At 40.1% G+C, this 144,179-nt stretch overlaps 1 protein-coding gene and 1 long non-coding RNA gene across 5 annotated transcripts; one reads left to right on the top strand and one right to left on the bottom strand.

Annotated features, from left to right (window-relative positions):
- Window positions 1–39,813: 39,813 nt before the first annotated feature.
- On the bottom strand, window positions 39,814–115,697 carry LOC133491047 (ephrin-A5b-like). The gene is made up of 6 exons (XM_061801909.1): window positions 115,247–115,697; window positions 114,094–114,587; window positions 50,167–50,459; window positions 44,694–44,759; window positions 44,510–44,590; window positions 39,814–43,203 (listed from the first exon to the last, which is right to left on the bottom strand). The coding sequence occupies exons 2-6, from the start codon at window positions 114,216–114,218 to the stop codon at window positions 43,079–43,081; spliced, it is 690 nt and encodes a 229-aa protein (XP_061657893.1). The 5' UTR covers window positions 114,219–114,587; window positions 115,247–115,697; the 3' UTR covers window positions 39,814–43,078.
- LOC133491048 (uncharacterized) lies at window positions 96,154–100,470 on the top strand. Of its 4 annotated transcripts, none has more exons than XR_009792336.1 (4): window positions 96,154–96,574; window positions 97,925–98,004; window positions 99,270–99,865; window positions 99,978–100,470. It is a non-coding gene; the product is annotated as an uncharacterized LOC133491048 (long non-coding RNA). The 4 variants fall into 4 exon arrangements; XR_009792337.1 differs by having other exon boundaries at window positions 97,925–98,022; window positions 99,315–99,865; XR_009792335.1 differs by having other exon boundaries at window positions 97,925–98,022.
- Window positions 115,698–144,179: the final 28,482 nt, after the last annotated feature.

Genomic DNA, 144,179 nt, shown 5'->3' with positions numbered 1-144,179 from the left:
TGTAGGTTTTGTTTTGGATGTGGTCTCACATCCAAAGATTTTAGAGTTGACACAAATTGTTCTGTCATGTTTGCATGATTTAGTGCTTATCTTCATTTTCCAATTGTGTGAAAACTGAGGATGTTAGACTATTTCGTATTCGTTAGTGACAATGTAGTGGTTCACTTGCTGGACTTTTATGTAGGCAGTACGGGTTCAGTTCCCACTCAGTGATGGTGTGACTGCCTGTGGAAGTGGTTTTCTGTCTGTACGCGTCGTCTGAATTACTGGCAAGCTGTCACAACTATAGTTTGCCTTCAGCCCAAAGTCCGCCAGGATGGGTTCCAACAGCAGAAGAACCGGTATAGAACAATGATGCATGATGGGTAGGAGCTGTTCTTACATTACCAACAAGTTAGCCAAAGGTCAGTGAAACTGTCAGGAGGATGGACAGCAGATTAAACAGTAACATGTTTTCATGATTTTAACGATATCTTCTTGTTTTTCACAGGCAACCTATTAAGTTTTTTGATTTAACTCAAAAAGGCCTTGCGATGATTGGACGAAGACTTGATTGGACTCCAATGATTGTTTATGTCTGGAGCTAAGTGAAAACATGTTTTCTCATCATTTAACATACAGTACTTTATTTTCCTCTCAGGAATTCTTTCTTCCTGGTAACCTGGTGAGTTCTTTCCATGCTCAAGGGATGACTGATACCTGATCTGCTTCAAAATCCGAGGAGACTTCGCTCAAAGCCAAAATGAATGTTCTGTGTGATAATTAATAAATAATAAATATGGGTGAGTATATATGGCTTGAGTTAGATCTGAGGCTGAGAATGCGACACATGCACTGCAAGGAAAATAAATGAGGAATAATATTTATTAATACGTTTTTTCTAGACTTTGCTCATGTCAGGACAGGAGAGCACAGCATTTTTTTTGGGGGGGGGATGAAAATTTATTTGAGAGGAGCTGTAACCATGCAGGCTGTCATTGTGTGAGATTGTTATGATGGCAGAAGGCCTTGACAATTGCTCTAATAGTCCAATCCATCCCATCATCCATTTTTGATGCAGCTGGTGCTCATTATGCTCGAGGGTGAGCTGGAGCCCAGCTGACTTTGGGCGAGAGGGAGAGAGAATGAATCCCGGACTGGTCCGACCCAGTCCCTGTTAGACTTTGGGCTTCTGAACATGTGGTTACTGTACATGCAGTGACGTTGAATTTAACGGGAGGGGCACAACTGGGGGGCTTCTTTTATGAGCTTAAGAACATTCTTGGGCACATATTGTTGAATCCATCCTTTTTCTTTTCGTCAATAGTGAGTGCTCTGCTTAGTCCTCAAAATAAATTTTCTACTACCTAAGATTCTGCCATCTTTTTAGTATTGTTTGTATGTAAAAGGCACTAAATTTGATAAGAATGAAGAGATAAACATAGACGGCATTCACAGTATAACAAATATGATATAAACATGTGTGCATGGAATGGTTTTGGCAAGACTGAATTTACACTGCTGGTCTATGTGCGCAGTTCCAAAGACGCTTGTCCATATCAGGGTCATTGGTTAGGTGGAGACCCCCTCAGCCGAGTTAGGGATGGTACACCTGAAGTGGTCAACAGTGAAAAGCAGGTCTCATAGACAAACAACCTTTCGCAATCACAATTGTACAAATGGACAATTTGGAGTATTATATTCCACGGAAATGTATGTTTTTGGAATGCCCGAGGAAACGGAACCACAGGAAAATTCTACTAATATCTATTTTGTGTATTATGACAATGGAAAGGAAAAGGCAAACCCCAATTTCAAACTTCTGCTGCCCTGTGGCCACACCCAGCCATGGAAAAGACCTCAGGATGGCACGTATAGATAAACAATGGCATGGGTACGGACAGAGAGACTGACAGGAATGAACAATGACATCAATGGACTGAGAAGACCTGAAAGAAACCAGGGAACTAAATACACATAGAGTGACAAGACAATGGGGAACACCTGGACAAGTTCATGAGTGGCTGGAGGGAGCTGACTGGTTAAGATAACGACTTGAGTGTTTTAACTGTAGGCTTCATTTGAAAAATATTAGTATAGTCTGGTGTGTCACATAAGAGTATTTGTTTTCAGGAGCCTTGCAGACACTTTGCTGCGCAAATGAAATCCATACACAGTTTGCACTCTACTGTAAGAGGCCAAGTGATGGATCCTCCAGCTAGGTGGGGGAGGAAAAATAATCTAGAACAGGTTTTGAAAAGCCATGAAGTGTTTATTTGGTGTGGCACAATGGAACAGCTATAAAACCTTGGCCTCACAGTTCTGAGGCCCCGGGTTGAATTCCCGCCCCACCTGTGTGGAGTTTGCATGTTCTTCCCGTGCCTGCGTGAGTTTTCTCCAGGCACTCCGTTTTCCTCCCACATCCCAAAAGCACGCAACATTAATTCGACACTCTAAATTGCCCCGAGGTGTGATTGTGAGTGCCACTTTTGTTTGTCTCTATGTCCCCTGTGATTTGCTGGCAACTGGTTCTGGGTGTACCCTCCCTCCTGTCCAATGATAGCTGGGATAGGTTCGAGCACTCTCATGAGTCTTGTGAGGATACACAGCTAAGAAAATGGATGGATGTTTATTCGGTTACTTTTTTACAAGTTCACACTTTTTTATAAATGCTAACGTACAAGCAGTAGGTATTTCCCGTTCAAATTTTGATGAAATCCATACTTGAATGCTGCAAAATGAATCACTCCATCCCTAAACGTCTGATGTTAGAATCACCCCTTCTGTCAATTAAGTTTTCATCAAGACCTCATCCAGTTTTTGCTTTAGCTTTACATTTACATTTAACATGGACAGTCCCAATATTGATTGTATATGATGAAGAGATATAGCTCTTCAGGGATTTATTGTATTTTTTACATATTATATCTAGATCCAAGAAAATAAATGGTTAATGCAAGCTTTAGCAGATATCTTATCTTGTTAATGGTACATTATTTACTTATTTAAAAAAATGAACACTCTAGCCTACAAAAATACAGTCTGTATTAAAAGAAATAAAATGTCAAACGACAGAATTTAAGCCGTCAAAATCTATCTCAAATCTTACAAAGTCACAAAGGTTGTGTGTACTTTATTTACACAGTGTTTTGTTTACAATATAGCAATGACATTGAACAATTCCACCGTGCTGAACGACAAATTTTATTTTGTTAGATTTTTTTTTAAACGTCGACATAATGTTTAGCCATAAACGTCTGGAGGCAGTCAGATGAAACATGGTGTTTTGTTGAGCAGGGCTCCTATTTGACCTGAGGCCCCTGGGGGCTTCTCACTTGGTGGGCACTGCTCCTCATCTCATAACCCTAAGGTGACCCTCCCCACTTCTCACGTCCCACTGCACATTTTCCCACAGACACAAATGACACAATGTTGACGACCCTTCTTATATAACTGCTTTATCTTGAATTTATTTGTACTTATTAGACCTTGACTATGAGCCAGAAGTGAAAGTATTGTCAAAAGGTTCTACTTGCCCTTTTCATAATAAATCTTTTTGTATTTTCATCTAACGCTGCGTAAAATGAATGGAAATTGTGGAGGTTTTGGGTCTCTGTTGTTGGAAAAAAGTATTTTTTTTTAAAAATACGATATGATATTTTTGCATGTCAGTGCAGATGTTGGTTTGGGAGTGAAAACTGTATCAAATAAATTTGCACCAGCTCCTAGTCTCTACTTTCCCCACCAAAGTTAATGTGTTTTGTTTGCTACTTGCATGTGCTTCTCTGGAGAGTTGGTCATGCACAGTTAAATGAATTTTAATGACCATTCACGACACGCATCTCTAGGAAACGAGGACCCTTGTTTTTAATGAAGCAGTGTATAATTTAAACGCTTGAGAAACCTCATCCAAAGCCACAAATAAAGGAAAGCTCAAGAGATGCTTGCAATATTTCCCTAGTTATGAATTTAATGCCATCGCAGGCTTATGAGTAATGTGGTGCCTCAAAAAGGTACTGTATATCACATGGACTCTAAGGACAATATTTACTGCCCTTTAAATAATTCATAGAAGTAATGTCATATTCAATGCACCGATAAAAAACTTATTTGGGAAATGTATGTATCATGATTCACAGCAAAGAAACTTGATGTGTGTTCAATCTTGTGCAATGACATCATCTTCATATGCTCACATGACTTAGTGGGCCTTTTTATGTGATTGTAATTTTTTGGGCTCTCCGTGCTGGTTTGGGTTTTCTGCGGGTAACCCGTCTTCCTCCCAAATTCCAACAACATACATAACCCCACCTTTCACTGAATGGTGGCCGGGATGAGCTCCAGTTTATTCGAGACCCTAGTGAGGACAAGTTGTATAGAAAATGGATAAATGTAAATTTCTACCACCACTTTTCAGGAGACTTAAGACATGCAATGGATAGTAATTGAAAACTCTTTCTTGTAAAGCTGCAACAACATAACAAACACGCAGAGTATGCCGATGCACATTTGCAATTCAACGTTAGTGGCCCTGCATATTTTAGTTTTTTTCTTTCCCATAATGTACCATATTTTCACAACTATAAGGTGCACTTGAAACTCTTAAATTTCCTCCTAAATAGACGGAGCACCTTCGAATGTGCGCTCAGCATGCTTTCCTTTGTCTATTAATTCTCCTGGGGCAAATTGCTTTTCAACACTCACTGTTAAATTGTATTTATTTTGGTCCACTCCTGGTTGAAGAAGGTTTCTGGGTTGCAACTGAGTATACACAGAACACCAAAAATCTAGTCAAAGTATCCCGGTATCTACTGCGCTACCTGGTGGACCCACTCGGCATTTCAGACAAGGGAAAATGAATGGAGTCATGATGTTGGTAAGATTTGGGCAATTCTCTACCAAATTTTGGCATGCTGGGATTGAGATGGTCAATGGGCTGGATTTGGCCCATGGGCCGTAGTTTGCCTGGACAGTCTGTGCCCTGGCTAAGGATAAAAAAAGACTTGGTCTATTTTTTCAAATCATTAAAATCTGGCATTTGAACATGGAAGTGGAGACTTTTATTTTTATAACCACTGTGTATTAAAAATCCAACTGCATATATTTTCTTGCAGGTTGCAGGTGATCTTTTTGTTTGTAAAAAGTTATCGGTCCATACATTTGTTAAAAAAATCAATTAATTAACAGTTGAGTGATATGATTTGTTCTGCATCTTTTTCCCAAAGGAGGCAAATCATAGTTTAAAAGTTTGTGTTGTGTTCAGTAGAAGATATACAAGTACCGCTTTGTTTGGTTTGAAGCAATATTGTAATTTTGGTTACAATAAGTACTTTGCTAAGGTTAGGAAAGCACTGAGCTCTGACTTAAATGGAGATTGCCACATAAATAAGCAGCCAGTTAATGTAAGTAGGCATATGTTAAAAAAAACAAATAAGCAGTGACCTCCCATCCATCAAGCCCAACCTCTTCACTTGAATGTGACTTCTCACTGTTACTTCACAATAACATCATTAGATGTCTCCCATTGCTCCTCTTTCATTTCTTATAGCAGTGTGAGTGCGAGTTCTGTCACGATGCAGGAAAGAAGTGATAATGTTATTTTTCTTGGGGCAGAGTTCCAAGTATTGAGTGCCAAAACTGGTGGTTGTGATAACAGTTAATGACCTGGGGTATTGTCAAAGGAAATCAAGAAATTTACTGACTCATTTTATGGCACAGAAATAAAAAAAATGGCAGTATCCCATACAGTCCTGAGATATATTGTATCTTCCTTTGATTCATGACGCTTGTTGTAAGAAGTATGACTTCTCTTCTATTTTAGAGGTAAAGTAGAATAGTGATCATAATGTTTTACTCAATAATAATTACTAGGAGTTTGCATGTACTGTAAGAGGCCAAGTGAAGGATCCTCGAGCTCCGTGGGGTTAAAAAACCCCCCATCTAGAACAGTTTTCGAAAAGCCATGAAGTGTTTATTTGATGCGGCACAATGGAGCAGCTGTAAAGCCTTGGCCTCACAGTCCTGAGGACCAGGGTTCAATCCTGGACCCGCCTGTGTGAAGTTTGCATGTTCTCCCCGTGGCTGCGTGGGTTTTCTCCGGGCACTCTGATTACCTCCCTCATCCCAAAAACATGCAACATTATTTGGACATTAAATTGCCCCTGGGTGTGATTATGAGTGCAGCTGTTTGTCTCTATGTGCCCTGCGATTGGCTGGTAACCAGTTCAGGGTGTATCCCGCCTCCTGCCCGTTCACAGCTGAGACAGACTCCAGCACTCCCGCGACCCTTGTGAGGATACGAGGCTAAGAAAATGGATGGATGGACGTTGAAGTGGGCAATACATGCAGATGCAGAACAAGCTGTTGGTGCTGCCAGGAGAGGGCAGCACAAGTTATAATTTCTCTGCTATTGCATCGGGTTGTGTACCTCACAGCTTTCAACATACGTTTTATGACGTGTGTGTGCTTGCGTGCGTGTACGTGTGTGTGTTCGCTTGCAGCACAAGATAGCCTGGTCAGAGGGCAGTTTGGCCTTCCGATGCTCTGGAGTAAATATAGAAATAAAGCATCTCAGGAAAGCCCCTAATTAGTCTGTCAGTACTTCTCACAAGCTCACCACGCAGACCACCACAGCAGCAAGTCTTCACCCAACACTCTCCCCACTCCGGCCTCCTCACCCCTTCAGTATTTTCTCTTGCTGTCAGAGCTGGTCATCAGTGTGAGACTGAATCTGTCGCTGGGGTCAAACGAGCCCGGGTGTGTTTATCATGGATGGAACAGATAGAGGGAATGGCCGGGCCCCGGAGAAGAAAACAACCTGACAAATCCAATAATTCAATAAAAAGCCTCAGAAGAGCGTTACGGTCGCTCTCTGCTTCACTTAGTCTCACAGAATAAATATGATTTTGTCTAAATGTGACATGCAGGACATTAGTGAGTGTGTGGTGAAAATTGTTTGGCTTTCCATGGACCACTCGTCTGCTAGCTTGTTCTTTGGCGTGAATCCCATTACAAGTGGCACTATTGCTCAGTTTGGCTGATGGAAGAAATAAAATGCAGGATTCATAAATTGTTAAGAGGGAACTGTAGAGATTATATTTATACTGCACCAGTCAAGTATATCTATCTTGTGAAACCGAATTGTTAAACACTGGAAGCAAACGATTCTATTTAATGGCCTCCATGAGACAGTGATGACAATTTTTTTAAACTTGTTTTTATTTTTCTTTCACAGCAGAAAATGAATGAAACATCAGATTTTAGTCTGTTGGCAAGTGGTGAAGAATGTGCAAAGCATATTGCAATATAATGTTACTTTGCGTGGAATGTTGTAAAATGGGAAATGTTGGTAAATTCACAAGAGACGCTGGATTAGGGTAAAAGAATTCCACAGCAGAATGCGCTTTTGTTTTCTCATACGCACTTTAGATTTATTACAGATTGGTCTTTCATTTGGAAACGCATTACATTTTCCACTCGCTAATTGAAAACATCCATGGAAGGCAGTATCCAAATATTAACTTGCATGTTCGTGGCTAGTATATTGAAATGTGGAAAAGGTTACCCATCACAATCATTATCATCTTTTCCGTTCTGCAGGGGAACAAGTTTGAATGGACGCCAACGGCGTTGGCCGTCCAGAGTTAAAGAGGAAATATCATGGAAAATCTAATTTCTTAACTGCTGGTATACAAATGTTTGAGCCTCTGAAGTGCCCGCACATCCATCAAGTGTGAAAAAATCTTCTCAAAAAACCATTACATGAGAGAGGATTAACATCACATTATCAAGGTACAGTACATACGACATTATCTTTTGGATACATTGTTAATCCAAACCACGGGAATTTCCCTTTAACACATCCACCACAGGATAATGGCACAGGATAATCTTTTTGAGATGTCGGACAGAACCTTTCTCCAAAAGATGTACAAGCAACTCACCATTTTTTTCCCCCATCTGCAATATGGGGATATATTTATTTTGCATTAACATATAAATATTAGGCAGAATGGTGGATCAGCTGGAAAGCGTTGGCCTCACTAGAATATACCTGTACAGTTTGAAACAATACGTTAAAGCGAAAACTTAAAACTTTTTTGGTGCTCTGGTGCCACTTTAGAATTGACTAACAGCCGTAAGCAGCACATACAGTACTTGATTGCTTGGTCCAATTCATGATACGTTGGGAGAGGAATGGGTTTGGCGATGCGTCCGGTTCAGCACAAAGACTGATGCACTGATTAACGATGTGGCAATTAAGTGCTGTCCCCACAAGGGAAAATAGAAACCATGCTATCTTTGGTGCAGCCAACCCGTCTTTGTGCCTCGCTATGGTTATGTAATTTGTACGTGCCATCTGCCAGGCTGAAATCTGGGGCAGGGTAAGAGCTGGCTCACCTGGTTAAGACTGGGGAACACCCTCAAAACAGAACAAGTTCACTAAGACAAGAAATAGAGTGCTTCACATTTCCTGCAATTCTTCATCCTTGGAGTGTTTTGAAGCAATCATGTCACAGACACCTGGAACTTGTTCTAAATTGTCATGAAATACACAATACTATTAAAAATATATGATTAAATATTATCTAAAATATTTGTTGAATGTAATGTGAGGCTTTTTGACATCGTTCACTATTTTCATTTCAATAATAGTAAGCAAACCGTTGATCCTTTTTGCTTAGGCAAATACACACAATGATAGTATGATTCTGTTTTTTGGTCCCTGGGGTTACACTTAAGAAGTCAGGGTTAAAGATGTGGAGAACCGACCTGCCCTCTGTTTTAGGGCCCGGGAGAAAGAATCTCTATAATCAATGATAACTGGCTTTCGAAGACAAAAACGTAGCTGTAACGTAACAAAGAGGCTTCTCAATGTTTATAATCATCTTGAATTGATTAGTTGTTTTCTACTGGAACCTGGAAACCACTAACATCACTCTCCAAACTGGTTGAATGATGAAATATTTTCTAAAAATAAGTAGAAGAAATTTCTATCTCAACAAAAGACAATCACTGCTCTGGAGATCATGTGCGTACATGTATAGGATGCCACAGAACACCCAAACTGCCTGAAAAGATAAAGAACAAGAAGACAAAATAGAAGAAGCTCGACTAAGTGTTACCTTATTTGGTAATGACATTGTGCTTGCTAACTCTTGTCCTTGTCATTTCTACTGTGATGGATAACTTGTGTGATGACTCAACCGAACTCAGTGTTGACCACCCAAAAGGGAAAATCACTCTTAAAGGGAAATTCCAGTGGTTCTGATTAACAATGTATGCAATAGGTCATGTCATATGTACTGTACCTTGACAATGTGACGTTAATCCTCTCTCATTTAATGTTTTTTTGAGAAGATTTTTATCGGCAATTATGAATTTTCATGAGCACTCCCTTTTTGGCGAATCACATGACCTGCGTGCGCAAATGTGACGTAATCGGTGCGGCAACAAAGGTTCGCTTATGTTTAGAAATAATTGTGGCCAGCGCTGATTTCTCGGATTTATCCTCACCTGATGAAGAAATAGCAATATCGGTTGATCGGGAAGATGGAGGAATACGTCCATACAGGTTTGAACCTGTGGCTGTAAATAATGAATATTCGGATGGTTCTTCGGACGGAATGATGTGGAGTCTGACCCCTTGCTGGAGCTCGCAAGTGGTGCCGCCAATCGCTGGAGCTCGCTCGTCAGATTCTGTGTCATTCCCGTCCGAAGAGCCATCAGCACCATTAAGCACCATTATTTACATCCACAGGTTCAAATCTGTATGGACGTATTCCTCCGTCTTCCCGATCAACCGATACTGCTATTTCTTCATCAGATGAGGATAAATCGAAGAAATCAGCGCTGCCCGCAATTGTTTCCCAATGTAAGGGAGCCTTTGATGCCGTGTTTATTATGTCACATCCGCGCACTTAGGTCATGTGACTCACCAAAATGGGGGTGCCCACGTAGTTTCTGATAAAAATCTTCTCAAAGAAACATTAAATGAGAGAGGACTAACATCACGTTATCAAGGAACAGTACATATGACATGACCTATTGGATACATTGTTCATCCAAACCACCTTAATTTCCCTTTAACACATCCACCACAGGATAATGGCTCAGGATAATCTTTTTGATATGTCGGACAGAACTTTTCTCCAAAAGATGTACCAGCAACTCACCATTTGTTTCCCCATTGGCAATTTGGGGATACATTTATTTTGCATTGACATATTAATTAATATTAGGCGGCACGGTGTATCACATGGAAAGCGTTGGCCTCACAGTTCTGAGGTCCCTGGTTCAATCCCGGACCCATCTATGTGGAGTTTGTGTGTTCTCCCGGTGGCTGCGTGGGTTTTCTCCGTGCACTCCGGTTTCATCCCTCGTCCCAAAAACATTACTTGGACACTCTAAATTGCTCCTAGGTGTGATTGTGAGTGTGGCTGTTTGTCTCGATGTGCACTGTTATTGGCTGGCAACCAGTTCAGGGTGTACCCCGCCTCCTGCCAATTGACAGCTGGGATAGGTTCCAGCCCTCCTCACGACCCTTTTGAGGAGAAGCAGCTAAGAAAATGGATGGATATTGATATTAACAGTAGTTAACTTATACTTACACTTGCATGACTGTTAAATCACCTGAAACATTGCTTGTACAGCAATGGATTTATGAAAGAGCCTGATTGTCTGCAGAATTAACTACTATTATTTCCTTTTTGAGCATATCAACGGTTGACTTTCATCCAGTATTAGTCATTAAGTATTGTTATAGTCGTTATCATTAAGAATTGTCTTATTTTGTCAACTCTTTAAATTTGCCATACTACACCTGCACGTCCTTGAAGTTTTGCTTATCAATATTTGTTTAAAAAGACCCATTAGAAATGTTCATTTGGGAGAATGAAGTCATAATCTTAATGGTCTGGAATTCCTTCCAATTACTGACCACATTTTCATAGTTAACACCTGGAATAGCATTGAACTCAGCAGTGAGAATTAATTACCTTTAGCACTGCTTCAAAATGCTCTCCAGCTTTGTCTTGTACTGGCTACGTGAACCCAGAATAAACACCAATCATTCCTTTCTGTTGAAAGGCCACATATCACAGAAAACTTTTCTACGTGACCGTCAAGTGTGAAATTAAATGGCAATATTGTTTTTGTGAGCTGACTTTGTCCACAATTGTGTAAGACACACATTCTGGCTAATTTAAGTAATACCTCGATCACATTTCTTCAGCCATCCCTTCTTTATTTTATTAGAATTATTTTTAATCACAGACTTATTTTTAATCACAATTTCAATTTAAATACCGAAGCAGAGCTGCTGTGTTGTTGGATGCACACACACACACACACACACACACACACACACACACACCACACACACACACACACACAATTACAGGGCAAAGTTGACCACAGCTGCGACATTACACACCAAATTGTGTTGTAATTCTTGATCATTGGGGTTTTCGACCCAAAAGTGTGGAACATTGCTAAATATTGTCTTTAAAAGCTTATCGACAGTAATATAGCATCATTGGTGTTTAAAGTTTGGCTTGACTTGTGCATTGAAAGAACTCAACTGTAGCATACGTTGCACATCCATGTACAGTATGAGTCTGTTAATTTACTTTTCTTCCCAGGTTCTTACAGCACAGCGTGAAAGCTCTGGTAAAGCTTACATGCGCTCAATGATTTTATCTAGGCAAACATGGCAACATTAACCAGGAATGTGCGCAACCAGCAGGGAACATGTGCACAGCCACTTGGATTTTGTCTTTACTTCAACCACATCCATAAAAACACATGTGAGTTGTGATTAATCACTGTCTGGGGACTATTAGAATTATTACATCAGCGTTGTAGTATGTTTTAGATAAAAAAATATAAATCTTGTTGCTATCCAATTCTCTGGTTTGCTAGCATCATCAATAATTTGTTGGTGATCCAGTATCGATGGTGGCCTTGCGCTTCAAAGGAAAATGTCAGGCATGAAAAGCAGAAACATGGGAATCTCAATAGAAAGAACAAAACAATGGAGACGCAAGCAAAAATAAAACAGCATAATTAATAGTTAATGCAGTTAGTTGAGAAAAACAAGGAAGAAAAAAAAAGGTGGAATTTTTGCAATCATTTAAATTTTTTTTACATAGTATCACGATTTAGTTGTGCAGCTACTGTGAGCTAAGAGCTAAGAGCACTTCTTTTAAAAAAGACACCACAATATACACATGACAATTGGATATGCCTGTAATGTTTTTGTATTTCCGTCAATCCATTTTGAGTCACTTCTGAGCCTCACAAGGGTCGTGGGAGTGCTGGAGCCAATCCCATCTGTCATCGACAGGAGGTGGGACACACCCTGAACTGGTTGACAGCCAATCGCAGACCACATGGAGAAAGACAACAGTTCCACTCACAACCACATGTAGGGGGCAATTTGGGGAGCCCAATTAATGCATGTTTTCGGGATGTGGGAGGAAAGCGGAGTGCCCGGAGGAAATCCACGCAGGGACGGGGAGAACCTACAAACTCTACATGGGTGGGGGGGTGGGAGAGGGTGCTGCTGCTGAGATTTAAACCTCAGTCCTCAGAACTGTGAGAGCAACACTCAAACCAATTGTGCCGCTGTGCTCCCATTTTTGCATTTTATTTTTTTCACAACAATATGCCAGTAACCCTTAGATGCACATGTGGGCTCAAAAATGACCCACAACTTATTAGTCTTCAAAATCGCTAAAATTAAAGTTGAAATAATTTGAGATTCCAGGTACTCCTCATAAAATTGGTAAATTTGTGACATGATTCCATTTGCATTTTTATTTATTTTTTCAGTCATGAAATTTGTTTTATTTTTTCCCTATTGCTAGCCCACTCTTGCACAAGTGTGGTCAAAAATGACACCAACTTGTTCCTATGGAAACTTCTAATTCTTAGCAACTCTGACTGTCACACTTACATATCTGATGTCATCTCTCACATCTGATGCAATTTTGACTGTCCATACTGTCCCACTTCCACACCTGATGGCAGCAGTGTCACCACCAAGGAGGTCATCTTTACACAGCAACATACAGGCAAGTATTATCTCCTTTTAGGAACCTACTGTTTCATTGAAAGGTTATAATATGTGATCAAATTGTCGATCAAATTTGTGAAATGTTTAATCAGATTAGCCTATTTTGGTGTTTGTTAACAGTAATGTATTTAGGTAGGAAACACTAGGTCCAGTCTTGAAGGCTTTCAAGTCCAGATAGGTCCGCAACACTGAATTTGGGTTCAATGGCAGCATGATTGGCTATGTGAGTAAAAAAGGAAATTGGATGCCACAAACATGTTTTATAAGGAATACCTGGAATATCCATCCGTCCATTTTCTGAGCTGCTTATCCTCGCAAGGGTCGCAGGAAGTGCTAGAGCCTATCCCAGAAAAATTAGGCAAGAGAAACCCTGAACTGGTTGCCAGTCAATCGCAGAGTACAAAGAGAAAAACAATAGTCACACTCACGATCACACTTAAAGGGCCACTGTCATGAAATGCATGATTTTTATGATTTAATGAAAAAACGGCAGCTGACATGGACTCGTGTTTTTTCACCACAACACATGATTTTGACGTATACAGCTTTTTGTAACTCTCGCCATGAAAATCCTCTAGAGGGATTTGTTTTCGAGAAGAAGCAGGAAGTGACATACATGGCAGGACCACCCTCAGGTGACTCCTTTGTTTCTATTAGTTTTACCTCCGGGAAGGTAGCTCGTTCCTTCGTGTTAGCCAAGCTCGTTGCATTGCTGGATATTCCTTGAACACTCGGGAGGATGGATTTATCCTTCATAAGTTTGCAAGAGACCCGGTTCGTCATGAAAAATGGATTGCAGGGGTGCAGAGGACAAGAGCTTTGTGAGTTCCATATGACAGGTAGTTGTGTATACAGCTACTAAAAAAAATAATAGTTTGGGGCAGACCACGTAATCGATCTCTCATAACGTAACAAAAAGTCTGTGTACGTATGACAGGCGTGCTAAACGTGTCGTTGTATGCTGCCGACAATGCCGCACTCAGTCGCATGCAATGACAACGCCGTAAAACGCCCTGGCTCAATGGTGTTGTTCATCGCGGATGGCAGCGGCTGTGAACAACGCATCCGCCAGTCACACCTTTGGCGAAGGCTGTGCGTCGGCCTCGCAGACGGCGGCGGCCCTGGAGAACCCTGCCGACAATGCCACATTCAGCTGTGTGCGACGGCGGTGTTGTTCATCGCAGACGGCGGTTGGTATGAAGAACTCCCTAAAGCAGCCCAGCTTGGCTCCATGATAAGCTACCTCGGTACCGAAAATGGGCGAAACCGGCTGAGGCACCGCATCTGCCGGTCACGGCTTTGGCGAAGTATGAGCGTCGGGCTTGCGGACGGTGGCGGCTCTGAAGAACACTGCCGACAATGCAGCTCTCAGCCACGTGCAACGACAATGCCGTAAAGCGCCCCGGCTCGACAGTGTTGTTCATCGCGTACTGCGGCGGCTATGAACAACACCCTTAAGCAGCACGGCTCGGCTCCGTGAAAAGCCACCTCGGCGCAGAAAATGAGCCACACCGGCCGGCTGCAATGAGCCACGATGGCTCATCTCCGCCGCGGAAGTGGATCGGATGTGGAGGCAGTTTGGCTGTGATCACATATCATCTGAATATGTATAATATTGCCCCGGTAACTTCACTCGGTTGTGTGATGTTCTCTTCTTCGAAAAGAGCTTCCGTGTCAGAAGGGACGTGTTCGTCTCCCATAGTAGGATCCACTGCGCGTTTTCATTGGTGAATGTCCAGGGTGACGTCACGGACAGGGGATGCAGCCAATATGGCGACCACTTGGATGTCGTCTAATGACACTTCTTCAACTTTGCGCATGGATGACGCGCTCTCTGCTCATATTTATTTTTTCGTATAGACATTGAAGTGAATAATGTGATATGTATTTTTCATTAGAATATCTTTTTTTAGAATGTTTATAGGGATGACACCTGACCTTTAAGAGCAATTTAGAGTCTCCAATTAATGCTTGTTTTTGGGATGAGGGAAGAAACTGGAGTGCCCAGAGAAAACCTACACAGGAACATGCAAACTGCACACAGGTGAGGCCCGGATTTGAACCCCAGTCCTCAGAACTGAGAGGCCAATGTTCAAACCAGTTTCTCCACTGTGCTGCCTAATACCTGGAACATGAAAAGTTTGTTACTTGGGAACATAATTTATGCTTTACAGTGAAGAAAGTAAGTATTTGAACGCCCTGCTATATTGCAAGTTCTCCCACTTAGAAATCATGGAGGGGTCTGAAATTTTCATCATTGGTGCATATCCACTCTGAGAGAGATAATCTAAAAAGAAAAATCCAGAAATCACAATGTAGGATTTTTTTTACGATTTATTTGTGTACAGCTGCAAATAAGTATTTGAACACCCGGGAAAACAAATGTTAATATTTGGTACAGTAGCCTTTCTTTGCAACTACAGAGGTCAAACGTTTCCTGTAGTTGTTCACCAGGTTTGCACACTGCAGGAGGGATTTTGGCCCACTCCTACACTCAGATCTTCTCGCGATCAGACAAGTTTCTGGGCTGTCGCTGAGAAACACGGAGTTTCAGCTCCCACCAAAAATTTCTATTGGGTTTAGGTCTGGATACTGGCTAGGCCATGCCAGAACCTTGATATGCTTCTTACGGAGCCACTCACTGGTTTTGCTGGCTGTGTGCTTTGGGTATTTGTCATGTTGGAAGACCCAGCCATGACCCATCTTCAATGCTCTGACTGAGGGTCAGAGGTCGTTCCCCCAAATCTCACAATATATGGCCGCGGTCATCCTCTCCTTAATACAGTGCAGTCGTCATGTCCCATGTGCAGTAAAACAACCTCAAAGCATGATGCTACCACCCCCATGCTTCACAGTAGGGATGGTGTTCTCGGCATGGAACTCATCATTCGTCTTCCTCCAAACATGCTTAGTGGAACTATGACCAAAAAGTTTGATTTTTGTCTCATCTGACCACAAAACCTTCTCCCATGAGTCCTCTGTATCATCCAAATGGTCATTGGCAAACTTAAGACGGGCCTTGACATGTGCTGGTTTAAGCAGGGAAACCTTCCGTGCTGTGCATGATTTCAAACCATGATGTCTTAGTGTATTACCAACAATCACCTTGGAAACAGTGGTCCCAGCTCTTTTTAGGTCATTGACTAGATCCTCCCGTGTAGTCCTGGGCTGATTCTTCACCTTTCTAAGGATCATTGAGACCCCACGAGGTGACATCTTGCATGGTGCTCCACTCTGATTGAGATTGACCGTCATGTTTAGCGTCTTCCATTTTCTAATAATTGCTCCAACATCGGACCTTTTTTTCCACAAAGCTGCTTGGCAATTTCTCTGTAGCCCCTTCTAGCCGTGTGGAGTTGTACAATTTTGTCTCTAGTGTCTTTGGACAGCTCTTTTGTCTTGGCCGTGTTACAAGTTTGAGTATTACTGATTGTATGGGGTGGACAGGGGTCTTTATGCAGCGAACGACTTTACACGGATGTATCTGATTCAGGATAATACATGTAGTGGAGGTAGACTTTTAAACGTGGACTAACAGGTCTTTGAGGGTCAGAATTCTAGCTGACAGACAGGTGTTCAAATATTTATTTGCAGTGTATCGCACAAATAAATCGTTAAAAAAAATCATCCATTGATGTATTTTTCTTTTTAGATTATCTCTTGCACAGTGGACATGTGCCTGCGATGAAAATTTCAGACCCCTCCATGATTTCTAAGTGGAAGAAACTGCAATTTAGCAGGGTTTTCAAATACTTATTTTCTTCACTGTATGTGTTCATTCCTTTAGCACTATTATATCTCATTGTTGCAGCTGCACCTAACGTTTTGACAGGTGAGTGTATTCAGTACGCTGGCAACCTGTTGGTCATTTACAGTAATATTTGGGCTCTTTTAATCAATGGTACCCTCACTGCCTTAAATAAACAGCGTGCTGTGGGAGAAAGCAACGAAACCTGGAGGAAAAACATGCAGAGCAATGAGAACCTGCATAGCCTTCACCAAAAGGCTGCTGAAGCTCTTACTGTGAGAAAAGAAAAACTTCCACACCGCTGATCTGCTCAGCTTTGCAATAAATTTTCTTGGGTAAATAGTGCATATTGCAACTCTTTGGGGAACTTGGTGCTTGGGAACATTTGCTTCTACAAATCATCTGAATGTGAGAATAAGGTACAATACAACCCAATGGTGTAGGCGTGACACAAATTCAGAGTAGATCATAAAAAAAAAGAAGAGAGGAATACATTTTTAAAACGTATTAAAATTGTAGTTGTATATGCAGTGAAGTTTAATAGGAAGTGGGCCGTTGGGATGCTTTCTTTTATGATCAGGAATGGAATCGGAGCTCATTAGGATGAGCTTGCTTGCTAAAAATGATCAAAGTTGGCTCATACAGATCTCCCCAAGAAGTTCCTGTTATGGTTTTGTCACGTCCCCCGGGGGCTGCAGCATGCCATAGGGAATACATGTGCACGTGGTTATTTCCTCAGGTACAGACAACCCGCCTCTTTGCTGTGTTCTGTGGCATAATTAGTAGGTTCCCTTGACAAGAATGATGCTACTGTTTATCTTTGTCGAAGCCTGTCCGTTAAATCATTATTAGCTGGCTAAATGCTGGTGGAGGAGTGAACTGCCTTAGAATGAGTTATGACCAAATATCTGTTGTGTCTGACTGCTCTGTAATAGATGGCTCTGGCTTGAGTTTGGGTTTAGTATGAAGAGCACTGTGGTTCATACAGGCCTGGAAACTCAGGAAATATGAGATAAGGGAGACGGTGAGTCATGGGAGGCCATAGAAATCCCCATATGAAAGCCAGAAAAGACACAACATATGTCAGTGTAATGTAATTTTGCACATGTCCACCCAGATCATACTATTACTTCTCCAGAGATTAATGAGACAAGCACAAAAAGTGGCACTCATGGGGCCTTTATAATGGTATAATTTCAGCCGTTTTTTTTTTTTTTTGACATGCAATGATTAGTCTTAATGCACGAAAAAGACAGTCAATGGCCACTTGCTGTGTTTTTTTGTGGATATTCCTCAGGTTAAGACATTGCTTACATGACTGATTTACTTTCATTTATAAACCATTTGGGGCCAGCAAGATCTACTCTGCAGGCCCGAACATGATCAGAACCTGTAAAACAGCTTTTTGTTCAAAGAAACCATATTATCAATTTACCAATGGTCTATTACCTTAATTTTGCAGGAATCCTTTTGGGTGGACGGCTTCCAGTAAAATAGTATGTTTGACTTTTTTCAACCTCTATGTGCTGTGTCAATCCAATCTGCCCTGGGTGTCATCATCTGTGCCCTGGAATTCCTCTTTGGAGCTTGGGTGGCACCTTCTGCCTTGCTTTTCCCTCTGCCTCCCGCAATCATCACCTCCTCGCCCCCATTTCTGTTCTCAATCAGTGCTCATTGTTGCCTGCATTTAAACCTGCCAAATCCAGAGATCCACTGCTGGAGTATTCACGCTCATTCATAGTACACAGGCTGACCCCCGTATTTCTATTCTTGTGTTTGAAAAGATCACTTGGTTACCCACGAATGTACTTCTGGTGTAGTCCTCTCCTCTGCCTAGAGCAGGGGTTGGGAACCATTTAGGCTGGAGAGCCATAAACGGCAAATGTTTTAAAATGTAATTCCAAAAGAGCCATACAATATTTGTAAAACTAAATACAAGTGTATTTGTGCATTTTATGTAAGACCAACACTTTAAGAGTATAATAAGTCTCTAAATTCATTTAAATAACATTATGATGTTGCTAACCAATGATGACAAAAGTGCTTCTTACCATAAATACGACTTCTTTGCTGATGGCTTTGTCGTCTGTTTCATACGTCATTATATTAAACTTCATCCAGCCTTTGAGACTTCCATCCGTTATCTGTGAACGTAGGTTGATCTTAATGTTTTTTAAATGTGAGAAAGACTTTTCATGTGCATAGGTAGAACATAACATTGTCAGTACAGAAATACTCGAGTGAAACAGTGTGTGGTATGTGACGGAAAGTGCGTTCCAAGTTTTCACAATCAGCTGGTTTGCACGTTTAATTTTTTTCATTTCTCCCCACTTATGTGCACTCGCCAACAATGGTTGCCGACAGAGGTATGTCTTTATGTAAAAAACCTACAAAGGATGAAAAATGGAAAGGCAGTTCGTCCTGATGACATACTGGTGGAGGTATGGAAGCAATTTGAAGAGATGGCTGTGGAGTTTTTGACCAACTTATTCAACAGAATACTAGCGGGTGAAAAGATGCCTGAAGAATGGAGGAAACATGTTCTAGTTCCCATTTTTAAGAACAAAGGCGATGTTCAGAGCTGTGGGAATTATAGAGGAATAAAGTCGATGAACCACACAATGAAGTTATGGGAAAGAGTAGTGGAGGCTAGACTCAGGACAAAACTAAGTATCTGCGAGCAACAGTATGGTTTCATGCCTACAAAGAGTACCACAGATGCATTATTTGCCTTGAGGATGGTCGTGGAAAAGTACAGAGAAGTTCAGAAGGAGCTACATTGTGTCTTTGTGGCTCTAGAGAAAGCCTATGACAGAGTACCAAGAGAGGAACTGTGGTACTGCATGCGTATGTCTGGTGTGGCAGAGAAGTATGTTAAAATAGTACAGGACATGTATGATGGCAGCAGAACAATGGTGAGGTGTGCCTTAGGTGTGACAGAAGAATTTAAGGTGGAGGTGGGACTACATCAGGGATCAGCTCTGAGCCCCTTCCTGTTTGCAGTGGTAATGGATAGGCTGACAGATGAGGTTAGACTGGAATCCCCTTGGACCATGATGTTCGCAGATGATATTGTGATATGCAGTGAAAGCAGGGAGCATGCAGAGGAACAATTAGAAAGATGGAGACATGCATTGGAAAGGAGAGAAATGAAAATTAGCCGAAGTAAAACAGAATATATGTGCGTGAATGAGAAAGTTGGAGGGGGAAGAGTGAGGCTACAGGGGGAAGGGATAGCAACGGTGGAGGACTTCAAATATTTAGGGTCAACAATCCAGAGCAATGGTGAGTGTGGAAAGGAAGTGAAGAAACGGGTCCAGGCAGGTTGGAACAGCTGGCGGAAGGTGTCTGGTGTGTTATGTGACAGAAGAGTCTCTGCTAGGATGAAGGGCAACGGTTTACAAAACAGCGGTGGGGCCGATGTACAGATTAGAGACGGTGGCACTGAAGAAACAACACGAAGCAGAACTGGAGGTAGCAGAAATGAAGATGTTGAGGTTTTCGCTCGGAGTGAACAGGTTGGATAGGATTAGAAATGAGCTCATTCGAGGGACGGCCAAAGTTGGATGTTTTGGAGACAAGGTTCGAGAGAGCAGACTTCGATGGTTTGGACATGTTCAGAGGCGAGAGAGTGAGTATATTGGTGGAAGGGTGCTGAGGATGGAGGTGCCAGGCAAAAGAGCGAGAGGAAGACTAAAGAGAAGGTTTATGGATGTGGTGAGGGAAGACCTGAGGGCAGTTGGGGTTAGAGAGGAAGATGCAGGAGATAGGCTAAGATGGAAAAAGATGACACGCTGTGGTGACCCCTAACAGGACAAGCCGAAATGAAAAGAGGAAGAAGATAGGCTCCGTAAGGACTGTAACATTTGAAATTATGAGTGTACCCCTTTAAGAGCGGATGGGGGGTGCAAGATAAAGTAAGAATAAGACTCGTGCAGCAGGTCGTTGTAAGAGAAAGTTATGCATGCTGCCAAAATGTTAAAAAAAAAAAAAGACATCAGGCTGATGGTGGGGTGGGGGTGGGGGGGCACGCCGTCACGCGATCTACCAAAACTGCCTTGGATTCGACTGGTCAACTGGTCAATCACGATGGACACATTGAGCACCCCTGCTGTATGAAGTATGTCGTTATGAGGGCTCTGCGAGCCATACGCAACCATCAAAAGAGCCAGGTATGGCTCGCAAGCCATAGGTTCCCGATCCCTGGGCTAGAGCATACTCTCGTGTCTCTTGCTCCGCTGTGCACAACAGCCACGCCTTCAAGCTCTTTCGCCTGCTAATTCTCCCACTTCCTTCTTGGTCCTTTTTCCTATGGACCAATCCATCGCAACTTGGAAATACAGACTCTGAACTGCTCTTAAATAGCCTATTCTCAACTACATACTCCACCTCCGTCTGCATTTAGATCCACCGCAGTACCATAAGACACCGGGCCTTCAAAATCAGTAGTACTGGCTGATATAAATTCAACTCTATTAGCGATGAGAATGTTTCTTCAACAAATAAGGTTCATCTCACAGTGCTAGTTAGGTGGCCCACTAAAACGTCAGCATTTTTCAATCCTCCAATTGGTTTGTTACAGCAGGCCAAGTTTCACGAGGAAAAAAATGTCTGGAGTGATCTCCACACAACAATGTGTTTGATTATCAGGACCTCTTGTGAGTATGGTATGTTTTCTTTATGTTTTTGTCATGTTAGTAGATAAAAATTGATTCTGAACTGCTCCAGATGATGTATGTGGTACAGTTGTTTGTAGTTATATTGAGTTTTTATATGGTATTTTTTTTCGTAGTTATAGTTGTGATATTAATAAATACCATATTTTTCAGACTACAGAGCGCATCGGACTATAGACCGCGCCCAACATGTGGAGGTTTTCTTTCTTTTTTTTTTTTTTTTACATAGGTTAGCCGCATTGGACTATATGCCACGGTAATATATGTACATTGTGGAATTAGATATTCCCGCAGATTCTTGTTTACAAACAGGGACTGTAACATGACACTAAAATGTATCAAACATAACAGAAAAGTCATTGTTTTGATTTGACCTCCTCCTGGTTCACTGAAACCAGTAAAGTCGTCGTCTTTGGAATCAGAATTGAACAGCCTCAGAATGTTTCCATCACACACCATTTCAGTCTCTTGGTTGCTGTGTCATTTTTATCTTGAGTTATCACTGAATTTGTGCTGTTCTTCTCACATAACAGTCCAGCTTTTCAAAATTCTTTGGTGATGGTGGATCCTTTCACACTTCTCCATCCTTTTAAGATCCACTGGCAGACCTCAGAAAAAGACAACCTTTGCATGTGGCCAGTTTTTGTGGAAGATTTCTCACCGCTGCTCATCCAAATCTCTCATTCCCCATCAGCACAATTCACACTGATGCCATTCACCCAGTCCTCCAGAACATTTTCAAGTTTGGGCCATCTGCTCTTATGATCTCTGAAAGCCTTTGTTGTCATTTGGCATTGCATCAGTTCTTCCTCCTGCTGTCTCCAATGCCGCACCATGGATTAGTTTACACCCAGGTTCAGCAGACCGATTTTCCTCCTTTATGCACTGATCGATGGCTATTAGCTTAAAAGCTGCATCATACGCTTTTCTTCTTGTACTTTCAATGGTGAGGGTGGGAAAAATAAAAAAAATATTTTGCGTTTATGCACATGGTGCCTTTCTTCATGCGCATCAAAATCATGAGTGCCGCCTTGTTCTACACGTTTTACACGCTTTGTCAAAGCTTCATCTTCTTCTATGACTACTGGAGATAGCTGCCTCTTCTACATTCTTGAGGTACGGTCTTCTTCTTCTACACGGTGAAGGCCTCTGCGCATGCCCAAACCCTAGTGCATTGTAGGGAATTCATTTTTTTGTTGTGCATTTAAACTGATGGCCAAAAAATCAATATTTTCTCCACATTGTTCCATACGCCACAGGGTTCAGAGCATGGGAAAAAATAAGTGTCTTATAGTCTGGAATATACAATAGATGAAGTCAGATAAGTCCCCACTAAAGCCTAGATACCAAATGCACAGCCCGGCACGGCAGGGAGCAAGTGCGAGTCTGCTCGGTGAGAGCTCCAGCTATCGGAGGTCATACGCACAGGTTCTGCAATCAGAAAACGAGAAAACAAGCAAGAACAAAAAAACCAACCCGGACATTCTCCATGTACCACAACATATACGCCACCATTTTATATATGATTTGGTGCACTGTATTAGGACAATTTAAAGGAGTAATGGGGAAAAAAAAACACTTTTGTTCATATACAAATAGTTGGATCTCAGTTGGGCCTGCCCACCATCACCTGTAAAAGTGTGAAACCAAACAAGTAAAATATTTGTTTGATACTTGGTTCTGAAAATCTGTCTTTGAGAAAGTCATTCTGCAGTTCTATCCTACTGTTAAAACACAATTAACATAATACTAACAAAATAGGATTTTTCACCAACGACAGCTAGGCTAGCTGAAGTTCCAGATCGAAATAAGCAACCACTTTGACACTGACGTCAAAACAATAACATACCAAAACCAAAAGGTAAGCAGTGTGTAGTGTTAGCATAGATTAGCATTAGTGTACAGTGTTACCAACATTATCTTCTGATAATAAAAATAAAATGGTAGCTACCTAAGTTCCCGGTGTGGGGGTGGGGGTTTGCGATGATGTGCGATGCCACAACAACACAAGGATACAGTTTTGAACATGTAGCTTCAATTAGAAATCAAAAAAGTTTTTTTTTTTTTTTTAACTGGCTTCACCCCCCTGCTCTGCGCAGTCTATGGTCAGATAAGCAGGAGTAGCACCTCAAGCTGGAAATTGCATAAGGAGATGTCGCGGATGACGCAGTATATGATTAATGTGGGCAAACACCTCCTGTGCTTATTACACAGGGAGCAATTGCTTGCTGACTATCAAAGGGCAGCGGTGGCCTGAAGTGGAGGGAATAGAGTTCAACACCAACTCAGAATGATTAATGCAGCTGGCCAGAGTACCAACATCATTAATTCTAGCATTATATACATATCTATGCACAGACTTTGTCAAAATATTCACTAGTCAAAAGAAAGTAATAAAGTTAACTTTTTGGTGGCGCTTCAGCAAAGGATCCCCAAAGTCTTGGAATCATCCATACATTTTCTGAGGCGCTTATCCTCACGAGGGTCGTGGGAGTGCTGGAGCCAATCCCAGCTGCTGAGCATGGATGCTGTCAAGTTTGAAGTGACTTGAACAGTGATGACTCGTGAGTTCACCAACACTTCGTAGGTTTCTATTTCTATATGCGATTCTTACTAATTTACTATAGGAAAATCTGATAATTAACAAAAACAATGGTGAAGGTGGAAATGTATCACTCAATTCTTGCTACTATTTTTAATTCTCCTTATCTTTTAACAGTTAAATCTCCAACAGGCGTAGTGTCGTGGAGGAATTGGCCAAGATGTCATTATAGATAAATTAACGATTTCTTTTTTTAAAAAAAATCATTGCTCAACAACAAATGTGATAGCTAAATAAGATATACTGCACGAAGAACCATAGGTCATATGCACAAAAATGTACATAACAATAAGGCTGTTCAGTACAGTAAAAAATATTGCATTTCCGGAATTGTACGGCTTAACGTCATGTGTTCTTGCTTTCGTTAGATTTAAAAGTTAGCTTTCTCAACAATCACGTAAAGACTTACACAATGACCCCACCACCAAGGGCTTCTTGTACATTCCAGTCTGCTTTAGTTAGTGTAGTCCTGTGTTGATTTTTTTTTTAATTATTATTTACCAATTGAGCAGCAGACATATACCCTCTATTTGACATGAAGCTTCATTCTTCTTCATGCTCTTTTCTTTGCTTCTTTTTAAGATAATAATTGTACAAACTGCCCTCAAGGGTTCTGACTGAGATACCACAATTGGAGAAAATTTTACCTTTATACCAAGAGGAGACTTCCGTTCCTCTTTCTTAATTAATGCTTTATGTTTTTGATACTCACAAGAAATTACAAATTTAATGTGAAATCTATTTATATTTGTTTAAAATTAACCTCACTTAAAATGTTTGTAGACAAGAAAATTGAGGGTTTTTTTTTGTTAAATGCACGATTTCATTAAAAAAAAGTTCATTATCTAAGAGATAAAAGCAACTTATTGTTCATTAGTAAGTGAAAGGTGATATTTCCTTTTATGTATTCATAAATACTCTTTAATCCATATTCCATATCGTTTATCCTCACAAGGGTCATGCGAGTGCTGGAGCCAACCCCAGCTGTCATCGGGGAGGAGGAAGGGTGCACCCTGAACTGGTTGCCAGCCAATCACAGCTCACATATATACAAACAACCATTAGCCCACTCATTCACACCTTCGGGCAATTTAGCATGTCCAATTAATGCATGGTTTTGGGATGTGGAAGGAAACCGGAGTACCTGGCAAAAACCCACGCAGGCATGGGGAGAACATGCAAACTCCACACAGGCGGGGCTGGGATTTGGAACCTGGTCCTCAGAACTGTGAGCCAGATCTGGTAAGCAGTCGCCCACTGTGCTTCCAACAATGTTGACATGAATAATCTGGAGAGTAGAAACATTATAATTTACAAGGTTACTCAAAATTTTCAGTGTGCAGCAGTGAATTTGTGTGAACAAAAAAAATAAAGCAAGTTGATTCCTGATAATAACAAGGTGATAGGTGCAGTACGTAACGAGCCTCAGCTATGCTGCGCCAAACTGTGATTTCCGGCTATTAAAAACACAAACCCTGAGCTCACCCTGGATGTCGTTATGGCGACTCGTTTCCGTGAGGGTCAACGCTGACATGACGCTTGGCTCTGATAGCGCGTCTCCATCTAATTGTAAGAGCGCTCATTATGGCTGATAAGGAAGAACATAAATCACTCAGAGAGGTCTGACCTGCAGCTGCCCCTGGATGTTTTTGCCTGGGAGGGGGGCTCTCATGGGCTGACTCAAAAGATCTCATTATATCTTTGTCTTGACAAAAGTAGCCACATCTATCATTGACTTGGAAAAACCTGCTGTCAAACATATTGCCTTTTTTTTCCCCTCTGTGGTTGGATAAAACCTACCTGACAAAAAGTGGCTGTCCATCTCTCTAAGATTATAAATGATAAGATTCCTAAAGAGCCAATAAAAGCAGAATGGACTTTGATACAGTATGCATACTTTTATCCTATCCTGCTGTTATCAATATAATGATACCGTAAGTATTTTATTTCGAATCGATTTCCTTTTACCTGGTTCCTTTACTGTTGGTAGAATCGGTAGAAAGCTATCAGTGAAACTCTTGTGGGAACAGAAAAAAACACATGATGCTGTTTCTTTTACGGCGCTAAAGCAGATGCCGCAATTGATTGTTTTAATTTGAATAATACTCGTAGTATGTTGCCCGGTAGTCAAGAATCCAATCTTTATGACCCTTGTGTTTACACATGGTAGCCATCTGTCTGGCTATCTACAGTATTTATTTCTCTATCTGTCCGTTTGTCCATCTAATTACCTGTTTTGGGGTGCCATTTTACGCCAGTTTCATACCAACCTTGGGTTTAATGTTATGGTTTTGTTAAGATTTAGTGTAAGAAAAATAATTAAAACTAAAACAAAAAAGCCTTATCTTGTAAATCGGAACAGATTAAATAGCATTTCACTGAAAATTGCAACAGTAAGTTATCCAACAAATTCAATAAAAAACGTAAATCAGCAAAAATTGTATACCACAAAATTATATATTATTTAACAGCTTCGCTTTTGTTTTCTTTGGGAAAAATAAAGGATTCAGGCAACAGTTTTTTGAACAGTCTGAATTATTATGCTATGAAAACACAAATGGCATTTGTTATTGTTTTGGCTCAATCTAAAGAGCCTGGGAGGGGTTGTTAAAACATTTTGTATGCTTCCAAAAGCCTGTCGCTGGCCACGACGTCTGCTACCCACAGGCAGGGCTCTACCGCATTTTTATGGAATCGACGTGTGGCTAGAGCGAGGGGTGGTTATACTGCCTATCCCTTACCTAAATACTCCAATGTGGGAATCAAGTGTGCCTCTGAACCGTACTTAGTGCAATGTGCCAAAAAAATAAAATCTGAATATCAATGTATGCACCATAATACCCATCATATCCACATTCATGAATTAATGCCACACATCAAACAGATGTCTCGAATTCCAAGTCAAAAACATTCAAGCCAGCTCTTTTTACCTTTTGTTTCAGACCATCTAGATCCCAAAAGCAGCCATCAGTTGAAAGTGGCTCAGGAGCTTCCCTAAACTAACTGTCAAGCTCAGGGTAGAAAATAACGTGTGGGAAATATTACGCAAATTAGCCAGACTGTTACACAGCAGTGGGGCCGAGGTGCAGCAAGGTGCACTCACAGACACGTTCTCAGAAATAGGCACAAAATTTACTTGCTTGTTTAATTTCACACTTGACGCATTGGAAGCCAATCTAAACACAACTGTTTGTATACAAGCAATTAAAAGTTAAATTTACTGGGCGGAGAGTGCACAGATTAGATAGAAAGTTGAAATTTATTGGTTTAGCCCATGAGGGAAAAACACAACGTGGTCCAGAAAGAGTGCTCCCATTCAATTAAGTCATAGTAATAATTATAATACTAATATTTTAATAAAACCACTATAATGAACCATCGGTATAGGTGTGGTGCAACATTTAGTTAGAGCATTGGTCTCATGGTTCTGAGGACCGGGGTTTAAATTCCGGCCCCGCCTGTGTGGAGTTTGCACGTTCCCCCCGTGCCTGCATGGGTTTCATCCCACAACCCAAAAACATGCAATAGTAATTGGACACTCTAAATTGCCCCTAGGTGTGATTGTGAGTGCGACTGTTGTCTGTCTAAATGTGTCCAGCGATTGGCTGGCTACCAGTTCAGGGTGTACCCTGCCTCTTGCCCAATGTCAGCTGAGATAGGTTCCAGCACTCACATGACCCTTGTGAGGCTAATCGGCTCAAAAAATGGATGAATGGATGGATAATATAATGAAAACCATTTGTACAAATGATGTGTTTAACCCTGTAGTTGAGCAAATAAAGGTCATTTGATGTGGAAGGAAGGCATTCTTGCTTGAGGATTGGGCATGTGCACAAGCATTTGCTCGTGTTTTTTAATGACGGATTTTATTCCCTCCGTTTGTTTGTCCTGTTTTGATCCCAAGTAAACTTGAGAGTTGGAACGGGAGGTATGGCATCGTTCAGCAATGAAGGTATTTCTTTGTGAAAGTGATTGGCCTTTGACACTGCCTACACACTAATTGGCTGCTTGAGCGTTGACATTGCACAACGCGGTTCAAATGCACCTCGCCTGTCTCCTCCAGAGGGGCAGACCTGTGCATGGCTGCAGGAGTTTGATAAACACATTCACATTTCAGCACATGGCTAATTTTCTTCTTGACACACGGAAAGCCAGGACAAATATTCTCTCTTGCTCTGCTGTGTGCATTCGGATTTGTGATATGTGATTTTGACTGAACACTGTGGAAAGAGACTGGATCATTTAACTTCCCCGGAGCACTGTTATGACTCCAAAGAAAAGCATAGGATTGGACAAAAAGTTTATTTTTACTAGGCAAAGGAGGCATAGATGTATCCAAGAATCAATGCAAACACTAACTATTAACATTCATGCACTTGGGCTCTAACATTGCTTTCTATCCAAATTTTAACCACCACTGACCACACTTATTGCTACTTTATTTCAAGGATGTCCTACAATCTCTTGACAATGAACTATGATTCTCGTGCTGTGGAACAGTTTTATGGTTTCTCTCTTTTATTATGAAGAGTTACTTTTCCTCTATACTTAAGCTCTATGCTCAATAAACTATTTCACCACTTTCCCAGAAGACACAAAGTGACTAAAGGCACTTTAACTTTTTAGGCATGGAAAATTACACTTTGCTGGGCTGTGTAAATGGACAAAAATTCATGACACTTAACAGTTCTGCAAAATGGAACACACTAACAACTCATGAGGCAGCTCATTCTAAATACACAATGTTGACTAACACATCTGTTAGCTTGCTGGTTTCAAGGAGATGTTACAGTACACTAAAGGTCCCACGTGTAATACATCAAGCCTCACTGTGACCTTTATTAGATATTTTGTATTTGTATCCACCCAACATGAGAGCACTTGGGAGTGTGTCTTATCAGACAAAGGGAAATATACAAGGAGTAGTAGGAGGAAATTGGCTCCTGAAGCATAAACGAGCAAACAAGCATGACAGCAGACCCATTATTACATTTCAAAACAAACCTTATATTTTGGGGTATTATTGGGAAACATTTAAGCTGTAAAGTAAATACAGTATTAAGGACAATGGGCATAGACATCCATAAAATTACTGAGAACGGACCTACAGTTTCATATGATGTTACGTACAGTCAAGCGTAAAATTATTCATACCCCTGTCAAATTTTAAACAGCAATTTTTTTCTGGATCGGAAATGGCACAGGATTTTCCCAGATTATATTTAGGTCATGTACAAAAAACACATTTTCAGCTTTTATGTTCATTTGAACAAAAAGTGGCACATCCAAAATGAAGCGCTGACATGAAGTATTTCAAGTACCACTTCAGGAAGCATTTCAAGTACCACTTCCATTGAGTCACCTCTCAAATCTCTGTTCTCAACACAACCAAATGGACAAGCTTCAACTCCTCAGGCCAGCAAAGACTTCTGCCACCCTTTTGCTACACGAAGACTTCAATTTGTGAACACATCCCCGATCGTGCCGTATTTCTGCCCCCCATGGAAGATCACCAGGGTGACCTCGACACAGAGCTATCGGGGACAATAAAGTAGCGGAATAGGCTTCTCCATCAAAATGCTGTATTGATCTCACGGCGCTCAATGCATACTGCAGCCTGGACTTGAAATCATTGTTTTTGAACTGTAAGTCATTCTACTTGCCTAGTGAGTTTGTTTCATTCGTACTGGGTGGGTTTGACGTTCCCCGCAACACAGATGAAGAAATTTGAAAACAGCACCCCGATTCACCCCCACTGCAAGCTATCATGCCCCCCCCCCCCAGAGAACAACAAATGACTGGCTGTTGACTTGAATACCTTCTATTAGAGATATCAAAATGACAGTCTCACTCCCCACACTTAAACCCAGACACCCCCACTCCCATTTTGTTTTAAACACAATATAAAGGCTCAATCACTGTGGCCAAACAATTCAATTGGACCGTCCACATTGAGAGGTTGAACACCAGCAGAGTTCAATTCACCAAGACTGCCTTGTTGCCTTTTTTACCTTTTTCACGAACCTTTTGCCCAGCACAGCTATCAGTAATGGCTTACAACCATGTCCTCTGAAAACATTTAGATGTGGCTTTATAATTCTTACGTGACTTGAAAGCACCCATAATGCCCATCTTCAGGGTCTTCAGTATGCGACTTTGTTTTTGTCAGGAATGTCTGCAAACCAACTGCATAGAACGTCTATTTTTGAACTGTTGTGGTCATTACAATAGCTGTTCCCAGTCAATCAAGGAAATTAGGATCCCTTAGAACAGCTTGAAGTATTTAGAATGGTATGGAACTTTAGAGACGCCACGGTGGAGCAACTGGTCAGTGTGTTGCCCTCTGAGGACTGGGGTCCGAATGCTGGCTCCATCTGTGTGGAATTTTCATGTTCTGCCGTGCCTGCATGGGTTTTCTTCAGGCACTACTCTTTCCTCCCACATCCCCAAAACGTGCAGGATTAATTGGACACTCTAAATTGCCCCTAGGTGTGATTGTGAGTGTGACTGCTGTCTGTCTCTAGGTTCCCTGCAATTGGCTGGCAACCAAGTCAGGGTGTACCTTGCCTCCTGCCCGATGACAGCAGGGATAGGCTCGGGTACTCCCGCAAACTTTGGACTTTGTTTTAACTTTTCCCACAGAGTTTGATGGTTTCCAAAGGATATTTATAATTTTTAACATTTTTTTTGTTCAAATATTACTATAAATTGATAGATATTTTTCACAGTGATGTCTTGTACATTGTCTTATGATGTTCTGGAAGACCCCAGTGCCATTTCCATTAAAGAATACAATTGTTGGTTGGATTAAAATGACTCTAAATCCAAATTTGCCAGTGTTATGAATGATTTCGGGCTTGCTTGTAGATACATTAAATTTGTATGCAAAATGAGGACATGCAAAAGGTGATGGGATGTTCTTGTGCACAAGTACAAATGTATTAACCTGCAGTGCGTCACGTCAGCAGATTATGCAGGAACTCATCATATTTCACAAAATCTCATTGGATTGATTGACTCTTGTGTTTTTGCAGATGTGTAATGAGAAAGAAAATAAGAGTAGATGGCTGAAGGACTTAGAAAATGTGATCAAGTCCTTTTCTCTCTTACAAAGTATATATATATATGACTGCCATGCAAATCAGCAACACATTTAATTTTACTCGGCAAGGTTGGAAACTGTATTTTAAATAATCTAAATTGATAATTCTAACTTTATTTGACATGCACCCAGATGAACCCTCACAATGACTTTTGCAAAGAAGCTTAAAACAATGAAAATACTGTAGGCCATGAGAAACCGTACCACTATGTTTAGAGGTAAGTTTTGTAGCCATAATTTAAAGTATGAACAGAATAGGCACGTTTGCATGGAGTTTGAAATTCTGTTTACATAAATAATTTTAAAATCTGCTCTACTGATACTTCTGGAATTTGGTTTAAAATGTGCCTTGCTGGTGATCCTGATTGAGGGTCTAGAAGGATTAGCTCACAAATGACAAAGCAGTGTTCTAAAGAGGCAATGCACATTTATCGCAGTTTAGGGCGTGTGTGTGTGCACATGTACACATGCTCTGTGTGTTTTTGTGAATGTTTGTATAAATCACAAAGAGCATTGTGTGGTTATTTACACATTAACTCGCCACATTCAACAATGTAAACATTGAAGTTTTAACTTGTCTCTAAAACGCCCACATTTCAAAAGCAAGTCGAGCACGAGACAGGTTAATTGTTCAGTCAAAAACATTTCTACAGGCATTGACAAATTACTGTAAACAAATGCAGCAGGCCCAAATGTCAGTGAAGAAAACGGAAGTTACGCATAATTCGCGACCACATTTCTTCACCAATTTTGTCTCGTTTTAGATGGGAGGTGTGTGTTAATATAATTGACAACAGCCTGTAAATGTGTCCATATACAACTACAAGCAGGCCTGATCCTAGCTACTCAGTAAACGACACTGCAGCATGGGTAACAGACTCGGATGTCGCCTCACTGTAAGTTCAGCTAATTGGCTCGGCAATAAAAACATTCAAGCAAATTATCACACACCCACAAAAATCCAGTCAAAGAGAAGGAGGGTAGCTCAAGTTACAGCTCACACACTTCAGAAATGTAACAGAAAGAATGAAGATTTTTGGGGGGAAGGAGGGTGAAAAGGCCTTCTTAAAATTGGGAGTTGAGAACAAGTAGCTTCATTGTGAGACTAATGCAAGTCATCATAACCTAAAATAACAAAGTTACATTACTCACTGCAGGACACTAAATAGTCCAGTGAAGTAATCCTAATGCATTGTTGAGGAACAAAACTTGGTTACTAGTATAGCAAAAAACTATATAATCAACATTACTACTACCGATAACATCATTAGAGTCAAGATGCTGTTTGTCTTTAAATTTATTAGAAGAAAAAAATGGTTGTACACAGAATCACTTGAAATTGAAATAAACCCATCCACAGTAAAATGTTTTTAACTGTTGAATTGCATAAAATAATGACTCCAAATGAAATCTAAAATAGCATCAAAGTACTCCTGTGATTGGATGGAGACCAGTTTAAAGTGCCCCTCCAGCACGCCCGCAACCCGCGTGACCACAAGATGTATGGAAAATGGATGGATGTATGAAAGCGCTCGACGTTTTGTTGACACATGAGGGTGGCTTGTTGATGCCAGTATGACTTCATGTGTTGCACATTTTAAGATAAACTTTAAAAAATATTTTTAAAAGTAGCTAAATGATGCATTGTAAAAGAACCAATTGTACTACTGTTATCATTATTATTTTAACAGTTTAACACTATATAGCATTAAATTATGAATATTTGGTTCTTACACTTTTCACAATATAAAAAGCAAAACACTCATGGAATTATTTTGTCAGGATGCTCATTAATCTGAAAGATAACTTGAAGTCTCATGTGATATTACACATTTTCACAGTTTGACATTCATGCCTTTGTGTGACGTCAGCAAAAGACCTTTCCAAAAAAAAATTGTTTCCAAGTTTTTCGACCTTTTAAGGAGTGCTGGGGTGGGGGAGAGGGCTCCATGCAAATGAAGCCCCACTGCTCTGTGGTGTTCCCATTTAAACTTACACCCCTGACCAGTTATTTCTGCTGGAAATTGAAAACATTTGAGCTTGACATGATAAGATGGTGATAAATTCAGATGCATTCGGATCTGAAACACAAATTAGAAAATGGCACTTATGTCTGAAAAGGTACCCAAGTATAGGACACTGCAACTGTCAGGTGGGTTTCTTTGCTGAGATGTTTCCTTTTATTTGATTATTCCAACAATTTATGGCACGGAATGTCCACCCTCGGTTTGTAATATGTAGTTGTCAGGCATCAACTCATCCTCAAGATGTCAAAATGTGGTTTACATGCTGTTGAGGACTGTTTGAATATGAATAACTGCTCCAAGAAATGTTTTCATTTCCTTTGGAGAGAATAGTAAATTGTGGAAAACATACTGAAAGACTGAAAGGTTTGACACATGAATTTGAATATATTGAGGCGAAATGAAACGTTGGTTACTGCTATAAATGCCACTAGTAACCACCATCAATCAGAATAAAAGGTAATGATGCTGAGTGTTTATATTTTTAGTCAAACATACCCACTTGACTTAGAGTACACGTGCACACAAATCCATGCAGAGATTCCGTAAATATTCTATGCGTCTAGAAAACAAGCAGAAATAGGCAATTTCATCCTGCATTAAGCAGTGTGGCTTCAAAGTAAATTACATTTCACCTGTAGGGTAAAATCAAGAGCAAAAATTCAAAACAACAAATGGTTGCTAGCTCGACAAAAGGATGATCAATAAAAATGGATGAAGATGAAATGTTTACTAAGTGCCTCCCCTATCCATTGTACTGAAACTGAAAGGGGAAAAGACATGACATAACCTTTGCTGTTGCTACTCACCTTCTAAAATCCACAACAGTTGTGTTTACCTGCACTCCTGTGAAAGCTTCTATTACATAGTTTTATTTTGTACGAATTCTACTGGGGACAGATTGTTTCTCCGGTGACAGGTTTTGTACTTCGACTTCTGCGCTGCCCTTTCACCAGTTAGTGAGTTGGCTCCCATGAGGTTACGCGTGTGCGTGCGTGTGTGTGTATACATACAGTAACAATGTGTGTCTGTTTGTGTTACCAGGTGCCCTCCTGGGTGGGGAAAACACCTGCCCTCCGCAGTGACTGCAGGGCTCCTGAATTCCCTGTGCTTTGTATTAATGCTGTTGTTATGTTACAGTTACTGCAACGTGGCTTTGAAGGATTCACCGAGACACCTGACAAAATAAAAGTGTACAACATCCAACCAGTGTACAAGCAAAATCCTAAACAGGGCCTTAATCATTTGCCTCTGACAGAGTATCCTGTTTTGTGGCATTGTTAAAAGGAATGTTTATCCTGCCTGATACGCTTAGGGAGGACAACCGTAAATGTTATACCCATTTAATAGTAATACACTATACTGGTGCCTTGAGACATTAGTTTATTTTGCTCCGTGACCATGCTTGCAACTCAGATTATTCTATCTCAAATCATCTTTCTCTATTTAAATGAACGCAAGTGCCACTAATCTGGGCCACCTCCACCCCCCCCCCCCAAAAAAAAACATTTTCATAGCATGTTTTTCAAAAATAAAAAAATACATTTCATATAAGATACAATAATGGCATTTAAGAGGATAAAATAATTCAACCGTTCTTGCTAAATATTTTGCTTCAGTTGAATGGATATTGTGCTGGTGTGTGTGTGCCTCGCCCGCCTGCTGGTGTTACAAAAACAATCTGATATTGTCATAATTGTGATGATATTCTCAAACGTGATCACAAAATGTTTCCTCAATATAAATCCCATCCCAGTTGTGGATGAAGTAAACACACACTGATAGTGGCATACATTGGAGCCAGGGTTTTGTCTTGCTCAAGGGCACCTCAACTGTGGTTCCGGATAATATGGGGCTTGGATGATCTGTATTCTCTCAAGCTGTGTCTAGATGATGTCTATTTTTATTTCATTTTTGCTCCCCTTCTTCTGCTGGTTGATTACTTGAAACAGAGTCCCTGTAGTGGCAAGAGACAATTTTAAGCACTTGGCCACAGCTGCCCCCAAAAAGAATGAATGCCGCTCCGCTACTTAATTGGTCCAACCTAACAGAAGGTCCTGGAAACCCGGAACACCTCCCTTTCCTAATAGAGACTTATGGACACACAGCAAGGGAGATGCCACAACTAAGATCAGAAAGTCACAGTAATAACAATAATTGTTATAAATAAACAATATATGGCTGTGAGTATTGTTCTATCGTTATTTTGAGTTTTGAAGTGCTTTCCAAACATTTTCTTGATGTGCCGTGTGTCATGATCACTGCCACTATACAGCGCTCACATTTAAAAATTTTAAACACAAGTCAAAGCGAAAAATCTGGAGGGTGACGGCGCGTTTGTCAAAAACTCATCAATTGTATCTCATGGCATCACTCTATGGCATCCCAATTTATTCATCACAGTTAACATTCAGTCTTGGTACCACAATAGATGGAAATGGTTTTGGGGAGGACATTGAGGACATGTGTGGTGTGCTTTGGTACAAGAGCAGCAGGAACCCGCTCGACTCTAACAAATCAGCTGCTTTTATGTATTTTCCTTTCTCAAAAAGTGGACGACATCTGGTCCCCACAACATTGAAATTGCGATAATTGCTATTATTGTAAGATGGTACTTTTGTAGCGTGTTAGTTAAGACTCTAATACAGTGATACGTGATTTGTGCTGCAGATTTTGTTTTCGTCATTTCATTTCTTTTCTGTGCACTCCACAAGAAAGACATTATTGATTATATTATACATAGAGAATGGCATTTTGGGGCTCTTTTTGTCTGTATAGAAGATTTAGAGAATTTCTTTGGCCTTGAGTCAGTCACAGAGTGGTGCTCTCTCTCTCTCTCTCTCTCTCTCCTCTCTCTCTCTCTCTCTCTCTCTGTGCCTTTTCTCCTTTCACAAATCTCATCCAAGCTCAGAGCCATCGAAAGCAAGAGGAGAGAGCCATGAATGAATGTATTCTTTTCAGCTCACATTTTATATTTAGTATTGAGTAGAATTACACATGGCCTACATAAAAGTGAATGGGGCTTCATTTTAACAGCGGGGCGTAGAAGTGGTCGGCATGGCATTGTGTGGTCTCCATTATGGGAATACGGGGAAGTTTAGCAATTCAGCCTGTCCCTGACGACAGCCAACATCATTTTTCATGATGGTTTCAAAAATGGCTTTCTCCTCTGGGTTTATGTCTGCATTTGGCACAAGGTTAAAGGTCGCTGCTACTCAGGAAGGCGGAACAACAGTTTAGGTACTGATATTATCTCGTATTATTCCCCAAAATGGTTCATTTACCGAAGGCCCCAGCCAAACTCCATGTGTTTAAGCATTCAACTAAATAGAAGCAGACAGGGAAAAAGTGAACTGGGAGCATTGAGAATTGCATTGAATATTTTACAGGAGGCTCCTGTTGTGAGATCAAATTAGCACGAGCCACAGGAGACATTCTTAGGACCGACATGACAAGAAAATTAATCAAGTTAAATGAAGGATTAGAATTAAAGGGTGTCAACCAGTAGCAAACCAGTCTGCAAAATATGTTGGCGAATTTGGATTTTCAGTACAGCCTAGTGTCATTCAATGGGCTCGCTTTTCTTATATAACTTTAAATCAAATTAACACATCTTAAGCATTCGATCAAGCAACGTTCTGCTCCTTTGTAGGCAACTCTGATGTTAAAAAAGGAAAAAAAAATTTTTGAACTGTGATGGACATATGGCAGTTAGGGTAACCCTAACCCGAAGCGATTCTCTAACTGTTCTCCATTAATATCTCCGACAAGCATCTGTCTTCCTCTTCTTTTGCTCACTTTGGAAGGAATCCCAAGGTGTTGCCAGGGCCGTCAGGAGACTTAATCTCTATAGCATGGATTGGGTCTTTCCTGGGGCCTCCTCCACCAGGGTGGGACTGGCCTGAAAAGAGATTGTGAGCAAGACACTTTCAGGTTCAACATCATTGACTTTCTCAACGAATAACAGACACATTCCAAATTTTTAAGTGAAGAAGCTGTCAAGCTCAAAACGGGTAACTGTTTACTTTCATTTTTAGTTCCTTTTACGTGGAATGACTGTTAGCCAATATAATATATGTATGTCCCCACTTGGGGGCATCCCAACCAGATATGTCTGGAGGGCAGGTCAGGTGTCAATTTAGTTTTAAGGACAATCATATAAGGGAAACCATTTTTCCACCTATGCATTTCAGAAACAGCTTCAAGGTCAAACTGAAGTTCCATCCCAGCTGAATTTGGGGAAAAGGTCGGATTTGTTGACATTCACATTAAATAGCAAATATAGGCACTTCATCTTCAATGTAACTGCCGCACTTGTAGAGCATGGTACACGGTTTTAGGACATGTGAGGAAGCCAGAGTACCTGCAGAGAAACCATCATAAGCAAATGTAGAACCCTAACCCTAACCCTAACATGGAAACTCCAAGCAAAAGAATGTGTGATTTGAATCCAGCGCTTTCTTGCTGGGAATCCAACACTCATCTTCAACTCTGCATGAACGTATTGCATTTGTACTCACGTTCTGTGTTTTACATTTTATTGGAGTTTAGCAGAGATGGTAGTCTGCAGCTGCTTTGTCAATTGGCACACCATCTCCTCTCTCAGACCAAACAACGGCAGACACCCTTCCTGCTCACCATGAAATTCTTCCAAGGTGGCAAGTTTCATCACCTCAGACTTTATGAAAGTGACGAGCCTCAAACCGCCCGGCAATTAGACTGCTGCTATCGGTGCACTACAGTTGAGGGAAATGACTGAAAACAGCTTTTCGGTTACTTCTTTCGAGTATTTTCCCCTTTGCAGTGAGGTGGTAAATAAATGCTGGGTTTCACCCTCCCATGCTATCACATCAATGGTGAAAATCATAACATCCAAATGTTTTGATGAGTTACACATTGGCTCCTTTGAGAATCACATGAAAAGAATTAGAAAAAGGATTTTAAGAAGGTTATCTAAGCTCATTGAAGGGGTTGCCAAGATTGGAGACTCACATGATTTATCAGGATGATGTTTGTGATATCATGACGGGTTGTAATGGATCACATCCCCAAGACTGATATAGCAGAGCAGAAACAGTAAGTGGCAAATCCTGTGCTGCGAGTACATTTCTGGGTTTAGCCACGCTTATCATATGCTGAGAGTTTAAACACACAAGGAGTCATCACACAGGTTAAGTACTTAATTCATCCTTCATGGATAACACTGATTGAATGTTTACATCCAAAAAGATTATCACACGAAAGTCCAAGAATCACATTGGCTAATCTCATCCTCCCTGATGATGCTGTGATGCATCAATGTCAAGTCGGCATAACAAATTCACATCCAACGTCTTAAATCTTTATAAGTCACCTGTTTGGTGTTTGTAGTGCAGAAAATGGGAAGTATCATTTTCTGCTGTGTAAATACGCAGATAACAAGAGAATGGTTATCAGTGGCAAGTCCAGGTCAAGGCTTTCATTAAATACTGAATTATTTTATTTTTATTCATTTTTGCATCACCACCAATACAGTTACATGCCAAGAATTACACTCTGTGTCACACCACATAACGTCACAATGCTGTTGCTCCAAGTTGGAATCTTAGCTTCAGCCTTCGTATGTGGAGAAAGCTTGTTCCGACCATGCTTTCAGTGCTTTTCCTAAAGCGCCATTCCAAAATCATCCATGTTGACAATCACATATAGTTCCCTAAATTTGGCAAAATTGCATTGTTGACCTTTTCTTATTTAGTAACAGTGAAGTCCAAACATTCATCATCTAGGTGAAAGTTTGATGAAGGATTCATAATGTCTAAAGTTGTGTTTATTATCAATAATGTATTATCCAAACTGCTCCAATATTTGCCACCAATTAGTTGCATTTTTTTTTGCGATATAGTAGTTTCAAAATGTAAGTAAATAATAAAATAAACTGCAAAGGCAAACGAGATTATTGGATTGTGTTTATAAAATTTTTCTTTCCTAATGTTCACTTCTGAAATTCTTAATCACACATATCCAATCAAGAAAATATTAAAACCAAGCTTAGTCCTGGGCCTCATTTTTTACTTCAGATTTTCACTCATCCAAAATTGAAAGTTGTATTTTTTTAAAGCTATATTAAATATCTCAAGAAAATAATTATTAACTTTTTTATTTTTGTTCATTACTTTTCAATTGAAATGGAAAAAGTGAATGACTTACAAATGATTCCAGCTCAGTATTTCCTCTTCTGAACGGTGCAGATGTGAGTTGAAGTGTCGTGTACTTATTTGTTAAAAAGGTGGCTATTCATTGGAATTCAAAAACCAGAAACCTTGCAGTTCGGGGTGAAAGGGCATATGAACGCTTTTCCTGATGAACCTCCTCATTCCGGCAACATTAATCAAAGCTTATTTTCGTTATTTCAGTCTGCATATTACCTTCAGATCTGACAGAAACAGCTGTCCCCCCATTTCTTGTGAATCCAGTCCGTGTGATCAGGCTTCACGACAACCAAGACAGGTGGCACCCGAGCCTCCGTCTCATTTTTTCCACTCGTTTACGTTGTCATTAATGATAAAAATCACTCAGTATACTTACAATGACAAAGAAATATTTATTACATCTTTTTTTCCCCATGATTGTTTTCATTTCTTATAGCTGCTTCAACATGTGTATTTACAAATAAACACCCTTTCTGTAGAAAACTCTAGCCAGACACAGCAGGGAAATTGAAAGATTAGAGGAGATCAGAAGGGGCACATGGTACACGCACTACAATGTTGAAACAAACACGGAGTTTGGAAAACAGTTTTTGCAAAGGTAAAATATTTTTTTTCCCGGACAAAAAGCACATCAAGGCCGGTTCTGCAAATCTGGAACACAGTGGCAGTGAGCTGCAGGTTACATGGAAACAAATTTGAGTGAAACAGAAACCAGAACCCTTTGGACCAACAATCCTAGCGACGCTATTTGTTCAGGAACGTAGTAAACATCACGAAAAGAAGTTAAATGCAGCCCCTAAAACATTGTCGCAGCGAGCTCTGATACAGTTAAGAGGTGATGCTTAGCAAAGGACAACCAAGATATACTTTAAAGCAACACCTGTATGAAGTGCAGTCTTTTTCAAAAACAGTCGATTTTGTAGGTCTTAAAAATCCATCTGGTCTTCATCAAGGACCTTCCCATGAGTCACGAGTGTAGGATGACCACTGCACGTTCAATAAGCTCCACATTTGCACAAATTCACATCCCAGGGGGTGTAATGTTTCTATGTTTTTATAAAACACACGTAACATGAAAGCGTTTTTTAATATCAAATATTATTTTCTTACTGATCACCCGTCAACAGGGGTGTGAACAAAGTATCTAACACTGTATGTTACTATAGATTCATTGTTGGATACACAGTATCCAGGATACTTATTGTTTTTTCTCATGGTGACGTGGGGAGGTGAACATTTTAGAGTGAGCAGATTCATATTGGTTGAACTCAGATGCACCGAGGATGGCACGAGATGTCAGGAAGTAAAACGAAAAAAAATCTATCCATCTTTTGTTATCTGCACAAAGCTGGAGGGATGTGAACACACGAAGAAGAAGAAAAAGAAGATGAAGAAGAAAAAAATCCACAAAAGACAAAGAGCGGGAGATAGTTAAGTGAGTTTCAGATCATGTAATGCAAATAAGTAAGTGAATTGATGCAGTGTTACAAAATATTCAACTTGAACATGCATGTAACCTATGAATGTGTTTTAGCACCCACATTGAGCAGCATTCGCAGCACTCGAGGAGTAAATATGCTCTTTAGCGAGAACAAGATTAGTCACATGAACGTTAACCACCAGACTAGAAAATTAAAACTTCTTTCTGATATTGTTCTGACTTTTTTTTTATGTACAGTTACAAACTCACTCCCATTAAGATTTTTGTGACTTACTGTCACTCTGGTTTTTATTATATTATTTGTATGTACCTAAAGAATATCTTTTTTTTAATGCACATGTGACTAAATCAAAGCAGACATATAGAAGGTATTACAGCTATTTGATTAGGAAAATGATGAGGGCCTCTGTGTGAAAATAGTCTGTCCACCCCACCCACCCCCCTTATTTTTCTTTGCTTGGCACAACAGTTAAATAGGCATGAGCTCAGTACATTTTGCTCTTCTTTTGTTTCCTTTTAGGTGGTTGGGTTGCAGTTTACCCTGAGAAAACACAATTCTGCTTCTTTCTATCTCTCTACGTGATTGCATTTTCATAGCAGCAAATAACAGATACACCACTAGAGTGTATTATGGCCACAGGAGCTTTATGTATTACACTAAATGAACAATTTTGGGGCATTTGTACATTCTGGCACGTAATCTGTTGTCATTCATCCTTAAAGTAATCCAATCATTTTTTTTTCTGCATGTCCCTTGCTTCGGGTACTGGTGTAAAGTCACAAAGTTAATGAGTGCTTGTATGTCATGGTAATGACATTACCATGAATCATGATTAATATAATAATTAATCAATAAAGTGAATTATTTTGTCTGAGTGGACATAGAGGAATGAGCCCAATATCAAATTGATGTACTGTACTGTTGTCCGTATTGTAGTATACCACAAAGCTGCATCATGATCATCTGGCAAAATATGTGCTGCTTAATCTGAGGAAGATGACACTCGCCATTGCTATTTATATACTTCAGTTCAGGTAAAGAAACATCCCCGAACTCTTGAGACATTTGCCTCTATATACAATAACTGTGTAATGAACGTGATACACAAAAAGGAATAATATGAGAGGAAACCTACAATTGTGACATTCGTTAATAACAGATTTGAACACATATTCCACTATTTGTACACCCTGATAGCACATCAGACTTTTTTCTTTCTTCCTGGACTTGGTTAAAAAAACATTCAGATTAAAAAAGACAAACTATATTGAGTATTTTCTTTTTTTTTTTTTTTCAAATTAAATGTATTCTTTTGTAGATAACCTGACGGGTTATTGTGCTAATGTGTTTTTATTGCCTTTTTTTTTTTTTTTTTTTTACCAGAGCTACAGGCTGACCACACCAGAAATCAAAGCACAAAGAATCACAATAAATAAAACACGTTGCCAGGACAAAAAAAAACAAAAAAAAAACAGACAAACAACAAAACATACCTTGCACGTCATTCAAATACTACTCTACACCCGTGTTGGCTGCGACATTTGAAGTATCTGACCCATTAAAAATAAGAGAAACAAAAAACACCATTAAAACGCTTCAATTTAGACACTAAAAATGAGTGCTTCTTTAAATGTTTTCAATATATTTTTTGCCAGAGCTCTCAACACATTAATTATTTTATCACCTGAGGAAGGTTCCATTGTGAGAGGATTTCCCTCACCCACCAAGCCAGCAAAACTGTCCTTTCTTCTGACCCACACGTCACTAATGACCCAGGTGATCTCCTAATATGAGACGTAGTCTCGTTATGTCAACTGTTGGGATCTTATGTGATGTTCCAGACGCAGACAAGGCCTGGAAACTTCAAGTCATCCTGCAGCACATCCTAAAATAACTTGCACACTGATATACCTGTTTGTGTGTGTGTGTGTCTTCCTCAACACAAATCAATTTCTAAAATCCGGGTGGTGAATAAAAGATTCTGCCTCTTTTACCATGGGCCATCGCCCTCCTTGCCACTATGTCAATCACACTAGTTGGCAAAATGCAGACTTTCATGTGGTTTTTTCCTTTTTCACTGAGAGAGATTGTCAGTGTTTATCATGTTTCTTTTTTTTTCTTTTTTTTTTTTTTTATGTAACAAAAAAGTGCTCCACAATGGGGGGAGGGGTTGCAGGGCTAGGGAAGCCTGTGGTCCAATCAGGACAGTCAATTCTTGAGAGTCCCGTCAGAATGAGCGCTATAAAAACAAGAAAGCAGCCAGAAGCGGGAGTGCGAAGCTAAGCGGGAGCATGGAACTGCAGCACCTGACGCCAGAGTTTACGTCCCTTCGAGAAGGCTCTGGTGACTCGTGACTGATGTCATCTAAAGGGAAAAAGATGACGGTAATTATTAATAATGCATAGGTAAATTATCAAATATGTCTGGACTTACGTTACTTAATAATAACATTGGTTCTAAAGCTAATAGACTACAAGTATGTCTTTGTATTAAAAATAGGAATAATTGCATCCAGAGGTAAAGAACTCATCCACTCCAACGCCCCAAAATCTCTACGGGCCCAATAAAATAAAAATTTGGCAAGTCTGTAGTCTTTAAATCTTAAAAAACGAAATACTACACCGAGAAGACACCAATTGCTTCACAAAGTTTGCATTCATTACTTAGCCCCCATAGAAAAAAATCACCAGTCATTAAGACTTTGTATGGCACTTATATAAATACTAGGAAGCATAATAGCAGGTGTTTCAAGTAGTACAAGCAGAAAACACTTTATAATAATGTGGTAATACTGTGAGGAGAGCGGAGTGTGAATTTTATCCGGACAGGTTGTCATGATAAAAGACAACAGACTGCCACTCCAGAAATACTAGTTCCTGTTTCATAGATTATATTATTTTTATAGTTTGGAAAATAAAAGAACAAAAGTTGATTCCTTTTGTTAGCTCTAAATAGCTCTGGGTGGTTAGAGTTTCCCTTAATTTTCTGTGCTAATTTTTATGAGAACAGTTTGGAACAGCATCAACCATAATGAACACAGTCAGAAAGATGAACACAAAGTGCTTATGACAATAATAAGTTTTTTTTAGTAATATTTTATATAAAAGCAGTTACTGTCAATTAGATTTTTTTTGGCAAGGTTGATAAAGTAAAAAAATATATATTAAGCATCACATGTATTGTACATATGATTAAAATGACATTTAAATAAAACAAATGTATTCAAATGTTCAACATCAGAATTAATCCAATTTAGTGACACATTGTTTGTGTTCTGACTAAACACACCATAGTGGAGAGTTCATAAAGACAAGAAAGCAAAGGTGTAAGATGGGAAAACAAAATAAAAAACAAACTGTCTGAATTGTGAAATGTTTCGTGTTTGGGTTATGAGCATTTTAAATTGAGAAAAATCATGAGCACACACACATACACACCCACACAATTTTTGGTATAATTCATCTCATTTACATTATTAATGTAAAATACATAGTGTATTTTCTATACTCTATTTGAATTATTGGATAATCCTTTGTGTTAATATGACAAATTTCATGACAAATTGCACAGACCCACACACAAATCCAATGCACAGATTCACACACATCAAAAGCAACCAAACCCACGCACGCACGCACACACACACACATTGGTGTAAAATCCCACCAACCTCTGGGCTCAAGACTGTTGTGACTGTTTTCGTCAAAGTCGACTCCTTCCTGAACGCTCCCAGAGTTCCGCACACAATTGTCTTGAAACACAAAAGAAGAGAGAAGCTGACGCGTGATTACTGAAATCCGACGTCACTCATCTCCAGTTTTTGGGCAGAACCATACCAACAATGTTTGACTTACTTTGTGGCCTAACAAAGACTTTGAGTCGAAGGCAGCTCCTTCTTCCTTTGGTGTCAGTGAGGGAAGCTGTGGAAAAATCAGCCACTATTAAGTACAAATAATATTAGTTTTTTCTTATACATTTCAAACCAAACATCCATTCATCCATTTTTTTTCCACCACTTTCCTCACTAGGGTCCACTAGGGTCACGCAATTGCTGGAGTCTATGCCAGCCCTCTTCAGGAGAGAGGTACACCCTGAACTGGTTGCCAACTGGTGGGCCTGGAATTTGAACCCTGGTCCTCAGAACTGTGAGGCAACAATTTTGATTGTCAGTCACCACAAATAAAGAGGAAACTACAAAACCAAGATATGTAGAAAACCAAATTCAGTGCTGATCCAGTACAAAATTTTTGGTGTTAAAATAAAATAAATTGTATGGGCAATTTTTACTCGTGGATTATACACTGCTTTGGTATTATTCTCGTCTAATTGTCATAAATATCAAACTGTACATCTGGCTTATGCCTTTCATCAGCCTTCTTCAAGTTTAGTGAACAAGCTGACAAGGTTAACTGTGTTTTCAGAGGAGGAATTCAACTTTATATCTTTTAAAATAGTCTACCCCGGAGGAGCTTTATCTCCTTTTCTGAACTTGCCTCCCTCATCCTGGTGTAAAAGCATTTAGACTCAATATACAGTCGCATAAAGCAGCTCAATGTCATCTCCATATTTCCATTCCTCATTTCTGACACGTTCACCTTCAAAATAGAAAGCAGTAGTTCATGTGCATCCAAAAACTTTGGCGTTTCTTTGCTTATTAGTCATTCATAGACTACAAGAGCACTGACCTGCCTTCAACTGGTGCTTTCGTTATTGTCTGGAATATTTGGATGTGTCGCTTTAGCAGTATCTTCATCACACAACCTTCTCTTTCTCTGGCTTCTTATGAGCTGGTGGCTCAATCTGTTTATAGGTAACATTTAAATGGCAAAATTCATCTGTGTGCATGTGTGTGTGTGTTTTTTTTGTAGAATTTTACAGATGAGGGCCAAATGTCTTACAGCACAGTTCTGCAAAAATACTGTAAACAAGCGTGTCACACAAGCAGTTGGCAACATTACTTTGAACTCTTACAACTGATTCAAAAGTGAATTTTGAATAGCCTTCATGACTATACAATATATTGTTAGCAGGTTCAGAATTTGACTGAATGCATTTGGGTATGCCAAGATTGATTTTCAAAATATTTGGAAACAATAGTAGTGCATTAACAAATGGCCAAAATGACACCCTTTATGAATTAAAAATGTCGCAAACTGTATACTGATTGTAAAAGTGTCCCACTGATGCTAACTCATCCTCACTCATCTAAAAGCTAGCGTATATGTGACAGATTCTGACCTAGTGAGGAATCAATTGATTCCGCTCTTAACTCATGACTGAGGTTCTTATTTCAAAATGAGCAACATCAGATCCTGTATGGCCATGAGAGGAAATCAAAAGTAATTGTAAACCTCGCCCCGAGTGGACATTTGGATGTCAAGTCGCAGAGCGAGGATATAAATGTGCGAAAAACAATGTTGATCACGCTGCGTCTGGGTATTTGTGTCAACGTATATTCAATCAGTTACTTCTCAACTAGTCTAACTTTGTGTCTCTGAAGTTTGCAACTATGATCTCTGCAGTGTGGTCTCACTTGGTTGACTTGAACTAATCCTACATTTCTTGGACTATGATGAAACATGTCTCGCTTCTCTTAATAAAGGTCAAAGCAGCCAAATGTATCAGCATCAAATACATACAGTGCTTAACTCATTTATTATACCACCATGTGATGTAACGATTAAGCCAGAACTGGCCTAAATTAATAAAAGAATAAATGGATAAAACACCAGTATAGAGAAGCGCTTGACATTTATATAAAAAAGGGAAAATAAAATGAAAAGCATTTTGTATCTTGATTAAGCTGTCTAATTATAGATCTTTAATCACCATACAGGCTGAGAAAATCCATATATGGCAAATGGTGCAGAGGACACCCACAAAGAAAAGAAACGGAAATGGCATTGACCTGTGTGTTCTGCAAACGGTGATAACTTCCATCAACAAACATCGAGGCAGCCGTTATGGTTTGGAATGCTAAAAAGGGCCAAACGGTTTTAGAAACAGGAGAAAATAAACCTCAGAAGAGATTGAGAAACACACAACTGCTCTTGTTTCCTTTCAACAATCACGACTGCAATTATGCATCGTAAGGTGTCATGTGATGGAGACTTTACAATGCAGAATTAGTTTGGGAGCTCAATTGCTGTCCGTGACCACATTTATATTTGTGGTGTCAGAACAAACGGAAATTTTTCTGTGTTCTTCACAAAGTTGCCACTCGCGTTTATGCTTTTTTTTCTTTTTCCAGTTTGTCACTCACATTTCATCCCAGTGTCCTCTATTCAGATCCTCTGCCGCTTTCTCAGCTAATACAATCATCCCTTCACAGACTGCAACGCACCAGCAATTACACTTGTGTCTCCTTTGCTTTGCTCATGTCTGCCACTGAGGTCACAGTCTGGTTTTTCTATCCTCAAGCAACACGGCTGAGCTCCACCACTGCTCACTGAAACTTCAACTCTACCAATAATTCTACCTCCGCTTTCCATTCAAACCAGTATCACATGGTCAGCTGCATGAGCGAATTGCGCACAAAAGTTTCGAATCTATTTTAAACATTTTTTTACACCCCATACTCTGTGGTAAAAATAAAAACAATACGAATGGGCTGTGAGAGTAATGCTGAAGCTACAGGTGACACTGGAACAGCATGGCCAGTTTAGCATCAGAAATTTGAAGAGACCAATGTACGACAAAAAAGGGGAAAAAATAGTGAGCGAATGAAGGAAAATTAAGGCTGACATGTAAATCCAAAGTTTTTCTTTCACCTGTTAGTATGCAGTCAAGGACAAGCTCCACATGTATGCATACATGTGCTCAAAAGCCTCCATTTAAACATTGATTTCAGAAATCTATGAGGATATTTAAACAGATATACACGTCAGTTTAAAATAAAAATTGTGACGTCAAGTAAAAAACAGCAACTAAATCTATCGACATGATAAGTCTTCCTATCTGGAACTCTCCAAAAAGTACCTGCGGAGACCAAAAATGTGTTTGTTCATGGTCAAAATGTCACAATGCACACCAAAATAGAGTTTATGTGGACATGGCAGCAGAATGATGATGGCTATTATTTCTGGTTTGACACCGACAGAACACAGCAGTGAGACTACACAAAATCCGCGTAAGGCCTCTTTGTAAGGTGATTTAGCCAGACCCCGATATAAACACTGTGGGATCAGATGTGTGCGGATTGGTTTATGTCGGGCCCTTTTGTCCTTGCTTCTCTGTGAGAAGTTAAAGGGAAAGGCGTTTGTGCTATCTAAGCCCACGTCATTATCGATGTAGATCTGTGCTGAGTGTACACAAGCGCTGAGCCTGGGCGTTTGAAGCGTTGGGGGCTTTACAGGGAGTCAGTCATCTCTCTCACACGGGGAGAGCCAGACTCTCAACTGTCTCCTCTGAAAATTGGATTTCTATCCTGTGAGATTAGGATCAGGCTTCCACTGCTCTACTACAGCTCTCTAAGAAAAACATGCCGCCCTCTGAGGCCTTGAGAAGCCAGCAGCAATGACTTCATAGTCATCTTAGTAACCTTTGGCCTTGCTAGACCTGTCGGCAATACTGCTTGGCCTTTATTCGGGTATTGGCCTGTCTGCCAGACGGCCAATAGCCAACAGCAGGTGTCATCTATTTGACGTGACCCCGCCTCCACTTCCCTCCTGCCTGGGGCCAGTGGCAATCACTGTGGAGGAGGATAAAGGAGTATCTGTCTCACTAAGGCAGGCAGACATGACCCCCACCTCACTTTGTCACATACAGAATCCCAACCCAAAGTTAACGCACAATGCTTCAATGAGCTATCGGCTATTGTTATGCTTTTTTTCCCCAATATGGCACAGTCTGCAATGGGACAAATAGCAGCAGCTGCTAAAACATAGTTTAATGCGAATTCAATTAGCATAAGCATAGCATAATACAAACATGCAGTCTAAGTTGGCTATCTGATTCTGCATCAATGAGATATTCAACAGCTGTACCACATTATTTTCATTCCCATTATGTAGCGCACAGCACATCTGATGGGCTTCCTGTCAACAGCAACAGAAAGCTATGGCTCATGGGTATTTTCACTTTCATGCCATCTAACATAACCAACTGAACATGCTTTGTCAAAAACAATTGTAGAATTGTAGAATAACAAAAAATAACAGGGGTCTCTACTTCTGAGACGAATGAGGCCCAAGTTTAAAAACAACTAGTGTCAAACGATTATAAACACAAATAAAATTATGAATAGCTCAGAGCAGACTGGCTTTGGCATCATCAATCAATAATGTTGAACTGATTGGTATGAAACAGAACAGTAGTTTCTACATGAATATTCCAATTCCAGACTGCGTCTCTTTTTAATGAAGTCTGGCTCAAACCTAACAATAAATGTCTGTTGTGGATTGTCTAGCAATGTATTATTGGTTCCTTGTACTTGTCTTGGACTTATAAAAATACTACAAATCTACCATCAAGAGCCACTGTATCTGGTTTATTCCTGCCGTCCGGACCCTTCAGGGCTGTGACATCATTTATGAAAACATACGTTTCCAGCTGCTTGTTTTCCTGAGTCTTCCCACAAGGAGAAAAGAGAAAGCTGAGCTCAACCAGTCAGTATGAAAAGACACTTCACTCCAAAACCTAAACATTGTAAGTATTTTTGTACTTGCGAGTTTTTTCTTGCTACAAGGAACCAGAACAAACAATTTCCATTTAGTGTTTTTTTCAGTATTGTTGGTACTTTTTGTGTATGCTTTCAAACATTGTACACATTTCAAAAAGGCTAACACTTTCCAAATATAGTGGAAACTCAAACACTAATGCTGTATTTTTTGTAATGTAACAAATTCGTTTGAAGTATTAGTGAATTCAAATCACTGCTGTGTATGATGTTGCCTTAGTTCTGCTAACCTCACTGGATTAACACTGGGTGAGTTAGTTGACACAGGTCCTGCCGGGATTTGAACCCAAGTCCTCAGAACTGTGAGGTCATCGCTCTGACCAGATGATCCACAGCATCACCTCTTTTTATTATTATCAATATAATTTATTTTGTACATCTTTTAACTTAAGAATGTGGCCCTGGAAAATTTTTTTTCTAGGGCCACCATAAATTGGTCCACCACTGTCCAGGAATTAATTATATTTGACTTTCGATGTTCCACTGTATAAATAATGTCCACAAATAAACCAGAATAAAATAACTAATGATGTTAACTCACATCATAACATGGTAATCACACACTTGATGGAACAAAGGAATTCTTTTTGGGTGATTTCTGTCAATAATACAATAATACAATACAATAATACTGTCATCCTTATACTCACAGATGTAGTAGTACTCTCTGCCAGGGCGGAACTCAAAGCCTAATGAGAAGGGTGTAAAGAGCTGGAACTTTTCGGAAAACTTCAGCGGTCCATTTGAAGACAAAGGCCTGTTGCACTCCCAGCGCTTGAAGCCCTTGGCGGTATGATCGCACGAGCTGTAGCCATCGTAGTTCACCATGTAAAGCACATAGCGCTCGGCTCGCTCATCCGACACAGGGCTGATGTAATGCGGACAGTAGACGTCAAGGTAGTCATTGATGCAGACGTCAATGTGGTAATCACCCCGGTAGAACCTGAAGAAAGCAGAGAAAACAGTAAAATATTGATATATCAAGAAGGGTCGGTAGACATCATTAAAGTGTCAAATATGCAGGTTTTCTTTCAGGTGGATGTGATATGAAAATTCTTCCATGGTGATTTATTCCCAATGTTATCTCGGGTCAGTTGGAAGACTAGAGAGTAGCAGTCTTGAAGGGGAACTAACCCTAAGGTTTCAAAACTGTCTATTTTATTTGTGCATGTCTTCTTTATCAGCAGGTTTACTTAAATCAAAAAATAATTCTAATTATTCAAAAATAAATCTGTTTAAAAGTTTACATTTGCTTTCATCTACTCATTGTCATTTTTACATATTTTTGTGTGAGTGTTTCTTTAGGGTTGTCCCTTTCAGGGTCACCACAGTGTGTCATCTCAGACAAACGCATATACATGTTTGGCACAATTTTTTTTTTTTTTTTTTTTTTTTACACCGGGTGCCGTTCCTGACGCAACCCTTCTCAGGGAGTGGAGGCCCCAGTGGGATACAAACCCAGAACCCCTGGTTTACCAAACCAGTGCTCTAACCACTGAGCTACCGGGCCTCTGTTTTCACATATTTTTGTGAGATTGTGAATTTGAGAGAAGATGACATCTATTGGTCACATCCAGCACAGCAGCATGCCGAAGTACCAGTCTATTGGATGCACAAATAAGCGAGAAAAAAGTAGACGCAAAGAACAGGAAATGTTTCTCTCAGATGCCACATCCAATGAAACTTCTATAAGACTGTAATGTAGTGGTTGAAGTGACTTTACAGGATCGGAATTGTGGACAAATTCAATTTTGGAAAGCGCAAGGTCATCTGTAAAGATGACTTTGAACCCATCTGCTTCAAGACTGAGCAAAAGAGAAACCAGTGGAAAAAAATTACTGAACATGCTCAGTGATAGTCGACAAGGCCAGGTAATTGCTGTGAGAAGGGTTGTAACAAAGTTATTTTTCGTTAACATGTGCAGGAAAAAGTGCCTGATTAGCTTGTGGTCAGGGTTCTCTGTGTACAAGTCAGATTTAGCCACCTCAAACTAATCTAGTCATTCCTTTTAAACACTCATCCTAGAAAAATGACGTCCCTCAAACTCTTCAAACAAAATTGGAAACAGAGAAAAAAATAATGTATTCTGACTAAATTTGCGAAGTTAATCATGCGAACAATAATACTAAAATATGATGAGAGAAGTAATGGGTGATTTCTGTTTTTATTTCGCACAGGTCATGTTTCTTGTAATCGTTAGGACATGGTGTTCACCACAGTCCACAGAGCCCTGCTATCAGCCTTCTGAGACCAGCTAATGGTCATGTTAGCAGTCACTTCCAAACATTAGCACTTACCGCTGAATCTCCCTGCAACACACCAGCGCCCTGGCAGAAATCCTCTCGCGATATCCCTTCATCAGTCGGAAGCCATTTATCAGCGTTAGTGCTGGACAATGACGACTTGTGCTAGTGCAGAAATTGAGGGCCTATACGAGGCTGGTTAGCATTTGCCTTATGAGAATACCGTTTCTGGAATGTGATCTTCATTAGCAAATAGGAAAGGTGAAGACAGCTTCTGCAAGACTTTTAGAAAATGAGGCATGTGTTAAAGCTTAACTATGCCCCCCAGTTTTGCCTACTGTAAATTGTGCGGCGAAGAAATAGGGAGAAAACGCTCAGCACGGATAAGACAGGTATTCATTTGAGATGAGAATGATTGGAAACATATATTCCCTGAGGCACCATATAAGGTTGCATATCTGAGGCTTTTAGCAGGCAGCGATTAAGACCATAGCGGCTGGTTGAGTCATTATAGCTGCTAATGGGCCTTGGATCAGTACCACAGACATGCTACAGATGTCTTGAATACTCCTCCTATGTTCACTGACACATGAGTCATGAAGAGGGGGGACAGGCTACTGTCTATGTTCAAGCACCAGGATCAGCTGATGCAGTCGCTAAACAACACAACAGATTTGTTTAGTTTGGTAAAACCGGAATTAGTTGGCTGGAGATCAGAAAATGAGACAAGTTCTGCTCCGTGTTGATTCTTTTAGCGAAGCAATACCTAATCTCTGGCCAGGTGAGATTGGAAAAGAAAAGGTTTGATGCACAGCTGTTGCAGTGGACATGCTACGGCTGAAATGTCCGTGCGACATGAGACGTGTGTAGCGCACTGCGTGATATTCTTCGAAATATCATGTTGTCCCTACACAGATTGTACTTTATGTATGCTGCAGGATTCGTGGCCAACCTATTGAATTTGCAGAGGCCACAGATGAGTAACTGTGTGTTTCATCATTTAAATTCTAATCTGTCTAATCTTTTCTCTCTCTCTCTCACTCGCTTTAGAATGGTCAAATATGAAACAAAAAAACTGGTCAAATATGAAACAAAAAAGCTTGTTTTCTTCAGAGAACCCCAATCACTTCTCAGATTTTTGCTCCGGGCAAATACAGCGTTCCCTTAGTTTCAACACAGCTTGCTGATATTATGACTTGCGAGGCTCAAGCGGCTCCATGGTATCATGACCTTTAGCCAGAAGCAGCGGATGATCTTGCTTTGTCTTTACTGAAGCCATATGTCAGCTTCAACTTAGCTAGTGTCAGGAGATGTCCATATACCTAACCACAACTAAAATTCTGAGATTGGTGACATCTCAGAAGAACTTTGAACTAATCGATAAGAAAGTCTGGAACAAGCTTTTCAAAATGATCAACCTCTTAGTACTCACACCCAGATTGTTTCTGGAGAGGAGACAGTGTTTAGTTCTGGCTTCAACGGGCTTCTACAAAGCAGTCTCTTGTGAACAATTCAGACTTCTCCAGCATACAATTGCAGTTATCATCACTAAAGGAGAAGTCAAATAGTCAAGGGCCGTTGTTGCCTCTTGCAGTCAAACATGGAAATGGATTGTTCTGAGTCCAATATTTTAGGATTTTCCATCGGTGATGCTTTGGAAACAAAATTGTTAATATATGTCAAGTCAAATTTCATAAGAATTTTAAAGAACAAACGCTCAAAGATTATGTCTGACAACATCCATGTATTCATTTTCAACACTGCTTATCCCGGTAACAGTTGCTGGGGCTGGAGCCTATTCCAGCTGACTTTGGGCGTAAGGCAGACTACACCCTGAACTGGTCGCCAGTGAGCTGCAGGGAACAATGTCTGATAACATTACACACTCCAAAATATGATACAAGTACCTCAAGAGACAATGGGAAAGATATGAAGAAGGTAATGAGAGAACAGAAATGAGCCAAATCAGGGAATAAAATGAAAATGAGGAGTGACAAATTTACTGTAGATTTTGAATATTCACGGATACCTGTTTGTCTTCAAATTGAATGTTGAATTCCTGCACTTCATAAAACCTTTCTTGGGCTGTTGGGTCTATAAGATGTTTGGAGTATTAATTTGCACAATATGAGCAAACCATTACAATGGATAGTAGGGAAAAAGTGATCATGTACATTGCAGCAGATGTTGGCGAGATGAATGAATGCAGACACGTTTGAGTAACAGAAACTAAATATTGCGAAGAAACAAAAGCACATCCTGATTCAAGATGTATTTAGATAGACAACATTTCAAGCTTTTACTGTCCTTTGGTTTCGATTAAGGAAGAAGCTGATGGCAGCTTTTCTTCCGCTGATGTCTGCTTTGATGTTGACAATCTTTGCCCTGAGAGCATCTGGGACCCCCCACTGTGTCTTCTCAAGACAGTTTTCCTTTCAGGTCATCAAAACAGATGTAAAAGTGAACTGCTGCTAGTTATACAGTATGACACACACTAGGATTTCAATTAGCTCAAATGTAAACACATCTGAGACAATATGAGAATGGGAATTCAGAGGGATTAAAGTCACACATGTACTCAGTCTGTGCATTTACAGATTATGTCACAAATTAAAGTTTTTTTTTCATATTTTTAATTGGAACTGGTATGGTATTTCTTGGATGACAGTATCTTTGCTGACACATAGGGGTTAATATTTGCAGAAGCTGAAGATTTCCAGACCCTGGTGTCCCCCGGGAGACCAAACGGACGTCGGTTGGCGGTGCAACGGGTCAAACAGCACCAAGTATGACCGGTGGACTTCTGAGTTGTATAGTTTTAAAGACCACGTCGTGACACGGGATTCGTCTCAGAGGCAATCTCCATTTATTTGACACAGCTGCCGTGAACAAGGCGAAACAAACACTTTGAAGTATCTCTAGCATCAAGCTAGGACCTAGACAAGTGGAACAAATATATTATCTTCTATACAAACTACAAAGTGTGAATACTCCTCTGCCACAATGTAACTTACCACAACGTATATTGGCAAAAAAGGGGAAGTGTGAAGACTGTCGCAGTACTTATTACGGGAGGGTGTGTCCCCTTTACATGTACGTGGTGGTGCAAGGCTTAATTACAACGTTCCACTCAGGGCTAATGTGTCAGAAAGCTATTGACAAATTTTGTATGATTGTAAAAATAACAAAAAATACACTTTTAACTCAGTTACACCCATACACATATTAAATTGTGATTCTTTGACAAACAGGTTTACAATGTTTTGAGGATTCATTCAAACTGAATACATTCGTTTTGTTTTTTGAAGAGGTGGCCATCAAAACAATCAAACCTTAACTTTAAAAACAACAACACCGTTCCGCACTCTTGTATCATAATGACCACTCTGTAAATAAACGATCCTAGAATCCTAAATCCTTTTGTTGTGGGGATTAATGATTCTCCATTGGTTGAATGACTCGACCAGGAAACGGGAGTTTATCAATGAATCTGTAACTGGAGTTCTTAGCACATAACTACAGATAATCCCCTTGTCAGTCCACTCCCCACCTTGTCTGCTTTCTCGATCCCCATCTGTTGTGTTGGCCTGGCATCTTGAATGTATGGCAGAGTCATGAGTATGGATGAAATGAACATAGTGTTTGGTTTGTGTGCATTTGCAGATGGCGATCGGAAGTGATAAAAGAAGAGAAGGAAAAGGACTGCAGAGGGAGTGATGAAAACACATTACGAGCCACAGAAGAGTTAGGGAACAGATAACCAATAAAAAGAAATGGAGGGAAGCATATGAAGGAAAATATTTCTACTTTATTTATCATGCATTTAATGTGTTTTTTGATGCTCTACTGGAGAACATTCTAGTGTAAAGCACAACTTTGATCGAGAGACAGGAAAAAAGGGAATGGGAAAAATGGAGAGGAGGAGAAGAACTGTAATTTATGTTGGTTTCCTCATGACTCGAGTTGAGGAGCAGCTTCCCAAAATTATTCTAAAAAGTAAAGAGATCATTTTGGCCGGCACACACACATGAAACCTCTGTCTGAACACACTCACTCTCACACACTAACACATACATGCACAGATAACTGTGGAGTGATCACTCCTCCATAATTTTACTTGTCTTTCCGTTTGACTTTTAACATCAAACAAAGACCTTCCTGGGTTTCCCACTAGAGGATACTCTGTGCAAATAGGGGAAAAAGGCAAAGGTTGTGACATGATGTCACTCAACGAGGTCAGACAATAGGGTTGGGAGTCCCCATCAACCTTTCTCTCTCTCTCTCTCTCTCTCTCTCTCTCTTTCTCTCTCTCTCTCTCTCTACCCGTCCCATCGTCTGTACCATTGCTGCAAGGAAATTCAAGTCATTATTACTGAGTGAGCTAATTACATACACACATCTGTTTGTGGGCTCTTGCTAAGGTGTGCACATGCACACAGACACGCACAGTTTTTAAACACATAATGTCCTTGTCAAGGGACTCAGTCTGATGCCGAGCTGACAGCAGTAAGACGGGGAAATGCAGCCTATAAAGTATAGACAGTCCTCTGTTTTTTTTCTCTCTCTCTCTCTGCTGGGAAAAAAGCCAAGGGAGATGAATAATTGGTCTCAGATTGAAAACACATTGCTGCTTGTGGGAAGGCACCTAAGATACCTAAAAAAATACAACAGAGGCCACAGAGCAAGAGAGCGGATACACAGAAAGGAGGAATGTACAAGTGCTGTCTGTTTATGGAAGCTGGTGGTACTCTATGTGCAAACCACTCTTCTTCTAATACAGCTGGAGCCGCAGTGTGTTATGTGCTTATCTAAAGCTTTGTGTACAGTATTTATAAGATCTCTATCTCAGTGCAACATTCTACTGTCTGTGTCAAAGTGCACACGTTATGCAAAATCATTTGTTAATCATAGATTACATAGCCTATGTGCTATCAGAAAACATAAGATGCAAATATCAAGAAATGATACCCTTGGTTTGAATGAATAAAAAAGTGCAAAATACTTGGGATTAATTTTCAATTTCTTTTCTTGTGATCAGTTAAGTCCTCTTATTATAGAGTATAATTCACCATTCTGAAAATGGTGAATTGATGTTTTCAAGCATATGAATGAAACAATTTCTTGCCCTTCATAAAAAGATTCCACTGGAAGTAAAACAACAAGGGATTTATCAAATAAGAAAGGGGAGAGATATTTTCCCAGGGTTAATTACTGACATTATTTTGGTGTCAATGAGGTCAAAGCCACAAAAGCAGCATGGGGTTAGCGTCAGTCAACTCACATGCACACATATGATTGCACTCCATCACGCGCAGCACACACACACATACACTGATATAACACAGGACTGTCCTTTAGTTGATGTAAAACTGCAAGTGCATAAAAGTTGGAGTCAAAAACCCCGTCCTGTATCAATGATGCTTGCTGTTGTTGCCGTGACACCAGTTTACAGAACACAAATTTCTGATCAAAGAAAGGTGCCGCTTTTGGCCAACACATTGTATTCATACTTGGAAGTCTATAAATGCAAGAATCCACGCGCCCGGACACACAAGAACATGCACCCTAATGTCAACATAACTGCAGGAGACCTCGAGAAGGTCCTGTTACAATAACCCCATTAAAAATGTCCCATCATCACCTGCTGTTTGCATGTGTGCTTGTGAATGCTGAAAGCCACACTAAAGTTACGAATGTGTTGTATGATAGTGTGGACGTTCCTTTAGAGCACACAGAAAATGACCTCGAGGAGTGAGGGTCACACACTACCGCTCAGCATCCTGATATTGATCCGACACTCTGGACTGGGAACTTAGGTCAAGGGTTAGTGACGGTCCATTATTCAGCTTAAGAGCCACTCTTTGGTCAGTCAGTGTCTGAGCCGAGGTGATGGACTGACCTCGTCACTGTTCATCACAGCTGCTAAAGAATGGAGGGTGAAGTGTAAAAAGCAATGGCCTCTATTCACTTCCAGATTAATTCCCTTGTAATAGCTTTTCCTGGTTAAATGCTATGATGTGCTATTTTTAGAATCTTAAATTGAAGTTGCATAGCATTAGTAATGTTGAAAACAAGAAAAAAGGTGGTTATCTCATGATAAAAAATTAATTTGGAAGAAATAATGTTTAATGATATAAAATAAAGTTCTTATTTTATGGACAAAATTTAGGATGACAAAGGACGTTCATTATTCATTGTTTACAACAAAAATATGATTGTAATGTATTTTGGGGATCAATGTATAGCTGCATGAAACTGAGGATTGACGTGGTTCCATCGCAATACAAGTTTCACACATACCTTTATTGTCATACAGACTTTTATTCTCTTAACTTCCAGCCCTATTATTGTGGATCTGTAGTCAACAAAGTCCATCTTAACTTTATTGATCACTAATTCTCTGTGTTACATACAGTACAAGTACCACAAGTAAAAAGTAAGTTTCTTTCGGCTTGTCCCTTTCGGGGTCGCCACAGCGTGTCATCTCAGATGAACGCACATATGTTTGGCACAATTTTTACGCCGGATGCCCTTCCTGACGCAACCCTTCCCTGCCTAGTTATAGCTCAGTTGAATTTCACTTTAAGTTCAAATCATTTTCATTTAATCTTACAAAGTTCGTTTTAAAAAAAAGTGTTTAGGGAAAAAATCTATACCTTATATGCAATACATTTTAATGGAATCACAATGTCCAGTTATTTAGATATTTTGTTCGATAGGCTCCAACTCACTCATAACCCGAGTGAGATTAAGTGGTAAAGAACAAGGATGAATGTATGGATTGATATTTAAGTGGCGTGTTTATGTTCAAACTTCAAAACAAGGGCTACATTTAGACATATACACGCAGTCACATGCTCACATAGTCAAAAAGACACAAACACACACACTGGTTCACACCTGAAGTGTGTTTGACGAGCATGGCCCTGATCACTGTGGTGCAGATTCAGACCCCTGACCTTCCTCCCCAGGGGCGATCCAAGCTCTGCGTCCTCCCCTATCACTTTACTGCACCCCAGGGAGCTCTGGCTGCCCCTCACGCTGCTGTTACCCACATATTCTAAACCCACAACCATGGGAGGAGGGGACGGTGGCAAAGAGAGGAACCCACAACGTCTGGAGTCAATCACCCGCCCATGACAAGCTTGCAAACCTGACACACACACACACACCACACACACACACACACACACACACACACACACACACACACACACACACAAACATACACACACCACAGGTTCCACATACACTCATGCTCAAACACACACACATTAACAGCAGCACTTATCCACGAGTGAGGTCTCACACACTTCAAAGTGTGCCAGAGCTGTCTTGGTTGAGTAATATGTGCTCCATTGGGAGATCTTAAAAAAAAATAAAGAAGTCCTCAAAAGAGTGTTGTGCTGAAAATTTGGAGTAGAGATAGGGGGAATGGGAGAACAACATGAGCTTGGAGAGCAAGAAAGAGAGAGAGAGAGAGAGAGAGAGAGAGAGAGAGAGAGATAGCATCAGAGAGGCAAATCAGTCATTGAAGAGTGAAAGGAATGTGAAAGGCAAGAAGCCAGAATGATGTGAGAAAATTTAAGAGCTTTGGAAGAAGGGAGTGAGAAAGCACACATGTGATTTAATTTTTCCAGTCGGCCCTGTTTGTGTGCATCTCTGTGCATCCATTCTAACAGCATAGTTCAATTAAAACCTCTGCGTCGCATCATGTAAAAGAAACAATTATATGAGAATGTGTATACATTCTAAAACCACATTTCACCTTGCTGCTTGACAGCACAGCTGGGGTTCGCTACAGGGGTTCTGCTAATGCATGCATGCTCAGAGTCACTCAGCTAGCTGAGGCAGGTAAGGGCATCAGTTGGTTCATACAAATAACAATACGAGTAAAATGCGCGGAGAGGGCCAAGGAGACTCTCCTTGAATTTAAAGTAAAATTCACTCAAAGGGTTCTGGAGATAAGCTACCGTACCACCTTTGGCCTTTTACCTCAATGAACAAGGTACTGCTGAAATTGTAACCATATACAGTACTTGCTCTCTCGCAATCAGGCTCCTGAGAGTGCTTACACAATCCTGAGGAACAAGCTAACTACACAAAAAGTATGAGAGCAATAATGTGATTATAGCAGTCATTCCTCTCTAAAATATCCATTGACCACTTAGTACACACAGCTCCTTCCCTGTCAACTCCCACAGCAGGCTCAGAAAAACAGCAAATGTAACATCATGTAAGGGCTAAACATAGAAGTGCCTGCATGCCAGTATCGAGCTGAAAACCACCTGGTCCTCTCAATCTGCCCCTGCCGGGCCCCATAATGAATGCGACACAGCCTGTTCCCTTGACACAGGGTGTCTGTCAAAGTTTTGTCCATCAGTCAGCAAATCAGAGTCCATCTCGAATCTACACATACCGCTAAACGTTAAGCCCCAGTTCAAATTTGTACATGAGAGATTTTGAAAGTCCTGGGATGGGTTTCATAAGCTCTACCGTAACAGAGTGTATTTTATATTCACACTGAGGCATGCCAGTTCAAGACTGCTGGCAGTTCCTCATTCACATATTCCCCAATGTGCAAAGCAGTCATTTATCGTTATAGTGCAACTTCTTGGATGTTTGTGGGCAAATTCCAATGCATACAAAATGAATTCATACTGTTACAGAACATGAAGGGGCCTGAGAGGAGTGTCATAATATGTAATAATGTATGCATACTCCAATATAAAGGCAAGAGAACCAACAGAGGGTTTGCTTGTTATGAATTGTTATGAAATCTTACCCAATTGATGGGGTGTATTATTTAGTCTAGTGGAACCAAATACAGTGGGATCCCAATATAACTGACCCTGCGATAACGGGTATTGGATAAAACTGACCTACTGTCTATTGTTGCATAGAGCGCTATGTAGAGAGAGATAGCAACATGGCAGCGGAGGAATATGAAACACACGTCCCTGGACTCTTGTCAAAGCCATTTGTCCATGGCAAAAGATTTGGAATTAAAAAGCACACTAATTCCTCACAGTTCATGAAAGCAATCTGTCTTGATTTACCTATGAGTACATCCGCATTGGCTACATCAAGTACACTAGTGTGGTTGAAAGTGTGGCTTTTTTAAATTTATTTACAAGAATGTTGTTCTATGCTGAGGGTTTGAGGCCACAAAAACGTACAAAAAATGATTTTGTACTGTACAGTAACATGGGTACATATGGTTACAAAAAAAAAGGGATTAAATGCAATGGAAAATCAGGCGCAACAGATCATCCCCTGCCCCTATTATACCAAGATTCGCCTGTAAACAAATATGAAATACTTTTCACTCCTAAAGTTTTAAATGTTTTTAACATATGCACTCCCTGTCCACGACCAATTTAAATCATTTTAGTTGTTTGGGTTAACTGATTTCTTCTGTGTGTGTCTAAGTGGGAAATTTAAAGGTCTCTCTTCTTAAAGCAGTAATTACTAAATAATGAAAAATCCACTTGGAGAAACAATTCATGAAGAAAAGGCAAATCCTGCACATTTCACTGCACTTTGCATGACCATTTTGTATCATTGCAAGCAAATGGACCACAAAGAGCAACAAAAATCTGGCTCTGACAGAGAAGACTGGCCAAAAGTAATATCACCAGCTGTTGGCCACTAGCATTCAGCAGTACACATTTTAAATATTTGACTAAACTCACGTCCAAAGAATGTTATGTGCACCTCCTGTGCCACATGTTTCATGATGGATATCCCTGAAGTGCACAAATGAACCTGGGTCAGCTATCAACCCATTTCGTATTCTGATGACTGTCCTCCTTTGGTTCAAAAAAGTTTGGAGATGACAAGAAAGGAACCATGTCAGAAGATGCATGCTAGTTTGAGGAAGGATTTACAACAGGATACGTGATGAAGAAGGTCATGAAGAAGCGAGGGAACTGCTGTTGATAGATGGCCTCATCTCAAGCCCATTTCCATCGCTCAGAAACACATGCGAGGAGACATAAGAGGCATGTATCTCTTTTTTTCCCTTTGTCTTAGTCAGCAAATGTCCTTATTTTGGCTTTTTTCCACTCGTGTACACTGCGAGCCTGGGATAAATGAAACGTCGTTCAGTCGATTCTGCCCATCGTTATTGCCCCGTTTTGGGGAAACAGACTACAGTGTTTAACCGTGCGCTGCCACATTTAACACACCACTTGTTCTAATTGTTATTGGAGAGGTGATACTAGTCTATCTGTCCACTACACAGCTCACTTGCTCTGACCCTCCGATCTCTCTCTGACATTGATTTGCGGCACCATCAGTGTTTAAGTATAAACATGCGGGTATAAAGGAGAGATCAAGGATACATCATCAAGGTTTAACAATGAAAACATTCTCCAAAAGTAGTTCACAAAGACCTGCAAAAATTACAATAGGCATGCCAGTCCCATAATTGGGAAACATAAACACATACTAGCTACTTGACCTCCCAAGTTTCATATATCGCCCTCCTTTGAATACCCATCGTTTGTGTACATGTGGGCTATTCATCTGTATTTATTTATTTTTTGTATCTATTATTTATGTTGACTTTCAATTACTACAATATATACAATTTGACTGTTTGGTTGTCTTAAAGATGACTCGACATCTACCATGACAAGACATTTTATTATTTCATGCAAGAAGGCTAGTTTGGACAACACTAGCCTGTAATCTGATGTGGATTTTTTATTGACAGACAGTGGTCTCTCACAAAACATCTCGATGACTGTCATTTTGCATTTCAAAAGAATGATACTATCCGTTGCTTGGAATGCAAATTTCAGGCCTTGTCTTGTCATGGTGCGCACACACTTTTGAACTCGGGTAAATGCCTGAGTTTGATCACGGGAGTTGTGTACACACAGAATGTGAATGTACTTCACTTGCGCCACACACAACCAGCTCACAGTGAAGTAAAACAGAGAGATGTACAGAGAGATGAAGTGACGTAAATATACTTACCAAATATGGAAATTTCCTTGATCACCATTCTCCAGGCTTGCTCTTTTTTTGTATGGTATTCATAGGAGTTATTGAATAATTCCAGGTACCAACAAACTACGATAATGATGATGATAATCTTATCCTCAATCGTTGCCCCCAACAACTTTAGGACATTGTGTGTGAAAATTGTATATATTCTCATCACTGACTGGCTGTCGCGACACAGTATCACAGAAATTTGACGGATGTTTTTCAAACCCAGTGACTTAGCGATGTCGGTAATTTTCAGGCGTTTGGTTGAGTTTTACGCATCGCCTGTCAGAAATTTTTCCCATTTGGACATTTACATTAACTTTATATGACTTCACGTTACGAGGATAGTTATATTTGCATCTAGTGTGAACACACTTTAAGGCAAGCAAGTCTTGAATCCAGTTACGATAAGTTCAATGTCCTAAGAATGAAATGACCAAAATGAATGAGAACATTCCCAGGCACATATTGATTCTTTTTATTATTGGGATTTACTATTTGTAAAAATACCTACCCTTAGAAAAGATGAAGCAAAGGATTGGAAATAATATTATGGGTCAAATCAGTAAGAAAAGACAGAATTTGGTGCAAGCATTTTCCATGTAATGAATTTGTACTGTATACTGTAAAACAGTATACCATCTGTTATCTGTACAAATTAAAGTCTCTTTACATTTAAATTGCATTTTCACATAGAGTATGTCCTCTGTTTAGCATTGATTTAAGACCTGGAAATATTTGGTTTTAGGCTACGTCCTTGATTTCTCCAGACTTCCTTTTATGGAGCCTGTCCTGTTATACGTAAAGACAGTTATAGTTATAGTTATAGTTATAGACAGTTTACACGTTGAACGTTCTGGATGAATGACGTAAATATTTAAAACATGTTTTGTGTTAGAATGTGTCTGTGGATACAGTTGCAAAGTAGAACTTTTTAATATGATGGTGGTATTTGCTAATTGTATTGTTGTTTAATATTGGGCAATTTTAATAAACAAAAGAAGAAAAAAATGGCTTAAATGGTATTCAGTGGGAGTGAATGGAGGTCAGGTTCAGAAAAATATACAGCCTTGCTGTGAATGACTTTCTCATCTCTCATCGACTGCCTGAAGGGAGGCAAAAAGGGAGAAGCAGGGTGGCTCCGTCATCGTTACCCTTCATCTCTGCTCACTTTATTCTACCATCAATACCTTCAACTCTTCAATTACTCTATTTTCAATCAGGGGCAGCTGCTTTAATCCGCAATAATGCCGGACACAACCCTTTTTTTCTCTTTCTATGTCCATGTTAACTACCACCACTACCCACACTCTCCTGTTCGCAATGGCATTTGACCACCATTATCACCTTTTGGAAAGAGCAGTGTCATCTTGTGTGGGATATTTTTTTAATCCATAATCATTAGAAAGGCTGTAAAAAGAAATGGGCACTCTCACTGAGTCCTCACATAATGGACTTAAGCACTGGTTTGGACTGTGGCTACTGACAATCATCAGCTATCATTATTTTTTATGACTTTAAGTACTGTGGCCCTTAATGTACATCCTTCCTCTTATTGCATTTGAACCCAGAGGTGGGTGTAGGGGGTGGGGCATCCGGTTATCAAAAGAGCCACAAGTTTGATATGCACACCAATTAGTACTAATTAGTTCAGCCATTTGAGCAAGGAAGTGCAGCTAATACATTATTGGACAGCTGGGACTTTAAATACCATGATCATGGTACTTCCAACTGGATGCTTTGTAATTGGTATACAGATGTTTTTTTTCATGACAAAAAAACGTGTAGATAGTTCCAAGTGTGAGAAATTCTAAAGGACAGTCTAGACAGACTGTAGAGGCAGTTAAATTAGGACACTATTCAGCTCTTCTGCACTGAAAAGCAAATCACCCTGCCACAGAGTCAAGTGGAGAGATGTTACGGGCTGCCTACCATCTGCAAGATATCACCATATTTCCTATGAGGTGGGACTTTTGGCGCTAACTTAGTTAATGTGCCTCATTGCTAATATAACTGAGGATGGGGCACTGCTGACCTCAACACGAGATGTGAGTCGATGGGGGGAACATTTCGAAGACATCCTCAATTCCACTGACACACCTTCACATGAGGAAGTAGAGTCTGGGTTCTCCGAGGCAGGCTTTCCTATCTCTGGGTTTGAGGTCATGGAGGTAGATAAATAGAGCGTCGGTGGAAAGGCCCCAGGGGTGGATGAGATTTGCCTGGAGTTCCTTAAGGCTGTGAATGTTGTGGGGCTGCCCTGGTTGACACGCCCCTGCTACATTGCATGGTCATCGAGGACAGTGCTTCTGGAGTGGGGCGGCAATCTCCCCTTTTAAGAAGGGGGAATGGATGGTGTGTTCCAACTACAGCAGAATCACACTCCTCAACCAACCTGTTAAGGTCTATTCAGGGTTACTGGAGAGGAGGGTTCATTGAGAAGGCGAATCTCAGATTCAGGAAGAGCAATGTGGTTTTTATCCTGGCTGTGGAACAGTGGACCAGCTCTCTTCCCTCGGTAGGTGCATGTGAGTTCGCCCAACCAGTCTACATGTGTTTTGTGTACTTGAGAAGGCGCTCGACCGTGCCCCGAGTGGGGTCCTGTGGGGGGTTCTTCGAATGTATGGGGTAACAAACCCCCTGATGTGGGCTGCTCAGTCCCTGTACAGTGTTAGAGTTCGGTCTGCATTGCCGGCAGTAAGTTGGACTCGTTTCTGGTGAGAGTTGGAGTCCGCAAAGGCTACCCTTTGTCACAGATTCTCTTCATAACGTTTATAGACACAATCTTTCGGCGCATCCACGGCATAGAAGAGGTCCCATTTCGTGGCCTCAGTATTGCATCTCTGCTTTTTGCAGATGATATGGGACAGTTGGATTCATCAAGCCGTGATCTCCAACTCTCACTGGAGCGGTTCGCAGCTGAGTGTGAAGCGGCTGGGATGAGAATCAACACGTCAAAATCTGAGACCATTAGAAAGGGGTGGCATGCCCTCTCCAGGTCAGGGATGAGATCCTGCTCCAAGTGGAGGAGTTCAATTATCTTGGGGTCTTGTTAATGAGGGAGGGAAGAATGAGGCGGGAGACAGGCGGATCAGTGCAGAACCTGCAGTGATGTAGACTCTATATGGGTCTGTTATGGTAAAGAAAGTACAAAGGCAAATCTCTCAATTTTCTGGTCAAGCTACAATCCTACCCTGACCTATGGTCATGATCTGTGGGTTGTGACCAAAAGAACAAGATACCGGATACAAGTGGGCATAATGAGGTTCCTCCACAGGGTGTCCGGGCTCTTTCTGAGAAATGGGGTGAAAAGCTTAGTTATCTGAGAGGGGCTCAGAGTTGACACACTGCTCTTCTGCATTGAGAGGACCCAGTTGAGATGGCTTGGCCATCTGATTTGAATGGCTCCTGGACACCTACCTTATGAAGTGTTCGGGCATGTCCCACAGGAAAGAGACCCGAGGGACGACCCAGGAAAGGACCCTGGATAGACTCTCTCGTCTGGCCTGGGAATGCCTCGGATCCCCCCCAGAAATGCTAGTTAAAGTGGCTTGGAAAGGGGAGGACTGGGTGTCCCCTGGTAAAGATATTGCACCCAAGACCTGACCTCTGATAAGTGGTAGAAACATATATATATATATATATAAATTTGAATTAATGATCCCATTGATTTCATTTTAGATTTGTCTTTGAATAAGCACCAAACAGTACTTTTTCTTCTCATACAAATCAACTTACTAGTAACTTTTTTTTTTCAGTATTGCACTGTCATTAATTGATCAAAATGTTTATATTTTTATACAGAGGAAATGGCTGGAGCAGGCGGTGCATACCCACTCTGCAGAAAAGTGTCTACAATGTGTTTCTTTCGGCTTGTCCCTTTCGGGGTCGCCACAGCGTGTCATCTCAAATGAACGCACATATGTTTGGCACAATGTGTGCATAAAATACACAAAGGATATAAGGCAGTAGTTTAAAAGGGAAGTGGGACGTGGATCACTCAGCACACACATGCGCACATATTTCTCACATGCACTGTCAAATACACAATGTGCACAATGCACTCAGCACTTACCGTGCTAAAACACACACAAAACACTTCAGAGGATCAACACTTCTCAGATAGCATTTACCCTGCGAACAACAGCCAATTACACAGACACAAAAGCTTTCAGCAGCAGACTCAGAGCCATTATACAGTAATCACATGGATGAAAACATTTGGAGATATTCCATGCTTTTTTTTATTCACTTGGATTCAGGGCTTATTTAACGAGATCAATGTCAACAAAACATTTAATTGAAGAAATAGTAAGTGTATTGATAGATTAGATCTTTTTATATGATCATAGATATTCATGTGGAAAAATGCTTTGTTGCCTTTGACTGAAGCTATCAGGTGGCAGTCAGGCTAAGGAAAGGTCTCAGTATAACACCTAGAGGTCACAAAGTGCTGCGTTTCTGGATCATCCAGCACTTGCTGAGTCTAAAACCCTGAGCGTGGTTTGCTGTGCTGCAGGCAGCTAATCCACCAAAACAAAGCCTTTCTGCTCCCTTGCCAATCAAAGCCATCATCAGTCAGGTAAAGCAAACTGCTTGGATCCGAACATACACAAGGATGGCTTTACTGACCACTCTGTGTGAAGGCTATGGGTGTGGACTTGAGCGTGTACTCAAGTGGCTGGAGATAGGAGGAAACACATTTGTTAAACATTATGCTCGTATGCTTTTGTGGTTTGACGTGTGTGACGTCAAGACCTAAGGGTGCATCCATGACTCGCCTCCAGATTGATTAGATCGTCTTTTCTCATGCCAAAATCTCCATTATCACTTACATGATTATGTTCAGGCTAAGACCCCCCCACACTCCTCCGCCACACACACACACACACACACACACACACACACCACACACACACACACACACACACACACACACACACACAATAACTCAGGCCAGGATTTTGTCCCCCAAAATACCAAGCAGCCGACATTGTCCCAACAACCATTCAGTGGTATGCAGTGAGGTCCTTCAGAGCTTTCTCTCTCAAAAGCAGACCTACAGTTACAACTTAATTAAATTATAATATATAGTATACATAATAATGGCAGCGTGACCGCATCTTCTTCACAGTTCTCACATATGTGAAATGCCTCTGTCTCTTCCTTAGTGCCACGCTAAGTCATGAAGTGTTTTTGTATACAATTTTTACAATGGTGTTATTAAGAAGGGGATTGGGTCACACAACTCACCACCCACCACTGCCAAAATTAATACTCTTCTCGGATTACTTTGTGTTTTGTTGCAGGTGCAAATAAATGCTGTCTGTTCAACAAAGAAGTTTAAGATGAAGTCAGACGCAGACAGGACACATATACATCCATCCATCCATCCATTTTCTTCACTGCTTATCCCCACGAGGGTCATGGGGAGTGCTGGAGCCTATCGCAGATGTCAACGGGCAGGAGGCTGGGTAAACCCTGAACTGCTTGCCAGCCATTCGCAGGGCACATTGAGACAAACAGCCGCACTCACAATCACACCTATGGGCAATTTAGAGTGTCTAAATAATGTTGCATATTTTTGGAATGTGGGAGGAAACTGGAGTGCCCGGAGGAAAACCCACGCAGACATGGGAGAACATGCAAACTCCACACGGGTGGGTCAGAGATTGAACCCAGGACCTCAGAACTGTAAGGCCAACGCTCTGACCAGCTGAGCCACCGTGGTGCTCTGTATACATTGAGTACAGCTTAATATAGTACTCATTGTCTATAATTAAAGGGAAATTCCAGTGGTTTGGTTTAAATATGTATGCAGCAAGTCATGTCATATGTACTGTACCTTGTCAATGTGATGTTAATCCTCTCTCATTTAATGTTTTTTTGAGAAGATTTTTATTGGCAATTACGAATTTTCATGGGCGGCGCCATTTTGGCGAATCACATGACCTATGTGCGTGAATGTGATGTAATAGGTATGGTAACAAAGGCCTGCTTACATGGGGATTGAACAGAACAGGTTTGAAGTCAATTCTCTATCGGGTTTTCCAGATAATATTGGGGTATGTTTTTTGCCCAATGCATCATACTTGTCCAAGAGAGTTCCACAGAGAGGTCTCAACTATTTCACGCAAGGATATACACACAGAATTAAGATTTTGGACGGAGGAGGACGCAATGTCAGAGTTACAGCGAAATGTTGGCGATCGATGCAAAAAAAGTTTGACGCCTCACATACTTCATCATGAAATCCAACAGGATAAAATAGTGGAATTGTGCACAGCCGAAAGGAAAAGAAGAAGAAGAGAAGTACTGCGCATGTAAAGCAGGGTGAGTACTTTTTAATTGGAAAGATCAGGTAGTAGTAGTATCATTGTAGTCTTCATACGTGAGTGGGTGTATTCATTTGACTTGGCTTGTAATCGAACCCAGTGCTCTGTTCTAAATGTCGGAAGTGTTAGAAATGGGTAAATACTGTAGAAATTTCTCTTGCATGACATCGCGCATTTATATGTCACTAACCCAACATGACACAGTTCATTCAGCAGGTCAGTGATACACTAACAACGTTAAAGTTGTTCTCCTCCAATGTGTAAAGCATTGATAATAATTCAATTAAACTTAGAGAAGATACTTTTCCATCACTACCTTTCGAACATACAACATTGTGTTTGTTGATATCGTTCACATTTAGTTGTATGTGCGGTCTTCCGCAAGCCTTAATCCATCGTAGACACTTCGTCAACTGTGTTTTAGGCTTCGGAAAATTAATCAACCGGGCCCCTTGTTACCTCGCAGGATATCCTTGATCAGAATTGCACGTTCCCCAAGCGCATCTGAGGACAATTTTCTTCATAACATTAACTTTGCCAAGCGCACATTACTGACAACCAGCATTTATTGTGGGACAATACGGCGAGAGTGGCATATCAAGACAGGGGTTAAGACAATGCGCCTATCTGATAGGCTATTATTGTACGAGTGATTGACAGGTTGGAAAGAACCATTGTGGCCACCGCTGATTTCTCGAATTTATCGTCATCTGATGAAGAAATAGCAGTATCGGTTGATTGGGAAGATGGAGGAATGCTTCCATACAGATTTGAACCTGTGGTTATAAATAATGTAGAATTTTCGGATGGTTCTTTGGACAGGAATGACGTGGAGTCTGACTACTTGGCCGACGCGTGACGTTAAGTGCATAAACAAAGGCTCGGTTACATTCCTACACAATCATAGACAGTGGTGATTTCTTGGATTTATCCTCATCTGATGAAGAATGCGAGTCGCCCGACGGGCGGGAACCACCATTCATCCATCCTATTGATTTTGGAGTGCGTTTAGGTGAGCCAGCGGAGGACTGCACTGAGGACAGCATTCGTGGCCATGAAGGATGATAGAACCCATTAGTGAATGGTAGGCCTTATATTGTGGGAAAGGTTGTTTTTGCCAACTGGGTGGCCAGGGTCCAAGTGATAAGGAATCATCTTTGACTTGGTGGAAGTTAATACTTCCTCCACAACATCGGCACGATAGCTCAGCTGGTAAAGTGTTGGCCTTATAGTTGTAAGGATCCGGGTTAAATTTTTGTGGAGTTTTGTGTATGTGTGTGGAGAATTGTGGTGTTTGGATGTCCTCCCCGTGTCTGCGTAGGTTTTCTCCGGGCACTCTGGTTTCCAGTCCTTAAATGATTCTTTTTCTTACTGGGAAGAACATGTCACCGAACATTTCGCGTATTATTTCTTTTTGAATTCTGGCAAAATTTAGCGATACAGTAAGGCATTCTCCGATCATGGTGGTAACACGTGTGAAGACGCTACAAATCGGCGAGGATTTTTTTATTTGCGCGCCTATTACGTCACATACGCACATGTAGGTTATGTGACTCGCCAAAATGGCGGCGTCCGTGAAAATTCGTAGTTGTCGATAAAAATCTTCTTAAAACACCATTAAGTGGGAGAGGATTAACATCACATTGTCAAGGTACAGTACATATGACATGACCTATTGGACACATTGTTAATCCAAACCACTGGAATTTCCCTTTAAAATTTCAGTCTGTAATAAAGCTATTATGCATACAAATGTATATCAACATTTTCATGTACTGTTCATATTAGGTGTAGGATAATTCATCATTATATCCCTATACCAGGGGTCACCAACGCGGTGCCCGCGAGTGAATGGTAGCCTGCGAAGACCATATAAGGCTCCCGCGAGATATGTTCTAAAAATACCATAGGCCGCAAATTGTTACTTTTATTTGTGCTTTAAATTCTGAATCTGACTTGCTTACGTGAATTAAAATTTGAAAATACCAGTAATTTAATTTACTGCAATAAATTAAAACAAAAATATTTTATGTAGTTATGATGAACTGAGTCTGAAATTTCCCACAAACATGTCACGTAACCCTTCATACAATCGGTGCTCACGAAGTAGCCCTCAGCGTCAAAAAGGTTGCTGAGCCCTTCCCTATACAATACTGTCAGTAATGTACTTCCACCTTTGCACTATTTGGACCAATTACTACAATAAGTAATTATTCGCTCACAAAATAGACTATTACTCACCACATACCTGTATGTACATGCAACATCGTTAATGCCATAACGGCCACCTTGTTGAGATTACATTTAAATTTCCTTTACTTCCACCTCAATGCTGCATTTTATAGATGTTGAACTTTTTGGGGTTTTTTTTGTGAGTACAGTTACAGGGATGATTTACAGTACTTTATACTTTATATAGTACTGTATCAATCTACACAGTTCAGTGGCATTCCAAAGTTAATTACTTGTTTTAAATTCAGGACTCCAGTCAAGAGTCAGATGCCAGATGCAAATAATAATAAATAAAACAAAGTTAATTGCCCTCGATAAATTAGAAAAACTTATTCTTACGACCTGTACACTGGGACAGTGAAATTGCATTCTTGTGTGCTTTCTGGCTCTCGTCCCTCTACGCTTGTCACCAGGAAGCGCAGGGTTCTGTGTGTGCGTGTATACGTGTGTACGCCTGCCAGCCTGAAGAGCCTCTCACAGGCCCCGTTAGCATGTAGCCAGTGTCAGGTGACAAGAGCCCGAGTAGCAGCGTGCAGATGGGAGGCAAGTGGCTGCTGCAGCCAGACTCCAGATTTGTTTTACAAGAACAAAAGCAGGTCGGTTGTATTTCAAATTCAACATCCCACATTGGCATGTCTGGAATGTCTTCAATTAAATGGTGTGGCTTGTGGTATGACATCGTTTAATGTTTCCAAGAAGTGAAAATAATGCCAGAAAATATAACAGTAATGGAATTTCTAGGCAAATAATATTCATGCAGTCAAATGGTTGCAGGCATTTGCTTTAGTGACGGTTGACAGTCACTCACTGGGAACACAAACAAACCATTCACACTCACATTCAGGCCTAATGTGTGAAAACCCCAGCAAAACCCGAGACTATTTTGAGGGCCAGTTTTCTTACTCTTCTGTGTTCTTTAACTCCAACCTGTGACAAAACACACATATGTAGTCATTTGTGTTAAATTGCTTGACTGAGCCCAGTTGGCCCAAACAGCAAAAGAAGTGAGCAAAGACCTCACTGATGGGTCACACGCCATCTGTTTCATGTGACTCAGGAGAACACAAAACAGCATTAAAGGGAATCAGATGTTTGCGTCATCTCACAATACTAATGCCATCAGCGGAGAAAATTGTTTTCCTAATTTTGACATTTTTTTGAGCACTTTCATAATTAGTCAGTGGATCTATGAGGCCTTGTTTGTCACATTTTGTATAAACTGTTTTCAGAAAGTCCCTGCAACAGGACCATTAAGACAAATTAATGCCTATTCAGTTTCTTGGTGATTAACTGATTTTTGATGAAAGCCTCCCTCGTTAGTGTTGCGTTCCTGCATTTCATTATCCTAAAATGTGACGAAGATGAGAAGATTGTAGCCAAACAAATACGTCTTAATAACTGCAAATGAATCTTTTTAGAAAGCTTCATTCAGAACATTTTTGATGTTTTTAATATTTATATTCATAAAGACAAATTATGTCACTTTGGAATTAATATTCCCTTCTTTGCTATCTCGCTGATGTAACTGGTGAGAGCGTGCATACATACACTGGCGCACTGTTCTGCTTCTCATTAGCACCACACTGAAGTTTGCAGATACAGTATGTATGGATACAAAGGGATGCACATTCTGTAAGGGTAATGTTAAATATGGACACAAGAAGAAAGCTCGCCAGTCACAAACCAAATGTCTTTCCTCTATCAGAATGTACACCATCATATGCATGACATAAATCTTTGACTGTGCCATACACTTCACGGGAGGGCTGCATTTAATCACTCACTACCCTGCTCTCTAAAACCTTCTTGGGCATTGCCAGCTCAGCCCCCGGGGCTCTTGTCACGACTGAAACCACTCAAAACCACACCATAAATGGAACAAAGAATCAGGGTGGTCAAGCACTTAGTGGGTCCAGTTCACTAAAATGACAAGTCAGAGATTCTGAGTCAGCAACGGCTGATAGGCACATGTTAAGTAGGTGGCGCTGACAGCGAACACAGCACAATTGCATAGTAATCCCATGGATGAGTTTTTAAATGGGCCCAAGTGGTCTGTAAGCCCAAAATGGTCGCGCTAACACTGACATGAACCTGAGTGTAAGGAACAAGATGAAAGTATGACAGACCATTATTTATTTGAAGAATTAAGATAGTGGGGCGGTGGAAGGGTGCTGCCTTGGTTAGTACATCCACCTCATAGTTCTGTGGTGGTGGATTCCTATCCTTCCTCTGTGGACTTTGCATGATCTCCACATGCTTGTGGGTTTTCTCTGGGTACTCCAGCTTCCTCTCAATTAAATGACACGTTAGGACTCTAAATTGTTCTTATGTGTGAATGTGATGGTGGTGGGTTGTTGTCATGATCTCCTGGTGACCAGTCCTAGGTGTCCCCAATCTTTTGTTCAAACTCAGCTGGATATGCACCACCTCACTTGGGGCACTAACAAGGATAAGAGGTATATCAAATGGATGGCTTGATTGTATCAATAGGGATGTAAACAAGCCAGGGTTGGTGCTCCTGAGACTAAAAATTGAGATTAGACTATTTCAAAAACTTTTGAAGAATAAAGATGGTCTCGTGCAAACCCAGATTTTTACCAGTATGGCTTCAGTTAGTTTTGCTGATTTTTCATAGCAGAGTTGAACATGCTTACAATCCCTGTTAACATGCACTTCGTACCCCCCAAAATGAAGCAGATGATTATCGAGGGAACACACACTTGAAACCAAGGTAGAGGAATTGAGATACTTTCAGGTCTTAGTTGCTAAAGTGATTTCTTAGCGCTGGCAGTGCAGGTTTGAACAGCACCAGTGGATTTTAAAAAGAAATCCAGGCCTGCCTTGCACATGTTCACCTTGTCAAGTGTATTCCCCTAATTTGCTAGCATTTATGTGTCATGGTTGAAATACTCGTTGAACTCATGTAGCTCGTTTGATGCCAAATTTCCTCGCTGCAAAGAAATACTGTAAGTAATATTACAGAAACATTTTTCTGTGTTTTTTTTCTTTTTACAGAAAGAGAGCTTTTCCAATATAGGGACTTTTGGCTTCCTCGAAACTTGCAGAACCAGCTGTAAATAGAGCCTTCAGTTTTGAGTCAGTTGAAAATCACTCAAATTTCAGGCAGTGTTTTTTTTTTTTTTGTGACAGTTGAGATAAGTTGAACTGCACTCCCACAAGCAAAGAACGGAGGCTAGTTCAAGTAAGGAATGGTGAGAAATGATGGGAGTCAATGAGGGGGAACTGTTAGGGCCTAAAATTGGGCTCCAATCCGCATGGGCTCATGTGAAGGTGTTGACTTGGAGTGCCTGCCTGTCAACACCAACGTCCTCCACCGTTTTCCCAAAGTTCCCACATTACTCAGATAAAATGGCAGGTGGGAGAGGAGAGCAATGCGATTGGCTGTTAAAGGGGGTGAAGGCCAGGGTAACTGTGTTGGCTAAAGAATCCCATTGAGGCCTGATAAACGTATGTCTCTCCTTAGTGTGGATCAGACAAAACCCATTGGTTTCTCATCAGGTCCCCTGATTTGGACATGAGAGTTTTAAGTGAGTTTTGAAATTGGAGTGACGAATGATGGAAAAACACATTGGCAGGGACCAAAAACAATGGAATCTTTCAGTAGTTTCAATAGTTTATACTTTGGTCATTTGGACAGAAATGTAAGCCTCAGCACTTTACTTTGTATCTCTTACGATCTACTATGACCATATTAATAGGATGAACGGACAAAGATAAAATACTTTTGAGGCTCTGCTTACGCTAATCTGAGTATTAAAAAGCTACCTCAATAGTGACTCAAACATCCCCAACACTGTTAGATTTGTGGTTGGACGAGCGACTCGGGGGCTAAGCAACTGTGTGTGAAGGCAGAACCTCTGTCCCGAAACAAATAAGCTTGGTGTCTTCTTGAAAGGTTTCATAAAAACAAGCACAATTCCGTTAAGCACAGTCTTTTTTATATTCTTAAAAAAAACAGGGATCTATAGTTCAACTGCTTCAGGCAGGTGAGGAGGAACTTGGGGGTCTACCTCGTGCAAATGTATTCATGCAAAGTACATTATGGAGAAGCACTTGGGATAAAAGCTGGTTAAATCTTGCAGGAGAACAAAGGAGGATGTTGATAGAAAATGGACTCTCTCTGTCTGGGTTCTCCCTTTCTTCGTGTTCTGTTCTCATCCCTCATAATCCCTTCCTCAAACACAGATGAGTGAGTCCTGACACGTGGCCACGTTGTACGACTGGGCCTTGCCTGCTGCAGATTTATTGTACTTCCTAAATAAATTGTCTCCATACACACACAAACAAATTAAAGTATTCTACACTGGTCTGTTACTAGTCCACTTAATTGGATAGGTTTCGCTATACTGGAGATTGATTTCCAGAAGCGAGAGTAATATCCAATCTTCCTCCGAGTGAAACATTGCAAAAACAACATTTTTCTTCTAATTCATTAACTATCAGCAGTTTTAGATCAGACAGAATAAATGATTGTCTAAGAGACACATACATGGCAATTTCTTTTTTCTCCTGTTAGGGATGACAAGCGTAAACCACTGCAGAATACAGGACACATCAAATCAAACAAAGTGATGTTAAATATCTCTTCAAACAAATCCATAATCAAATGTGTAAAATGTACTGTGTGCAAGAGGAAGCTGCTGTCATGACCGTTTTCTACAATAAAAAAGAAAGAATAAATATAAAGGCATTTCCTCACTGATGGAAATACTTGAATGCTATTTCTGAGTCATCCTTTACTTACTTTACGCTAATTGGCCCCCGTACAGGGCACTTAAGCACGCCTCCTGAAGTCACGTCACCCCACTGTTGCTAACCTCAGGCAAACATTAGATAAAATGGTGTCATAGGAAGAAAAGCCGAGAGGGAAATTGTCTGATTTACCATCTGATTTTTCACTTGCATTCTTACCGAATAGTGAAATATCGTTGAAGAGCAGACAGCAGGGCTTCAAGTATTTCAGCGAGGGGTATTTCACTGGTATTTCCATGCATATCGACGGAGAAACCATTGATATTAGCGCGAGATCTTTCCGGAGTCAGAGGAAGACCGAGAAGCCACATACATTGCATCTGCAGTTGAGTCCTACAAGGATATCTGAAGCTGACTGTACATGCCAAGCAGGGTGAGTGGATTTGTTATATTTTGCATATTATACATTTGTGGAAAATAATTAACCGTACGTTAAAAGATCTTAATATAACCCAAAGACGAATTCGTCATTGACAGTTTCCTATTTTCGTGTTACCTATCACACTTGTGTGCAGACTCTGTATAATGTGTATCTGTATAGCCGTTTGAGAACCGCCGTATGAAGGAAAAGAAGGAGAACGCGGGGCTTGATTTACGAGTTGTTTCTCTCGTTTTCTTTGTGTAACGTCACGTGCTCCCCTCGATAATTTTTCTTAAATTAGTGCCGAACCTACGTAAGTCCCAACCGAGTACGACAATCACTACTTTGGTGTCCTCAAACATCCTTCCTTCAGTCTTGGTGTCTCGGTGCACGTCGAAGGCTTTTAGGACTCGCTAGTCCGGTTTAGCTTAACTCGCTAGCGGCCAACAAAGAGACACGTTTGTGCAGTCAGGTCCTCGCAAAGTATCGCTCAACACAGATCAAGTGTCTCAATCATTCACACGTAGCTATGTTATGCAAGCGAAGAACTGCTAATTCATTTATATGAGACATGTATTGAAAATCAAAAATTGGGCTTACCTTCGTGCAAACATATCTGTTCCGGTTGATTTTAGATGGATTCAGTTGATCATGCGGTCTTCTACAAAGTTTGATCCATTGAAGACATTTTTTGTACTCGGTCTTCGGTTTTGGAAAGGGTACAAATCAAACTCCACCAACTAGCCTATCAGGATACCTGTCGTCACTATTACAAAGGCCGTGACTACACCTCTTAACCATATCTACTGTTAAGGATCCCTAAGACGTGATAAAACGCAAACAAAAGCTCTACTGAACCATGCGACTTTGTCTGAGGTTATGGCGGATGACAACAAGGGGGGTGGTTTAGGCACATCTCTGGCCTCTGATTGGTCAGCGACGCGGCCCACGCAATTTCTACGGAGGGGTCAATTAGCACCAGGATCCAGTCACTTGTGCATATAGAATGTTAATCCAAGATGAACTGAAAAATTAAATCTATTCCACACTTCCAAAACATAATCCTGAATGTCAACCTGCTGTTTAATTACTACATGCGTCCTTTTTCACTGCATGATAAGACATCAATTTGTCACCATCTCTCTATTCACTATAACTACTTTTGCTTTCAAACGCAGGATATACTACCAGGTAGTTTTATTTACAGTTGCTGGTCAGTTCAGGTTCGAAAGTAGAATTATTATAACATTTAAGGATAAAAATGACAAAAACTAATTTGAGTTGTCTCAATCCGCTGATCTGATTTGATCACATAATCCAAAATCACATTTTATCATGTAATTTTCAGATGATCAGCAGCACATGAAAAAGAACAGATTATTTTTATTTTTAAGTCAATTTAATAATCATGAGTTACAAAGATATTGATGAACAGTACAGCAATATCTTGGTTTTATTCTACACAATGTAACTGTTAGTGTGACAGTGTGAATAAGCAAAGAGGTGGAAAATCATGTCCAAATGTGGGTTGGGATTCCACAAATATTCTTGTCGTTCAATCAAGATGCAACATTTTAAGACAATGTATAGCAACAACTTTCTTTATATGAAACAAATCAGGGAGGCCACCTGTCAGTTATCATGACTGGGTGAGTTGAAAGAAACACAAAGAAAAGATCTACAGTAAATCAAAGACGTCCATCTATTAATACATGATGTAAACAGTCAGAGAACAACATTACCGCAATCACTGTTATAATGTTGTGGTTAATTGTTTGAAGTGAAATTAAGCACTATTGTTTTTATCTACAATCTTGAATCTAGTGAAATTAATTCATTGACTATTTTATTTTGTTTGTGCATGAAGCAAAATTCCCGCTATTTTATTCTTTTCATTTTATTTTGGGCAGGATGGTGAACGACTGGCTCGCACATCTGCCTCACAGTTTTTCTGCTTGTTTGGCTTTTCTCCCTGTGGCTTCAAAAGTTTTATGTAGGCACTTTAGTTTCCTCACACATCATCAAAACATGCATGGTAGATTAACTGAAAACTCTCAAATGCCCATCAGTGTGCTTGTGAATGGTTGTTTGTTTGCATGTGTCACGTAATTGGCTGGTGACCAGTTCAGGGTGTATCCTGCTGATTGCCCAATGATAGCTCAATCAAATCAATCAAAAGCCTTTGATGTCATTATATGACATAGGATAGCCTCTAGCCTACTTGTGAGGATAAGCAGTTCAGAAAATGGATGGATGGACTTTCGTTTCCTTATGTTATACAGTATATTTAGATGTAATTTGACCAGATTTATTGTCATATAAGAAGGTATGTTGTGAGACCTTTTTGAATAAAACAAATAAAGATAATTGAGAAAATTCTTGGGTATCGGTAAAAATAAACATTTTCTAAATTAAGTGAGTTGGGCTTGGATGTGTTACAAAGACAGGGTTCGGGATATCCCTAAAAAAACAAAAACCCATTCTCAAGTTATCTTACCTTTTGCATGTCTATCGGCTCTTGACTGTTTAAGTACTTTACACTAGATGCTGCAGCAAGCTATAATTTTGCTTAAAATGTATTTCCGTAGCGTGGCCTAGATCCACATGTGTGATGTAAATACAGAAGACCCTTGCTTGTTCACCTTCATTGCTGTTGTTTGTTCGAAAATGTAGTTCTGACTGATTTGTTCATTGAGGCCAGGTTTTTATATTTTATATTATATTTTTTTACACTGTGAACACCACGGATTTTGAGGTTAAAGCCATAATATATGCAGAGAGCTTCAATTATACTATCTGTAATACCTTGAACAGATGGTGAGAACATATTGATAAACATACACCTCCAGGTTTAAAGTGGCTTTTACATCTAATTAGATATACAGTATCAAGTGACTTAAGGGTATAAATGGCAAACGGGCCCAACTCCTCAAATGTTAGATCATCCAGAATGAGGTGAAGCAAATTAAATACAGCAGTAGGTTTTTCTTAAAAGACAATTTTAGTAGATGCGCGTGTGAGGTTTGCGCACTCACCTGCAATGTGACACAACATGAGGAATTGAATTAGTGTCACTCTCTGTGGAGACCTCGAGTGTCTATTTTCTACAAGTCACCATTCATTCCAGGGTAGCATCCAAAGTTATTAGCTCATCTTAGCCAAAGTTTTATGTTTCTGTTAATGTCAAACACAGCTACAGGGACAGGAAATGTCTCCCAAGAGGTTTAGGTTTCCCCTTTTTCTTCCATCTTTTCTCACTGTCTGCTTGCTACTAATGACCATACAGCCTGTTGGCACATGGCCCGACTCCATCAATATGCAGCTATTTGGATTGGTCGCGCTGCCTGTGTGGCGATTTGATGAGGCCAAGATTAATCTGTACTCCAATTAATCTATAACCAGTAAGACTTACTCTACACACAACATAACTAATCCCAGCACTGCGAATGAATAGTGTTTGGGAGAGTAGTTGGTTTCTCTGGACTCGTATGAATGAGACGGGAATGTGGCACAGACGTCTCTTGACTGTTGGACCACATATACTACTGTCTCAGACAGCAGGGGATTTCTGTCTATTTGATATGAGCCATATCAAAGAACAGCCCATACAAAACCTGTAGTTAAGCTGCATAGTCCACCTGCCTCTTTAGGAAGTGAATTCTTTCATTCTTCTTCTATTTTATGACAAAAATATGTACGTACGTATGTAAGCATTCAATATGTCTATTCAATGGTAAATGCATCCAAAAGCCACAACATTACAAATGAATGAGATACAAAAAGTTAAAAAACTCTATCAAAAATTCAACTTGAACGATCATTAGCATGTATAGCCTTTTCTTTTTTTAAAATGACTGATTTAAGAGGTGTTTGTAATATTCTGGATTACGGAGTGAGCAACAGGACAGGAACAAAATATTACCATGCAATTGAATTTTACATCAATAAAGACTAGTGACATAATCACACTCGCAATACAGCAGTGTATAAACAGATAATGTATGTTCAATAGTCAAATGCGTAGTATCAAGAATGTTTATTTTTCTCATATTGAAAAAAAATAACGATAGATAAATACCATTTATGAAGCTGTCATATGATGTTCTATCACATAACCCAAATGTGGAAACTAAAAATAAAACCCTAGATATCGGAATTACTTTTCTGAAAAACTTTTTTTTACAGGTGATTTCTGTGAAATTACAAAAGGGAACAAATTAACAAATTATATTGACAAGAGCATCATCAAGGAAAAAATAAAAATATTTTTTGGCTTTGAATCATCCCAGGGTCTTCCATGTACATATCAAACGGTATTAAAAAAAGAAAAAAAAAACCCGTTAACCATCAGACAAATCTCGGCAAAGCTTCCACTGCATTCCAGGACCCCCCCCAAAAAAAAATACAAACAACTTCAGCATGAAGACAATGGAGCAATTAGTCTTACTCCCTTAAAAGGACTTTTATGACAACGCACCCATTAGATAAATGCAGAAAGATTATGTACACCATTACACTACATCCTTCTCTCTGCTCTCTAGCTGTCAACACTCCCAAAAAAAGTCAGTATAATTCTAAACATTTCATGATGGCCTCCCTGAGTCAGGTCCTAGTAAATCTCACATTGCTCGAGTTCCAGTGACAAAGCGGAAGCCCCCTTTTTGAAAGCAGGCAACTAAAGTTCTCAGCAAAGAGTTATTGGATTTGAAGACAACCACAATTTTTTTTTTATGCACAGCTTTTTTTTTTTTTTGCTTTCAGTAGGTACCAGCATAGACATTGCATGTGCATAGCATGTGTGTGTGTGTGTGTGGGGGGGGGGGGGAGCGTATAAATGCTTCAAAACAGATGAGCTATATGAGTGTAGATTGTAGAAACCTACTCTTAAATGAAACAAAACCAGATGATTAAGAAGAAAATGTAGTTCTTGAGCAAACGCGAGTATCTCAAAACGTCCAACCAGAGAGCTGGATCTTGGATAGGAGTTAATCCTTACAGATGAGACCAAACTGACCGAGGGTCGGTTTCTTGTTAAAAGAAAAAAGGTGCAAATGAATCAACTTTCATGACAGCAACAACATGTACTCTGGCAACACCATTCCCCATGACAGGATTCATCAGAGGCTAGCTCCAGAAACATGTCAAACTGAGAAATAAATCTCAGTTCATAAGGATAAAACAGTGTCATCCTGTAATCTTGGTCGGTTTCTGCGGCTAAACAGTATTTTACAAGCCTCCGTGTAAAAAGGAAGAAAGGCTAAATTTCACATGAATCACCATTTTTGTGAGCCACGTTGAGACTGACAGCGTGTATAAATTATAATACGAAATTATAGTGTAGAGCTGAAATCCAGCATGTTTTGGGTGCATTTAAGTCTTGAAATGAAATACACAACATGAATGCTCAAAACAACCACGTTTCAGAACAAGTGCAGTTGTCAAAATATGCCAAATTGCAAAGTCCATGAATATTCCAGTATTTAACGGTCTTGCATATTTACCCGCTTTGTATTAGACAACAAAGTGATACAAATTCATCTGATTCGACCATATTTACAGTGATGCAATTAAAGTAGACTTTGAATAGTGGCCACAGATGGCAATTCTGTCTGGGTGACCACAATGCACCAACCCAAACAAATATCTGATATTGACCGCTGCTCTGCTCAGTCAATAGCACTTGTCTGGTTGGGTCTCTGGATGGTCACCACACACACCGGACCACTGTGCTTTCAATAAGTGTGACAGGAGGCTGTATTGAACTGTTTTGGCGCATCTCCTCTCATCTGCAGCATTTGCCTTATCTATATAAGGACAACTATCTGTGTGTGTTGGAGGAATGGAATGCAGAGACAGCCTAATAAAGTCTGTCCCCCATTTTACATGTGCTGATAAAGCAGGGAACGCACACACGATATGATACCAAATGATATATGACAGCAAATCATCAAAAAGACAGATAACACACTTGAGTTTATCTTACTACAGCTTTGTCAATAACATGCTCATTTTATATGGATCCATTGTAAGTCAAAACTAGCCCAAACTGACCAAACACTATACAAAGTTATTTTATCTACTGACTGTTACCATCTACTGGAAAATGAATTATTTGCAATAAAATATGCACTTTCTTATGGATTTCCAGAAAAATTACTTTAAACGTCCCCTTCATGTTTTTTCTATTTTATGCATGGCACGGTGGAGCAACTGTAGAGCATTGACTGCACAGTTCTGGGGGCCGAGATTCCCTGTGTGGAGTTTGCATGTTCTCCCTGTACCCGGGTTTTCTCCAGGGACTCCTGTTTCGTCCCACATCCCAAAAACATGCATTCATTGGAGACTCTAAATTACCCCTAGGTGTGATTGTGAGTGCGATTATTGTGTCTCCATGTGCCCTGCGAAAGGCTGGCAACCAGTTCATGATGTACCCCTCCTCCTGCCCGATGACAGCTGGGATAGACTCCAGCACTCCTGGAATCCTGCAACACTCAGAAAATGAAGAAAAATATATAACAATTGAAAAAAAATATATATATATTTACATAATTTTGTGGTTGATACCCAGGAAACACATCTGAACGGCAACATGGCATTCCCGGGTTCTAAGGGAGCACATGTGATGGTGTTTAGACATATGAATACTGTCTATAAAGTATCCACATCATGCTTTATAATAATCCATCCATTCATGCATTTTCTTAGTTGCTTATCCTCACAAGGGTCGCGGGGAGTTCTGGAGCCTACCCCAGCTATCAACAGGCAGAAAATGGGGTACACCCTTAACTGGTTGCCAGCCAATCACAGGGCACATCGAGATGAACAGCCGCACTCACAATCATACCTAGGGACAATTTAGAGTGTCCAATTAATGTTGCATGTTTTTGGGACGTGGGAGGAAACCGGAGTGCCCGGAGAAAACCCACACAGACACGGGAAGAACATGCAAACTTCACACAGGAACGACCGGGATTGAATCTGGGACCTCAGAACTGTGAGACCAATGTTTTCCAGTTTGTCCACCATGCTGCCACTTTTCAATAATACTTTTCAAATTCATACAACAATGCTATTCATAATTCATGATGTAACAGTGGATGAAATAGTAAAGCTTGCGGCCCTTTTTGCCAGCAATTATCACTGCAGCAGTTTCATTTCCAATCAATACGAGCGGATGACAAGCATTACCTCAAAATATCCCTCTCTCTTAATTTTTACCCATGTCCCCTTTCAGATCACGTTTCCTATGAATGGGCAAACAATCCAATGCTCAGTGTGTATAAATAACCCAGCAATCAAACACTTTTGCGAGGGACACACGAATCTGGACTTTGGATTGAAGGACGCAATGTCACTATGAATGCTTAGCAGAGGCCAATATATGGACCAATCAGAGCCAAGCTAAAAAATTGGGGAAGATGAGTTAAATATTAGATGAGTGACCCCCATATGAGACATTTTTGTTTACATATTGCGAAATAATGATTACTCCAACCCTTTCAAATGCCAAGCAGAAAACAAAGTATAGCTTGAAAATGACATTTCAAACCAAAATTATCATACAAATCTGAAAAAAATGGCTTCAAAGATAATAGAAATCAAATAATAAAAACTGTTGGAAGGGCACCTTTAATATTTCCTTTCCTTGTGATTCCACAACAGTGATTCAGGTTATTTTCTTGAACACAATTCAAACTGTCTAGACAAAAGTCTCATTCGTGATTGAACACAAAGGGCCGTTCAGTCAGTGCTTTCATCTGTGCAACCTGGCCTGGCAGTGGTGATAACATTTACAACACTCGGGAGAATGGATTTACCCTTCATAAGTTTCCAAAAGACCCGGTTCGTCGTGAAAAATTGATTGGCCGGGTGCAAAGGACGAGAGCTTTGTGGGTTCCAAATAACAGGTAGGTGTGTCTACAGCTACTAAAAAAAAATAGTAGTTTGAGGAGGACCACGTAATCCGTCTCTCATAACATAACAAAAGATCTGCATACGTATGACAGGGGTGCTAAATGTGTCGATGTGCGCGTCGGACGGCTTCCGCGATCCAGACGTGGAAGCCGTTGTTGTTAGTTAGAAATGATCCGCATATCATCTGAATATGCCTCAAAACAATTGGGTAATATTGCCTCGGACACTTCACTCAATTGTGAGATGTTCTCTTCTTTGAAAAGAGCTCCCGTGTCTCATAGCAGATGAGCAGACGAGCCGCCGGCCAAGCCGTGCCTCACGGATGAGCTGCCGGTCAAGCCGTGCCTCGCGGACGAGCACGGCTTTGGCGGGCTGGCTCATACATACTGTCTGGGAGTCTGTTGTTAGAAGTAATCCACATATCATCTAAATATAGCTCGCAACATTAGAGTAATATTGCCCCGGACATTCCACTCGATTGTGAGATGTTCTCTTTTTCCAGAAGAGCTTCTGTGTCTGAGGGGACGTGTCCCATAGTTGGGGCCACAGTGTGTTTTCAATGGTGAATGTCCCGGGTGACGTCACGGACAGTAGATGCAGCCAACATGGCGACCACTTGGATGTCGAATGACACTTCCGCAACTTTGTGCATGGATGACGCGCTCTCTGCTCATATTTATTTTTTCGATTGGACATTGAAGTGAATGATGTTATATGTATTTTTCATTTCAATATCTATTTTAGAATGTTTATAGGAATGAAACTTGACCTTTAAATAACAGCCTGATCAAGTTACTTACATTTCCAAGTGAGGAAATGGGTCTACGGATGAAGCGGCTAGCCCTCCGCCGGCCAAGAAGAGTCCTGTAAGACTGTTCGTGTCCTAGAGTCACAGTTGTGCAACGATGCAGTCTTCTAGCATTTAGAGCAGTTAGAGTGCGTCAACCCCCCATATTATGTCAAGCTTTTACAGAGTGCCCCTACCCGTTAGCGGTTTACCGTTATAGACCAGTACAAGGACAATTATGCCAAGGGTGCAGTTTAAAGTGATGAATCGTGCAATAGTCTACAATATATATTACGAACCCTAATACTGATTAGACCAGTAGCGTCATGACGATAGGGCACACTTAAAAATCTTAAATTTTCTCCAAAATGGGCCGGCCCCTGTATAATGCAGGGGGAACCTTATATGTGCACCGAGTTCCAAGATCTGTAACTGACTGGGAGCATTTCTTGCCAATATGCTGCTCATATAGAGGAAAAGAGGACATGTAAGAGGACAGTATGTGGAAGTTACAAGCAGAAGTGTGGGCGTGGGAGAGGACGCCCCCCCAGCAGGTATATAATGTGTTTTGTGTAAAACATCGTTTTTCTAAGGACCCCTAAAACGGGCACCAATGCAGAGTAACGCTTACTTTAGCTATCAGTTGCAGTAAATGGAGCAAATATGAACTGGAGCTTGCCATTATTCCAGGAGGATGGACAAAGGAACAACCACAGTGAGTTTAAAGTGAAGTTGTAAGATCGATGGATGGATGGATGGATGGATGGATGGATGGAGAGATTGCCCAGCTGTTAATTTCTGATTTAGAAGATGAGGACTTTGTTGGATTTGTGGATGAGGATTAACTAAAAAAATAACATGAATATGTACTTTCTTAAATACTTCAGTCAAGTACAACCGAACTCTCTGTTTATATTGTTAAATACGTCAATAAAGAACAACTTAGCTCAGTTTTGCTCCTGGTGCCTTTTTAAATAAGGTACATGCATGGTACCATATGTTTTAAGTTAGTGTCGCTATATACAGTAGCTATATGCTTTGTGGCACTAAATGTATGTAAATAGTGTTTGATCTGCACGTTTTGTGTCAATAGTCTCTTCGCTCATCATTTTGGTTATTTTGTTGTCTTCTGGTTGTGCTGTTCTGTTTGCTGTGGTGTAAAGATTTTATTTTGGTGTGACACCGTGAGTGAGAATGGCGTGTTGGGTTGTCACTTGCTTGTACCGGTAGTAGTGAAAAAAAAAGAAAGCTAAGCTTGTTTTTCTGCTTACAAAATTAAAGGTGCAATTGTGTTCTACTAACTCATGTGCGCCACCATGCCAGAGCCCAATAACAGAGTGTGCCTTGTGTATGTGTTAAATACTGAATTGCACCTGCAATGAAGACTGTGTCTTCTAATACAGTGTGCCTGATGTTTGTGAACATACATTATGTACTATTCAAGTGGCTGGTGACCAATTGAATTGACCAAAGTCAGCTAAACTAAGCTGGAGTCCTCCCAGGACTCTAATGACCCAGCAAATCACTTTTACATGTGCACATTCTTTGCTAATATTCAATGAGCAAATTTTATCTTTGAGTCATCTGTTGTCTTCTGTCCAAGCATGACGATAAGTAATTTGGATCCTTTTTTTTATTTTTTTTTATAGAAATGGCCAATATCTGAAAAGTTGTAAACATTATGATAAGAAACCAAAAATGAATGACTTTCAAGGAAATTAAGGACCTATTAATTGATTAATTCTGAAAAGAATTAAATCACACCAGCATTTCCAATTGATATTCCAGCAACAGATGCACAAGTTTAAAGCTGGAAAATAGCTCTTGTACCATTGTAAAACCCGACAACTAAGCTCCATGATAAACACTGTCCCAACAAAGTGTTGATAAGGCTGTAAATGTAAGTTATTAAAAGTCATGAAGTGAATGGAACCTGACTCCTGCAGCACAGCAAGCACCCGATCCTGGTGCCGTGGGACCTTAGTGCTGTAAATCAAGAGCATCCGAGATCATCTTGTGGACAAGACCACAACATCACAGACAGGAACCAAGATGTGTTTCTCTAATAACACACTCATTCATCGAGGTCTCGCCCATAGCCACACATACTTTACGCAGTATTCAGACTCGTCTTACAATAGAGAGCCACAAACAATTGGACAAGGAGAGATCACAGGAAACTGGCATAGCTGTGTACACGCTAATTAGCTACACTGGCCAGGCCACAATGGGTCTTTTCTCGGCCTCCATTTGCAAATCACTCGGCAAAACACATACTCATAGGATGTTCGGGATCACTGCCACGTTGGCTATGATAGCCTCTTTGATCCGGGGTGAGAAGTTCTTGCCCCCCCATGACAAAAAAAAAGAAATGAGACAAGCTGGTTTTGCTTCTCTCTCTTTCTCTCTCCCTCTCTCTCACCCCTATATTTATTTATTTTTTTCAGAAGTTTGCACTGTTTGTTCAAGTGTGTGACAGTCGCAGTGTGAATGGAGGATGCTGTGTTTTGTTCTGGCTCGATATGAACGAGCGTTTTGTTTGCAGGGTGACATTTAGACAATGGCAATGGGGCGGTTGCAGGGAGAGGGTGGGCAAGAGGAGGTAGTACGGCGGGGGTGGTTGGTGACGATCATATGAGCAAAGTCTGAAGCTTTTGTGGAACGCCGAAGAATGGAGGGTCAGGAGGTGAAGACCATGCAACCTCTGCAAACATCAAGGCACAAAACATAATGAGCAGGAAACAGAATTTCCTAGATGTTCGTTTTCCCATTATTGTCAGAATGCAGTGAGAGTCCTGCATTCATGTTATTGCTTATCTGCTACATGAAATGCCATATGTTTAGTTAGCGATAGCATTGGCATTTCTAAAGTGATTAAAAAAAAACATTGATGTGCAGCTCATTCCATAAACATGACTTATTATGATTGGACTCTGTGGAAAATTAATTTTAAAAAAGAGATAAAGAGAAAAGGAGTGAAGAGGTCATGTAATTTGATTTAATGATTTTTCTTTTTGTTCAAAACGAGAGACCGTATACAGTATGCATAGTACCTGGGGAGTCATATAGTGGAATGTAATAAAGTAACATTACATTTATTGATCATTGCTTTGTTTTGTATTCTGGCTCCACAGCAATGGCTCAGAATTGAGACGCAATTTCTATAGATTTCTTTTTTTATTATTGTTTTTCCACTTACAAGCCGCTCGGACCTAATCACATCGATAACCGCTACAGTCAGATACAAGCAAGCAGTCATGTAACTCCGTAGGGTGTAGGCTGGCGTGTTTTATTACCGATGGTCTCTAAAGTAAGATTAGCGCATATGTTGCCAAATTTAGAAGTCAAATTGTCACTCAAACACGCACCCACACAAATACACGATTACACACACGTACAATAGCAGCAGAGTTGGGGCAGGAACGATTATAGATGAAAGATGAGATCTGGTGCATAACGACACATTTGAAGCATGACTGAGCATTCAAGTCAAAACAAATCCTTTTTGAGCAGTAGAGCTTCATATCAGTTAAGTTGGAAGGCTTAACTTCATTAAAAGAAGAACAAGATATCGTCACCAGAGTACAGTAATCCCCAGTTCACTCAAAGTCACCTATCTATGTTCTATTTGTTGTCGACTGAATGAAGACACATTGCTGAAGGACTCATATTTGTCTTTTTCGAGTACCTGACTGCAAAAAGTGAAACCAGTGCCTGGCGAGGGACACCGACGACAATGCAAATATCTCTTTTGTTTGGAATTCCATAGTAGCAGGCTCTGCGCGTTTTCAACGGCGGAAGTGACGATGACGTCAAGGACAGAGGACGCGACTAATATGGCGACCACTTGGATGTCGAGGGACACTCAATTGTGCAACTTTGTGGATGGATGACGTGCTCTCCGCTCACTTTTTTTTTTCCGTATGGACATTGAAGGGAATACTGTTATATGTATTTTTCATTACAATATCTATTTTAGAATGTTTATAGGGATGTCAGTCCCACTTTAAATGTTCTACTGTGTATTTTTTTTTTTTTTACATCTTTCCCTATCCAACATCTGTCAGTGATAAGAATTGAACCCTTATAGAGACCCTTACAGAACCCAAGGGTTGGCCCCTTGATTTGAGCACCTCATCAAGCAGACCTTGCTGAGCCAACCCCAAAACTGCCACTTTGCGTAGTTAGGTAATAAAATAAACAGAATTGTCTGTGTCTCCCTCCCCTGCTGCTTTAGGCCACTGACGAGACTTCACTCTATGTGATGGTAAAACGCAGTGGTTAACAGGAATCATATGTTTGGCTTTACATGAGAAAACTCTGTCAGAAAATCAGAACGCAAAGCATTGATGAGAAAAAGTGTGAGAGAAGAGAAGTGACTGGTTTCAGTTGTTGCCTTTATGGCCCAACTCTGACATCCAGGTCTATGGTCGCCGTTCAGCAACATGAATTATAAAGAACCACATCTTCACGGGAGGTTTTACTGCATGTAAAATATGAAGTGTTGATAAAGCTCTGTGCGGCTGTGGGAAACGGAAAAGAGAATCCCACAGACCTTTTTTCTTTTTTATAATTTTAATTTTAGATTTCATCAATTTTTGCTTGTTTCTTCAAAAGGTCCTTTAAGGCAAGTCTGGTAGAACATAGAGAGAAGGCAATGTGACATCCATCACCTCTGTATCCACAAAACCAAAAGAAAAGTACTCAAAGAAAGTTGGTCAAGTTGTATGTGCTGGTGCCCACAACAAAAACACCATCTTTAGAGTAAAATCCTATCAATGTCACAAAGGTTACGCTCCTTCAAGATAACCCGCAGCGTTGCTGTGAGCTTGGACAGATTTTTTTTCAGCCCTCTCTCTTTTTTTATGTGATTAGGTGTCAGCAGAATTTTCTTTGGTGTGCAGACGTTGGCTTTCATGTCAGAGGTTTCTCATGGTCTCGTACTTGATCGAGTTGCCCCATTCAATGTCCACACAAAGTGTGAAACAAAGTAAACAATGTCTATTTGTAGTGTACGTAGTTTCTTCAAGTGGGAATCCATGTGTATGGCAGCTAAATAATTCTGTACTTATGTATGAATGCACTACAAGGGAATGGTTGGTTGTATAGAGAAGCTGCACAAAGATGATGACGATGAATTTGAAAGCTTAAGGGAACTCATGTCATTACTAAAACCAGCAGAATAATAGTCTGGTACTGAGCTGGGGATTCTCATGTCATCTTGACACTTGGCTTGGACTGTCGTATGGTATAGCCTAAACATTTAAGATACTGTTCTAATGAGCTGTATGACCACTATAAATACAATGACTTAGTTAGGATTAATGTCCACCACGTCTGCACTCATTGATGTTATATTATGGGGTTTTAACTAAATAAACGCGTCCATGGAAAAAATATATCTGCCAAGATTTACATACCGGGATGTTTTAGTGCTCAAAAACATTCCAATAGTGGGCATAGCAGGGGTGCTCATTGCATCGATCGCGAAGCAGTTTCGGTCGATCGTGACGGCATGCCGAGAAAAAAAGAAAAAGACATCAGCCGTATCTTTTTTTTTTAACTTTAGCTCACCGCACATGTGCAAACAACGACAGTACAGGGAAACATGCTGTCAGTGAGTTAAATCTTAACAAACATGAGTATGGATGCTGCAGTAAAGAAGATAAAAACGTATCACTTTCATACGGAATGGGAGGCGAACAAATTTTTCACAATGTCATTTTCGAAGTGCGTTTGCCTCATCTGACAGTGTAGTGAAATGTGGAACGGCATTTTAGAACTGTTTATGGAAAATACGACACCGACATTCTACCGAAAAGCAAGCCAAGAATGAGAAAAGTGAACGAATTAAAATCCCAATTGGGCGCACAGCAGTCACTTTTCACACAATATAGTTCAACGGCGAAAGCCACCACCAAAGAGTCCTTTCCGGGTTCGTCACATCATCGTTAATAACAAGAACTCCTTCCAAGACGATCTTTTAAGAATAAGGAGGAAATACAGTATTATCTTCAATAAAATCTCAACAGCTGTAAAGGGGCTGTGAAGCCATGGGTGATGTGTGGAAGGACATCGGAGATTGTGAGTGTTTCTCACTGCAATTGGACGAATCCATTGACGCGAGTGACACACCCCAGGTATGCATTTTTATCCGTATGTTGTTTAGTGATCATCCACGTGAACTCTGATAGTTACAAAAAACGTTCAAAGTTAATTATGTTGTATAATATCGGCTCATGCAGTTATGCAAGGCACACAAACACCCATTTACACATAACGAATCCTCAATATACTTTAAAAAAAATGTGTTTTGCATTTTTGTAGTGGGTAGATCTTTGTGACTTGGTCATTCTATTTCATTATTGTTCATTCTAAAAAAAAGAAAAAGCCTGGGCAACCCTGCTTTACAGTATTTCCTCAATTGCTGAGAGCATCAGTCATATATTAGAGGCTGTGGTGATTGTGATACAAATCTGAGTGAAAAAACTCAAAAAGCAGAACACAACTGATGTTTTTGACTGACAGTTTTGCAGTGAGAATTTGTTCCAGGTTATTTCTGAAGCAAACCTGTTTTTAACAGAATGAGTCGAAGTGGGTGAAGGTCTGCAATTTAATATCATTTTTTTTTATTTTCCTTGCTGTTCTACTTACTGTCTACTAATAGGGTGAAAATGTCTTTTTATTTATAAATTTTTTGACAGTTTAAAAATAGATAGTAGGTATCTCATAACGTCTGGCTATTTACATTAGCTAGCCGTCCAACAAACGAAACAGATGGACAGATGGGCGGGCGGGCGGATGAGCAGATAGATAGATACAGAGAGAGACTACTATTGTTATTATTAAGTGTGATGAAAAAAAGGAAGTGTCCATAAAGACTTTAAAAGCATCTAGTTGTATTTTTACTGAGGGAGGCCCCACTACATCATCCCAAAAGACATGTGCCTGTTAGTGTGTGGTTTCTTGTAACAGAAACTTCGCCAAAGCCCCTCTGTCAAATACCCAATAGACAGCTCACACAACTATCTGAATACTAGCATATAATATGTTCATATTCCATTATATGTTTTCTTTACGCATTTGAATTTTATTTTTTCCATTTGCTTTTGCCAAATGTCTTGAATGCTTGATATATGCAGCTAGACCTTTCTTTGGTGCTTACAATTGTACATAAGATGACATTGGTGGCCGTCCTAAATAGCATTTAATGCAGTGCTGATGTAGGTTTGCATTCAAAAGGATGCTTGAAATGTTAATGGGAATGTGATTTACCGTGGGAACTTCAGGGCATTCTTCTTGTTTTAGAGCACAGCGAAAGGAACCGGACTTTGGCCAGATGAAAAGAGCAATGACGTCTCACAGCCAAGTGGTAGCAGCGAAGCTAAATGGAGAGCTCCGTATAAATCTTGGGTTTAAAGGGTGCGGCAGCAGGGCATGATTACACACACACATGCAGATACACATGCACGCATTGCAGCTCTGCGGCAACAACTGTTCACAGCTGATATGTTAATGGTTCATGCAGGGACAGTGTGGTGCCAGGGTTCCCACACCGGGCCCACTTTTGTTGGAGAGGCCTTCATAAAACTCATTTGTTGGACAAGCAAAAAAACATGAGAGGAGATTGTGTAACTAAACATGAGCCAGTCTGCACGTGCATGTGCGTGTGTGTTGAGTATGTGACTGAGAAACTGAGAGAGGTACCAGTGAAAGTGTCAAATCCACACATCCATCATTGTGCTAATGTGCACCTAAGGCACTGGCAAAAAGCAGGGGAGGGGGGAGTGAAAGGGAGAGTGGTGAGCGCAGTCAGTGCGTGACTGAGACCAGACTCAGGTGAATAGACTTAACTGCCGATGGCTGGGACACCAGAAGGGGAACAGTTCACCTCACGGCTGGAGAAATGTGGAGCAGCGGGTGAGGAAGAGCAAGTCTTCATGTAACGGTGGAGGAAGCCAAGGGTGAGAAGTGAGTCATGATGGGGGAGGCCTTTCACTCCAAAGTAAGCTACGACTGTCTCAGCCTGCCTGATGCCTTTCCAGCCAACAATGCTATGGGAAACTATTTCTTGGAAAAGATGTTTCAAAGTTCAAGTTCTTGAAAACAACTGTTGCATTGTTCCTGTGTAAAGAATGAAAACAATCGTCTCTTAAAACGTAACATGCGCGTGTGGTAGACACAAACTGTGTTTGCCCTGAATGCTTCTGCAGGAAAGTGTACATTTATTCTGACACAATTTGGAGTATAATTGCGGTACACATTTTGCTTGTCCACCGACCAATCTAACTTGCAGTGCAAAGTATGAAATTGTTTTTCGTGATCGTCCAACCATGTTGACTGCATATTGCAGTAGGGTTTTGTTGATGAAATAATATTTATTTGTCAAAGCGATTTTTTAACACATTCCGGAGCTCAAAGCACATTGCTCTGTCGTTCATTGCTGATACTAATAACACGGTAACAAACAATCAAAAACTAGGTTACAAATGTAGTCAGTGCATTTTACTTAGTGATGTGGTTGCTAATTGTATCGACTTTTCCTATCGCTTTAGTGACAATTAATTAACTAAGTGACCAGCAAGTTTAACTCCTGCGAAAAAACAGACCAAAGAAACATTTTCACATTGTTTTCCAAAGGACAAAAAAATCATTTGAAGGGAATCATGGAGTTGAACATTGCCGACAACGTGGCATCCATTTATACTGAATTTAGCCAAAGTAGTGCTTTAGCGACATGTTGGAAAAATCTGACATCTGCCTCACAGGTCTGATGATCCGGGTTCAAATCCAGCCTTGCCTGTGTGGAGTTTGCTGTACTGTACTATTGTGTGCCTGGGTTTTCTCTGTGTACTCCGGTTTCCTCCCACCTCCCAAAAACACACGTGGTAGGTTAATTGAAGAGTAAATTGCCCATTGGTGTGAATGTGAGTGTGAATGATTGTTTATTTCAATGTGCCCTGTGCGGTATATTCCTGGAAATATATCTCTGACATAATTCGATACTATTGTATTTCTATTGCTTAAGTCAAAGTATATATATTTCATATAATTGTTATGAGTCAAGTAAATCATTTTTAATGTTTTTTTTTAGTTAGAAAGGATTGACAATGATGAATACATAACACTGTGTATTTTCTGCAGTTTTGAAACAAGCAAATTGTATAATCTGTGTGTTGTATGTTTTAAGAACGAGGTAAGACAAAACATTTTTTTTTTGTACTTCCCCTTCGGGTTTTGCCCTCATTCCCCAGCTCAGTCAGCACATGCTCAAATGCTATCTGCAAGCCAAGGCCAAGCACCCGCAGGGAGCGACGCCGTCCTTCTTTATACACTGTGCAGCTTCTTACCGCCTCCCACTTAACCCTCAACCACAATCACAAATACACTTCCTGCTGCCCGGAGACCAAACAAATAAGATGACGTCGTTAGGAAATGCGAATAAATGTTGAGACGCAAAGCAAAAATTGGATGGACGCACAAGCTGACAGCTGAAGGGATGCTGGCGATTTACCAGCACAATTTCACACGCGCACACTCACACACAAACACACGCACGCACGCACACTTAGGTCTGGAGCAGCGCGAGGTGTCAGAGCCCGTTAGAGGCCTTTGGCTGGACGCAACTAAAGAACAAGCTGGACAAAAGCGTTCCCTGTCTCCCCTCATTAAGTGATTTAGGATCCCATGTTCCCCCTACTCCTTTCATCGCCATCCAAAGTGAACACACTTAAAAAGCTCAAGAAGAATGCCATGGCCCGCTGACATGAATGGGGTGAAGAGGGGCAGGAAAGCCAAGTTCATGGCAGAGGACCAGGGTATAAATCTCAGCTACGCTGGCCGTGCCTATATACCAGCATTCAGATTAAGGGGGTGGGTGGGGTGTTGCGCTTTAACTTGAATAAACCGGGGTATACGAGAGGATTGGCCCTCGGGTGGGAAAGAGCACCCACTTAATCCATTAACAGTTCTTCCTCCACCGAAGAGGCGGCCATTTCCCATGAAAGTTTCGCTGAAATGTGCTACAGCAATGCTACACATAAGTGGGACATGATGGAAAGATGAAGGGGGTGTGATGGAGATACAAACCAGCCTCGTGAAAACATGGACTTTGTCGAGCGGTTCGAGGCTCAAGGGGTTAAAGTGGCCTATTGTATGTCACACAGTTTGGAGGATTTTTTTTTTTTTTGCAATCCAAACTCCATTAATCCATCTGACAGAGTCTGGCTTACTATGCATCCATGCCGAAAGGGAACATTTGTAGCGTAAAGTTTGGCAGCTGTCGCGGACACAACTCAATCTTTGCCAAGACATTCTGCTTCATTATTGAGCATCATTAAAAATAATAACAAAATGAATCTCTGTGATTGAGACAACTGGCAACATAATTGATGTATCAAAATGAAAAACTTCCCAGAAACAGAAGACAAAAATCCTGAAATACGACATCTGTGCTTCTGCATTTTATGATTTTTATGTCTAGTGCCTCATAAAAATTTCTGTTTGATTGTGTTGCGATGGCGGACCCAGTAGTAGACTCACATCTCCAAATCCAAACAGACACTGTAATACATTCACTGCACCCCTCCAATAATAGTAATAAATAAATAATCCTTAATAAAAAACTATGTTGCCTTTGATAAGAGAAAGAAAGACTGTGGTGGCGACTGTGATGGGAAGAAACGGACACAACACCAGAACTACATACATTACAGTACATGGAATTATAATCAAAATAGCCAAAAGATTCATTTGGGTCAGTCTGCCATGGGTTAGCCTTTAAATCATAAGGAACAGATCTCCAGAGCTGAATTTGAACATGTTTAAGGACAGATGTGACAACCAGAAGAGAGGATATTGAAAAAAAATAATAATTTGGACTTTTCTTGATACAGCACTGTGACGCATCACAGCAATCGCCACAGCATGGTAGGAATCTTTATGGTGCTATTAAAAGAAGGCCTAATTGGAGATTATATGTTTGGAGGTGTACTGAACATGTATAAATGTGGCCATGGAAGACCATTTGAGGAGCCAATGTCCAATTAGTGTGGGATAAAAGGTGGAAGCCAAAAATTGTTTACAATAAGGTTGTTTTTTTCATTCCCTCTGTGAGACAGAGGGACCCAGGCTGGAGACCACAGAGTGGGTGTGGCTATGCCACGCAAACCTCAGGTCTTTTGACATTATACTACGCAAACCATGAGGTCAGAGGAAGGTTGTTTCTTCCAAGGCACAAAGAAATGATTTTTCGCTCGCTCCGTGAGAACAAGCCACAAATAATGAACTCTCGAGCCCTCCGCTATCACGTTTGGATTCACACGCGTCAACTCCATTCTGGAGCGGAACAAAAGGGCGCTAGACGAAACATTGGTGGGGAGGGCACGGCGTGCACCGGACATGCCATGTTGGGTGAGTCTGCTTTATTTTAAAGCATTTACCTGAGCATTGCATGTTATTTCATAATATTTCTCACTCAAATAAGCAGTATAGCGAACTAAAAGGTGAATACATGAAGGCCTATTATTGTATGTGTTGTCATAGCAATACAAATAAAAGCAAAGGTTCTTGAAGGCAATACAGTTTCATCCCAAATATCCCAAACTGAATGTGACGACGAAGCTGTACTAGTTGAGGGTGGTAAACGGTTGCTCATCAAGTACAAGTTGGATGAAGGCAGCTCATGATTGTGAAAAAATGTAGCAGAAAACTCCCGCCATCTTGTTCAGTGGTGCTAAAATGTAATCCTAATACAACGTATCATGCACCAGACAAAGTTTTACATTCCCTTTGCTAGCACTTTCAAAAAGAAATCTATTCTCCTCAGGTAGTTAACAAATGAAAACATTATTTTCCCATGTTTGAATCTGTTATATTTGCTTTTTTAAAAAAAGTAAAACTATACAGCATAAAAATATTTGTCAAAATGTAATACATATGTCCTTTATAGTTGGAATTACTATATCTTTTTTACCCCTCATGGGTAATTCCATCTACAAAGGACATACGTATTACATTTCGAGCCCACTCGTAGTTTGACCCCATGATGTATTCTCTTGTTTCAGCCAAGGATATTAATGTGTTCGCTTTACATTTATTCTCCAGTGAGTTCTCAAGTGAACAGTACCTAAATAACAGATCCATATCAGTATGGATGAAGTTTTTCTTCTCTTCCACTTTTTGTCCCCTGTTATAACATGCTATGTGACATGTTCTGAAGTCATTAAATCTTTGCACTGTGTCATATTGGTATGATGTCACACTATTTATGTTGGTCACATGGCCAGCAGCATCCAGACTATGCACCCCTGGAGTGCAAATGGAAGCCAGATCAGTGTTTGCTGCACCACAGCGGATGTAACTGGACCATTTTAGGAATGTGGGTTTCAAACTCTTGGTAACCGCACTCTCTGACCAAGCGGTTTTGGATTTTGTGAGTCCAGATGATCTTTTAAAAACATGAAACACACTGGATGTGCAAGCATTCATGCTGCATAACTAACAAATATGGAAATGCCTGTTTGACTCTGCCTAATAATAATTACATATCTTCTTTTTTTTTCATTGTTCATCTGGGAGTGTCTGAGCAGGAGAAGCTTTTGGCCTGTGAAATAGCTACTTGAACGAACAGCCGCAAGTTCGATTTTCCGAGCAGATGCTGCATCCCAGACAAATTTGACAATAACCGTGAACATTTAAATGGATATAATGTTTTGGAAATTATTTTCAAAATTTAAGAAACTTTATTCTTCCTTGTTTTAGGATTACACAAGTGTTTTTCAAGTGTTTCAAGTTTTCAAGTTTCTTGCAAAAACCTTTAAGAGGAGTGGAACCATGACCAAGTAAGAAACCTTTTACAGGTATGTATAACATTACATACTGTATAAATCCCATTTGGTAACATTGTATAATTTGGGGGGCATTTTGATGATAAAATTCAAATGCATTTCTTAAAATGAGTCATTTTCATATAGTTAGAACAACAAATGGAAAGAAAAATATCAAAGTAAACTTTTTTTTATGCTGCCTTGGTTTTGTACGGGTTAATGTCTCCAAAGTTGAAACAACCACATTCAAAGTCATATTTTTCTAAGTTATTGACGATTTTAAATTTTAGGTATTAATAGTGAAGGCAATCCTTTTGACAAACCATATTGCGGTTGAAATGCATTTCTTGCACAACAGCAAAGAAAAAAAGTGCATCTTGTTTAAGGGACACATCTTCATTAAAAAAAAAATCACAAAATTTACATGTGTTGCCCCTTAAATTCTGCAGACACAAACACATGAATGATTCTAACTGCTCAATACTCCTATCAATATACAATGATAAAAGGGTAAAGACATTTAATCAGAATAAGCTTTAATGGCCAAGTGTGTAAAAACACACAAGAATTTTTTTTCTCCAGCAGTCGGTGCTACTCACTCACATCCATTTATTTTGCTGTCTGCTATTGCGTGAATACAAAATGGACACCTTATCCTACCTTCAACTCATAGATCCCTCTGGTGTATTGCAACAACATAACGAGGCTCGCTCTAACGGCATTAATGGTAAAGACAGCTTTGAGTGACAAAGGAGGACTGTTTGTAAAAGAACCAAAACTAAAGAAAGAACCTCTAAGGCACTAAAATGCTAGGCGTATTAAGCAACAGGAGAAAAATCCATTAAGTCCAAAAATTAAATTGCCCTCTTCAGCAAATCATGAAATTTAATTTTGAACACCTAACAGGAAATACATCTTGGCGTTAGAAGGTTGAAAAATATTCAGTTACAATATTTCTTTTCTTCGAAACAATTATAACCTCATGATGGATAACAGCAGCCACTAATTCAAATACTCATATAATTTAAATAGGTTTTCAAATGGAAATTCAGTAGGCCATGGCAATACCGATCAAATTCCAAGAAAATGACCCATATTAGAAGGACTTTGGCGTTACTTCAAATCAGAATTGTTTGGCCTTGGCAAAGGTCTGTGATCGACTTACATAAATTCCAAGTGAGTCTAAAAAAACTAAATAAATACCACCATACACAGAAGCATTCTAGCTCATCCATGCTTTATATCAACCCATATTCAAATATGTATTGATTTTTCATCAGTCTGCTGCACGCGTTAATCCGAGGGGCAAACGTATTGTTGTGCAGAAAGAAAGGGGAGCCTCAACCCTGCTGCATTCCAGGTACAGGCCGCCACTACACTCCTTTGTCAGCATCTGCTCGGCTGAACTAGAAAGCGTTTTGGACTCAAGCCGCACTTTTACTCAGACATGAAAAGCTGCACCTAATTCCAACCGTCGCATGGCTGATTAACCACAATTTATGATCAAACAGCTGACTTACAGGATCAACGTATGACACCCTGCTCGCAGGTCCATGTGGGCTTTCCTCTGTTCACAGCCACATACGCTGTTTGTGTCACACCATCTCCCAAAGTCGGTAACACCGGCCCGTTCAGTGTGTCAGCACACAAATATACAGTTATTAGTGCACTGTGTTTACTATACAGTCTTAAACAACTTGGTTCTTTGCTGACAAATGAAGGAAGAAATAATGAAAAGGACAAAGCATAAGCTTCAACAGTCCACTGAACCAGTCAATTGATTTAAAAGATGAAAAACGTCACGCAAAGGTCCAAACTCTGTGGAGGAACTGATCCCCTTGTGTCATCAAGCAGCAGTTTAAACCTTAGAATAAGGGTTAGTACTTGTATGTCGCACACATGGACAAGTGAAAATTGGCGGAGTCAGCTGAACAGTCACGGCTTAAGGATTTTGTTTTGTTTTTTTCTTCAATGCACTGAATTCTCAGACCGAGCAGCTTGATTCATCCTGTAATATCGAATGGCAGAGCAGCAGGAATCAGCACCGAGACTGCAGCCAAGGAGAGTGGAGTATATGCACGCCACTCAAATTGCAATCTCTTTTTTTTTTTATTCTAGAGGGCAATTGTGCTTGTTTGCTAGATTTATGTTGCTTTCATGACACTGAAGTGTAAGTGACTGCAAAGTACGCAAAATGCCACGTGATCGGCTTTGTGGACATTGCAGTAACCTTGTGCGTCTTGATCTTTAAATGTGGAATAGAATATTTGAAATAAAATCTTGTTTGAAAATCCTACACAAAAGAATTCCTTGAAAAGATGTATATAAAGATTTATGTATAATAGATGACTGACATGTTGAAGCCACTTCATCTTTACATAATGTTTCTGAGACTGATGTGAGAGGATCAAAGAAGTTTATGATGAAATTATACGCTTTAAATCTACAGTCGTGTGACTTGAAATAAAACCACTGGAAGAATTGTCACTTTGATTTGCTGTATTGTTTCATAAAGGTTCCCATGTTGATATTTACATTGATCAAGCAGAGAAAATTAACCGAACATGATCAAACTAAATGGTTTTTAATTTGCACAGATAAAGATAATACTTCATTTTTATCACTAGACAAGACCTCAATAATTACAATAAAACTACACTTAACAGTCTTTATCCTCACAAATACACAAAAAGCATTCGAACAGTGAGAATAGCTTTTCATACAACGATGCATGTTAAAAAAAAAAACGATTAGGAACAAAGTAAAATGTAAAATTTTTTTTTTTTTTGTTCAGTTGTGTTTAAATATTACTATGAATACAGTACACATAAAAATGTCTCTGGTTTCTTTTGCTGTTTTTTTTTTTTCCTCATGAGAATATGTGTGCACATCTGTGCGTGCACCATGAGAGCGTGCATGCGTGTGTGTGTGTGTGTGTGTGTGTGTGTGTGACTGTGTGTGTAAGACAGATCTGGAATCGGAATTGCTATGGGAATACCAAGAGACATTTGAATCAAATGTAACCTTGTCACCTACATCCTTGACAGGATGCACACATCGCTCATACAAATAACAAATTATAGAAAAAGTTGCTGCCTTTTCGCTTTACATCTCTAAGAAAGTAGTGAGATTTAATTTAGCCCCCCTTACCCCCCTTCCCCATTCAAGCAAAAAGAGTTGTGGGTTTATTTCTATCCTGGTGTATCTGCCGTAGTTTTGGGGATCCGTCCTCAGCGGGCCAATGACAGCGCAGCTGCTTCATGGCTCATTGGCTCTTTTAGGGTTGCATACTAAATTCTGATTGGTGACTTTGTGAGAATATGCCCCCCCACCATCTCCCCCCACTTTAAGTGAGGGGAAGTTATTTGCATATTGCATACTTTTTTTTCTTTCCAGAATTCAACGTCTGTAATCTTTTTTCCCCCCTTGAATATTTTGGGTGTCAGATGACAAAGACCTTTCACAATGATGTAGTAAATTTGAAAAACCTTCCTCTGGTGAATATGTGGTTGCATTTGTCGTTCAGACATATGAACAAATCCAATAAATGACAGTGAGGAAAAAAATAGTTTAAAAAAAAAACTTGGCTAGTTAAAAATGTAAACTGTGGTCTTAAAAATGTGAATAATTAGACTTCAAATCATAAATACATTTTATAATAGTATGAATACGTATGTGTGTCAAACGGCCATGCTGCCCCTTCGATCTATGTCTGTTGGGTTGCTGGGCAAACATTCAAGAGGGCCTGCCTCTATGCAGGAGTGGCTCAGCGTACGGTAAACGGGTGTGACGTCTTAGCTGCCGTTTTCTTGGAGCGCCCCCACAACCACAGCGTATCATATGTCTAGACCTTACTTGCACTACTGGAAGGACCACGAGAACGTGAGGAGCAGCCATACGACCACGCGGATCTTTATGGTCGATCAATTGCTCCCATTTAAGTCAAACCTAGGACCGAACTTTGCTAATCGTAGAACTGAGAGAAAATCGCACAACTAGAACCAGAAGCTGGTGCTACATGGTGCAATCAAAGTGTGGTCCAAGCGTTCAGATCACATATTTGCCTATGACGAGTTTTAGCGTTATTTACACTTCCACCTAACAAGATGATTCATTAGCATGAAGATTGCGAGTATAAAAAACAAGAACGTGATTAAATTACATTGGCAAATAGTTAAAAACAAACTGTTAAACTCAATCAACATCTACATATTTGATAACATTTTATGGAAAAAATTAGTTTCCCATTCTTTGGAAAATATGGAATTAATGTACATCAAGATATCTACATTCAAAAATGATTTTTAACGTCATGTTTAAGTGCAGTGGCAAGCCTTTTAGTATTACTCCCATAAATGTTGGTTACCATATTTTAAACAGATGCCTCAATTGATCATTTTAAATGTGTTTACCTTTAAAATATTCAAGCTGAAATGAAAAATAGTCTACAACATTATATCGTAAATTTAATTTAAAAGAAAATTAGCAATTTCTTTTACAGCCATTACAATTTCTCATGAAACAATAAATGTTACAACCTAATTAAAGAAGCATTGATAAAATTATATTAATGAAAATAATAATAAAATAATGCACATTTTTATCACTTAAGTATTTTCTATGAACAAAAATTAACTCGTATGTATCTTTTTTTTTTTTATTGGGAATGCATACAAAAATCCTATACTGAGTCCACTGAACTTTTGCGTCCTCTCCTGCGAGATCAGAGACAGAAATATGAGCGGTGAGCTATAAAGGCGACTGATGGAAACCTAAGCAGCCTGCATGCTCAGGGAACAAATAAAACATCTTTATGAGTTTGCTTTTATGACCTTAATAGGTTGAGTCAAGGTCCAGTGACCTCTAAGTGCCCTATTGGACAAGTCAGCTTTTCTCAACTGACTTCAGACACCAGCTACTGTCTACAGTAATGCTCTTTCAAGTCTGCACTACTACACTGCTTTTTTTTTTTTTTTTTTTTTTAATTAAACTGAGCAGCGGTTTAGGGCAAAAACACTATCTCTGTCCACAATGCATTTCTCTTGGGTCTATTTATTAGTATTAGTATATTTTACATACAGGATGATGAATAAGAAACAAATAAACAACAAACATTTCATGGACAAGTTATACAAGCCTCAACAATAGTGAATGAGGACATTAAACGTTCATCAGAAAGACACTCATGAAAGACACATGGAAATTTCAAATTTCTATCTTGGACAGATGTTGAACTCTTCAATAGTTTTTTTTTTTTTTTTTTTCAAAAGAACTATTTGCATGTTTCCATTTAATTATCACGATATGTACAATAATAGCATGATAACCTTGTATTTCACTGCGCATTTTTCATTTCATTTTTTCTTCATTTATCGGCTAGGAGAAAATATGCAAGGATAGTTTATTTCACTTAATAGCAGTTACACTTAAATTTTCACATTTTCTGAAAAAAAATCTGACCGTACACCTATTTGATAGATAATAATCCAACATATAATATTCTACATATGCAAAGCCATTTACAATTAATTAATATCAAACTTAGAGTAACTGTTACTCTTTTAGACTTAAAGTTAATTATTTTTTCATCACTTTGTTACGAATAATAATATAAACGATACGACTTCTGGGGGAAAAAAACAAATCTATTAATTATTTTAGTTTATTTGAAGACAAGTAAAAGTACACTACCTTCTTCCACTATCTAAATTTGAAATATTTTCGATACTTTATTTATTTTAAATGTATTTTTTGTTCTTGTTGTTTGCATTTAGACCTAAAAATACTGGTAAGTGATTTGTCAAAAATGAGATGCCTGTTATTGTTACTTATAGTAATTTGAGGTGTTAATTTAAAAAAAAAAGCCTCCTTACTAGCCTATTTTACTCAAATTCAGACAAATTGGGAACAGAGTATCACTCATTGATCATAACATTCCTGTTGCATTTTTTTCTTAAGATAACTACAACCCACAAGAGTTTCATTTAAATGAGCAGAAACTGAAACCTGTGTGCTCTGGTCGGTTCTCTGTGACATTGTCTCTTTTGTTCAACAGACAATACCGGCTAGCTGAACTATTAGCTTCTCTTTGTGGAATCTGCGATGTCCCCGTGTCACCTCTCACACTGAAAAGGCGTCTTAGGAATTCCCTAAGATGAAAATAGAGCCTAAAACAACCCTTAAGGTCAGTCCTCAGACGAAAGTATTTGTGAGTAAAAGGTGAATGATTTTGAGTTTCCACTTTTGAGCTTTACTGGCACAAAAACGCAGCAGAGAAAGGCAGCAATATATCTGAGAATTAACGCGTCTCCTGACCGAGGCCGTAGTACTCTGCTGGAGTAGAGGCCTCTCATTGGTGGAGAGCGGGCCGCTGTGGTTGGCTAACGCCGTGACATATTCTGTATCGACTCAGCGCCGGGACCTGTTCCTCCAGATGCCCTCCTCTCGTCCCCTGCAATGTTTGCGGCTCCACGCACGCGATCCCTCGCTCCGCTTGGCTGCACCCTCTCATCGCATTACTTCTGCTATTCTAACTCCCTCCATCAATTATGCACAAGAATAACTCCGGGCACTGATGGAGCTAAGACATAAAAGGGGATCATGGACGTGAGCGCTCACAGCGTAGCCCAACGTGCTGCCGCTGTGCCGCTGCCCTGACCGCTGATATGAGCACCTCGGTACCAACTCAAACCAGGTACTGGCACATTACTGTGTACATAAGCAAATTGAGCTTATACAAAATCCATTGAGCTAGTTTGACAAAAGTAACCTGACATCACCCCCCCCCAAAAAAAAAAAAGAATAAGTTATTATGGGAGATCAATATTCTAGCAACTATTGCCAAAACTGTGCATTTCATGAGTGGTGTAAACATTTGCCAAAATAAAAGCAAATTGAATGAACGAAAAGTCTAGACAACTTCAGGTAAACTATATCGCTACATCATTTCATATCATAATATAGTTGGCAGCTTAAACATTTGCTGCTTATTAAGACTAGTAATTCATATCTGATACACTTCTGTCTTTTTAATGTAATGTATGAAATTTGAAGTGTCTTCTGTTTTACACCAAAAATCGTTAGTTTATGTAGAACATATAAAATGTATATATACTGTATATGTATATATCTTAACTATGATTATAAAACTAACATTTTTATTGAATAAGTGAGGTTGCTAAAGTTGCTTTGATGGGCTATATAATCATAAGAATAACGACAATAAAAAGTGCTGGATATTTCTGGAAGAAACATTTTGGAAAAAAATGTGCCACATGTTTACTTAAGGAATTCAAAAGAAAATCTGGGGGAAGAAAACACAGCAAGATCTTGAGGAACACAAACAAATTATTAATAATGCCAACTATTAAGATAAAAATGTACACTGCCAGATTAAAAAAATCACTTCTCAGAAAATTTGAGACTTCAAGTATACTTAAATAAGTTTCAAACGTAACTCATAGATGGAGTGGTTGCGTGTCAGATCTTAAATGGCCCACGTGATTTCCCCAAGATTCGTAACCTACTTTCTATTCTCTGAGACAAAATGGAGGCGACTTTGGAAAATGGCGGGCTCAGCTGGGCGCGGCGCCACACAGTGTGGAGAAAAAGGCAAAGAGAAGTCAGACGTGTCGTCATGGAAAGAGAACTCAACAGTCTTAAAGTTCAGCAAATCAACCCCTGCTTCAATTGCTTAATGATAAAAATACCATTTAATCCCCACAATCAGAGTAACAGACCGGAAAAGTATTTGTGGAAGGAAAAAAAAAAGAAAAGGCGACATAATGACGAGGCCTCGATAAAGTCATGGCGGTCCTGACCTGGATTTCTGCTGGTTGCGTGTGAAGGTTAGTCCGAGCGCTATCGTGAGATCACAAAGATCTTGGTTAATATTTCACAAGTCGCAAAGCACCAAGTGAGCAGAAATCCTACCGGAGGAAAAATTTCTACGGGCTAAGGAGTCACGAAAGGTCTAACAAAGTCAGCCCGAGTTCATCATCAACTGACATTGACAAATCATCGTTTGTGAATTTCCTTTGTGTTCAGTAATGAGTCCAACATTTTCAATCGGCGCTCAACTACAACATTAATCTACTTCGGTGATGTTAAAGTTTGGCACTGGGGTTGAAATCCGAACATCAGAAATGATGCGTTAAGAGTCGATGAGCTGTGGTTTATTCAGTCAAACTTGGAAAGATACACACGAAAAGCCTTAAAGGGGTTTCACCATCAGAAATATTTCTTTCCTAAAGAGGATTTTCCATGTCAACCGAGTAAAATGCAAGAAGCCCACAGATATATTATATATATGATTGATTATTTTATTTGAACTCACCAACTAAAAAAATATCTAGCTCTGTATTTTTCATCTTGTAGTACAATTCTGCTGTAGAAATGACTATAAGTAGCTTATGTTGTGATCTGAGTTTGAAATAACCCTCCGAAGTGATAATATTCCGATTGTAACTTTTGGTGTTGGCACTGGCAGGTATGGATTTAATTCATTTTAACCATTTGTTTCTTATTGTGGTTGGAGTTTACAGAATTATATTGTGTCACACTGAGCAAAATTAGAGGCTTAAACTGTAAATTGAACCATCGGGTGTTCCATAAGTCTCCATACATAGGAGACATAATGCCTTCCATACATATTGGTTCTAAACATGTATTTATTCATATTTCAGATAATCCAATCCATTCTGATGGTCACTTCAGCAAGGAGTCGTATGGTTACGAGCGCATTTAAAAGAAAACATGGGACGAGTATCACGCACGACAAAACTTGGAAAGACTTATTGTTAAGTTAAAAAAAATCAAGAAATGTTTCGGATCACGAAAGATGCAGTCAAAGACACACAATCAGCAGATTATAGAAGCAATACAACATCCCTTCGTCCATCCATTTTATGAGCTTATCCTCACAAGGTTCACGGGGCAATGGAACATATATATATATATATATATATATATATATATATATATATATATATACGCGCACACACACACATACACATATATATATATATATATATGTGGAGGTTTCAGTGTGTATGTAAAGAGGAGCGCATTCCAGTTGTAAGATCTCAAGATCTCATGCATTTTCAAATCAAGGTGTACTATAGGCTCAATCACTAAACTTGGATTCTACAATCTAAAAACTAACACGCAACGTATCTTTAAAAGTATGTCATTGTAGTTGGTGAACTGCGTCCCTTTTTAGGATTTCAGAGTCCCTCTAAACAAACATTTTGCAAGTTTGAGAGCATCAAGCGAGGGTCCCGGGATCCATGACACGACCTGCCATACTGCGCACTCCCCTGCAATGTTGCAGCAGGCTTGTGCAAACTGTTAGCAGCTTAGTGGCTCTTTAGGAGCTTCTTGCGAGCACTTTTTAGGAGCTTTCCTGCAGTCATTAGGAGCTAAGACTGATTAATGTGAATGGTCAGGCAGGACCTGGCTTTCTGAAGGAGGAACACATAGGGGTGAAGGGTCCCACAGGAAGTGTTTTGTGTCTCCGCACAAAAGGAGGGCTGACCTCTTAAGCCCCTTAGAGCCTCTTTGCTAATACCCTCACCGGTCCCTACAAAGACACAGGGGATGCCATTTCACCACTCACATTTAAACAGCACGCAACAAAAAGCCTCAGCGAGATTCGAACGGCAGAAAAGTGAATCTCTGTGCAGCGGAGTGAAACTGAGATTAGACCTGAAGAGTATCCTGCTAATCCATTGACTGGGGCGCATATCAAACAGAACAAAGCTAAAGTCGCACAATATCTTATCACAACACACAGGGGGGACTTAAGAGACCTTTTTGGGAGCATAACAAATTTTCTAGGAAAAAAAAAAAAACATTTTGAGTCTTTTTTTTTTCCAGCGGACTGATCTTAAGACAACTTTGTGTATGGATGTATCATAGTCCTAAGAATAACTGATAAAAACCTTTGTGATACAATGGGAAATGGAGGGATGGATATAAGGTGTTGATCCTGGACTTAACTTTGATTTTTTTAAGTTGATTTAACTATCTTACATTTCATTAGTTCTCGTAATATATGGACAACACATGGTTTTTATAAATCCAAATGTAGATCTAAAATGTGTTGCCCGTTGCCTGAGAACAACTGCAGTTCTATTTTTCTTTTCTTTTTTTTATGTAGTATAGACAAAACAATGAACAATAAAGCAACTAATGGACTACTTTTTTTATTTGCAGTCATCCCAGTATGCTCCAAGATTTTTAGTTCCTTTCAAAATATTTAAAGTTTTCTTATTTTGTTCTTATTCTATTCAAAATAATGGATGCTTACATTGCTGATCGGCCCAGTTACAAACAAATGGAAAATATTTACAGTATGTTACTGAACCAAAAAATGTGTTTCATTTCTCACAGCATTCCTAACAAAAAAAAAAAAGTACTTGGGATAAATACAGAAAAAGTGTGCAAATTAAGTCCAGAGGCTCAATTGAACATCAGATTTTGCAGCAGACCGGCACGCGACTCCGATCGTTAACGAAGAATTTGCCTCCTGCACGTGCACTGAAACCTCAGCGGAACTTAACTGGAGCGTTCACACATCAGAAAAGGTCAAGCAATTTCACATGTTTGCCTTTACCTATTGTGATGTCACTTCATTTTTAGGGAAAATAAAATAATTCTTGATGCAACTTGCATTTTATTTGAAAGATTGTGGAGTTTGGGATTGTTTGTATGACCGTGAATAAAATCATAAAACTATCCATGGATCATACAAAAAAGTTGCAGGGATTTCTTAAAAAAAGTCCAAATGAAAAAGAAGAAAAGAAACATGTCTTCAAAGTTTTTCTGAGTTACAATACAGTTAGTTGTATGCATAAAACGTGCTGTAAAAGATACAGGAAAGTCCTGTTTTTGTAAACCAGAACTCTTGCCACAGTTAATCGTAACCTAGCTGCTGTCAATCAAAGCCGAGCCGCCTGAGGGCTTCACCTTATTAGTCAGAGCGTAAAAAAAAAGAGGGCCGGGGTCGCCCCTCTCTGCAGGCGGGGTCATCGAGAGCATGAGGAATGACGGCATCTCCACAGGACCATTGATACCCGCTCTGCGAGGAGATCCAAATCAGACATGACAAATGCGACAGAAATTCACAGTCTTAAGTCGTTTTTTTTAGGTTCACTCTCTTGAAGTACATCTATCAGATGCCATGGATACTTGTGGAAGATGATACAAATATGTACTTGTGCGGTAATAGTTTGATACAAACCGGTGACAGTGATACGCAAAATAAATCACATTTTGAATCGGGCCAGTGGGTACTAGATGTGGGAATATTATGGACTATGTACTTGGACAATGTTCTGTTACATGTAAACAGATTGATTTCTGCACTCTATTTCGGTCAGAAACATATTTAAATACATAATGGAAACTGAGCATGATTTTCATTCATAAGTGGGGTATTGCAATCCATTACAAGAAATCTTTCCTCGTGTGAGATGTGATACTCTTTAATTTGGAAGCCTATGAGACTGGAGCCCAGTGTGGGGTATTAATGGTCCTGCACTCAGTTAATAAAATGGAAGATAAACCTATGATTAAAAAAAAAAAAAAACTTTATCCTTTTGACCTGCACTTATTGATACTTTCTAACCCTCCTGGGCAGGAAATCGCCTTCATTTAAATCTCTTTGATCCTCCTTGTGAGAGTGACACTTCCTCTCAGTGGAGACACTGGTTCTGACCACACCCTGTGACTCTCAGGCCCGTCGTATAGCCTCTGGCTTCTTCCAAGGAAGCTCCTCTCATCAGCCCTGTGACTGTGTTGTCCCTGTTATAATTCCTTTTCTCTACCTCAGATAACACATGCACGCTCTACTCTGTCTCCTCCTTCCCCGTCTGTCAGCCGGCACAGTGTAAGGCTGGCTACGGGCTGCCGAGACAACAATAGCAGTCTTTCAGGCAGACTACACTAGTGCTCTGCGAGATTCGGTCCTGAGACCCAGTCAATATTTGGACATGGTTGCCTTTTTGTGTCCGTTTTTAATCCAAGCGGAACCAAGCGGCAGGGAGCCGGGAAAACGCTGAGAGGGGGAAAGCGAGGGTAAACACTTGAAACAATGCAAACGGGCCAACTCACAATACCACTGGGAAAGTAGCACAATATCACTCTGTCACCCAGTGAAAAGTGGAGTATTGTTCTTTTAAGTGAAGATTAAAAAGAGAGCAGCAAAAGGAGAGCAAATAGCGGAGGTCATTGCGCGATGGAGAGGAAAAGTGGACAAGTGTCATATTGAGGTTTTCAAATTGCGGGGTATTAACTTGAACACAAACAAACACAAACCTCAAGTACGCACTGAGAGTGACAGCGGGAATAAACGGGGTATGATTAGGGGTCGTTTAGGTCAATAAACGCACTGATCAAACATGAACCAGCCCACCGAAAAGATTTCCATGATTACATGATGAGTAACTAGTTTGCATCTGCTGCAGAAAGGTTGGACGACAATTGTCAGGGATTAAGGAAAAACCCCTGGGGTGACGGTGCTCTCACAGAATTCCGAGATACCTTCTCTGCCCAGCTGTCATCTTGTTAGTCCCACCCAATGAGCTTCTTTGATGAGGATGGGTATCAGTTTCCATGGCGTTGGAGACACAAACAGCTTGAGAGATTAGGAACCGAACCCGGCCCCGAATTCTCATGTTGATCCCGCCTATCAGCAACAAATAAACACCTAAGGCAACATCAGCGCCTGGGTGCAGACCATATGGACCCGGGCGGGTTTTAATGAAGCAGCTAAATAGCGGGTGAGCAGGGAATTCACTAATAGCTCCTTGTCAGAGCAGCAGCAAATACCCCACTCGCACAATTTCTTCCATCGTTCAGTTACGGAAACAGACGGCAAAGCCGACAAGAAACATCTGCGGCTCATTTTTCTCACATGAGCGTTCCTGCCACAAAATGCGACACTTTTTGTTTCCATTGCTTTGAAAGGGATAAATATGTCTGTGTACCAATTTCTAATGGTGCGCAAGCAATATTAAGTTTCAAACTTTGTACCAAATGAATGAAGAATAAATGCAAGCAGTAGGTCAGATAGCAAAGATGACCTTTGATTCTTCCACCCGTTCTGATCTCAAATTGCGTGTTTGCAACAATACTTGCGTTGTGAGAGATCTTTTTATCTGTCATTTATGTGAAGTTATTTTTGGGATTTTAAAGAACATTTCAAGCCCGCATTTTGTCATCTACAAATAAGGAATCTCAGTAGTATTTGCATTGGTCAGAGAAGACTGTGTTTTAAAATATTGACGATAAATCGTGGGCTTTTTTACTTTATTTATTTACTGACCATGGAAATTTACGTTAGAGGCTGCAGTGAAACACATCAAATTTCATTGCGCAACGCTATTACATTACCGTTTTTGTTCATTTCCCTCCCAAACTTCTCAGTGTCTTAAGACAATAACTTGAAGGAGGTAGAGTTTCTTCATTCCGCAGCACTACCGTTTACATGACCTAGCAATCTCAAAAACAAAACCTGACAAAATTAATGTAGATTATTTCAAAATGAAGGAAATTTGACATCTCCATTTTAGCACCAACAACGTTTGGACTTACGTGTGGTTGTGAAAGGTAGAATAAAGCAATCCTTGGAGATTATGCATGTTTACACATCTTTAAAGAGAGCTTTTAGTTGAATTTCCACATTACAAAAATTTCCACACGAGCACCATCTCCAGAATTTCAAAATCTGCACAGCAAGTGAAATACACACAGTATCCATCGCTTGAGCGGCAAAGGGAAGCAAAACATATTAAACAATTCCTAATCTTGCTTTCCTGCTGCTTTTGTACTGAACAAATTGTTCAGCGAAGTCTAAAAAGTCTATATTTGGTGCATTTGGAGTAAAAAAAGAAAACATGTGGTTTCACATCAATCAACTCAAGAGATTCTTTTCAAAAAGATTCCAGACACTGAGAATTCTGTAAGTCCATTCAATTTTATGAGCTCTTCTGTCATTGTGGAAGCTTTTCAAACGCTGGGTGAGAGCTGAATCATCCTCGGGTTGTAAATCCCTCCTCTAGCACGCTGAGTCTTGCTCTCTGAGCCTTATCAGCAGCGCGCATCGGCGCAGCCAAAGATCTTTCCCACACATCAAAGCGTCGCAAACAGCGATGCATGTTTATCAAAATTCACTATAAGGCTTCTTTGTCACCCCCTTTGAAACAATCTAAACTAAAAAAAAAATGTTGTATTTCCATATTTCACGACTTCACTTTGCAATTCAAATCCGGTGCTCCTGTAGGGAATTTCATGAATGGCTGAGTATTGACTGCTGCTCTGGATGCCATTCCTCCTCACTTCGGTCAAATATGCAGTAGAGATAGCGGAAGAAGGGGGTAAGAAAGCTCATCTAAAAGTTGGGACTCCAGCGCAGCAGGTTTTCGGAGCTCTGACACCGACTGTGGTTACATTAAGCAGCAGGGTTACGAGAGACACAAGCATGTACGGAATACTGAAGGTCAGAAGGGAAGCCGTCTTTTTGAATGGCCCCCTTGCTTACATTATGCAGCTCAGGTCAGATTTCGATTAAAGTCATGAATGAGAAAGGGATGCAGTCATTGAGAGTTACTCATTTATTTAGCTGCCTTTCTATCCAGACAAAGCCCAGGCGGGGTGCCGTGCTGAAACCGTCACTGGCCCCCAGTAGCTGGCGGTATTCCTGCAGTTTTGACCCTGACAACGAGTCCCCTTCGTGGTGCTTAACCTGGCCCTAACCTAGTTCCTACCAAGTGTGTGACCTCAGCATGTATGCATCTCTCACAACACCCAGCATCATGCTGCGTCCTGGCCGTACCCCTGCGTTGCCCCCTTATTGTTTGTCCCAGCGTGGGCCGGGTGGAGGAGGTAAAGAGAGTGTGTGTGTGTGGGGGGGGGAGGGGGGTGTATGGCAGCCAAGAAATCAGACTTGGGAATGGTTTGAAGGCCAAGAAGAAGGACGAGAGCCAGTGAGTTGAACTGAAAGCTGTTATCAGCAACAGATATTTGCCTTTTAACAGCCCATCGTCTCCCTTTGATCTTACCACCACATTTACATTTGTATCACTAACATCCTGTCAATGTATGGCCAAAAAGTAAGATCTGCTAATGGCCATCTTGGTTAAAACATGCAGCAGCTGCTGATGATGTTTGATGTCAAATTTCACCAAACCTGTCTTGTTCTTCTGCATATACAGGAATTATATTTCAAGACAACTATAGATTTAAATAGAGAGCCTTCATAGCCACTTGCGAGAACTATTGGGATTTAAAAAAAAAAATAACTCAACAAACTGAAGTTACACATGCTGATAGATAGATAGATAGATAGATAGATAGATAGATAGATAGATAGATAGATAGATAGATAGATAGATAGATAGATAGATAGATAGATAGATAGATAGATAGATAGATAGATAGATAGATAGATGGATAGATGGATAGATAGATAGATAGATAGATAGATAGATAGATAGATAGATAGATAGATAGATAGATAGATAGATAGATAGATAGATAGATAGATAGATAGATAGATAGATAGATAGATAGATAGATAGATAGATAGATAGATAGATAGATAGATAGATAGATAGATAGATAGATAGATAGATAGATAGATATAGATAGATAGATAGATATGACATTTCCATACCAATGACAGGAGAGGAGATGAGTCTCGCCGTTATTTCTCATCTCATCCGATCGCTTGTGTGTTTTACGCACCCCTTGCGTGTTTGATTTTCAAAGGTGGAATTGGATCAAAGCCCATTATTAAATGTGTAATAGGACGTAAAGGCGCGCAGAGAGAAAAGTATTGCGAGTCAGCCGTTAATAACGTGCAGACTTTTCAGGAGCGCAGTGAATGGGAAATGCGTACTACGCGTAGTAAGAGTCGGGGGGTGGGCGACAGTATTACAATTTCAATCTTATTGCGTTGATTAACATGTTAATGGATTTACAAACATATTAACAGTATATTAACATTGTTTAGTGTTGTCATTTTTGTCTGCGACTGAGCCAATATTTAACTCTGCCATGTTCTAGGCTCTGTGCTAGGAAAACCGACGGAGGAGCACTTACTTGGGGTTGGTGCGGTTCCAGAAGACGGCGTAACGGTCGGACACCACCTTGGAAGCGGGGTCCTGAGCGGACACACACGACCCGACGAGAAGGACCAGAAAGAACATCATTTCCACCAGCGGCATGTTTGCGGTGAAGTCAAAGCGACCACAGTCTTGGATTAATTGAAGTCTGATGAAGTCTGATGGACGCTGAAAGTCCGTTCACTTCTTAAAATTAGTGCATGTGGAAATCTCGAAATTCGCGCTTGCGCAAAAAAAAAGAAGAACTTTGCTGTTTATTCTTCAGAAAAAGAAAAAAGTTAAAGAAAGTTCATTTCTCGGAAGTCAACTCAGTTCGTTCCAGTTGCGCAGCCAAATACCCTGAGAGGAGGCAAGCTTGTGAGCGCAGAATATCACAAGAACTGCTGCGCTGTGTGCAGATCAAGAGAGGAAATTGAGTCCTTATGCTGCCATTGTCGTTGGATTCTCCTCAGCGGTGGATCTCTGGTCGACCTTAGTCAACAACAAAAAAAAAAAAAACATCAGCGTAACACGAAGCAAGCAAGCATCTGAAGGCGTGGATGCAAATGGGATTCGACCCCGCGATCTTGCAGAAGCACACGGTCGGTCTCCGCGGTGGAACGTCCAACGAGTGCGTCACACGACCGAGAGCGGTGTGATCAACCTGAAGGAATCAAACCAAGTGTGCGATTTGGATCTTGCAGCCATGCTCGCAAACCCCAACCAACCAACCCCCCACCCTCTCCTCTCGTCCACCCCCCACTCCCTCAGCCCCTTTCACTCTCTCTCTCTCTCTCTCTCTCTCTCTCTCTCTCTCTCTCTCTCTCTCTCTCTCTCTCTCTCTCTCTCTCCTCTCTCTCTCCTCTCTCTCTCTCTCTCTCACACACACACACACACACACACACACAAGCCCACTGCAAAAGGTGTCAGCATCCCACTGGTTCTTACCGTAGCAAAATCCCTCACTCCGGGTCTCCAAATTCAAATGTGAGCTTTTCCAAAGAAAATAATGCGGTTTTAAAGACATACAGTCCACAGGGCCGTCAAATGCAGGCTCCATTAAGTTGCACATGAATGTTCTAAAGCACTTTTTGCAGCGTACAGTTTCAAGCGTGTGCTTTTACATTTTGAATGACGGCGGGTTCACTTACAAGAATAACACCCTTCGTCACGGGGGTGCATCTCGGTTTCCCGGAGTGATCACATCGTAAACATGAAAGTACAACGAGTCTCTTTTGACAGCCTTGTTTTAGCACAACAAGAAGATAAAGTTCGGTTTTTGTTTTCAGGGCTCCCCTTTCTATTTGCTTTTCCCCCTCACAAAGTTCCTTTTTCTTCTTAATTTTCTCATTCACGGGTGCCACGCTGGAATCTTATAAATGTTCACTTTTGGTGGAATGATTGATAAGACATACAGTTTTTGTTTTTACATGCGCCGTTTGGTTTCAACACTAAGCGACTCGAACAAGCTTTCAGTTCTACAATACACACAACATACACACACACACACACACACACACACACACACACACACACGCTATCTTCATGTCTTTTTGCGTTATTCCCTTGTGGTTCCTTTTTATTTTCCTTGCTGGTGGTGCATTGAATATTCCCATCGTTGTTTTTTTCTTCTTTAAATCTGTCATCGCTGCGCAACTCTTTTTACCTCGTGACTCACTGCGCCACGCAGTGGTCGACGTGGAAATGACACCATGTGACAAGACGCAAATAGCCTTTGCATTGATTTTCCTCACGAAAGGGATTACTGATTGGGTTCATTTAAACTTTCTTCGAATGTCATACAAATTTCTGTTTCGTAAAATGTATCCAATTCATTTTGTGAGGTTTCAAAAACGGAAGAAAAAAAGTGTTAGAACCACACGCAGCAGAGTGCAAAGGTGTTTCGCATGTCTCCCTCACAGTTTTGAGGTTGCGTTTTTAAATCCCAATTTACTGGTATGTGCGCCATTAGCGCCAAGGGTAGCCGACCAGTCAGAGATGAAGAGCCACATTTTTTTACTGTGATACGACAAAGAGCCACATCATGAAAGAGCCAAATAGCCACATCATACACATAGCTTTGCTCAGCCAGATTGTGTCTCAGCCAGTCACACCAACATGAGAACAAAAAAAATCGACTGCTACAGAGTACCAAGACCACAAGCCACTAAATTAAAAAACAAAAATTATATTCTCTCTCACACAGACCGTCTACCACTTCCACCAACTCGTGTCTTGTACGTCACAATTCTTTTCTAATGCATCATTAAAATAATAACGATTGGAGGTCTGAGTGCAACCGAGAATCAGTAGTCATGCTAATGTCTGATATTCTCTGTTCAACAGTGTGGCAGGACAGTTGAAGGTCAGACCATTTGTTTAAGATGTTTGTTTTCAGTGACATCACCGAGGCATTTTTGTTTTTCAAATTACCCTTTAATGTATGGCCTTTTGTCCCTTGTTATATCCAAGCCATGTGATATGATGCAAGCATTCATCTCTGGATGCTTCATTATTCTATTTAAAACTGCATCTGCTTTTCTGTGGGGTTTTTCAAAGTGACTAACTTGTGACTGCAAAGTTTCGTCCCTTTTGGAAATTCCAGGTCGATATTAGTGTGGAGTGAGCTGAAGTGAAAATTTGAAGCTGTGAAATGCAATAGATGTCTGACACAAAATGCAGAGTGGCTTGCTGTTGCGCTCATCAAAAATAATATGAGCCCTCCCGCTCTGGTAAAAAATGTCCTGCGTTCATCTTTATATTTTCTTTTAACTTTGCATTTTTCCCTGCCATTTTGAGAACAAAATTGACGATTTATTGTCTATTTTCTATCTATTTTCACTCTCTGACTTGGAAACTCCAAGCTATTTTCATTGAATGCGCATGCCAATTTTGTGAAAATACCATGCTAACCTTTCCTGCTACGGTCACTTGACACAGGGGAGACGCCTTTTCTGGGGCGGAGGTCGTCCTCAGGTTTTACTCTTCCTTCTCTCGTTCCACAGCTGAGCTGTGTGGCGGGGACAATAAACTCACTCTTCTTTTCTTCTTCTTGTCAATAAATATGAATGTGAATGATATTGCTGGGACCAATCCAGGGTGAACCCTGTCTCTCACCCAAAGTCAGCTGGGATAGGCTCCAGGTCGAGTGGTATTTGGATGGATGGATGAAAACCACAACCTCCACTGAGATAGCAAGCTAATGTAATCCTCAACAGTACCATTGGCATCCAGTCGCCAGACGAGCCAGCTCCCCTCCCACATAATTTATTCCAAAAAATGACCCTTAATAAAGCACTTATATCTAGTGGACCACCAGTGTCACAGTTTCATCATTCAGAAGCAGTGGGCTGACTGAATACATCAACCAAAATAGATTGCCGTATGAAAATGTGTGAGGTTTCATATTTATGGGCAAGTTCCAGCATATGAAGTAAAGTTGAAAAGGATGTGATAGATCATAAACTCTCAGCAGCCACTTTACATACCCATACAGTACACCAAATGAGATCCAATACAAGAGCTTAACATAAATTCAACCTTTAAACATAATTCTCAGTTTTTGGCTGGGAGTGTTACAGAGATCTTATTTAACAACATGTGTTTTGGGGGAATGTATTTTGCATTGGTGCATACTGCTGGTTTCTAATACAGTATGATGTTATGAGTTGTAGCTCTCACAATGAGTAAGTGCAGTTGAAAACCATCAATAACGGCCACAGTTATAATATTCCGAGACAAAAGTTCTTCTCTGTAACTGAGTATTTTACAGATACCATTAATTGTAGTAACCAGCCAGTGATTGTACTCTACTAAAAAAAAAAAAAAAAAACATGCATAAAATGAAATAGAACTTACAACAATATGCCCATGGTTACAAGGTTAAAAGAAGAGCCAGCACAAATCTTTTTAATTCCTCCTATGATTAGCTTTCTGTTTGCAGATATGGATAGTCCTGACCTATTGGGAGCCGCACTCCCCTCCAGCAAATTGTTTCAATTGTGACTGCACAAACAAAGTTGCCACGTAGCTATAAATGAGTCCAATTGTCATCAGATGCCAAGTCTTAGTACTACTAAGCAGTGGAATTTTGCTTATCTGGAAGATAAGCGGTGGAGAAAAAAAAAATTGGAATCTGCTTGCCAATTTTAGGTTTAATTATCAGAAAAATGTAAATCCCATTTTTTTCTTAAATTGATCCCTTGTCTCCAACATGAGTGACCACTGCCCAATGACCTCTCAAAACACATGAAGAATGCACACCCATAAGATGCTACAATAGTCCAGCTACACTTTTTTAGCTCCTCTTGAGTCGGCTGTCTTAATACCTAAGGACATGTAGCCATGTGGTGTAGATACAACGACTACTGCAAAAAACATGAACAGTCGGAGGACCAGCTATGACTGACCAGTTTGTATTAAAGTATTTTGTAGTCTAATAAACATCCAGATTTGATGGGAGGGGTATTTTTGAGAGAGGCCAAAAACACAAAAGTGTATTTGAGCATCTCAAATATCAACAGCGGACTCCAAATATGCTGAAATAATTTCAATCTTAGAGACAAAACAGAAGTGTGTAGATGACCTGGAAGCCATCATGATCATCACTGCGGGCTTTGTTTACAGTAAATCATACATTACACACTGTTTGTTTGGGTGTCGCGTGTGTTCACAGACGTGCACGTGTCACGTAAAAGCATAAATGGGGTACACACAAGCATGCAGCCCTGAGACTTGATGAGCCCGCCTGCATGACTCTTTTGTGCGGGAGTGCCGTTGCGTGTGATCACCCAGCTCGATACAGCAGACGACTGCATGAGCAATAATCACCTCATCTCCCCTGCTATAGTGGCTGTCCTACTTCATCTATGCCTGATCCACGTCTGTTTTCCCCAAGACAATGGAGTCGTTATAAATTAGGGTCAGTGGGTCCGCCAGGACAAATCCCAGCAGTGCATGCCAATGTTTCTCATGGCCTCATGATAGGGGCGTCACACTCACAAGAGCAATGAGTTTGTCCAGATGAAGTACAAATGACACGATGTTGAGGAGAGAGGGCAGCCATGAGGCAGTAGAAAGATTCAACTTTAGTGGTTCTTTTTTTTTTCCAATGAAATTTGTTATAAACATTTTATGTTGTGACAATAGCATCTCAGGGGCCTCCGTTAACTTACATTATTTACTCATAAGAAGAGTGCATTTACGAATGCTGTGTTGAAAAGTGCAATGTATTTTTAACATTTCAATCTTGAACTGAGAACAAGAAATAATGTAATTTTTTTTTCTCAACCCAAGTTCATTCAGTGCGTAATGTCATAGTTTCAATTGCAGAAGACCTTTGGTACTAAATATTCTACATTAAAGTGCACTGTACAGAACAATACAGTTCCTGTTAAAAACTAAAAAAAAAATTAGGCAAGTGTAAGGCTGGTCAGATTGGCCACAAATCGTACCTTTTTAATGGGGTGAAGGGTTTGGAAAAAAAAACAAAAACATGAAAGGTTTTGAAAAATAAATATGTAAAGCATCTGTATTTTTTCACAGATTAAATGAAGTTCGCATTAAAGTAAATGCATCACTCATAAATTTGGATCAAGTGCAATAATTACACTGAAGGAGGTAGACGATGGAATCTTGGAAAATATGGTGGAAATTAGTAAAAGCGGTTTTTTTGTAGGGCATTGAAGGGGGCTGAGAAATAATCGTGTTTGCTTGCAAATAACTGCGTTAACTAGTATGGATGTGAGTTTTTGTTATCCCAAATTTTGCAGCGAGATCCCGAACATGATAACCATTGTTATATTTAGCTCTTACTTTATTCTTTTTGTTCAATTATTAAGCCTCCTAATAAAACTGTCCTTGGCAGTTTCTTTGGAGTCATACTCGAAGGATAATTTAGAGTAAAAAAACAAAGCTAGCTTTGACATGTGATACATCTCGAGAATGATGTGAGAAAAAGCACCACTGAACTGAACCTGCATCAAGTGTCCATCGTACAGTAGATGAACCGAGGATATATTACCTTTAATATTTTGTCTGTTAATCAAATGTGTTAGTGAATCAATGTTCCTATGTAATATTTAATTTCAACTTGAGCAACGGTGTAGATAATAAATGCACTTGGTAGTTATGCATGATAATGGACATATTTAACAAGAGGAAAAAAACAGCAACTAGAAATAAATAATCCACAAAGTTAGGAAACTTGCACAAATACAGCTGTATGGTCAAATGATGACACCTTTAAATCGGCTGAAGTCGGTTGTAAAGAAGTGTGAGGACAGGTCAATGAGGGGATGGGGGGGTGCGTCCAAGTCCGGCATGGTTCAAATAGATAAGATGAAATCTTAATTTACTTAATATGATTATTTGATTGCCCATAAAATTATTTCAATAATGGGATAATTTTAAAAATTGTTTCATTAAAATACAGTACATTATTAATTTGGTTGTATGCGTAGTCAGCAGTTCAACACAGAAACTCTCTCTTTCCCCAAACAAGTCAGCATTTTTTTTTCTTTTTACGATTCGTCATGTTCAGCCCAGCCTTATAAAACAGAACAGCGCAACACTGAAATGGTAAAAAAGAGTGACCAAGATAAAGTTCAAGATGTTTATTTGGGGCATACCTTTAACAAGAAAATAACAACACAACACAAATGAATCCTATGCTATTTTGATTCAAATTTTGCAGCTCCAAACTGTGGAGTCACTATATTAAATAGGGATGTGACCCTGGGATTGTACTGCATATGCAGTCAGACCTATTATAAATATTACAAATAAATGAAACAGCTCCAGTATATAAAATCTTGCTCTCTTTTGCCTTCCAGAGAGACATCTGTGTTGGTAACCAGCCAGAGCTGAAGATAGATCAGTTGACTGGAAGGTTTTAAAAGGTTTCCAGGGAGAAACAAATCAAAAATGTTCCTTTGGGCTGTATGTCAGATACAGTCTAATGAGTCATGTATTTCCCTTTGTGTCTCTTTTATTCAAAGTCCCGTTGACGACTTTAGACTTTCTCCCGTGTTTCACATTTTCCAACTCCTTGTGGTACTCCTGCCAACTCCTCATGGGAAAGCAAATGTATATCTTGCTCACATGGGTTCAGTTTCTCCCTCCGTCTCTCTCAGTCTCTCACAAGTCGAAAACAGCAGTGTGAAATTTCCCCGCTGGTCTCACATGAAGCTCTGTTCGGAAGACATCGACATGAATGATAGATAAAAAAAAAAACTATAGTGACGTAGATAGGTACAGACTAATGAGGAATAGTGGGTTGGAGGGTCAGGATAAAGGATGGCAGGATGGGTGAGACCCAGACAGACGTGGGAGGTCTGAGGTATTCTTGTCCAATCTCCACTTGTGGGCCTGTGTGTGGCACCTGGTTGAACTCTTTTTGTATATACCTCCTGACCTCCCGCAAACACAAACACACAAAGTCACACATCCACACAAAAGCCATAGAGTGTGTGTAAACTCATTGAGACAGGCACACACATATACAAACACACATGTGCACACATCTCGCATGACCCTTTCTTAGCTCCATCCATGTTTTCTTAGCAATGTGCGCCTGTTTGTAGGCAAGTACTATTGTCCATGACCCTCAGACCCTGGCTCGGTTACGACCATAACCGCTGAGGGCTGCTCACCCGGGAATGTTAACCATGCAATTGTTCGGGGATTGTTTCCTCCAGATTTGTACATTTTGATCATCGGCATGTAGAATATGTCTGTATCCAATTGGACCAATTTCTGGCTCCCCTGACCCTGGTTCCTCCAGATTTGTACATTTTGATCATCGGCATGTAGAATATGTCTGTATCCAATTGGACCAATTTCTGGCTCCCCTGACCCTGGTGTCACATCAACCTGTTAAACAAGGGTGGCCCAGAGTTCAATATGCTGTGCCAAAGTGTCTTATAGTATATTGAATGAGTTACGCACTCATACAAATTATGGAAGACAACATTCAAGCCTTTCAAAGGCCAGTAATACTCTCACTGCACTACTACTCATTTTGTACTCATTTGAAGAACAGTTTATACCTTTCTCAGCACAAACCCGATTGATTTGTATGGACATCAAATGTGTAAACATAGTGAAGTTGTGTCTGAGGCTGAAGTGGAAACGCAAAAAGTTTGGTTGTGATTTTTTATGCTGCAGTATTACTAAGCCTCACAACTAAATTCCACAAATTATTATACTAAACAAAGGGTGGCGCATAATAGTTTCGTGACAATCTTATATTCAAATACAAATTGTTTTTCAGTAGCTGAAATTCTAAATCACTATGATGATATTATTAAACATAAGATATATTGGAAAGAATTCACTGACTTTTAATGGTGGCAGTAGAGAAATATATCAACACAGTTGTCACGGTTGGTAATCGCATGAAATAGAACTGCACCCAAAAGCAGGCGGAGGCAGAGGAAATGGCAATAAATGGTTTATTAGGAGCTTGTTTAGGGGGTAGGATATCCGAGGAGTCGTGGTGGTCCATCACGACAGGGAAGGTAGAAGAGCTTGACGGTGTGTCTGAAGCAAGCAGCGAAGCAGGAGACATGGAGGAACTGCTGGGACAGAGGAAGACATGAGAATTCGTATAATTGTGAGTAATCAAGTAATCAATATGGAAACATAAAAGAAGGAATCTGAAGAGTTGGCCTGTGTACCACAAACAAGAGTTAATACTCTGGTGCTGGATTCCAGAATGTGGGAGGTTTAAATGCAGGGAGTGATGAGTGCTGATTGATAACAAGTGGGAGAGAGCGAGAGAGAGAGGGAGGGACGGAGAGGGAGAGAAAGAGAGAGAGAAAGAAAATGGAGGCACAAAGCGCCACCCAAGCCTCAAAAAGAGTACTGCAGGGCACAGACCACGACAACAGTCTGACTCGTCCATGGCATCATTTCGGTTTTTGACAGCAACTACACAAGAAGCACGAAGAATCACTAATTTAAAAAAACACACATGGACACATACACTTTACTTGGTTGTTACTTAATCGTTTGCTTTGCAGTGAACGACTCACTGGCGACCTGTCAACGACCACTGAACAATCCCGTAGCGCACACAGCGTGTAATTAAAGCCAAACAAACATCGTTTGGAGTACATTGAGCGTCATTCATGCGTTTCCCGAACGTCTACGCATAGGGGTATATAAACCGATGCTTTGCAAGCAAGGTCCATTTAATATTAACCTACAGTAGAGAGGACCTACTACGGAAGATCCAGAAAGCAGCAGTTCGTTTTCACGGAAAAACTCCACCAGACTATCCTCAACAGCCCGGTCGAGGATCTTGCAATCCTTTCTCTGCTTCTTTTATCTCTTTGTCGGACCGTCCTCACTGGGCTTTGCATGGTGTTTAGGGTCCCCAGGGGTGTCACACGGTGCGTGACTTTGCGGACGTGCTCTTCCTCCTGCTGTTGTTTTTCCTCCAAACACATTGCTCGTGATGACAGAGGCTTAGCTTTCTTACTAGCAGCGCTATTTTCTGAAGTCCGCGCCCTAACTTTTTTTCTTTCTTTCTTCTTGCGGCATGATGCTCTCTATGAACTTTCCAACGGTTTAAAAATTACATGCCAGCAAAACGCTTTTCTGTTGTTATTCACCCATTGGTCACGTGCTCAACACACTCGTCTTACGTTGACAAATCGCTCGTCGCGCACCAATGACGCGTTTGCACACGCTAATGGTTTTTTGGGCTATCTTATTTGGTCGCTGTTTCGTGCGTTAGACACATGTTAAGTCATGCGTTAAACACACGTTAATCACACGCCAGATGTGTCATCCGTGTTTGAGAACGCTGAAAAATAGAACAATTGAAATGTTCAGAGGACGTTGACCAGAACGTCATGGTGTGACGGAGCCTTTACAAGCATTGCCCCAAACCCTTTGATTAGAAAATGTTTGATTTCATTGACCCTGACATTGGCAGCGTTTGTAAATTGGTCTGTCAGCCCATGTGTCCCCTTTACATGATAAAATCAGAATCAGAATCAGAAAGACATTTTAGGCTCTATGTTCCTGAATTGCAAAAGTATATAAGGGATCAAAAACTGGAGTTTCTGGATTTTCATGAAAGGGCAAAGCTCAATGAACCTGTTTGCCAATTTGGCATAGAGGTCAGGACCAAGCTGGGTGTTTCAGTGCAGTGAGGTTCTGCTCTTAGAGATATGCTAAGTGGAGTGAGATTTTTAGTGTCAGAAAGTCTGTGTAAACGTCCATCTACTGGGACCACATTAAAGTTTAATACAGAGTTGCCTTGGTTTTCAAACACAATCCATTCCAGAAGGCTAGTTGAAAACCAAAATGTTCAAAAACCAAACCATGTTTTCCTATTACAATGAATGGAAAATGAAATAATGCGTTCCAAGCCCAAAAAATGTTTTTTGTGAGCTTTGCCTGACAATAAACTGCATATTAGAAATACATGTACAGCTTAAATGCTTTATAAAAATTTAATTATTTAAGAAATATCTTTATTTTTTGCTTAAAATGTATGCTTTACCCTGGTAGAGTATGCTAGGCTGTGAGTGCATTGCCGTATCTGCCCCCAGCCTTGTAAACCTTTTTTTTACTAACAAAAGTGCAGAAGAACTTTAAAGAATCAATAATGAGGGGGAAAAAACAAATTGTGTTTTATTTGCACAGAAAGTACGTAATGTAAAACAAAAAATAACTTGCTACTTGAGGTAAGATTATTGGAACAAAAGAAAAAAGCAATGCAAAAAAACTGTTTCAAATGTCTTCAGTGGGGGCGACTTCCACCTTTTTAAAAAAAAAGAAACAATCTAATGTTAACTGTTTCTGGCGTCTTTTGAGCACCTTCCTGAAGTGACTCATAAAAACGTCATTGAAATTTTGCAGTGCTCTGCAACATTCTGCTTTGTTAGGGTGATGGAGTTCTACAAAATTATGGATGCCGTTCCATTTAGTGCAGATAGCTTTAATATCGGCACTTGAGACATCCTTCCTGCCTTCAGCAACATCAGACGACATCTCCTCCCTTCTTTGCCAACACCATCCTCAGGTAACTGCTGCTCGTTCACAAAAATATGAAGCAAGTTTTCGACATCCTCCAAGATCTATGGCGTCTGCTTGGTCAACACGGTTGCTCCTTTAGCAACATCACTTGCATTAAGGGCATCCTTGTGTTTCGGAATGGTGCTGATCGTTGTTTTCGCCATGCCATACTTCTGCAATAACTCAGAAACACGCACACCAGATTCCTGCTTGCCTATCATATCCTTCTTGAAGTCGACAGTTTTACGCACCACGTTCCTTTTTTCAGCACCAGCAGTTCCACTTGCCTTCTTTGGAGCCATGATTGGGGGTTAATGTTGCTCAATTTGAAGAAAAAAAGTCACTACAGTACTGGGAAAATTCGGTGAGCAGAGGAGTGTGTGAGTCAACTGGTTGCTCCGCGCACATTACGTCTTTTCCGTTTTTTTTCGGGGGTGCATTCGAAAGCACAATAACAAATCGTCGTGGGTCAGCTGGTCGGGGTGTTCGAATACCAATTTTCGTGCGAAAACCGATTTGTACGAAAACCAAGACGTTCAAAAACCGAGGTTCCACTGTAATTAAAATGATGATTTTGATGAATACGATCAGTGACAGACATCATATCCTCTTATAGTACAAATTAATTAATTGAATCAATTATCATTATTATCAGTATTGTGTTTTTAAAACCTGCTATGGGGCGATGGGGAACATGGAGACGAATGACAAGGGTGAGGGAGTTTTTATTTTATATTATTATATATTTTCCAACTTTACTTTATGGTGGATCTGTGATCTCCCCCCAATGCGGCTACATGTCATCCAGCCCTTTTAGCTCTTCTTGTAATTCCTTATAAATATCTCCTAGATTACTTCTTCTGCCATGTCAAAGACTATCCATTGCACTGGGTGGGCGCTGCATTTAAAGAGAAGGAGAGGAGCTGTTTAGATGAGGCCAGATAGTGTTTTCTGATGCCCACACCAGCTTTATAATGTGACTGCTATACCTGTTCATGAAATTGTCAACATTGGGTCCAAACCGCCTCCTCTCAGAGTTACATAACATTTATGGCTGGATTTTAAACAGTCAGGAAAATAGAGCTATTCATGTTACCCGTACCTGAAAATGAACTCCAAACTTGCACAAGGATATTTTGACCTCTCTCAACCCCCAATGGCAGATCTGTGTGACCCAGAATTCCAGTAGAACTGAGCCTGGGTGACCCACAGTCACAGCTGTGCCTGACCTCACCAGGAACAGAATGAGGAGGGTGTCAGCTGAACAAGTCAAATCAGCCTTCATGAGTCAACCACTTTGGCATGTAAGGTTCAGCACTTCAAATTCCTCCATGATTGACTGTTAATAGGTGGCACGGTGAACTAGCTATAGAGCGTTGGCCTCACCGTTCTGAGGACCGAGGTTCAAATCCCGGCCCCGCCTCTGTGGAGTACGTATGTTCTCCCCAGGCCTTGAGATTGAAACCTGAAGATGGAAAGACTCATCAGGTCATGTGTCTCTGGTGGGTCAAGATATCGACCTGACATGCTCTGAGCTTTGGAGGACAGAGCAAGATCAGGTAAGTCTGGCTGGGTTTCCAACAGATACCTGATCTCTGAATCACCCCCCCCCCCCACCACAAAAACACACGCACGTGCGCACACACACTCCTCTGGGGAGGTCTGAGTGAAAATAAAACTGACAATTATTAATAAAACTGGTAGGTTTTAATGTGTGTTTTGAAAATGAATTACTCGGTCAACAACCCACCATGGGTAAGAGACCCTTAATTCCAAATGTAACATTGCACTAAAACACAAACATTCATCATAAAAACAAATAAACTTTGAAATTGCAGAATATTGATGGAAGTGTGTGATTCTTTTAAACATTCCCCAATCAATTCTAAAACAACTTTTCAAACCATTATAAAATGGTATTACGTTCTGAAAGAATCATGTTTTTGTAAGATAATGAAGTATTAGGCTCACTGCGAGAATAAAACCCTCCACCCATCCATTTTGCTGGAGCCTATCCCAGCTGTCAATGGGCAGGAGGCAGGGAACACCCTGAACTGGTTGCCAGCCAATCGCAGGGCACATGGAGACAAATAGCCGCACTCACAATCACACCTCGGGGCAATTTTGAGTGTCCAATTAATGTTGCATGTTTTTGGAATGTGGGAGAAACCGGAGTACCCGGAGGAAACCCACACAGACACGGGGAGAACACACAAACTCCACACAGGCGGGTCCGGGATTTTAACCCGAGACCTCAGAACTCTGAGGGCAACGATTTCCATCTGAACCACGGTGCTGCCTGAGAATAAAACCAACAAGCAAAAATGAAGCTTGTTCTTTTATATATCCCCATGAAACACAGCAGATGACAAGGAAGTATTTGCTTTTTCATGTAGAGAAACTTCACAATTGCCGCCAGCCCAAACTGTTGTGGATTTTGCTACTCACTTGTGACTTACACTATATATATATATATATATATATATATATATATATATATATATATATATATATATATATATATAATTCATGATAATTGTATATACCTGCATCTTGTAACATGTTCTTCCTTCTTGGCGTTTATTCTCATGAGGGTCGCGGAAGTGCTGGAGCCAATCCCAGGTGTCATCTGGTTGTATGTATATATATACACACACAGACACACAAAACATTTTTATATTTTATGTTGTTTATATTTTCCATTATTTTATAATTTTCAGTGTGTCCATAACAGTGTGTCTGTTATACTATTGTATAATTGTGAATATGAAATTTCATACAGCACTATCCAAACATATCAAATTATTAATTTTTTTTTTTAAACGGAACATGGAATCTTTTGGTTTACTTTTGGGGTTTCAAAGGATTGAACAACTCCTGCTGTATAGGTTTGAGGATTAGGATATTTTTCGTTAGCTACATGTTAGTTGGCGACTCAAGGGTATTTTTTACTCAATACCACTCACCTGTTGGTCATGGTACATGATGCATAACCAATGATGAATTATTCATGCATCATGCATGACTGATACATGAATAATTTATAAATGTCAGCAATGCAAGTGCATATGTTTACTTAATGTCTCTGAGCAGATGATCAGAAATGTTAACAGACATCTGTATGTACAGGTGAAGTAAGTGCAAAGATCTGCTAAAAGCAGCCATTAGCATTCACTGGTGTATTTCTGTTCATTTTCTGGACCGTTTGCCTGTTCAGGGTCACGGGGAGCTGGTGCTAAACCATGATAACTTTGGGCAAAAGGTGCTCAATAGGGCACATTTTGGGATAAATAATCTCCTCTGTCTAAATTCACACATTCACTGAGTGGGACTGAATCATTGCTGCCTGCACTGACATCAATCAAATGTACTTTCTACAACTGGAGTGGTACTCTTGACACTGATAAGAGGCATTGTATTTCTGTTCTGTTCAGTATTATATGTTAAGAGGTGAATTGAAATTTCCCACTTATGTAAGTAAAGTACAATGGTTATTAAGTTGTTGTCGTGGTATGACAAAAATATGTCATTGTCAAACCCTCAACTTCAAGTTGGAGCTTTTTTTTCATCCTCAATTCTCTCCAGAATATACTTTGATATAAAAGCATGTCCAAATTACTGCAGTAATACACTTCCGTACTACGTATACGCTTCCGTACAAACATGCTCATTACGCTGCATCAAAAAAAAAAAAGCTCCTCCATGATCTGCATTTATATGTTAAATTTGTATACCTCATTAGAGTGTTTCCGATACTTTGTTGAGCCACAATAATTTTCAGACAAATTAAGTCAAATTAGATGCTTCCTAAAGCAGTTGTAGTGATTTCTCACAGTGCAATAGTATGCCACAGTACTCTGGTATAGAATCACCACCTTAGTACACAACCAAAACCATACAAATGAGTTCCTCCTAATTAGCAGACAGCCTCCAGTGAAGTGCAAGGCTTAACTGATTGGTAGTAGCTGTGGTTAGTAATGATGGATCACAGCTGTCATTGCCAGCCCAGCAGTGCAGCACAGTCAAGTATGAGGGTCGCCTTCTTTCCTGAAATTAGTCAAAGAAAGTCTTTTATTTATTTATTGATTGTTGATGTCCCGATCAGATGTTAGCTGATGCAGAATGGACGATCTGTATCCCTTTTATGTCAGAATAATGTTCCTGTGTCACAGTGGAGTTTGTAAGTTTCCGCTGTGGTTTCTTAGTATTATCATAGACGTTTATTGAGAATCAGAGTCAATCAGTCAAACAGAACAATGTTTCTAGGAGGGGGGAGAAACAAAAACGAAAGACAAAGCACTAATGGCAAAACAGGATGGGAAAAGTAAATCATTATACATCTACAACAATGAAAGATTAAATATGGACGTCGCATGGAGCTGTAACAATACACCCTATAAGGGATGGACAGGAAAAGATAGGACAGAACATGGACAGAAGAAGAAGCACACACAAACCCAATTCCAATGATCTCGGGACCTTATGTTAAAAAAAAATGAATACACTGATTTGCAAATCATATTTAACTTAGATTTAATTGAATAGACTACAAATTCAAACTGATATACTTTATTGTTTTTAGGAAATAATAAATATAAAATTTTCCAAAATTAAATTTAGCAAATAATCATGAACTTGGAATTTTATGACTGTAACACTTTCCAAAAAAGCTGAGAGAGGGTCATGATTACTATTACATCACCTTTTCTTTTATCCAAATTCAATCAACATTTGGGAACTGGGGACACTACTGTAATTGTTGAAGCTTTGTAGGTGTAATTCTTTCCCTATCTTTCCAGATGTACAGCTTCAGCTCTGTTGGTCTCTGTTGTCGTATTTTATACTTCATAATGCGCCACACATTTTAAAGGTAAGACAGGTCTGGACTACAGGCAGGCCAGTCTAGTACCCGCACACTTTTGTAACATGTGTTGTAACGTGCAGAATGGGATTTGGCAACGTATTGCTGAAATAAGCAGGGGCGTCCATGTAAGGGCAGATGCTTGGATGGCAGCATATGTTTCTCCAAAACCTGTATGTATCTGTCAGATACAGTACATACAGTCATTTTCATCCGATATATTTAGATTCATACCATCACTGCGTGGTATGAACCCATGCCACCTGCACCGAAATTAGACAAATACACCATTACACCATCAGTGACTCGGATTTGAAACGTTTGTCTAATATTCACACCTTTTCATCTGTTGTATGCTGATTTATGTAAACAGGACCTGCATTTTAATATTGTCAATATAGTGCTTGTCGTCTGTGTTTGTTGTTCTTTTCAGTTTTCTATGCTTGCAATGAAACTAGTCCAAAAAGTCACCACTTACTCCATTCCCTTCCCTTCACAGACAGCCCCCAACACCACTTCCTCCACAACTAGAAACTTCCTACCTCGTCGGCATAACTTTAAAGATAACGCAAGCTCCCATGGCCCAAATGGCAGTAATGATGACCCAGTTTACTCGCAATATCGCTGATATGACTGTGCAAGTGGAGTCGGTGTGGGCTACAAAGTTTTAATGTGAACATTTTTCCGCTTGTTGCCCAGGTTACTTAGCTCATTACCTTGAATGAGGCATTGATCTTGAATCAATAAGTGGTCTCTCCCCAGAGTAAAATTGTAATCCAGCAAAATAATAATTTTTTTAACTGAATGTACCTGAAATTATATTATTTTTTCATGTAACTGCAATGGAATAAGGCAGGGCACACCCTCAACTGGTTGCCATCCAATCACAGGGTACATGGAGACAGACAAACAGTTGCACTCACAATCACACCTATGGGCAATTTAGAGACTCCAATTAATGTTTTATGTTTTGGGGATGTGGGAGGAAACCGGAGAAAACACGGGAGAACGTGTAAACTCCACACAGGCAGGGTCAGGACTAGAACCGTGGTCCTCAGAACAGTGAGGCCAACACTCTACAGCTGCTCCACTGTGCTGCTGAACAAGTGTCAATAAACTGATAAATATGACTTTTTAAATGTGGTCACTGCGACCACATTTTTGAAACTGTCTGGACCTTAACATATGAGATTACAAAAATCCAGACTGGCTTTCTGTGTTGCCTCTTAAATGGATAAATTCCTTATTTTTTTCCATAGTCTTTAACAAAGAGCAATTTCGTCACCACATAATGTTTTAAATGATCTCATAAACAAATTACCCCCAACTTTGATGATAAGCAGCCATGTACACACCAGATTCCAAATATCATCTCATACTGTATATGGAATAAGATCAATACTTGTTATTGGTGCAGAAGTAAATGTAGTTAGTGATGTTATTTTATGTAATCATATTTCCTTCACCTTCTCCCCGTCAAGATGATATGTGAATAACAAGCAAAGCAAAAAATGATTAAAACAATCAGCATCTCACCTTGGCACTAAGTGCCTTTTTCTACTCAAGGAGCTGTTTCAAGCAGTCAATATTGCCTCTGTATTAAAAATGAAAGGTATTGATCTTTTTTTTTCTCTTTTTTTTTACCCTGGGCTGCTCAACCGAGCCTGAGAAAATCTGCTTTTAGCCACCAAACATCACAAAATGATAAAATAATCAACTGCTTGGAACTGCCCAGTTCATCTAAGGATAGCCACAGTTCATATGAGAATGATTTTCAAGAAGGGGAGGCAAGGAGTCATTTACACCATCCATTCCTTTTAGTCACACTGATAACAACTTTATCTTTGAGACATTTCTGTCCTCCATCACATTTAGACAACCTCCAGGTGCCATATAGACCTGTATTTCTTAGTGAAGGAATGGGTAGACACAACATGTTTATAGGCACAAATCCAACAGGTGCTGGCAAGTTGTCGCAACTGAAGTGAAGATCGCTCCATCCTTCGGCAATCAGACTGGGATGTGGCCCCGGGCTATCAGAATCTCGCCAGACACAGCTTGTCATTGAGCAAACGGTAACACGCTGACAGACTGAGGTCTGTGTTCACCTCGGCTACAGTCCATTTCATAAATGCCTTCTCGCTGAGCTCACAGCTGGATGATTAGATTAGTGTGACCTGTAATCCAATGACAAGGTCTGGTGACACACAAACAGAGTTAAGAGGGGGTTTTGCCCTTGGCTCCACATCATAACTGTACGTGTACTGACTGACGTGCTATCAGATATTGTAAATATCAAGCATGAGACACAAAATAATGGATATCTATTGTAAAGAGTTACTATAATGTTAGACATTCAGAAATGTGGACAATGTGTAATATTGAATTTTTTTTTTTTTTGCATAATACAAACATGAATAGGATTGGAAATAAAATACTGAATGCAATATTATAATGTGCTTCACTACTAGTAAAAGTCAGTGTCATTACGTATTGGATTTCTCAGTTGTTAAAATACAAAACTAACCCACTATCTGAACCAAATGCTGAGTGAACCCACTTATTAAATGGACCTTTCCGATAGCGATCTTGAGCTCCGCCCCCTTAGCAGTGTCCCACAAGCTCCCAAAATGGCAATTGAACAGAATATGTTTGAAGTGGATTCCCTATCGTGTATTCCAGACAATATTGGGGTATGTTTTTTGCCAAATGCGTCAGACTTGTCCAAGAGAGTTCTACAAAGAGGTCTCAACTATTTCACGCAAGGATATGTACACGGAATTAAGATTTTGGACGGAGCCGGATGCAATGTCAGAGTTAGAGGAAAACATTGGCGATCGATGCAAAAAAGTTTGACCCTTCACAAACTTCATATTGAAATCCAACAGGATAATATTGTGGAATCATACTGCGCATGTAAAGCACGGTGAGTATTTTTTACTTGGAAAGATCATGAATAATATCATTGTCGTCTTTATAAGTGAATGGGTGTATTCATTTGACTTGGCTCATAATTGAAGCCAGTGCTCCGTCTTAAAAGTCTGATGTGATACAAGTAGGCAAATAGACATTTCTCTTGCATGACATCACGCATTTACGTATCACTAACCTGACTCTTCGGCATAAAACATTACATACTTCATGTATAAATGTATAAAGCGCTGATAATAATTCAATCAAACTCAGAGAAGATACTTCTCCCTCACACAACCTTGTGTTTGTTGATATTGTCCACATTACACAATACCGATTGGATGACCGCTGTGTACAACTGCCTCAATAGCTCTTGTGACAGGTCATGCTCCATCAGAATCTGCAAGATGTACATCCTTTGCTGGGCTTTTTTGAGGATGGACTTGATGTTCGTCTCCCACTTCAGGTCCTCTGAGATTGTAATTCCCAAGAAGTTGAAGGTCTCCACAGTTGACACAAGAAGGTTGGAAGTCCACAATCATCTCTACAGTCTTTTGAGTGCTCAACGCCAAGTTGTGTTGACCGCACCAAAGCCCCAGTCTTGCCACTTCGTGTTGATACGAACACCCGTCACCGCACTTTATGCACCATGATTCAAACATTCGTGAACAGGTAATTACTTTGGTCATTATGTATGTTTACAATATGATTCTATAAAGTGCTGTACACAAAAGATGTTTCAATTATTTAATTTTCCAATATACTTGTATGGCTTATACTTTATTTTTTATGTTTTTGTGCTCCCCGTGATCAAGAGGAGTTTAATTTTTTATTTTATTTTCTGACCAATAAACATTTCACCAGCTCTCTGATCTAGTAATGGTGCTTTCATGTTTTTCCCCATGTCATGTGTAATTATTGTTCAGTGTGGTTTTTCATGTCAATTGACTCGGGATTTGTTTTGCAGGAAGAGTCTGGGGTTGTGTAACTGTAGTTTAAAAGTTGGGTTATGTCTTTACAGTTTGCAGGAAACAGTGAAGCATTTCAAAATTGGTCTTGGTAATTGAAAAAAACTGAAAAAAGTTTTCTTTTTGATGATTTAAAAGAGCTTTCAAGGAAAACAGAGTCCAGAGAACTCTCAATGCACTTCCCATGTAACTATAGTAAATTATTAGGCAAGGTAATGTTTCAGCGCATTAAGGCCAAGTTATACTAATATAATTTCTGCACATTTCTAGTCTTTACATGTCCTGTAAAATGCAAGCTGTGACCTATGCAACCTTGAAAAGTCAATGCATGCATGGAAATAAAAAGATAATATGCAATAAATAGAATTAATAACCTTAAATGAAATGTCTGTACTACACCAAGGTTACAAGATTGAAAAATTGGTACACACACCTCCTCATACAAGAGTGTCATTTAAATTCACTGCCAATGATGCCTTTAGAAGTCCCATGTTAACTGGGAAGGCTGGCAGTAAATGAGTTAAGCAGCACCTGGATCATGACCTTTACCTGACACACAGCAAAATTTAAATATATATATAGAATTTGTAAAAGCTAATGTGTACAGTAATGCATGAAACCAAGATATATTTTTCACGAAAGATCCAGTACTGTTACCAAGCTGTGATCTCTGCGCAAATAATCTGCAGGAACAGCCTGCAGACTAATATATGTTGTGAGTCCTGCAACAAAATAGAACGATCTGCAATTCACTGACACGATCCACTTGGACAGATGGATGCAATTATATTTTCATTCATGTAAACAACATGGGCTACTCTATGCAGTAAACAAAACAAAACACAACAACAATAACAACAACAACAACAACAAGAACAAATAACAGTACATAGTGTGTTGCCAGGGTTGCCTCTATTGAGGTCCAAAAATAATTTTATGAATGATATTGATCTTGTGTGTCTTGGGTTGAAGAGAATGATTGAAAAGATGTGAGAAGTTAAGTGGAAGGTGAGAGGGAGGGTGGTGGGAAAAGGAATAGTAGGGAAAAAAATGACCACTGAGATAAGATTGAGTGTAGTAAGAAGATACGAAGCAGAGAGCCAGCAGGGAAAAAAAAAAAAAGTTTTCGTGAAATTTGAGAGAGAAACAGGAGAAAATAAAAGCTCAACAAGAAGGAAATGTGAGAGAAGGACAATTTAAGGAATAGGAGATTGAGCAGCAAGCGATAGATGGAAAAGAAGGATAGCTGGGAGATGAATGACAAGAGGGAGGAAGCGCATTCAACGGGCAGCCCTGCCTGCAGGTCATGAAGGCCACAGCTGAATCCACAGATGTTCCTCAGACTGGAGGATCCAATGGTGACCGCCTCCCAAAAATAGGAGGTGATTTATCACAAAGGCCATAAATCAGCAAGTCTGACCAGCCCGTGCACACGAGTCACGTCCAACTGTTTACGCCGATGGTTGTCTATTTGTTATGAGGCAAGTGGAAAAGAAAGTGTGCACCCACTGGTCAAATTCCCTTTAATTTGTAACTTCCTTCACAGTTTTATTTTTCTGTTTTAGGTTTTTAAAAATATAATTATTATTGTAATGGATGAGGACTTGCATAATAATATTCCTGTTCTAACAAAAATACACCCAAGATAATTTGAGCACATTATTTTTTATTTCTTTAATTTATTTTTTTAGTGTAAGGTGAAAAGCTGTAGTTTCTTCTCACTCATGCAGTTTGTGCATTTATCAACAATGTTAATTTAATATGAAAAGGCCTTATTGAAAAGGCAGTACTTAACAATCATGTAAAAATCTAATCACATTGTGTTGTAATTTGCTGCTCTAAAATGTTCCCTTGTAAGAAGGTTATTCAAAAGTCTGGCCTGCTTTGACCCCGGAATGTTTAAAACAATAATGAAAGCATTTCACCCTCTTTAAGAAATAGACGAAACTAAAAAATGGACAGTGTAAATATTGACTCGTCTGGTGGTTGAAGGATGAGAGCCTTTTATGCTTTGCTGCCATCGGTGAATGGACCTGAAGTGACTATGAATATAAATCACGGCTGTCTGTTTGCTTTGAATGGGGACAACATGCCGTTAACTTTATCCAATGGTCCATAAAGTAACTCTGAGGTTCTACGCAAACCATTACGGGAAGTTGTTGACTTTTCAATTTCTCGGGATTTCGAAAATATTCATTTTATGGATGAACACAATGAAAATATAAATAATCAGTTCCAAGGAAAGTGTTCTATTTGAAAACCAGATAAAAGCCAGATTTAAAATAAATAAAGCAATTTATCTTGCCATTCAATTCATTGTGTAGACTCCATTGTCTAGCAACTAACTTATTTTTAATAATGAGCCAATGAATAATTTTATCAGGAAACATTTTTCGCTGAATTAGCAGGTCTGGTTGACTACATTTCACTCATGACTGATCAGCGTTGTTGCATTTATACTTCATATTTTATTAAATTTATATCCTATATTTTATTAAATGTGGCTATTTTATTTATTTTATATTCATATTTCCAATCCTCCAGGTCATATGCATATAAAAATAAATGAACTCCTAAATCAAAGATGACAATGTTGCGCATTGAGATTTTGTACGATTTTCTGTGTTGTTGAAATTCAGAAATATGCATTTGTAATTAATCTTTATGCGTTTCATTTTATTGCTTCCTTCCTTCCTTCCTTACTTGTTTCCTTAAAGGCTTTTTTTCACCATCATGTTTTTGTTCACAGAATAAAGTGGTATTTTTTGTTATTTTCAATGACAAAAAGGCAGGGTTTACCGTATTTGGACAGATATTAATTAAACTTTAGGCTGAATGATTTTATTGGTATTATGTAAATAGACAATCCCCATTTTATATTCAGCTTTTCTTGACGGAGTTATATGTGCTTTGATCTAAACAGTGTCAGAATATCCCAAGACAAATATGACCATCATACGATATGTTGTTTTCTGACAAAAAACAAAAAAAACTAAAACAAAAACAGACTTGATAGAAACAAACTGTCAATGTCACTCACCACAAATAACGTATTTGTGTGGAGTGTGACTTTGGAAAAGAAATGAAAAAAAAAGCAAGGCAATATCACTTTGTGTCTGGATGCCAGGGAAGCTAATTTTGCATATTTAATGTGTGAAGCTTGTGATATCACAGCATAAGAATTTGGAGTTAAGTGTTCTTGGTGAAGGCAACACGGTGAAGCAGCTGTTTGGACCGTTAAGCCTCACAGTTGTGAGTACTGTGGTTCAAATCCCAGCCCCGTCTGTGGAGTTTGCATGTTCTCCCCGTGCCTGCGTGGATTTTCTCCAGGCACTCCGGTTTCCTCTCACATTCCAAAAACATGCATTGACTGAAGAGTTTAAAAATGGCCGTAAGTGTGATTGTGAGTGTGAATGGTTGTTTGTTTATGTATGCCCTGCGAGCAACCAGTTCAGAGTGTAACCCCGCCTCTTGCCCAAAGATAGCTGGGATAAGCTCCAGCACTCCTGTGACTCTTAGTGATAAACATGGACCCTTATTAGTTCACCAAGGCAAAACAGTGTCCACATTCAGATGGAGAGAATTCGATCAGAACCACACTATCTGAAACAGCGCAATTCACACACACATACATATAAAAGAACCACAAAATGCATCATTTAAAAAAAATATGGTACGTAGGTTGGTCTGAACATTTGATCCCCTTCCACACTTGAATTTGATGAGATGGCACCTAAAATGTAAAATGATGCAGTATAGCTCACTAACACTGCAAAATGTCCATCCATTCATTTTCTATACTGCTTATCTTCACATGGGTTGCAGGTGATCAGGAAGCTAACAAAAATGTTAAAAATATGGAATTTGTTTTCTTTTATAATGTAAGACTAGAAAAGATTAAATATTTTGTCAATATAGTCAGTCAGAGCTGCTAGGAATACGAAGTTATCAGCGTCCTTTCACCATTGTTCCTGTCATGCTGTGTTGCTTGGTTTTATCTGCACATTAAGGACTAAAATCCTGTCTTTGTATTCATCCTTAATTTATTTTAAAAAAGAAAAGACTGTTCAAGGAACAAGTTTTCACTGATGTTTTTGAGATTGTAGGGTAAAAACTACAGCTGGCTGTAAGCGTGGACTGAATGGGTGGGAAAAATGGGGAAATGAAATGGCAGTATTTTGAACATGATAGCCTGTCAGCAACATTCATGAATACCAATGTTACTACTGTAAGAAACATTCATTCATTCATTCAGTCATTCATTCATTCATTCATTGTGGTAATGGTGAGTGTGGTAAGGAAATGAAGAAACGGATCCAAGCAGGTTGGAACAACTGACGGAAGATGTCTGGTGTGTTATGTGAGAGAAGAGTCTCTGCAAGGATGAACGCCAAAGTTTACAAAACAGTGGTGAGGCCGGCCATGATGTACGGATTAGAGACGGTGGCACTGAAGAAACAACACGAAGCAGAACTGGAGGTTGCAAAAATGAAGATGTTGAGGTTCTCACTCGGCGTGAGCAGGTTGGATAGGATTAGAAATGAGCTAATTAGAGGGACAGCCAAAGTTGGATCTTTTGGAGACAAGGTTCGAGAGAGCAGACTTCGATGGTTTGGACATATCCAGAGGAGAGAGCGTGAGTATGTTGGTAGAAGGGTGCTGAGGATGGAGCTGCCAGGAAAAAGAGCGACAGGAAGACCAAAGAAAATGTTTATGGATGTGGTGAGGGAAGACATGAGGGCAGTTGGGTCAGAGAGGAAGATGCAGGAGATAGGCTGAGATGGCAAAAGATGGCATGCTGTGGCGACCCCTAACGGGACAAACCGAAGGGAAAAGAAGACATTCATACTACTTATCGTCACTTGGGTCACAGATGTGCTTGGGTGAGAGGCACAGTAAACCCTGAGCCTCAGCCAATTGCAGTCGTGGCTCCTCCCCAGGTGCTTCAGGTGCCCGCTCCTCCAATGTGTTCCAATAACAACTGTATGTGTTCACTGTGATGTTTTAAATGCAGAGAGCAAAATAAGAAAATAAGTATTTGAACACCCTGCTATATTGCAAGTTCTCCCACTTAGAAATCATGAAGGGGTCTGAGATTTTCATCATAGGTGTATATCCACTGTGAGAGAGATAATTTAAAAAGAAAAATCCAGAAATCACAGTCTATGATTTTTTTAGCGATTTATTTGTCTGATACAGCTACAAATAAGTATTTGAACACCTGAGAAAAGCAATGTTAATATTTGGTACGGTAGCCTTTGTTTGCAATTACAGAGGTCAAACATTTCCTGTCGTTGTTCACCAGGTTTATCCACAGTGCAGGAGGGATTTTGGCCCACTCCTCCACGCAGATCTCTAGATCAAACAGGTTTCTGGACTGTCGCTGAGAAACAGAGCTGAGTTTCAGTTCCCGCCAAAGATTTTCCATTGGGTTTGGGTCTGGAGACTGGCTAGGCCACGCCAGAACCTTGATATGCTTCTTACGGAGCCACTCCTTGGTTTTCCTGGCTGTGTGCTTCGGGTCATTGTCATGTTAAAAGACCCAGCCACGACCCATCTTCAATGCTCTGACTGAGGGAAAGAGGTTGTTCTCCAAAATCTCACAATACATGGCCGTGGTCATCCTCTCCTTAATACAGTACAGGCGTCCTGTCCCATGTGCAGAAAAACCCCCAAAGCATGATGCTTTTTGCATCCTTCACGGTTGGGAGGGTGTTATTGGGATGGAACTCATCATTCGTCTTCCTCCAAACACGGTGAGTGGAATTATGACATCTGAAGGGAACCCTCCGTGCCATGCATGATTTCAAACCACAACGTTTTAATGTATTACCAACAGTCACCTTGGACACGGTGGTCCCAGCTCTTTTCAGATCATTGATCATGTAATCCTGGGTTGATTCCTTACCTTTCTTAGGATCACTGAGACCTCACGAGGTGATATCTTGCATCTGATTGAGATTGACTGTCATGTTTAGCTTCTTCCATTTTCTAATGATTGCTCCAACAGTGGACCTTTTTTCACCAAGCTTCTTGGCAATTTCTCCGTAGCCCTTTCCAGCCTTGTGGAGTTATACAATTTTGTCTCTGGTGTCTTTGAATACCTCTTTGGTCTTGGCCAAGTTACAAGTGTGAGTCTTACTGATTGTATGGGGTGGACAGGTGTCTTCATGTAGCTAACGACCTCACACAGGTGCATCTGATTCAGGATAATACATGGAGTGGAGGTGGTCTTTTAAAGGCGGATTAACAAGTCCGCTGTATCACACAAATAAATACACATATACATATGTATGTACATATACATATACAAACGCGAAAAGAAAACAAAAGCACAAAACATACATTTTATTTTATCATTTTTGGGAAATTGAATATTTTGATGATAACTCTTGTGCTCGACGTCATGTTTGCTGGTGTACTCAATGAATTATCCTAAGAGTGTTAAAGTAAATCAAGTCCTTCAAAAGTGTTTGGAGTAATTAAAAATAAAAGACATTTGCAAAATAAATGGAATTGTTTGTCACGTGGCCAACTGCTGTGTATAGTTTATCAAATTATATCATATGAACTCTCTCCCACTCCATGTTTGTGAAATGGTACAGATGTAATGCACTGTCACCTTATCTCGTGTCATGAGAGCAAAGCTGTGCCAGCTTCCCCCCGGCGCACATGAGGAGTTCGCATTCCACCGGCCGTGCTCGCCCGCAGACCTCCAAACAGGGGTCCTCATTAGCAAGAACTTTTCTCTTAATAGCCCTTAATTTCACATAAGCGTGGCGACCTTTTGAATGCGGAGGTCAAGGGTTGTGGCCTGCCTCTCGTTAGCTCCATGAGAGGACACTGGTAACATTTTATATCCTGGTGATTGAACCAAAAGCTGAGGCTCACCCTGATTTCAAAAGAGTCCATTAGTTTACTCAACCTTAACACTCAGCTCTGTTTAGAGCGGAGGAGAGGGACACGACCTTACGCATAAGCTGGGGGCTTTAAATAGGATGACTCACCCCTGCTTTTTTTTTTCTTTGTTTCTGCAGACACATCAGTTGTAACCATAGTGACTGTGAATATTGAGGAATGACCATCTTGGATGTTAGGGCTGCCATTATTTTATTAATTACATAGTCAATCACTTACGTCTGTCAATAAGATAAAACTACAATTCACTTATTACAATAACTGTTAATCGATGTGAATTAAGTAACATGAATAATATCAATGCAAGTGAGAAACAAAAAATGTATAGAACTAATAATGTGTAGGACTATGTTTGCAAGGATAACTTTGGATTAGTCTCTGCATTTCCTGTATGAATTAACCCAAATTATTTGTTAATTCCTATTCATTCTCAGTGATTACCATGGAAAGAGTTTAATTTTGTATCCTAAAAAAAAAACAAACGAAAAAAAAACCTTGGGTAAATTTTTTAAAGGTTTCTGGAAACTTAAAAGAAAATATGCCCTTTAACAATCCTACTTAAAAAATAAATAAACAGCCCGCCAACCCCAGTCAGATCCTGTGTCAGCTTACTGCCTGTACTCTCAGGATAAATAATGTTTACAGACAATTAACTTCAGCCTGAAGCAGCAATTTGCATTTCCTCCCCATTTTTTCTGACCATGGCGCAGAGGCTTGGAGGCAGTAGCAGTTAACACAACTCTCAGAAGATTATCTCGACAACTAAGAACAAGTCAAGTCATAAAATGGAAATGCTAATACAGGAGTAGGGTCTACAGCTGTGTCTTTGCAGCAAATCACCTCTCCAAAACTACAGATGTGGAATGCAGCATGTACTGTAACGTCAACATATATTGCATATATTATAAACATATTACAAAAGTGATCATCAGAGCAGAAAAAATTGCATACAGTAGATATTGAAGGCCAGCCAGCAGAACTAGGAAGTTCTTTTGACTTTGCCAAAGCAATATTCTTTGAGAAAGTCACAACACCTATTTGACAAAGTGAAGAATACGAGAACATTATTTTCAAAAAATCAGTAGAGATTGAGACAGAAAGTTGGGATTTTCCACATGAGGTCATCGCGTGGTTTATGGGTGTAACTGCGGAAGCCGCAAAGGTAGAATCAATACGGAAGAGAAATTCACTCATCTGAAAGGAACAAAGAATGTAAACAGGAGGATAAAGTTACCTTATATAAGCAAGCAGCAGAGCATAGGGTTCTGTCAAATAAACCTCAGAATCTATTGATGTTTCTACTGTTATTTGCTAGAATAACTGCAGGTTATGTTCAGTGGGAAAAAGAAGAGTGTCAGATTGAGTCAAAGTGGATAAAATGCGGCTTTTAAAGATTAATCATGATAAAGCGTCGACATATGGTCAAAACTGGAAAGACATTTACTCACACTGAAGTAATCTGTTGTATATGTCTAATTGTGCATATGTTAATCAAAGCACAACCATAACCTCTCTTTACATTAGCCTTTATCACCGCATTTCTAAAATTCTTCTTATAGCAAAGCAAAAAGAGACACACTCCAAAAACAACACCTAGTAAAAAAGCATAAACCAGTAATTATCCAGTGCAAACATAAAAACAATAAAATCAGCAACATTATACAAAAATATACATAAATGGTCATCTTAAGGTCAGATTAGAAATAATTTATGGGTTCAGATGAGAATTCACGTTTGGGTTGTTTACGTTATGTAATACAGCCGCATACCTTCCAGCAAGTTGTCAACTATAGTTTAGCTGAAAATTAAGTATTTATCATGCATACTGAGCACTCCACAAACATACTCAAAGTTCAAAACGCTGGTGTGTCGTTTCTCAAGCCACCGCAAGGGCTAACAGAATTGACGCTGCATTTGCCAAACACGGCGCACTACACTCAATACGCAACGATGAGCAACGTGTTGGAATACGAGAAGGAGGAGGATTTCAACGTAGAAGAGCTCCGAACTAAACTTGGCATCGTCAAACCGTACATGTTTAAGATAATCAGGAGGTCAGAACCTGACAGTGACGACGACGACCAGCCATGTAGAACAGAAAAAGAAAGTGGCCACTGGCTGGATGTGACGGTATGTCGAAAGCATGTCTTTTTATACCGTTCAGACTTGGCTCGAAATAATGGCACCCCAGAGGTACCAGTTTTTTTTTTTTTTTTTATCATGACTATGCATATTAAATATTCACATATGTTTCAGTGACATGTGCCCCTCGCTCGAGTAGCTTTGTAACACGCCACACAGGAAGTCATGTCATATAGGCGAAAATACTGACATCACTACTGAAAACTACTGTGTGGGTCTTTTATTTCCTACTCCACAGTGTGTAGAAGCCATAATAGAGTTGCAGGTATATACATGGAAATCCTCACCTCTTGTCTGTGTTGTTACCCCGCTGGATCAAACCATGGAGGCTGGCGTGTGATTTAGTTCTCTTGCTGGCGGTTGAGGTTCCGATGGCTGTAAAAAAAAAAAATAGTTGGCACTGCAGCTGGTTTCAGCCTTTCCCTCCGTATCAAGCCTCTATACCCAATGCTTTCTGCAAAGTCCGTCTGAAAACAGAGATGTGATCAGTTTGGAATGCTTGATAGACACTCATAGCTAAACATCCTTCTTCCCCTATCAATTGACTTTTCTTATGCAATGGTCATGTATTCCTTCATCACTTAAAAAAAGACCTCCTGCAATTGTTTGAACTGTTTGTGCAACCATTTGCCACACAAGAAACAATTGCAACATCGTTAAATCATACAACAAATATATACAGGGATGAGAAGAGCAGCAAGGAACAAGACCACACAGTGCCAAACAAACGGGCTGTTTGGTTAGTGTTCCGTCACAGCGCCGGATAGCATCGAAGACCGGAAGGCGCTGGATGAAAAAGGGGAAGCAGCATTATCAGCATCATCATTTCAACTATCATAACCAGAACGCTAGGGCGGATCCAAATGCATGACTCGGGAGACAGGAAGGCAGTTATTTGTTCCAAAGTAGTATGCAGGAGAGTCAGTCAGAGTGAGCAGCAGTATCAAGTGCGTCAAGCTTACGGGGTTGGTCGGAGAACAGGTGGAGATCGGTACACAGGGGTTCGGGATCTGGAACGAGGAAGTGCGGGAACAAAGCATGGATGGCAACGATCAGGGAAAGCCAGACCGTCCGCTGGGTCCTATACATACTAGGGTTCATTATCAATGATGAGACGCAAGTGTGCAGGGGACATGCACCGCCAGGGCTGGGACCGGCAGGATCATGACAGCCCCCCCGCCCCCACCTTAAAGGCCGGCTCCAGACGGTCCAGGAGCCTCAGGATCGGATGCGTGGAAGTCCCTGATAAGG

Source organism: Syngnathoides biaculeatus, chromosome 17 (assembly GCF_019802595.1).
Source record: "Syngnathoides biaculeatus isolate LvHL_M chromosome 17, ASM1980259v1, whole genome shotgun sequence".
In the NCBI taxonomy this organism is placed as follows: Eukaryota; Metazoa; Chordata; class Actinopteri; order Syngnathiformes; family Syngnathidae; genus Syngnathoides; species Syngnathoides biaculeatus.
Note: the sequence above shows the minus strand (reverse complement) of the source record. Positions and strands in the feature narration are given on the sequence as shown.

Excerpts from the sequence above, each read along its gene's own strand:
- LOC133491047 (XM_061801909.1), bottom strand. The coding sequence starts at position 114,218 with ATGCCGCTGGTGGAAATGATGTTCTTTCTGGTCCTTCTCGTCGGGTCG. Across the intron at positions 44,760-50,166 it reads CAGAGAGTACTACTACATCT|CTTCCCTCACTGACACCAAA; the intron begins GTGAGTATAAGG and ends ATTTTTCCACAG. Across the intron at positions 44,591-44,693 it reads AGTCTTTGTTAGGCCACAAA|ACAATTGTGTGCGGAACTCT; the intron begins GTAAGTCAAACA and ends TTGTGTTTCAAG.